The sequence below is a fragment of the Acanthochromis polyacanthus genome, chromosome 7, assembly GCF_021347895.1.
Source record: "Acanthochromis polyacanthus isolate Apoly-LR-REF ecotype Palm Island chromosome 7, KAUST_Apoly_ChrSc, whole genome shotgun sequence".
NCBI classification, from domain to species: domain Eukaryota; kingdom Metazoa; phylum Chordata; class Actinopteri; family Pomacentridae; genus Acanthochromis; species Acanthochromis polyacanthus.
In genome coordinates this window covers 12802556-12922879 of record NC_067119.1, presented here as the reverse complement: position 1 = coordinate 12922879, position 120324 = coordinate 12802556, and the positions used below count along the sequence as shown (strand labels likewise).

Sequence of the window (120324 nt, the reverse complement as noted above, 5' to 3'; positions counted from 1 at the left end):
CACTGTCCTATTATCACACTTGAACTTGTTTTATGGCACTTATCCAGGGTGTTTTGTTCTGACGAGATCCTTGCTTGTGTTGGATCTACTCTCAGATGTATGTCACTTTGGATAAAAGCTAAATGAAACTGCAGAATCTCCAGATCTCTGATCACTCAATGTCACAAGTCGCTTAGGACTTCTCTAGCACATGCTGAAGTGTAAACATTTGTCATGATTCGACAGATTAGCTATAGAGACCAAAAGTGTTTTTAGTGTCAGGTTTTAAACATGTTTATTTTCTGCTGTAAAGTTGGACATTTTAACATGGAGGTTGTCTGTGCTTTTAGTCTGCTATGGACCTAATGCCTCTCCACATACTTTGTGGGTTGTTATCAGCAAAAAGCTTCTCAGTGTGCTGTTTGTACCTGCATTTTGCCAATTCAATGTCCTTTTTCAGTTCTTTCTGGGCCCCGCTGTAGGCTAGTTTGTCACCTGACCTGTAGGTGGTGTCATGGGTTTGAGTAGAGGCTTCACTGTGTTATCCAGCCATGGTTTTTGGTTTGGGAAAACCTTGACAATCCCACACTGTGAAGGCTGTGACATTTCATGCAACGCTGTTGCCGTAGCAACCAAATATCGCCATGGAAAACAAAGTCCTTTTTGACAGGTTAGGAATACTCCAACGCTGACTAAAATTACCACACACATCACCAACGACCCAAGGAAGGACAGTGCATGCATCTCGGCATTGCATGTGCTATAGCGCCCCCTACAGCATTTTAAACACGCAGCCCCCGAAGTGTGTTTAACCTATGTCCACAAAATTTGGGAGGCCTATCCAGCACATTAGGATGCACAGAAAAGCCTCTGGAGCCATGCCCTAAACCCAACAGGAAGTTGGATTAATTGTGAGATTTTTGATGATTTTTCTCATTTTTGAGAGCGAACTCCTCCTAGGGGGTAACTCCAGGAGACCTGAAATTTTGTCAGTCCACACAGCAGGACTTGGTGATGAAAAATTACCAAAATGTTAGGCGTAAGCCAAATGGCGTGGCCATGACGACCATCAGAGTTTTGATGCTTCGCCATGAAACATCAGCTGCTGTATAACTATCCTCTGCATGCTCCAATCTGCCTCAAACTTCCATCCATCCATCCATCCATCCTCTATACACCTCTTTATCCTCATTAGGGTCGCGGGGGGTGCCGGAGCCCATCCCAGCTGACTCGGGCGAAGGCAGGGGACACCCTGGACAGGTCGCCAGTCTGTCGCAGGGCTACATATACAGACAAACAATCACACTCAGATTCACACCTACGGGCAATTTAGAGTACTAAATTAACCTCAGCATATTTTTGGACTGTGGGAGGAAGCCGGAGTACCCGGAGAAAACCCACGCATGCTCAGGGAGAACATGCAAACTCCATGCAGAAAGATCCCAGGCCCACCCCGGGATTTGAACCAGGGATCTTCTTGCTGCAAGGCAAAAGTGCTAACCACTACTCCACTGAGCAGCCCCTGCCTCAAACTTTCCATGTTTAATCAGAGTCCAATCCTGATCACATCCATAGGCCAAAATACAGTCTCAGTCGCAGCGCCACCTGTTGGATGGACAATAAATGCTGGGTAACTAGCCTGTACATGTTCAAATCAGCCTGAAACTTTACATGTGTGATCAGAGGCCAGCCCTCATCACATCCACAGGTCGACATACACTCTCGGTCACAGCGCCACCTGGTGGAAGTGCGTGGATTCGCCGACCAGCAAGGATGCGAGGACCCATCCAACACTGCTTGCAGCTTTAATTTCAATTGATGTTTTCTGCATTTTTGCATTGCTGCTTTACCACAAGTGATCATCTTATTTTATCTCAAATTGCCCCTCCACAGCATCACATCCATTAACTATGGGGTTCAAGTTTTTCCTTTAATTTGTCACTTTGTACATTTCAACTGTGCACAACTTTTTGTTGCAGATCGGGCTGTGATGATGGAGCACTAATGAGCTCCCGCAGAAGTCCAACAGCTTTTTTTTTTTTTTTGTAGCTTCTTGGGAAACGCTGCTCAGATCAATGCGTCACCCAGAACAACGCACCTTCCGGAAACAATTGCGTAGAAGAATTGCGTAGAAGAAATATCGCAAAAGGTGGGGCGCATGTCACGAGCCCCGATTTTCGAAGTTGGTGGAAAAGGAAAGGGGGAAGGGGCTGCGGCGGAGGGCTACAACAAAACTGCACATCCAACCAAATGCACTGACAGCTCTGTGGAATTAAAAAAAAATCCACACTAGTTATCTTGTACAAAATCAGCACGGATTTCTTTTTCTATTTTGGCTCGGCTCAGTGTTCATACAAGACTCCAGGAAGTGCTCGTTTGGTTGAGTAGTAGTTCGAGTGGACTAGTTTTCTTAGCGGAGGTGCGGAGTTTTTGATCCAGGACCGGTGTGGGGGGGCTGTTGAATGGGAGCAGTCACTGGATTCGTGTGATACCAACAGCAAGCCGCCCAGACGACCAGCTGCTGCCCATCATTTTGGACTTTTTCTGGGGGGCTTTTAGGGCACACAGAGAAGAAGACCACCTCTATCCTCTTGCTGTCCCCTTTCCCCCCTTTTTTTCCTTCCTTCCTCTCGGCTTCTTCAGGCAGAGAAACCACCTCAGACATGGCTCAGATACTGCCGATACGGTTTCAGGAACATCTGCAGGTAAGCAGAAGGAGAGAAACCCCCCCTAAATTACATTTTTGCGTGTGTTTTTTGCGCCGCTTTCCGCCAGCGTAGGTCCGCACAAACACACACACGGCACATGTCGCATTTAAATGGAAATAGAGGCTGCAGGGTGGTGCTCAATATAGCTACAGGCCTAGTTTTTCCTCCTGCCGGGCTGATGATGACTTGTAAAAATTGAATCGTACACAGCTCCAATGCGGACCGGTGTGTGTGTATGAGTGTGTGAGGATACTCCGCAGTTTTCTAGCCCCTTCTTCAAGTGCAAAAACGCCGCTGTCATGTTCAAGCGTCGCAAACTGCGGTGACACTTTTTTTTTGTTTTAGCTCAGCTGTTCGTCGGTAACATTGAAACTGAGACCTGACTTTGGTCTCAAGCTTTTGTTGCTACCATGTTGTCATGTCCCGCAGCTACATATTTCTGTCTGCAAATGCCCAACATGTACACCAGGACGAAGGAAATCTGCCTATTTAAATGATAATATAATGAATAGTCCTTTTGTTCTAGGTGTGTGTCTGTGTAGAGGCAAACCCATTCATTTTGCACTCACCCAGCTACAACAGTTAAATAAGTCTGATTTGTGTACCAAATTGAACAAAAAAGAACTTATTTAAATTGTGATTTGTGATAATTTCTTTGATTGTGAGTGTGTGCCAGAGATATTCTGCACTCAGTGGTTAAATAAGTTAAGAAACTTGCTTGGTAGACACAAAGAAACCCATCATTTAAGCAACATATTTCCATAACCAAAGCCCTTGTGGACTTTTGTTTCATATTACAGCTCTGCTTCTTGTTTTTTTTTATGACAGAGCAGCATCTGAGCAGTTTTAGAATCATCAACATCAGTAAATCAGTGTAGCAAAGGCCCTGTAGTCCTTATAGCAGCATATTCATGTCTGCAAATGTCCAGTTTGTGCACCAGAATTTGAAAAAAAATGCCAACATTCTAATCCTAATGCAATGATTCATTTTATTAAAGGTGTGTGAAGATGCGCCTCAATCTATTGTGCACTAAACAGTAAAATAAGTTTAGAAACTTGCTTGTTAAACATGAAGAAACTCAACATTTGAGCAATATCGTGCCGTAACCAAAGCCCTATGTGGAATCTAGTTTCACATTACAGCATCAATATTATATTGATTTTATGCATCCACCTCTACTTGTTATTTTTTCCACATTAGAGCAGCATCTGTGCAGCTTCAAAATCATCAGCATCAATAAATCAGAGTAGCAAAGGTCCTGTAGTCCCTGTAGCAGCATATTAATGTCAGCAAATGTTCAGTTTGTTCACCAAATTGAGAGAAAATCTGCATATGTTAATCACAATATGATGACAGTTCCTTTTATTGTAGGAGCGTGAAGAAGTAGAAGCATTTATTCTGCACCCAGCAGTTAAGTAATTTCATAAACTTGCTCAAGAAACACAAGATTTGAACAATATGTTTCCAGATCCAAAGCTCTATGGGAACTCCACTTTCGTACTACAGCATAAGTGTTATGTTAATTTAATCTATACACCTCTGCTTCTTGTTTTTTTTTTCAAGTCAGAGCAACTTCAAAATCATCAGCATCAATAAGTCAGAGTAGCAAAGGCCTTGTATTCCCTGTAGCAACATATTTATGCTGGCAAATGTCCAGTTTATGCACCAAAACAAAAAAAAATTCCCATATTCTAATCGTAACATGATGCCAGTTCCTTTTATTGTTGGTGTGTGAAGCAGTAGAACCTTTTATTCTGCACTAAACAGTTAAATGAAACCTGCTTGTAAGACCTAAAGAAACACATCATTTGAGCACTGCTTTGTCCAGTGTGAACTCCAGCTTCACATTACAGCATCAATATTATATTGATTTCATGCATCCACCTCTGCTTGTTGATTTTTTTTTTTCCCAAGTCAGAGCAGCATCTGTGCAGCGTCAAAATCATGAGCATCAATAAATCAGAGCAGGCCCTGTAGTCTTTACTGGGTAGGAAAAAAAACACACAGAATGCCCCTTTTACAATCTGTGACAAGAAAGGAAACAATCAGGCACTTATTTGGTCGTCTGCAGGGGAACTATTTCCACTATGACTCCCTCTTTTTTTGGACTTTTAATCGTTGTCCCATAGCAGCCCCGGTGCTTGGTGTCTTGCAGCCAAAAGGGGAAACTTTGTGACGCACCCCTCCACCTCCCCTGGTCTGTAGCCTGTTGTTATGGTAACAGCAGGCAGTGAAATGGCCTTTCACTACAAAAAAACAACAAAAAACACAGAGTCCCCACCCCCTGTCTCTGTGCTCCTTTCCTCTGGCCGGTAGCCCCACTTTCTCAGCCAAAGACCCTTTATCCACCAAAAAAAAAAAAAAAAGAACTGTGCCATCCAAGAGAGCCTGCAGCCTACAGCAGCCTCCTCTCACCGTCAGGAGTGGTTCGCTGATGGAGCATAGCGCAGTACCTGGCAATGTCTGGGTCATTAGTTCAGATTGCTCTCAACAGCACATACCTTTCCCCGCCTTAAACATCTCTTCAGGATAATCTCGCCCTGAGATGGTGATAAGCGGCAGCAGACCGCTTTACGTTCCACCTTCAGGGTGAAATCCCAGCTCTGCCCCACTCGTATCCCCCTGTGAATCAAGGTGGCTCCAGCAGAGTGAAAAATGCTTGGAATTTGCAAACCCAGGACTTTGGGCCTCAAGTTGTTTAGCTTTTTTTTTTCTTGGCCTGGTATTTACAGCTCAGTGTCTGCAGTCTGGATTGCGTTCAGGAGTGTAACGTAGATCCAGCTTCACGGTGAGATAAAGTGTACAAGAAATGCTCCGTATATTCCACCCAAAGCGGTTCTGTGTGGTGTTCAGGAGGGTCCACTCCTCACCAGTAGCTAAAGATTGCCACCTTCCACTGTGTCTCCCTAAATCATACATGTCTATTTTTTATCTATGATTTGTGATCCGTGCTGTGTTTGAGCACGTCAGTGTGTGTCATTAATTGACTTACTGGATCAGTGCCCTAGTTGGATGTGTGGGGCCGAGTTAGGTTCTCTGGATTATGTCGGTGACGCGCTAAAAGACTGAGAAATGTTTGCTGGATTATGAAATCGAGAGTCAGTGCAGCGTACTGTAGCAGCTCGTGTAAGTGCAAAAATGTCCCGGAGCTCTGAAAGTGCCTGAACATTGTCTTGTCGAGTTGAGTTAGAAAAATCCAACCTGCTGTTCTGTTCATGCTGCTGCAACTGCACCGACCAAATGATGCCACCACGTCAGACACAGCGGATGCATTTGATAGACAGATGAGGTAAGCGGGTCCTGTTTAATTCTGGAAAATCACATCAGGATAGGAAGCAGGATGACGGAAGAGTCTTACTCAGTCTAACAGAACACATCTGTGGCCGTGGCAGAGGCTGGTAGCGAGGAGGGTGAGCATCTGTGTTCGGTCAGAGAAACTCGGTCATGAATGCAGCGAAAGAGCAGCACTTACAATACTCGCATTGTGTCTTTCTGTAATGTTAAATGGGCCATGAACTAGTAAACTTGCACTAACTGATTTAGGACTGCAGATTGTTCTCGTAAATTATTATTTTGCAGATTTTGCTCTTCGTTCCTCAGGTCAGAACCTGCTTGTAATCCCTCGTGTAAACTTCAGAACTCGAGGACAGAGATCTTTTAAGTTTGTGGCCCCCACGTTGTGGAATGCTTTGCCTTTGTCTCTGCGTTTTGCAGAATCTGTGGACTCTTTTAAAAGTGGACTGAAGACACTGTTGTTTAGAAGAGCATTTGGTTGACATTTTTCTGATTTTGTTTTATATATGTATTTTATTGTTTTATATATGTATTTAAAATTGTTTTCTAGTATTTTATTGTAAAGCACTTTGTGATTTTATCTGTGAAAAGCGCTTAAGAAATAAACTTTACTTACTTACTTACTTACTATTATTGTCTTGATAATTCAGTGAGTTGTCTTGTTTGTAGAGCATCCATTATACATTCCCAGAACCCGAGGAGACGTTTTAAAATTATTTTCTTTTTCTGGTCAACGGCCATAAATACAGAACAAGTCAATTTAAAGTTCTATTTGGAAAATACAAGCAGCTTTTCTCAAATCTTAAAATCTGAAAGCAGTGGATATTTAGCATTTTTTCTTTTAAAAAAATACAGAAATTATAAATACATGATCAAATATGTTGCTGATTAACTTTCCAACTACTTCACTAATAGAATTATGGGCTAATAGTGTCAGTTAAAAACAGATTATTTGCCATTTTGATAAAAACAGCACTTTTGAGTAAATGTGTCAGCCAAAAGTTTATTTTACTACTTCAGAAGATACAGAGCAGCATTAATCTATACTTTTTGCTTTGTTTTGGTATGAATCAACACCACCAGTTAAAGGTTTTATAGGCGCTTCCAGAACCTAAACATTTAAGTTGCATTGCGTAAAACAATGAGTTGAAAGATGCTAAATTGCTCGGTAGAGATGATGGGGAACTGCACAGTCGGGAAACAAATATGACACTTTGTATGTTGGCATCTTAATTTGTTCTGTTGTTGTTGTAAAATATTGATCAGAGCAGGTTTAAGGTTTTTATAATCCTAATCTATATGCAACATACTCGACTTTGCCTACGCATTGTGCAGCAAAGTGTGAAGTAGCAACACTTCCCAGTGTTTCTGCTGCATCCCTCACTTTGAATTGTGTAATGTCCTCATGAACCCAAAATCTTCAGCTGCTGATGCAACGTGTCAGTGCCTCAGCAACGCGTCCACCCAGCCGATGACTCACCAAATACCGTCAACGCTGTATCATCAGTGAAGTCCTGCCGCCTTTTGTTGTTGTGATATCAATGCTGGTTTTGTGATTGTTGGTCTCAGCTGTTGAGGGAAGGTGGCTTATAGGAGCCTGCGATGGGTAGTTTATGGGTCACTGGAGACAGTAGGTTGTAGCTAAGTGCGACTTTAGCCTGGAATGTTCTACTAAGAAGGAGTACAGAGGGGGGCCTCTTCCGGTGAGTCAGTCGCCCCACCCTGAACTGTAAATTGCGAAAGGCGTGTGTTACTGGAACTGTACTGAACAGACCTACCTAGCTCTTATCCATGCTTCTTTGTTTCTTAGAAGAGGGGCATTCATCACTTCTCTTCTTCTACTCTGAATCTATTCGAACACCCACTCGCCCTCAGCTTTTAGCAGGATGCTGGACTGTGTCTTGAGCTCATCCGTTCACTCCCATCCTTATCTGTTCTCCCCCTACTATCTTTACCGTCCCTCCCCTCTCCTCCCAGAGACAGTTTTGGCAGTCTTCAGGAGATGCAGCATATGGCTCCAATCCTCCCTCCGGTCTTCTCTGTGGCCTTTTCAAGATGCCTTTATCTCGTATGTCACTTCAGCGACACAAAAACCAGCCATACATCAACTTGTGGCTAATTTAAAGGCATTGCCACAGTATTAGTGTGGATAATTCCTGATATTACAAATAAATCTTTCTGTTTTATGTTGCAGTTCTACAACAAGTTGTTGTTTTTTATATTGGTGCATCAGTAAAAAGTAAGAAATGCACATCACAGTTTTCAAAAGTGCAAAGACAAGTCCTCGCATTGTTTATTTTGTCTGACTTGCTCAAAAACAGCTTCTCTTATTGGAGCCCCTCTGTCCGCCCCCGACTGCTGCATCCTTCCTGTTTTGCAGATGACATGATTTAAATGGCTCAGCAGTCCTGATTTGTTGTCCTGCTCCACCAGCCAACTGCGAGATAGTACAGTCCTTGTGATGAGCGTAAGGATTCCTTTCCGCTTGCCTCAGACTGCATAATGCAGTCAGTTCACTCATCAGAGGGAGAGTGCATGTTTTCCTCTGTCCTCCCAGTTCATGGTTAGTTTGACAATGTGCACAATCATTTCTCTGTTCAGCAGCCGGTAAACCTAGCCGGGGTGATTTCTTGTTTGTTAGTCCTGCTAAGATGTGACACAGTCGTGGCGTGTTGCTTTTTCTGACTTCCTCTCATTAAGAAAGTCAATATGCTGAATAATGAATTGGATTTGCTGATGGTGCTTCGTTAAAATATTGTAATTTATTCTTGGTTTCAGCGGATCTCAGTTGGGGATTTTCCTCGGCGTTGGCTGGTTTAGTTGTAATTAAACTTAGTTACAGCTGGCCGCTTACAAGGACGATTAAATGCTGTGTCGGGCTTTAATCTCAGGCTTTACCGAAATAAAATAACTGTACTTTTTCAGTATAATTAGGATGTGGTTGCGGTTATATTGCAAGTTATAAAACATTCATCATCAAACATGGTTCTTAAAATCCTTCAGCAAATTCTGGAGATTATTAGCAGCTATAATAAGAGTGTAAAGTGAAGTTAACATCCTGTTGTGTGCCGTGTGCCCACGCTTGTTCCCTGGCTCCATGTACAAGCAGACCTCCAGTCTGGAAAACAACCTTTAAGAATATCTTTGGAAAACTGAAGCAGGCCTGCTGCTATTTTAATCAAAACACTGTTTTACTTCACTATGTGCCGCTTTTTTCCCATGCACGAAAAATGTCAGCTGCTGCCATATATATATTTTCCATTTGTTTTTGTTGTAATGGAGGCATGACCTTAAAATGTGTTACTTTTCATCCAAATGCAGGAAACCGTTATAATGCGGCAGTCTTCTTTTTTTTTCTGATTCCATTTGACAGTTTTTTGATTCATACACCATTTAGACTATGAGTTGGTTGTCAACTCATAGCTTATTCTTTCCAATAATTACTGGTTAACACCAGAATTTAGAATCAATAAACAATTAGCCAATAGTTTGTGACCTACTATAGCTTTGCATAGTTTTGTTGTAAGCAAATTTATGGACATTTTAAAGTTTTCATTCATGTATAAGTCTTCTCCTGTGAAGAATCTGGACCGCACTGATAAGAAATAGTTGAGTATATAATGTAACACAAGGAAGTTATTTATGTTATGCAGAGCTGTGTATTTGTGACATATAAAATAAACGTCTTGATTGTTTTTTTTTATACCATGTGAGTGTGTAAACTTTAAAGTTGATGCTTGATGTATTTTGTTACCCTTGGACAGAACCAGGTGAACTACTTTCCTGTAATTCCTATATCAATGCTAAGCTAAGCTACCCACCTCTTGGTCCTATTTACTGGACAGAAATGGGAGTGTTATTCTTTGTATGATCTTATTAACCATCAAAAACCACATATTTCACAGAATTTTAAACCATTTCTACAAGTATTGGTACAGTTGTGTCATCATGCATTCATAAACCTTCACTGTAATAGTTTACAAACGTGTCGGCAAACCTTCAAAAATATCTCAGTTATGACTAACTATTACATTGTAGAGTATTATAAAACATTTTGCTGCTTTTTGTTATTAAAAAAGGTTAAAGTAAAGTTCCCTGATTAGGATAATGGTCCTTATTGTCTTTCTTCATGTTTCTTTCCAGTTGCAGAACCTGGGTGTGAACCCAGCCAACATTGGCTTCAGCTATCTGACCATGGAGTCGGACAAGTTCATCTGCATCAGAGAGAAAGTGGGTGAGCAGAACCAGGTGGTGATCGTGGACATGTCCGACCCTACCAACCCCATCAGGAGACCAATCTCTGCCGACAGTGCCATCATGAACCCCACCAGCAAAGTCATCGCTCTGAAAGGTAAGATGGTGACACATGTAGCAGCACAACCAGGCAGTCACAGCACTGGCTGATAGATGAGAAATACTGTGTTGTTGTGACAAAAAAATAAATCTGTTTTGCTTTTATTATTAGTGGCTGTATACCAAGCACTGAGGTTATTATTGTTGTTCAAATTCCCAGAATAAAGTCTGCATGGCATTCGTACTGTTTATTTGCCTCTGGTTTTCACAGATTTAGCCATCCACTAGAACTGCTGTGGGAAGGCCACGGTCATGCAATGACTAATGCTCTGTCAGTGCTGTAAATATGTAGAGTGCACTCACTTCTATTGCCTGAATGTACTAAATTGGTTGTGAAATTGATTGTGTGCCACTGAATCTAGCCCTTGGAGCACGAATACAAGTGCTGATCAGGATGATTTGCCTATAATGCTTCTGTCTTTCCTCCTCCCTCCCTCCCTCTGAGGATTTTACGCCCCTGTTTGCCCTTTCCCTGTGGTCTATCTTTGTCTTACCTGATTGACACTTTGCTTTTTCTCCCTTGCTTTCTGTCATTTCTCAGACGGTGAGTTGCTTTCTGTCCGTCTACCTGTCTGGCACTCTGTTGTGATGATACAGTAGCCATGTCTCTCTCATAAAAGCTTCCCCTTCCATATTCCTCTGGAGCTATTTTGATCATAATCGATCAAAATTCAGGCTACTTTTACTGTAAATAAATTACACCAGTAGTGCACCTCTATTCTGCCCAGACCTGCTGCTATGTGCCCTTCTTTTATGAGAACTACACATGTGTTAGCATGACTTGTTGTATGCTGATGGAGTGTATGTGTGGTATGCATCATCAGATTACACAGTGAAAAGAGTTGAGGCGCTGTGTGTGTCTTTGCACGCCTGTGTGAGCGCGTGCCAGCAGCCATATTGACATTCAGATCTTTCCTTGCTGCATATAAGGGATGCCATTAATGTATCATAAAGACTGTGTGTCTGCAGATGGCAGTTTGTATTACAGCTCCAGTGTTCACCTGATTCATCCATTACGTCACCTGTTTTTCTGCAACTTTACTGGTAAATAGAGGTTGTTACTGGTCACATGTAGTAATATTCCAGAGCACAGAAACACTATTAAGATTCAGCCACACTTCTAGTCTCTCCAAGTAAGTCTGTTAATCATTATGACCTTGTCAAAAACTATCTGCAGCCACAGGTCAGGTTACCGTGCTCAGAGAGGGGCTTCTTGGCCTATAAAACACGTTAAGCTATTCAGAGAGAGTTTTATTTGCCAAGGTGTTGAGATATCTGTGTCGGAAAAATGTCCACTGGTTCCCTATTATTGTGGAGAATGGAATTTTGTTTGTCGAGTTCACTAGGGCAGCAGTCAACCACAGAAAGAGTTGGTCGACTGAAATCGTGCATACTCGTCAATCATTTCATCAGTTGTGGAGGAAAGAGAATCTACAGGTTCTGTCAAGATGAGCTAAACTGGCCTGCTAGCCTTATTAACCTAAATAATTAAAAAAAGAACACAAAAGGCTGGTACTTGCAGCATATTCAATAATTTCAACCAGGTTATTTTATACTGAAATGATAAGAGACTGAAAGCTGACCTGTCCAAACTCGTATGACTACTAAAAATGCAAATATATGAACTTCTGATCCCACCACAACTACTGAGGAATAGAATGCAGTCAAGTTAGCTTGCTGTTTAAAGATGATCTGAAATGTTGGTTATTGACATGTGATAATGCAAAATGCTGTTTCTGAAGTTTACACTAGACGTTTTAGATGTAATTCAGCCATGCTGATGACTTCTTTGACATGGTGTCATTTAGTTTGCAGCAGACTGGGAGTAAACATTAAATAAATTAGATCCAGTAGTCTCTAATTGATTGGATGAGTTTAAAATTGTGAAAACACAGGCGTGGCTTGTTCCTCCCACCACCAAGAGTAATGGACAAGTACTTGAAAGCTAATAATGTTGCGCTTTTCTCTGTATGAAAGTTAACACAGTGATTGCCTGACCAATTTTAATTTTGGTGAATGAGAGCATGCCAATCAGCAACCAGGAGTCTACAGCCCTAGTTTTTATAGAACTGAACATTAATAATAATAATAACTTAATTTTATAGCACATTCTAAAAAAAGAGGCTATAAAGTGCTTTACAGACAGGGCAAAAAGGAAACAGGGGATACTTAGGATGAGGAGAAACAGAGTTAAACATGGTAAAAAAAAAAAATCAAAATAAACCAATATACTGTAGGAACACCAGATAAAAATAATAAAAGAATCAAAAATGGCATATCCAAGTACTGGAAAAGAACAAATAGAATTAAGGAAAATAGATGGTGAAATCATAAACACAACACTAAAAATAGTAAGACTAGTAGTAATAGTGAATGAATAAAATGAATACAAAAATGAATAAATAAAAGTTGAAAGAGAGTAAAATTAGCAAAAAATTAAATAAGATTGTATAGTGGCATTAAGAAAAAAATCTCATCACTTCACGACAGAAACTAGATTCTTTTTGCTCTAAATAATCAACTGAACATACTGCTAACGGTTTTCAGTAGTCAGAATTTATGAATAAATTGGCCCAATTAAAAATAGCTCTGCTTAGTTTCAGAATATTTCCATTTGGGAGTTTATATATTATTCAGAACAGCTATTTACATCATCTCTCTAATTGTTGAGGAAGCCTCTGGACTGATTTATCGACTTCGTATCTCACTTCTCCCCTTCTGTTTGTTTACCTCCTCCTCTCAGCTGCCAAGACGCTGCAGATCTTCAACATCGAGATGAAGAGCAAGATGAAGGCTCACACCATGACGGAGGAGGTCATGTTCTGGAAGTGGATATCTGTGAACACTGTTGCCTTGGTGACGGACACGGCCGTCTATCACTGGAGCATGGAGGGGGATTCCCAACCAATTAAAGTATTCGATCGGCACGCCAGTCTGGCAGGATGTCAGATCATTAACTACAGAACTGACGAGCAACAGAAGTGGTTACTGCTGATAGGGATTTCTGCACAGGTATGAAAACACATGTTTATTCTGCTTCATACAGTTAGTGTGATTTCTCTCCCTCTGATTCCTGGTCCACACCTTTATCAGATGCATTAAGACAACCTTATCTGAGGTCACACCTGTGTTTGTCCGTCTTGCCCTCTCTCCAAACTAAACTTGAATTTTCACACCCACGTATAGAGCTTTAAAAACCTTTTAAAGCACACTTTCTGGTGTATCGGGAATGATTTTATGGACTTAAAGAGGTGGACGAAGAGGAGATTCAGCTATTGAGTAGTTGTGGAGTTTCATTGTGGGTGCATAACTTCACAATAAAGTGTGGAAGAATGTTGCCTTCACACATAAACAGCACTCTCAGATTTAGCTGCCTTGGTATGAATGTAGTCTGAAAAAAATGCCACATTGTTTGCTCCAAGTCTGTGTACAGCAACACCAAGTTCCAATAACCAAGTCTCTAGAAAATTTGTTACCTCCAACCACATAAGTAGTTGTACATTTTCAGCAACATGTTACTTCACTTTCTGTCCACTATCCACGGGTAACAAAACACACCTACCAGCACCTCTTGTGCTCTTTTTCTTTTTTTTTTACTTTGTACCACGAAAATGTATGGTTTTAAAGAAGCTTTTTTATTTTCTTGTCAGTATAAATTTGCCAGAAACTTGCAAAGACTTCTGGCTCAAGTATCAGTCTCCTTGTTCCAGAAAATGAATAAGCATATTTCCTGAAATGTAGAACTATTCCTTTAACCACGTCTAATGAAATACACTCCAACATCTGTAGCAAATCACCTAATATAACATTCCACATATACTGTTGCATTGTATGTGAAATTTACCTGTTAAGTAAAGCTCTAATGGATATTTGCTCTGATGTTGAACCTATGGAATGCATAGAATCTTTAAACTTTGTTGATCTTTAATGCGTCAGTGATTTTTTTTCGCTCTTTTCTCTTTTTCCTGCAGCAAAACCGTGTGGTTGGGGCGATGCAGCTGTATTCTGTCGACAGGAAAGTGTCCCAGCCCATCGAGGGCCACGCCGCTGCCTTCGGGGAGTTCAAAGTGGAGGGAAATGCCAAACCCTCCACCCTCTTCTGCTTTGCAGTGCGCTCGCAAGCTGGGGGAAAGGTGAGGGCTATCAGTGTAATGTGCCCATGATGCTGTTACAGTGGAATTAGCAGCTAAACGAAAAGCTTTGAATTACCCAAAAAAGTAAAGTTTCAGTTAAAGATCTTAGCAGGAACTCTCTTGATGCTTCATGCCAGAGATACTCAACTTGCTTTCTCTGAGTGCCACTCTTTCCACTGTACAAAAAAACAAAAACATTTATCAAATACAATGAATAAACATTAAAAGGCCTATAACTGATATTGCTTTTAAATTATGTATTTTTTCAAATGAACTAAGTAATACCCAAGGGGTTTCAATGAACATTCACCATATACACAAACAAATCATTTCAGGGTGTGAATTTAATCATGGTCAGAGGGTATCGCTAAAGTGACTATCACTGATTTATGCCTTTTGGGGAACAAAATACTCTAGCTCAAAAATGTTGACATTATTTGAATTTACCCTCCTGAAGCATATTTTTTCTCTCTCTAGGCTTATGTTTCACTGCATTAAAATAATCCTCAACCTCTATGGAAACGGTAGAACCATGGCTAGAAATAGAGACAATGCAAAAATGTCTCTTGTGCAGTATGACAGTTTTATTGCCAATAATCATAAAAAGGACTAAATTAAAGTTGAATTTCTTTGATTACTTGTTTTACAAAAATCTGAAAATCAACATGTACAACATTTTTTGAGGGACTTTAGGTGTTGCGTTACCGATCCAAAATAGTGGCTCTACATACTGTAGATGTTTTACATTTTCAAGTTGTTTTCATATAAGAGCATTGTCCCTCTCTGCTCTGTGCAGTTCAGCTGAAAATTTCCCGATTTTTTTTTGTCCAAGAACTGTTGGTTACTGCTGAGTCACTAATGGCTTCACGGTTGTGCTGAGGAGGGCAGAATTTGTTGTTTTTTGTAGAATCTGGTGAAACTAATTGGTTTATCTTGGGGGGTATTTTTTAAATGAGACGTGTACAATAATTTGATGAATTAAGATTTTAAGCTAAGATTCGGTTCGTTGTCCCGACAAAACAGCATGTCAGAGATGATTAATTCAAGGATCCTCAGAAAGTTTAAAAGTCACCGATTATTTTCTTCTTTTTTTTTTCGGAAGATGGCATGCCTTTCAAACCCACTGCCAGGTTTTGGGATTCAGAGGGTTAAATATATATGGACTCCCCTCTGCTGTTCTTCATGGTTGCATTTGTTTAACTGTGGTAGCTTGTTCATGTGGGCTTTCTTCTTCCAGTTACACATCATTGAAGTTGGTCAGCCAGCAGCAGGAAACCAGCCATTTGCTAAGAAAGCAGTAGATGTGTTCTTCCCACCAGAGGCCCAGACAGACTTTCCTGTAGCTATGCAGGTAAGTAGAAACCCCTGCTACTCTGTAGTTTTTGGTAGATTATGGGATGTCGGCTGAATGCTTACATTCTCTCTCTCTGGGATTCCTTCTCCTCAGATCGGTAACAAACATGGTGTAATATATTTAATCACAAAGTACGGCTACATTCACCTGTACGATCTGGAGTCTGGAGTTTGTATCTACATGAACCGAATCAGTGCGGAGACCATCTTTGTAACTGCTCCTCATGAAGCCACCTCGGGAATCATTGGTGTCAACAAGAAGGGTCAGGTGAGACACAAGCAGTGAATAGATGTTAAGTGTTTAGAGGTTCAATAAAAGGTTGCTTTTAATGTTAAAGAGGAATTTTTAAATGCTATTCTAACCTCACAGAACAAATAGTCATGAAAACGGATGATAATGGTGTTAAACATACTCAACATTAATTACACGTTTTCTGTCATGGCTCTTTACAGGTATTTGTATTATTATCACATTTTTTTACAGGTGTTGTCTGTGTGTGTCGAAGAGGAAAACATTGTCAACTACGCCACCAACGTCCTGCAGAACCCCGACCTGGCCTTGAGGATGGCTGTGAGGTCGAACCTTGCAGGGGCCGAGGAGCTTTTTGCCAGGAAGTTCAACACTCTGTTTGCCCAGGGAAGTTACTCAGAGGCCGCAAAGGTTGCTGCATCAGCACCCAAGGTACGCCTGCCTCTACAAGTGTTTGCACATTTTAATGCGTGCCAGGTGTGTTGGCAAGAAGCCCACAACAATTCTAGGAAATAAGAATCAGAAAAACGTATTAGTCCCTGCAGGAAAATTGTTGTATAACAGTTTTTCAAGATTGTGGAAGTTACAAGAAGTATAATACAGGGCAAGAAATACAGGAAATTGTTGAGGTGCAGATTCTGGAGTTTCACTGTAAAAGAGTGGATGATTGGATTAGTAGAGGTTGGGATGTAATAAACAATGTGATCAGGGTGGCACCATTTATTGTTCGTGAAAGTGACATCTGCCTCTTTTCTTGGTATTTTCTGATTTATATTTGCCTGAACGTTCTGATATCATTAATGCCACCGATGGGATTTGGAGTACTTTCCTGTAGCTTTTGTTTCAAACACAATAGTACGCTCATGAAAGTTTCCTCTATTCCTCCCCAGGAATGTTCATCTTATTGTACCGTGGTCATTGTCCATGGTAGTAGAAGGAAAGCAGGGCTGATATCTAGTCTTCCCCATCAGCCTCTGCTGTTTAGACTCATTCCTTGTCTGTATCCTCTGCGTGTCCTCTGCATCGGGTGAGGATGTCCGGTGTTGTTGTTTCGGTCACCATGCTGGCTGCCTTCTTCATGATCAACTGGTCCTTGGTGCCAGTATGAGCATTTTATCCACTGTGCTTCATTGTTGTAGAAAAATAGACACAAAAAGGACACTATAAACATTTTTATAGCCAAGGTTTATCATGTGCATGCACTGTAATAAATAAGAAATTCTACTTCTAAAGTTTATTAGAATTAATGTTTCATTTTTTCCAGCTGCCTTGTTTTTTCCTTTACCAACAATTGCTTCATTCTTTGCCGTCTTTCCTCCCCTCAGGGCATCCTGCGGACGGCAGAAACCATCCGTAAGTTCCAGAGTGTCCCAGCCCAGCCGGGTCAGGCCTCTCCGCTCTTGCAGTACTTTGGTATTCTTTTGGACCAGGGCCAGCTCAACAAGTTCGAGTCTCTGGAGTTGTGCAGACCCGTCCTGCAGCAGGGACGCAAGCAGCTGCTGGAGAAATGGCTGAAAGAGGACAAGGTAGGATTGAAGGATTAGACCGTCAAGACAGCTTTGTTAATCTTCTGCCTGATTCATAGATGCACAGAAGAATCCTAGAAAGCCTTTTTTGAAGTGATAATGGTGAAATGTATGTGGGTTGCTTGTCTTTAACCTATATTATCACCTATATAATGATCATTAACTCCTAACTGGTATCTCTGACTGTCCATGTGTTGTAGCTGGAGTGCTCAGAGGAGCTGGGAGACCTGGTGAAGGCCTCGGACCCCACACTCGCTCTTAGTGTGTATCTCAGAGCTAACGTCCCCAACAAAGTCATTCAGTGCTTTGCTGAGACCGGCCAGTTCCAGAAAATTGTGTTGTATGCTAAAAAGGTAATCAGGGAGCTCAGACATCCCTTTTTCATCCACATATTTAACTGTGCTTTGAAAACAGACAAACAATTATATAGTATGCATTAGCATTATTGCCATTTGTCCATCTGGTTCCATTTTCTGCTGTTTTTAAAATTGGAATCTCTTTGAGAATTGCATTTTTATTCAACTGCATTTTTGCAGGTGGGCTATACGCCAGACTGGGTGTTTCTGCTGAGGAATGTGATGCGTGTCAATCCAGACCAGGGTCTGCAGTTCGCCCAGATGCTGGTTCAGGATGAGGAGCCTCTGGCCAACATAAACCAGGTAAAACCCACACCAGCACAACAACCCCGCGCACAATAAACGCGCAGCCTCAATCCGACAAGTCCTCTTTTAAAATGCGTGTGTAGCCCGAGATATGCACACAAACGCACAACGTACCCTGTGTGGGAGCCTCCGTCTGTGTTATTCCAGATGTGCCAGCAATGCCAGGAATCCACTGAGTCAGTGACCCTGTCCTCCTTTTTAAAACCGCATCATCACTCTGCTGCATCTCAAAACAGAAAAGTAGATGACTTGATGCTGCTTCTCTAAATTGAGATCTCCCTTTTTAAGTTATGGCCTCCGCAGATGTTCATAAAAGATAAAAAGCAGAAACATCTGGCTACCGGGCCTGGGGTGTTTAATAGTGTGTGACTCTTGGTAGGAAGTCAAAAACTACACATTTTCCTGACTTTGCTCTTTCTTTCCATTTTTCTTTTCTCTCTCACCCTTTGGTAGATTGTTGATGTGTTCATGGAGGGCAGCCTGATCCAGCAGTGCACCTCCTTCCTACTGGATGCTTTAAAGAACAACCGCCCAGCAGAAGGACACTTACAGACACGTCTGCTAGAGATGAACCTCATACACGCCCCTCAGGTGAACACTCAAAGTCGTTTCACTCTCTTAATTGCAAAAGGCCGCTTTGCCGTAGTATTAAACCTGATTTGTATGTTCTCGTGTGCGTGACCTTTTTTAGGTAGCAGATGCCATCCTGGGGAATCAGATGTTCACACACTATGACCGTGCCCATGTCGCTCAGCTGTGCGAGAAGGCAGGACTGCTACAGAGAGCTCTTGAACACTACACCGACCTGTACGACATCAAACGAGCCGTGGTGCACACACATCTGCTCAACCCTGAGGTACGCCTGTGGAAGTGCGGTCATGCTTGTGAATACCGCTCTCTTGGGAGCAGCCACGTTTTTACTCTTTTTTTTTTTTTTGATGATGTGTAAATATGTCTCTCGAACCCGATGCTTTTTTTCCCCATGTTTCTGCTCACCCTGCCTGTCTCACTTTCTCCCCGTCTTCTTTTTTCTCATTCCAGTGGCTGGTGAACTTTTTTGGCTCCTTGTCAGTCGAAGACTCCTTGGAGTGTTTAAGGGCTATGTTGTCTGCTAATATCAGGCAGAACCTGCAGCTGTGCGTCCAGGTAGCATCCAAATATCACGAGCAGCTGGGAACTCAGGCGTTAGTGGAGCTTTTTGAATCCTTCAAGAGCTATGAGGGTAGGTTTGGTGGTGGTGCCACTTTGGCTATGTTCAGTTAAAGTGAAAGTGTTAAATGTTAGAAGTGTGTTTTTCCACAGTTTTTGGCGGTTTCAAGTCATAACAGACGGAGCTAACAGTTGTGCCCTTTCTTCCCGCATCTTGTCATCTCCATTGAAGGTTTGTTTTACTTCCTCGGGTCGATTGTGAACTTCAGCCAGGAGCCTGACGTTCACTTTAAGTACATCCAGGCTGCCTGTAAGACCGGCCAGATCAAAGAAGTGGAGAGAATCTGTCGAGAGAGCAACTGTTACGACCCAGAAAGGGTTAAAAACTTCCTCAAGGTATGAACATCTTCTAATGTTTGTCTTGATTGTCTTTTATCATTCAGCAACAATTTTTCTGTTGTCTGTGTTGCCTATTTCCTGCAGTTAAATAACAATTTCATGTTCCTTGTGTTTATAGGAGGCTAAGCTAACGGACCAGCTTCCTCTCATCATTGTGTGTGATCGCTTTGACTTCGTCCATGACCTGGTGCTCTACCTCTACCGCAACAATCTGCAGAAATACATTGAAATCTATGTGCAGAAAGTAAGATCAAGACTGCTGTTGTGACTTTATACATACTTAATCCTGGTTTCTGTATTTGAGCTGCATGTTCTCTAATTTTTTCTGAATTTGCGGTACTTGTTTTCAGGTGAACCCCAGTCGTTTACCAGTGGTGATCGGCGGTTTGTTGGATGTCGACTGTGCTGAGGATGTCATCAAAAACCTGATCATGGTTGTCAGAGGGCAGTTTTCCACGGATGAGCTGGTGGAAGAGGTAGAGAAGAGGAACAGGTAAAACACAATAATAAATGGTTACAAGTTCCTCTCTTCTCACACAGCTGCTTCTGTAGGTTTCTGATTATTACTTGTGCCTCAAAGTGACTTCTATCTGTTCTGCGAACATTATGTAATTACAGAATATCCCTTTCAACTTGTGGTCTTACTTCTACTACTATTACTATGTTTGTGTTTTGCTGAAACTACCTCATACTTTGCATTTTTCACAGAATGGGTCAACCAAAAGAAAGAGCAGCAATCATTAGGTCACAATAGTCAAAAAATAAACACAAATTTAAGAAAATAATCTTTTCTTTCTCAGTGATGCTTGAGACAATGAACACAAAAAAAGTTTGTGTTCATTGTTTACAGAAATTTAAATATTTATGATGCTCTCTGATGTCTGTAAATAATCAACAATCCAACAGAAGTGGCTGAAATATTTACATAAATAAATGAATAAGCAAGCTCCTGGGTTTATCTTTTGCTTAGCACTTCACACAGTTCAGAAGCTAAAATAATATTTTATTTTAGCGCACAAGGTGTTTCCAGTTTCCATTCTCTCTTTGACTTTCAAAGTTCCATATCTCAAAACATGTGTGGTTCATAAAGCTTCTATATTCTCTATCAACAAATATAAATGTGAACATGTGTAATTAGGAAGTAGTATAAATGAATGATGCTGGTGAATGCAAAACACTGCCATCTAGTCTTTTGTTTGTGCATTACACTACAGAAAAATTGCAGCATAGCGTCATCCCAGAAATGTAGTTCATGCTTTCGGAGCAATGAGAGACATGTGAGCTAAAAAAGCTCCTTTATAATAAATGTTATTTGATTTAATTGATGTCTAACTACAGCATATTTTTCCAATAACATCAGGTTGAAACTTCTGTTGCCATGGCTGGAGTCCCGTATCCATGAAGGATGCGAGGAGCCGGCTACCCACAATGCCCTGGCCAAGATCTACATTGACAGCAACAACACACCTGAACGCTTCCTGAAGGAAAACCCGTTCTACGACAGCGCCGTGGTCGGACGCTACTGTGAGAAGAGAGACCCTCATCTTGCCTGTGTTGCTTATGAGAGAGGACAGTGTGACCTGGAACTCATCAAAGTGTGTGAATCACACTGCACAGCATTTACGAGATAACTTGCGTAATTCTGGTATAGATTAAATTGTAATTGCTTCTTTTTCTCTCTCAGGTGTGCAATGAGAATTCGTTATTCAAGAGTGAAGCTCGATATCTGGTACGACGGAAAGATCCAGAGCTTTGGGCGAATGTATTAGAAGAAAACAACCCTTTTAGAAGACAACTTATCGACCAGGTTAGATTTCCTGCAGTGCCATCCCTGGAGTCAAGCAGACTGTGAAGGAGTGGTATTTTTCTATGTTTAGTTTTATTTTGTCTTGATTTTATCTCCCAGGTGGTGCAGACAGCACTGTCAGAGACTCAGGACCCAGAGGAGGTGTCGGTCACAGTCAAGGCCTTCATGACTGCAGATCTGCCCAATGAGCTGATCGAACTGCTGGAGAAGATCGTACTCGATAACTCAGTCTTCAGTGAACACCGGTACAGAAGGCTCACAGCTTCTTCTGCATCATGATACTTTAGCCACAGTGATTGTCACCTTTTTAATAAGCCCTCTGTTCTGTTTTTTTTTTTCTCACAGAAACCTCCAGAATCTGCTCATTTTGACGGCCATCAAGGCAGACCGCACTCGTGTGATGGAGTACATCAACAGGCTAGACAACTATGATGCTCCAGACATTGCAAACATTGCCATCAGCAATGAACTCTTTGAAGAGGCGTTTGCTATTTTCAAGAAGTTTGATGTCAACACCTCAGCCATACAGGTAAAATAGATAAATTTCTGCTTAAACTGCACTGGCCAAGTGCTTCATTTAATGCATTTCCTAAGTGTCTCTTTATATGGAACCTCCTCACCACAGACCTTTTTAACAGGTGTTATTTCTAGTCTAATCCCAGAGACACGGCCATTAAAAGTATTGATCTAAAACAGACAAATTCATTTGTCAGTGCTGAGTATAAATATTTACTCTGTATTGATGTATCAGTGTGAATTATTGCTTGTACGGTGCTGGAAATGTATATTAAAATTATAAATTGCACTACTCATTTGATCTACCTGCATGTCAGATCATATAATGCCATACTCTCCTTTCCTCTAGGTTTTGATAGAGCACATAGGGAACTTGGATCGTGCCTATGAGTTTGCTGAGCGCTGCAATGAGCCTGCAGTGTGGAGCCAGTTAGCCAGAGCTCAGCTGCACAGAGACCTGGTGAAGGAGGCCATCGACTCGTATATTAAAGCCGTTGACCCGTCGGCGTACATGGAGGTCGTCAATGCAGCCAGCAAGAACAGTAAGCCTTTGCACTGGAACATAACGCTGCTGCACACAAGCAGCTCAAAGGTCATTGTCTTGCCTGTGGGGTTAATATGAATAGAGGTATTGTTTGTATTTTGTAGATAACTGGGAAGACTTGGTGAAGTTCCTACAAATGGCTCGAAAGAAAGCCAGAGAGTCATACGTGGAGACGGAGCTCATCTTTGCTTTGGCTAAAACGAACCGTCTGGCTGAGTTGGAGGAATTTGTGAGCGGACCCAATAATGCTCACATACAGCAGGTAAGAAAACATTTAGCTGTAGTGTTTAAGAGCCCAAATTATGCACACTGACAGATTTCTAGTTTTTATTCTGGGGTCCCGGACATATTTATTTGGTGTAATACTCAAAAACACGCTATTTTCCCCATAATTTACATCATTGTGACACCTCTTGTAACTCTCTGTCCAAAATACTCTTTGCAAGTTAGCAGACCTTTTACACGCAGAGCAAATGAAAACCCCCCCAAAAGTGTATTATGGGCTGTTTAGAGTATAATGTTACACAACATGCATTTTGTTCTTTACCAGAAATGTCTAAGTAACTGCATATTTATCTGATAATTTCTCCCCCTCCAGGTGGGCGATAGGTGTTATGAGGAGGGAATGTACGAAGCAGCCAAACTCCTGTACAACAATGTGTCCAACTTTGCTCGACTTGCATCCACGTTAGTCCACCTGGGAGAGTATCAGGCAGCTGTGGACAGCGCCAGGAAAGCCAACAGCACACGCACATGGAAGGAGGTAACAAACACCCCAGTGTGATCCTTTCTTTTTTAAAATAGAAGGTTTTATCATTCTGTCTTCTACTATCAAGGTGAAACGCAATCATTGATACAGTAAGATTAACTTGAAAGTTGTGTTGAGCTGCTATATTTATAAGTTTATAACATGGACCGGCCACTGCTCCAAAGCTTTCGAATAGCCTTCCTCTTGCAATAAATAGTACTTATACATTTACGTTTTGAAGAAAAATCTCAAGTTGTACGTGTTTTCAATGGCTTTTTGTAGCTGGTAATGGTATTCATTTTTAATATTTGATATTTATTTTGTCTTTGACTTCACCTTGTTTTAATATTTTATACTATTTTACTGTCCTTGTACAGTACTTTGGTCAACTCGGGTTGTTTAATACATGCTATAATAAAAACTTGATTGATTTGATTTATAAAATTTTTTTTGTGTCCTTCAGGAATAAAACACTGTTTGGATAAGCACATGCCAGCCAAAGTCTGTTGTTTAAAGTCATTTAATGCAGATTTAATGGGTATAATACTGTACTGACAACATGTAGTGTTTTTAAAGTCACTTTAATCATTTGTTTCATGAAAAACAATGGCATGAACAGATTGTCATGTAAACATGACAGTCTGTAGTAGTAAATACTAATTAATTGAAATATAGATGGAAAATTGCAGTGTTATGTTTTAACATTTCAGAAACGAATAACACAATAATAAAATTAAAAATGGCTGCAGACTTCATTAGAAATCCTTCAATAGAATGATTCATGATCTTAAAAAGACTCTCACTCATAATGCTTTATGCCTTGTTAGTCAAATTGTCTTTTCTTTGTGCAAAACAGATGTAATTTAATGGCAAGTGTATTACAGATTAATTTAATGAAAGTGAATGAAGGTCTCTGTTATATATTTTAATGTACAGCATTTAATGTCTTACTTCTGTTTTATTGCTGCTATAGTGAGGTTGCTGTGTTGACTCGTTAAAATGATTCCAGTCATCATGAAACGGAACAAAACGTGTGAGGCAGGACTTTCTCTCACTGTGTAATCTGACTTTTACTGCACCTCTCATCGTTTTCCTTTCTTCTTGGCATTTGTTCTCTCTTCCCTCTGATCATCAGGTGTGTTTTGCCTGCGTGGACGGTGAGGAGTTTCGGCTGGCTCAGATCTGCGGCCTTCACATAGTGATCCACGCCGACGAGCTGGAGGACCTGATCAGCTACTATCAGGACCGCGGGTACTTTGAGGAACTTATCGCTCTGCTGGAGGCTGCACTGGGTCTGGAGCGAGCCCACATGGGCATGTTCACAGAGCTCGCCATCCTCTACTCGAAGTTCAAACCTCAGAAGATGAGGGAGCACCTGGAGCTCTTCTGGTCCAGAGTCAACATCCCAAAGGTAGAGCGTTTCTGTACATCGGTTTGTGTTTCTCAAAACAGTTTTTTTGTAATAAATCAAAACACAAGGAGGCAGCTCAGGTGCCACAAACTTCTTTTGATTTATTACAAAAAAGATTTCTGCTTCTCTACAACCTGGAAGGAAAGTAATGACATTTCCTTGGATTTCTGTTTTCTGTCTTTTTTTTTAGCTGGTCCTGTGTTGACTTCCTGTTTTTGACTTGTAGTGATTAATAATTCATTTACCATATTTAAGTGGTACTTTGTCCTCTTGTACTTATTTGATTCAAAAAACTGTTGAGAAAAGAAGAGTGTTTGCTGATTTTTTTATTTATTTTTTGCTGATCCTTGAAGACTTGCAGACAAATGTTTGTGGCCTTTTATTTTCATTTCTTTTGCTTATTTTAAATCTACTTAAACATACAAATGATGACCTGTTTAGGAAAGTAAAGTTCTGAATTACAGGTGGTCCTCCACTTACATCGGAGTTATGTTTGCACGGATCTTTGCTGTAAGTCGGAACTCCGAAAATGTAAACAAAGTCATTACGTGCATCACGATACCAATCAGCTCTTTGGAAAAGCCATGAACACCATTGACTTTCTTGCATCGATGAGTCATTTTACAAGAAGATAACAGAATATGTTGCAGTTTTTACAGCTTGAGAGTTTATCCAATTAAATTCCCATGTAGATGGTTTTCCTTTTCTTCAAAGCACTGCCATCAGAAGAGTGTGACTTATGCTTGGGAGCCAGAATGAAGGAAAAAAGTTAGCGAATGTAGTACAATCCAAGGTGGCATACAAGCGGCAAATGTAAACAAAGCTGTCTTATTGCGCTACTTGACGCCATATTTGTCCACCTCACTCACCAACTAGTTCCACGTAACCGGTTCTGACGCAACGATGAAACGCTGTAGGTCGAGGACGTCGCAAACTGAGGACCCCCTGTATATATGAAAACAGCCGTTCACATCTTTTCAGCTGTTACTTTGCCACATTGGCTGATGATTAGTTTTGATGTTTTTCTGCCTCTTGAAAGCACTTCAAGATTTTGAGAAATATTTAAGTCATGTTTGTAATATCAATGTTTTGACAACATTAATTTATCCTTTGCTCCCAATATATCAAATCAATGAATGTAATGAAATTAAACATTGACAGTCATAAAAAAGGTTGCTGACATTTTTCTGTTTTCTCTTTCATCAGGTCCTTCGTGCAGCAGAGCAGTCTCATTTGTGGGCAGAGCTGGTCTTCCTTTACGATAAATACGAGGAGTACGACAATGCTGCTATCACTATGATGACTCATCCGTCAGACGCATGGAAGGAAGGGCTGTTTAAAGATATTATTGCAAAGGTAAGCACAAATATTTTTGTCTGTTCTCTTATATCTTCTCTGCAAATATCTTAAACCTTAACAGTTCTTCATTTATTCTTTTTTTTTTATCCACAGGTCGCCAATGTGGAGTTGTACTATAAATCTCTTTCCTTCTACCTGGACTACAAACCTCTTCTACTCAACGACCTACTGACCATTTTGTCTCCTCGGTTGGATCACAGTCGAGCTGTCAACTTTTTTAGCAAGGTAACCAGCCTCTATGATGCATTTATAAATAGCATCCATGTTTCTTTACAGACTTTGCTGATATGACATGATTCGGACTGTTTTGCTCGACCAGGTGAATCAGCTGAAGTTGGTGAAGCCGTATTTGAGATCTGTCCAGAATCACAACAACAAGTCTGTTAATGAAGCTCTCAACAACCTGCTGACAGAGGAAGAAGACTACCAGGTATCTCAGTCATGCTGCTACAGATGTTGATTACTGTAAATATTGTAAAACTTTTAATGGAAAAGATTCTTAAGGGGCTTTCCCACCTGTGCTCTTCAGTCGAAGTCTGGTACATTTTCCGCTCAGTGTGATTCTGTTGGGAAGGAATAAACACAGTAATCCAAAACAACAAGCGGTCTGAGACCTTTTAGAAAAGCCCCAAACAAACTCTAGAATGGCTAATTTATGGTAAGAACATGATCCAACCTCGGTTTGACCCAGATGCAATCCGTTATGTTGAGCTGAACAGCTCTCGTAGCAAGATGTGCTTTGCATTCTGGGATGCAGCAGAGCATGTAAACTGTTGCAGCTTTGTGGAATAGTAGGGCTACCACCTAGCCAGAGGATGAACAGAGGTCCAGTTAACAGTCTCTCTCTCAAAAATAAGCACTAGTACAGAACACCAGATTTTCTTCCTGTGTTTATGTTCTTGCCCCTAGTCTCACTTTGCCAGACTGTTCTGTAGAACCTAATTGTTCGGCTGCACCACACTGTCATTCTGCTTTATGGGGAAAGAAAACATTCTGGCTTGTTTAGATTTCTTCGAACCATTCACAGTTGTCTATTACTGGGGTTAAGCAAAGGATTCAGTGTTCACTCAAAATATTGATGAGTGAAACTGTTTTGCTGGAACATTTGCGTGTAGGGAGACAAATACTGCAATTAAAATGAATAATCGACCAGCAAAGTTAGCACAGCTGCCTTATCCAAATCCAAATTTTCAATGTGGTTTGTTACTGCTGGAAGGTGGTTGTTGTTGTTGTTGTTGTTGTTGTTGTTGTTGTTGTTGTTGTTTTTTCACGCAGTAAAGAAAACGGTGAGATATCCTGCCCCAGACATGTCAGACCTGTGAGCAAAGTGAACTTGGTTTGCTTAATGTTTCTGTGTGTGAAAAGAAATTGAACCTCTGGGAAAACGCTCCAAGTTTACAAACTGATGAACTGATTCGACTAAGAGCAAACAAACTAATAAATTGTGAATTATGCTGTAGCTTTGAAGTGCCATTAGCTTGTTCCCTTGTTATTGCGTTCAGTTTTTCGAGAGAAGTGGTTTGCTTCTGCTGGCATAACAAATCGTATGTATTTTGTTAAACTAATGCGACTGATATTTGAGGTTCTGTTCTTGGTTGTGATTTATTTATGTCACAGTGAATTCTTTTTTATGAAGTGTTGTAAATTGCAACTTTTGAAGTGTTCAATTTAGAAAAGGTCCATCTTTTGTGGTCACTAGGGGGCACTGCTGAAGTCCAGTTAGTGGATCGGGTTTCCATCAGGCTTCCTCCGAATCTCAAATGTAATTTATCTCTGTCTGCGTGTCCCCCGCAGGGCCTGAGAGCCTCCATTGATGCTTATGACAACTTTGACACCATTGGCTTGGCTCAGAGGTTAGAGAAACACGAACTGATTGAGTTCAGGCGTATCGCTGCCTATCTCTACAAAGGAAACAACCGCTGGAGACAGAGCGTGGAGCTCTGCAAGAAGGACAAACTGTACAAGGTAACAACAACAAAAAAAACTTTAACAAAATTTGAAAGAGTGGAAAAGCTCTTACAGAAATTCCTTCAAAAATAACCTCCATGTTCCCATAGGTGGCACTGTTTGTTTACTCTTTGCATATTTTTTACTCACACTAGTCTTGCATAAGGACTTTCATGTTTCTCGTGTCATTTAAATACACCGTGTTTGTGTTTTTCCCAGGATGCCATGCTGTACGCTGCAGAGTCAAAGGATGCTGAGCTGGCAGAGACTCTGCTGCAGTGGTTCCTGGAGGAGGGCAGGAAGGAGTGCTTCGCTGCCTGCCTGTTCGCCTCCTACGACCTCCTGCACCCCGACGTGGTGCTGGAGCTCGCATGGAGACACAACATCATGGACTTTGCCATGCCGTACTTTATCCAGGTCATGAGAGAGTACCTCACAAAGGTTAGTACTTAAACACAATGCACAGTTTGTTTGTGCTTACCTGACACAGATATAAAAAGAAGTTAAATTATTGTGTATTTCTTAGGAAAATTCTGCTTTTTTACTCTGCACTAAATTCGGTTTACTTTTCTTAGATTGTTCAGTTTCCTGACAGGTGGTAGGTGGTAATTAGTCTGTAATATCTCTGCAGCTTTGGAGTAACAGGTCATATAGATGAACTGAAATGAGAAAGCAGATAAAATGCTTTCTGTTGTAATGAAAGTTAAGTGTATTTGCCACTAAGCTTATAATTTCCTAAAATGCTGACCTGTAGACTTGTGGGGTCACTTGAGGTCATCTCTTTGGGTTCTTTTCCAGGTTGATGAGTTTGCAGCGAAGGTGACGGTCTCTGGCCCTCTTTTTTTTATTTCTCCTTCCGTGTTCTGTCTGTTTGTTTTTGTTGTAACTTATCTCTTAGGTTTCTGATGTAGGAACCTAGCATGGACTGTAGACTGAGTACGGCCTCACTAGCTCTGGTCCTGGAGAACTGTAGTAGCAGTGTGCAGGCTTTTGTTCCACGTCAGCACCAACACAACACATTTTAATGCATTTTGAGGTTATCTACTAGGTGCAGTTTCTGAATTCTCCTGTGGAGTCATTTTCATCTTCAAAACAGGCTTTTAGCAGTCAAACAGAAGCACATGGATGAAAATATGAGAAAAATGAAGTTGCCAGATAAGTCCAGCTGTTTATTTATGTTTCCTGCAGACATCAGAAGCATCAGGTTAAATGAGGAAATAGCACATAGTTTACTGTAATCTAAAGAAGCATTTCTTCTCTGTTCTGATGAGAAAGTTGACAGTTTATTTAAGTCCTGTTTTTTGAGACATATGCACAGTGTTGGGAAAGTTGTTTTTGAAATGCAGGTTTACGGATTTCCGCTTTGAAATACTTCATCAAAGTAACTTAATTTGTTATATTTGGTCACTTGTCTTACAACCTATTTAAACTGGGTTCTAAAACTTTATTTCATATGACTGGTTGTGGTCACATTAACTACCTGTACATGTTTCCTCAGGTTTGATATCAAACATTTTAAAGTAAAACAAGTCATGTTAGAGTCCTTCTCTGATTTTGCAAGGAAAATATTGTTGAATTTCCAGCTCTAAAAGATGTTTTCGTCCTTGGCCACCGACAGACCTGGCTTGCCTAGAGCACTTTGTATTGATTAAGAGAACAAATCAAAATCAATGTTTAAAATATGAAGGGAAACGGGCCAATGAATGAAGCCTGTCTAGACATAGAGACTGCAACTTGTAAGCCATCTCACACTTGATGGTGTTGCACTGTTTTTCTGACTGACAATGTGCAGAACTGCAAATAAAAGGCAATCCTGCACATGGAAAAGAAGCAGAGCAACAGAATAAATGTTTTATACTATTCTGTCTAACCTTTAAAAACACAAACATTTGGATTAGTAATCTCAGTAACTGATTGCAATCACATTTATTTTCGTAATTTAAATATGTAACATGCAACTAGCTACTCTTCAACACTGCATATGCTTACAGTAGAGCAAGATTTGAGACTATTTTTGTAGGTCATATTGTGTTTCTGCAGAGCCCTAACTTGTCAGCTTTCTTCGACCATTGATTGAAAAGGCTCAAAGAAGTAGTTTAATTTACCAGTGGAGAGCCTTCAAACACTGTTGATTGCTGGAGCCGAAGCCTGTGCACCATGTTTTTCTTCAGGATCAGCCTGTTCTGACCTAACAGATACCTCTCACCTCCTAACTCCTCTCTCTTGGGGCTGCATCTAGAGTTAAGTGGCACTTTAAACATCTTGTTAAGATAATATAAGAAACACGAGGATCTTTCCACCTGGCTGAAGCTCTTGAAAGCCCAGAAGTGATGATGAATGAGGAGAACGAGCCACTCTAGACTTGTTGGATGCATCCCCATGTTTCTAACTGCAGGTTAACAAGTTTTAGTTTTTAACTGTTGGATTAGTGCAAAAGCAATAAACACTAACCTCAAGGGTAATGGAGTCCTCTTTTCATCTGTCTTTGTGGAGGTTCCTTCAGTTTATTTCAGCTTACCTTAAGTAAATTTTCTAGAAAATGAATACAGAAAATGTTTTTATTCATACGCTAAATCGAGTATTTTGTAGTTGCACAGAAAAGCAGTTTACAGGTGCTGGTTGTCATTTTCCATCTTCTGTCCAAACTTTTTTTTTTTCTAAAATTGGCTGAGGTGAACCACAGTTAAACCTGATCTCCGCTTACATCAGAAACCTTTTCTGCCCGGCTGCCTTCACAGTTAAAGCACAATGCCTGATTATTATTTCTTTGCACTTAGCAGTTCAGGAGAATTGGCGCTACAACCAACTACCTGCACAAAATACTGTTTGCCTGGCAAGGATGGGCTTAACTCGTGAGCTTTTAAAATGTATGTAGCTTGATTTTAGTCCAGCAGAATGAAAAACACTCGATGAGAATCTGCCAGGAGGGCCTGCTTATAACCATGAATGGGATGCATGCGGAAGCTGTGACTGTCATTTTCTGATACATGACTGGCTGGAAATGCAGCATCAGTGTATAGGCATGAACTGTATAGCTTCTCCTTTACTTAATGTATTGTAATGTTTCTTTAACCTTGAACCCTGTTATAATTCTACTTTAAAGGGAAAATTTACTCAAATCACTCAAAAAATCCTCCTCATTGGTATCTAGCCATGATGTAATGATGTATCCAATCTGCTTTGCTTTCTGGTGCTCAAAGCACCCAAAAATGGCAATTTATAAGCTCAAACGAAGCCTCTTTATGAGTATAAACATCCTTATTATCTAGTAATTCTTCATAATTCACAGATCTTCTTGTCAAGATTTTTTGTTGGAAGCTATTTGCTGCTGAATGTAAAGAAAACAAAGAGTGACAGCTGTGATTCTGGAAAGAGACATTGATTTTCAGTTGCTTAATGTTATTTTTTTTAATGCTTTGAGCAGCGTGAATAAAATTTAATTCTCTTCTGTTGGTCTGGGGTGAACATAGAATTCCAGCAATCACCTCTGGCATGATTAGATACCACTAAGGGTTTAAATATTACGTTATATTTTATGTGATTTGGGTGAAATAACCCTTTTATTGTTGACTTAACATATGCACTGGAGGCTGTATTAGAAATCCTCACCAAACCTGCATGGCATCTTCTCGTTGGTAACCGTAGGTGCACTGTGACGTACTGTGTGTAGCTGTGTCCTCCAGAAGTCAGGATGATAACCAGATGTGGTGCTGTGATATGATACAGTACTAGATTTAGCTTCCGCATTTGTCAGTATTTGTTTTCTTAATGAAGCGAAAGTTTTTGTGTAGTTTTAGAAGGTGAAACATTAGTTGTAGTACACCAAGTAAGAATCTGTAAGTTAAATTTAACTGCTATATCATTGTGAACCCTTAATTGTAGGTGTCCAGCAAAAATCCTTTTAAATAAAACATTCCTTTTTTTCAGACACTAGGCACTGTTTAGCATGAATATTACAAGGAAAAAATAAATCTGCATTTGCAGTTAATTAAAGGGTTTCTGCAGGATACTTGCAATGTTTGAACTCAATTTTTTTGCAGGAGTGAGCCACATCTGATCTGTCCTCTTCTTTGTTGCCCTCAGGTGGACAAACTGGAGGAGGCAGAAAGCCAAAGGAAAACTGAAGAGGAGGTGACGGAGCCTCAGGCGATGGTGTTTGGTAGGTTTACAGGCAGAACAACGCTGTGACTGAGAGACGATTGTGGTTTTTGAATGAAGTAAATCAATTTAACCTCTGTCAAGTCAGCAACAGTTATCCAGTACATTTTCTGATAAATTCACTGCACATCTCCCCACAGTCTGCTAGCTGTCTGGAAAAAAAAGAAATCAGGTGCTCATACACTGCCCTGGCTCTCTGAAACAAAGAAGGTGGCTCAAAATGATTCACATATTATTCCAGTATGACCTGTGCACATTCATGTCAGTGCACGCTTGTGCTCATACACTCTTCAGGTGGAAGGAGGCCAGTGAAAGTGAGATGAAACAGTAAATTTGGCAAAAGCTAGCGAACTATGCTAACATGCTAATGTGTAATAACTGGATGAAGGTGATGGTGAAGCAGATGTCTGTAATGTATATATCCTACTTTTTCCAGATCTTAAGGTTTATAATTTTCATTTGCAGTATTGTGACAAAATTTGTATTTAACATTATTATCTATTGTAATATTTACTGTATTCCATGAACACAGACCATATTTTCCAGTAGTGTCGCCTTCTTGATAGATTTTTCCCATTTAGTGAGAGTTGCTATTTTAAAATCTTTTTCTTTGCATGATTTTTAGGACAAAAGCTGTTTTTCTTCTCACCCCCTGAAGAATCAATAGCTCACTGAGCACTTTAACAACCATGTTTAAACTGGGTTTCAAGACTTGGTTTTATGTGACCGATTTATGTTACATTCAAGACCTATAGATGTGATTTTTTTTTTTCCCCCACTTTTTCTTTCTTCAATTTTACTGCTGGTACATAAGCATTTCACTATATGGCCATGGTGCAGCCCTTTACTGATTTCACAAGGAAATATTGTTGGATTTCCAGCACTGAAAGGCGTCCTTGTCCTTCTGATAACGTGGCCACTCTCCACAACGTGGTCGGCTGGTCACAGGCAAAACAAAGTCAGACTGTTTTGACAAATGTGCATTGATTTTATTGGCCGAGGAGTCCACAAAAACATCATTTCTGTTAACAAAGGGTCCAACAAATGGTCTCTGTGAAGTGTGATGAACTAAACAGTGCAGCCCTGTTTGGTTACTGGTAGAAGAGCTGAAAAGTGTATCTATTAGTGTGTAACCTTGTGTGTGTTTGTGTTTGTGTGATCAGGCCAGCAGCTGATGTTGCCAGCCTCTCCGGCTCCAGTGGCTCCCCAGCCGGCATACCCGGGCTACGGCTACCCTCCTCCCGCCGCTGGTTACCCCGCTCAGCCCGCTTATGGCTTCAACATGTAGAGCCCCACCTCCTCCTCTCCTCTCCTCTCTCCCCCGGTTGTCTCACTCCTACACTCACCCTGAACCACACTGAAACATGCTGCTCTCGGTCTCAGCTGGTCGACTCACGGCCACAGAGACTCCTGAACTTTCACTGGGCCTTCATTACCCGAAGAGACTCCACCCGAGTTCGCTGAAACTGCAATAGAAACCCTCCACCTCTAGTTTCTCCACACCCGGTGTAGAAGGGTGGCATCACGGCTGTCGGACGCTCCCCTCCTCCTTCCTCCCTTCTGTCTTCTCCACTTGGACATTATACCTGCATCACTGATCTACAAAGCATGAAGTTGCCTCTCAGCTCCTAGAGGAAATAACAAACTGAAGATAACATTAGTTACACTGAACCACTCTGTCCTGTTGCTGTTCCATGTAGACTTTAACCATAGAGCAGCTTCTTATATTTTTCCATTTTATTTTCAGCACTGATGAAGAAGAGACTTTACTGAGGAGTTGAGGGGCATGTGTGTGTCTCCCACCACTCCCTCCTTAAAAAGCACTGTTACGGCCTTACGTACATTGAGGAGGCGGCAAAAAAAAGAAAAAAAAACGGGCTCGTTTGTTCAATTTCACGACTGTCTCATGCTCTGATTAGAAAAAGACAGTTACTGTGCAATAGTTTTGTTTGTTCTTTCACAACAGGTACAAAGTGTTTACTGTATACGGACTAAGAACACTTGTTACTGAGGTTACAGGTTGTGTATCTGAGTGAGTGAGTGTGTGTGTGTGTGTGTGTATGTGTGTAGCCTCTAAAGCCTTTGTCGGATACGTCACCAAACCAAGAGACACTCAATGAAATCCTCCCCACCCCGTTCCCTCGCAGCCGCAAACCTTTTGCTGGGTCAGAGCGGGTGATCTAATCAGTCGACTTTTCGGACTCTTGATATCAGTTTCAGTTGCAGGTTGTGACAAAAGCAGACGAAATATAGAAAGAAAGCAGGTGAAATAGTAAAAAAAACAAAAAAAAAAACAACAATTGCTATATGCTGTAGACTGTGCATGTGCTGCCAAAATATAATGCTGCAACCAGGAGCACAATTTTCATGTTACACTCAAGTATATCAAGTATTACTAATGTTGTGTCCAAGTGATGTACGATGAAAACTTTCTCACCCAACTAACAGTAAAAACGGTGATGAAGCTCCAACAGATTTGAGGAGATGAAAAACACAGGGGAACATTAGCTCACATCCTGGTGCCAGCTGGTTTAAAAAAAATCATTATTGTACTGAAAACAGTGTATAATTTAAATATATTGAAATACCTAACTAATCAAAGAAGTCAAATATTATTGAATACCGTATGTATTGTCTATAGTGTGTTGTTGTAGTCTCTTAAAAAATGAAAGGCATAATGATTTTTGTAAGAAAAAGGACAAAATGCAAAAACAGCCGGTTAATAAATCGCAAAGTCTGGAGGCCAGGATGCGTAAAAGTGACGGAAGCAAAGAATCTGAGCTGCGCACAAAGCACTCCCTTTATCTGCACAAGTCCTGCAAACAGAAAGAGGAATAAAGTTTACACAAGGTGAATCTTTGTGCCTTTTATTCCACACACTTAGGAGTTTTATGGGAGGTGTTTGGGTGGTTTATTCCAGCCATTTTCTGCCGGACTCTGACTGACATTTTGGTAACCAAGCTGCCAGCACCTGATTGATGGCTTCTGTCTCAGTGAGAGCCGCGCTTTGTTTGGAGAGGGTGTGGTTAGGCTCTGTGGATCTATTAATCGCTGCTGCTGTGGAGATGCGTGTTTTTTTTTTTTTTTTTTGCAACAAATGATTTTACAACAAGGCAATAAGATGTTGTCCTTGTTGAGCTGCATTCATATGATAACTGACAGAGACATTAGAGGCTGCGCCCCGCCCTTTTTTCTGTTTGGAAAAAAAAAGTAGCCGGTTTCTCTCCCTCCGCGCTCAAGTACGCACCCAGAGCAACACCCTCTGACTCCTGCCATCCACCAGGACCTGCGGTGTGTTTAAGTTTACTCGCTTGACGTGGCGATTGTAAAGTTCCACGCAGAGGCAGGATACAGAGACGAGCCTGTATCCGTCTTTTCTCGCTTCCGGTTTCGCTCTGCGCTCTTACGCACGACCGTCGTGATACCGTGTTACCATGGCTACAAATAACATATATTGGATGTAGACGGTCCCAACTTCCTTGACAGCCACAGTATCCGCCCACTGTCAACACGGAGGATCCGCTGGAGGCTTCGGACGCGGCAGAAACTACCTGCATCCAGAGCGCACCGGACAGCCGCCATCCATGTGTTGCGCTCTTCACTTTACTTGGAAAAAACTGCCAACTGCGTACTTGACGATAAATCGCATTAGATTAGGAGCTTTTCTGGGTGTTATTGTGTAATTTACGGTCATTATGCAGGATAAAGGCACATTTATCAGCCCTTTTTACAGACCGAGGTGTCTGGCGGCGGCGGCTCCGGCTGGAAAAGCGAAATTAACTCACCCGGGGAAGGCGATTCTGGCAGGTAAGATCAACACATCATATCACACGAAAAAGTCAATGTAAAGCAAAATTCCAGTGGTTATTGGAGGTATAGTGAAGTTGCAGCTGAAGAAAGCAGATGCACAGTTGTCAGATACTGAGCTTGGTTCTGTTGCGCAACGGAACAAAGTGAGTGTAACACTAATAAATACTGGAAAGATTTAAAACAAACAAAAACAAATGATTGCAACAGTGTGGAGTTGAAGAAAACTTCAAGTTGCACAGTGAGGTAAAACAAAGTCACGGTAGTTGTTCAGGATAGACACGCCTGTTTTTGTGGCCATATTATAGGATTATCAGAGCTATTTATCAGGATTGTGTTGTGGTTTGCAGAAGCAGAAATGATTTTAAACTAAAAAAAAGTACTAGATAGACAACTGGAAATTAGGATTTCTGCACAATACAGTGTTTCTTTTGTCTTAAGTTGTTCCAAATCACTGTCTTAAATGCCACGCTTTTCTTCTCTAGCCGAGGGCTTGAGGTTAGTGGAGTTGCAGTATCTGTTTCTAGAAAATGAGCTGGTAAAACAAGGTATTTCGACAGAGGTGCCATTGTTGAACCAATGATCCTTGAAACTGTTGCAACTCAGAAATGATCCTGAAGGCTTGGCGCCCTCAGAAGATATCTCTTTCCTTCTTCTGTCCCTCTGTCTTGTCATGGCCAGGTCTCGGCTGCTTCATTGATTTGATTTTATCCAAATAATCTGAAGATCACCTCTAATCCACTTTACATAATGCTGTTAGAGCAGAGTGATGCATGCAGAGGTGGATGGGACGCTGTCCTCTGAGACAATCCTCTGGTGCCATTCAGTGTCTCAGGTTTTAGAGCTGGTCATCAAAGAATGCAACCCAAGAAACGCTTTTAATTTTGATGACATGATCTTTTTGTCCCCAAGTTATCATGGAATTGCAGAATATATTTTTTTCTTGAGCACCTTGAAAAGAGTTTCTAGTGCAAAACTGTACAGAATCCATCTGCAACTGCTGTGCTGTGACTGCTTTTCTATCATTTTATGTTGCAAACTGTGCAGTTTGATCTATTTCTGATGAAGCGGCAGTGCCAGAGTTTATCTATTCTGTCTATGGGCACGTATTTCGTCAAGTCTTCATTCCGCCGTTGTAGCTAACAATTGCTGTTTTTCCATCTTATTTTGGAATCACTGGTTAACCGTGTAATCAAATAAGATTAAAAAATGTAGCATCTACAGCCCAAAGATTTGCTTAGTCATAAAAGTATTGAGTACACATAGCTATAAAAGTGCCAAATCTTTGCCTGAAAGATGTAACCAGCTATGATTTGATATTTCTACATGAAGCAGTTAATTACGTCAACTTATCTATCAGTCAGCACTACTTCAGTCGTGCCTGTTTTATCCATCTCTGTGTTTGACCGGTTCAGAAACTCCCTCCTCTTCTGCTGTTCCCCCTTGACCTCCATGTGTGTTGATGATCAGGCTGCAGCAGCTCCGGCTGATGAAGAGCCTCTCTGAGGTGCTCTTCTGTTAAGGCTACATGCTGATATTTGGCAGCACTCACCCTGATTTCAGCCTTGTGCTCTGGCAACCGTTGTATGCTGAATATTTTATAATTCTCAATGAATTCCTTTTGATTGAAAATTTTGAACGGCAACAGTTTTTTGGGGCTGCAAGAAACAATTATTCTGCTGACGATTTTCTTTAAATGATCAATAGATTTAACAGATAGGTTATATGTGACAAAGAATGGCATCAAATATTCAGAATTTGAAGAGCTGAAACCACAAAATGTTGACATTATTGCTATTGAAGAGGACTGGAAAGATAAACGGGTTATCAATCTGGCATTTCAGCTTTAAACCAGTTGGGTACTCGCTAAGTGAAGTCATTTCATTACTGACTGCGTGTACAAATAGTGAAGCTGGTATCAGCCTTCATGCTGTCAGATCAGATTTATATTCAAATTTATGTCTTCAGACTGCAGTTGCATGTTGTTGTACCAGCAGCATATGCTATTCTAACTACAACACTGTAACGCCCAGCAGGATTCAGGACAACAATCATAACTTAACCAGAGATCAACTCTTTTCACATGTTACTCATTATGCTACTTAGACTCAAACTAAACGTGATACTCATCTCCCAGGTAGTTGAATTTTAAAAGGTCTACAGATGAATTGATTCCCGTCTAAGTTTTTTCCACCTGTTTTGGAGGATTTTGATGCAAAATCCCAAGTAGCTTTTATATACATAATGTCTGATAGGTTCTTGTCCTGTTAAATCCGATATAAAAATCACATTCTGGTGTACTTTGGAGCTTCCTGTCCACTTCAGCATGAGGTGTTCACTTTTCTGACTTGTAGAACAGGGCATGATTTAATATTTAGAAACGAGTTTAAATGGGGAAGCAGCGATTTTGTGGTAAGTGGGATCAGAGGAGGAGAAATGAAATCTCTCTTGAATAACACTGTTCTATCAGCTGCTCTGAAATTGCCATTGCTAGACTTCTCCCTTCCCCCCTCAGTCCCGTGCAGCCTGATTGACTGGATGTGGCCCAGTGTTGCTCCCTGCTATCCTCACTGTGCCGTTTAGCTCATGTCAGGCCTGTCTGTCTAGTTTTGCAACAGCAGCACGATTTCCGTCTCAAGACTGTGAACCCTCCGACTCCTCCAAGCCTCACTGTCAAGAACCCACTGATTTATCGCTGCCTTTCAAAATGTTTTGGAAATGAAAGTGTGCCGGAGCAACACGGGGATGAGTCAGCGATAGATAAACCATCTCTGAGTCTGACCCGAGATCTCGTGCATCAGAAAGGCAGTTTGTAAATCCAGCTTATGCCTCTTCTGGGGTTCTGACATGTTAATGCTACTTTAGATGTATCTGTTATGGTTTGCAGCGTGTAGACAGAGTGAACCACTTGTACTTGCCCGAAGGCTCTAAGTAGACAAAGCAAGAAGTAGAAGGTCAAAGCTTAATGGAATATAGAGCCCACATAGACGGAGGCTGGGAGGAGGAGTGCTCACTTTTCTGTGAGCTCTTTCTGCTCCTATTGGTTAGTTCAAGTCTTGTCTCAACAGCGACTGGTGATGGCTGAAGTTGAGACACGGAAGAAGGGAGAGTTTTTTTCTGCCTGAGGGAGAGAGAGAGTAAATGGGACTCTGGTCTTGATTTGCTGGCTTTCATTGTTGCTTTCACTTATAACCCTTCTGCTGTGGAGATTCAGAGCGGCAGAGGGATGGACAGAATGTGAGAAAGTTAGGTGTTTTTTTTTTTTTTTTTTTAAATTTGGGTTGTTCTCAGTGACAGACGAGTTTTAATGTCACAGTTCCTGTTCTTTTTTTATTCCTCCACCGCTCTCTCTGCAGCCTCAGGGCAGCCAGTTGAGCTTTCTTTGACTGGCTGTCTCCTCTCAGGCTCAGAGGGCTCGTCAAAACGGTGGCGTATTCCCAGTTTCTCTCACGTCACAGGCGACCGTCCACTCCCATCTACGGCTGCCGCTGCTGCTCGCAGACCGCGAGTAACAGGAGGCAGGTTAATAAATCACAGTGCACTCCTGTGTTCAACCCCCTAAACACCTCCACTGTAACAGCTTGTCAGCTTGATGCTGGTGTAATGCACACATGGGCACATGAGTAAACAGCAGGTTAGAATGAGTGCAATGCTTTAAAATGCAGCATGACGGTCAGCTTAATATTACATTTGTTTCCTTTGTGTTTCTTAATATCGTGGATATTACAGCAGCACACTGGTGGTTTTAATCTAATTAATTATAGATTACATATGCTAAATGGTCTAATTCATCTAGATCACCTTTATATCTGCCATTTTTTTATTCATCTTATTGTGTTGAAATGAACTTGAAGACACTTGAAAATTGTCTGAGAAAAATCACTAAGAGTGGCCATTCAAAAAAAATCAAATCAAAACTTTATTTATAGAGCACTTTTTCATACATTAAAATGCAGCACAAAGTGCTATACATGTTAAAAACAGTCCCCTCCCCCCGCCCTATCTCCAGCCCCAACACATACATACACACACACACACACACACACACACACACACACACACACACACACACACACAGATGAAGTTTAGTTTGGTCATTTAGTTGCTATTCATTTTTGTGAAAGTTATATAATTGCAGCACGGTAATACGTTTTCAAGTAATTATCTCACTGAGCTCCAAATTACTCCGATGTCTTAGGCTTGACAAATGGTCACCTAAAAACAATCTTTAAAAAGCCTTCAAATCCTATTTCCCAGCCGGCTATAGTTGTGTAGCCCTGAGGGAAATATCTGTCTCTTTAGTTGCTAAATGTTCCACTTTGTGCAGTTATAGTTGCTAACTTTTGTTTGCCATTAGTCCTAGAAAGGGAGTGTGAATGGAGTTTTTTTTTTTTTTTTTTTTTTTTAGAGATTTTTCAGCTGCCTGCATGTGGAAACAGCACTACAGAAAGAAAACAAACTGAGCTGAAAGATGGTAAAAGACAAGTAGAGAATCGGATAATGAATCTTGGTGGGCTACAAGTGACACATTTGAAATAAATATATTAGCTTCTGTCCTTAATCTTTGTTTTGGAGGCTGGAAATTTCATCAGCATGACTGCAGATTTGTGAATTATAGCAGTTAATGAGTGAATCTTTGTTTTCTGAGCTTAATTTCACTCACCAAGCAAGTGCAAGAACATTTAATAAGAAAGCAGATTCAGTGACAACTTTGCTAAGATTATCTTTTTTGACGTTGTATTAAAAAAACTTTGCCTAACAGCTGACTGGTCATCAGGTAAGACGGGTAATCAGTCGGCAAATTAAACAATGAATAAATATTGATTAATTAAAACATAGAAATCCATTAGTTTACATTCGTCAGCTGTAAAGAGCCTCGTAGCCCTGTCGCCACACTGTCACAACAAGCCATGCGTAGTTGTCCTGTTCCTGTAACTTAGTTTACAATCTGTACGCCACAGGGTTCTGAGCAGTTGAAGCAGTTCTTATGTAAAATTAATCAACATCCCTCCGTAATTAAGCATCAGCGGAGAATTAGGGAGTGTTGTTCGGGACAGAGGAAGCCTAAAAGGCCAGACGTCAGATGAATAATTCTTTTCATCTTTTGCGCAAGGCAAACAGAAAATGTTGCAGCTCTATTAATAGAACACCTCATGTTTGAAGTGCATCCGTCCTCTGGCTACGTTCGGAAAGCAGATATGGACGTAATATGTTTCCTCTGACTCTCCTCTGTTCTCATTCCTCCGGAGAATTTGAACCGCAAGATATTTGTTGGGTTTCTCTTCATCTCTCTCTCTCAATATCTCTCTATAATATTGTGAGGTCTTGACCTTAAGTGACCTGAGATGACTTGTGGTAAGATTTGGTGCTAAATAAATAAAATTAAGGTGGATAAAAATAAAGAACATCTGAATTAGTGATGTATTTTGCAGCCTCGTGCACATATACACACAGACAGATTTTTCACAGTTTTTGGGTAAGTTTTGTTTGAATCATCACAAATAGACTCTTAGCTTTAGATTTTAGTGCTTTAAAAAGATCCACATCAGATTGGCTATACTGCTGGTCAAAGAAAAAAAAAATATGTGGAAGAAAATGGAGCTTCACATATGTTTAGAATCTACCACATTTGGAGACGATGCTCAGACTGTCACTTCTTCCCAGCCAAAAAACAGAAGTTTCTTAGCAGAGCAGATGTGCTGGATGCTCATTAGAGTCACTGAAGCAGACAGGACGGGTTTTCAGAAGCTGTTCCTCCCTGTCAGCTGGCTGCTCACCTGCCTTCCTCTTTGTACTGCAAAACAAGTGGCTGTGAGTTTGTGTTTGTGCGCATCTTTCATTCATCGATATGTGTGTGTGTTAATGCGGACATCCACAATGACTTCTAAAGTAGGAGGAGTTGAAGTGATGAGTTGATTATGTGAGAAGTCCTAAAGATGAACTCCCACTTAATGCTTTAATGAATTTTTCAAAATGCCTTTCAAACGCTGCCTTCTTCCGGCTGTTAATTAGTGTTGATTTGCAGCTTTTCTTTGTCTTTTTTGAATGTGAATTGAGTATCTGTGAGTTCTGGACTGTTGAAGATGGCACCTTGGGGCTTTATGAAGCTGTGGTGGGCATTTGCTTCATTTGGTAACACACAATTGAATTGTCCAAAGTTAGATCTTTAATCAATTGATTCATTTCAAATAAGCTGTTTGTGTTGCTGCAACTTAGTTTTCAGGAAAGTCAACTTAAAGATTTCAGTTTTTTCAGCTTTGCTTTACCCAAACATAAAATGTAAAACATGTTTTTTCATTAGACTTAATGTTGTTTTCTATATTCTGTGATCATACTCGAAGAGAGTAAGAGTAGTAAAGCTAATTTTTGCAGTTTTGCCATAATTAGAATCACACTTTATAGGGATGAAGTGTAATTTTAAGTCGAAAGAATCCACAAAAGTAAACTTCCATCACCAAAGGAGAAAGATTTGAAACAGTACTTTACTTTAACTACAGCTCAAATACAATTTTTACAACAATAGTTGTTCTATTGTTCACCAACACTGAAATATCTCAACAACTGTTAGATGGATAACATTCAACGGCATAGTTTTATTAGTTTTTGTTAGTGAACAGTCTTGACAATAATTGGATGATTTCCAAAAAAATGAGTGCAAATACAATTCAAAATAAAAATCTCTGTGTAGAGGACAAATCCTGATGACTTTGCTGATTCCTTGTCTTTTCATCTAGCAGGTCCTGTTTAAACATGGATATGCTTTAGGGTCTCGCTCCAGTTTGGATGAATTTATAATGAATTTAAATGAACCAAACCTTATTGCAATACGTCTCACCAATGCTGTTGTGGCTGAATATGAGCAAATCCCTGCAGCCAAGGTCCAAATTTTTAGCAGAAGTCTTCTGGTTCTAGAGTGAGATGCTCTGCAGTCACATATGACTATAATTTTCAGGTATTTTCAGCATGAGAGCAATGTTACCTGGAGCCCAGGTGTGAAGTCTGTAGGGGGCTGATTAAGTTATAAATTTAGCTTGTCTGTCCAAAGAGTGACAGCGTTTTCTTTCAACGGTACATCAACTTAAGCACTCTGATTTATTACCCTGCTGTTGAGCTTCTGGAAATTTCAGGCTTTTTAAAAATCCGTAGGAGGATTTGTATTAGGGGCTTCAGCTTTTTTTTTTTTTTCTCACCGCTTATAGGTTCCCAGCATCACTCCAGTATCATTTCAATTTTTTCTCATGTAATAGCAAGTGTCAGAGATCTATGTGGATGCATTGATTTTATGACACAGAGTGGAGGGGAAATGCTGGGGGATGAGGAGAGAGGAAGGAAGGTGCTGCAAGGGGAAAAATACGAACAGGAGAGGAGAGCGGGTCTGTGAAGATAAAGATTAATGGCCATTTTACCCATGTAACCCCCGTTTGGCAGCTACACAGGAGTCATTTAGGGTGTCACCTGTGAACGTGTGGGTAAACGTGCGAGTGTGTGTGTTGGATGTCGGCTGCAAAATGGACTGGAAGACAAACAAGCTGCTTCTCCTCCACGAGGTGCTTCGCTGTCTGATGAGGATTGATCATGTGTTTGTGTCTGTTGCTGAGTCGCTGCCTCTGACTGACTGCTGGTTGTTTTGGTTTTTTTTACATTCACCGCTGTCTGGGCAGAGAGCAGATGAATAAGGTTCATTGTTTCTTCTTTCTCAAGACACACTGACCCACTGATCCCGGATCAGGCTGGCTGGAATGGAGGATTGGAAAGCTCATGTGATTTCTGTGACATCTCGGCTCGATCACATTTGCTTACTACACCAGCGGGATTAGAAGAATTACAGCTCACTGGTCTGGTCATTAAACTGTGTGCGTGTCATTGTTTGTTAGTCTGAGTTTCAGATCTGAGGGGATTTTGATCTGGCTTGGTTTTAGCATTAAGATTAGGATTGTGAAGTTATGTTAGTGTGACGCTGCACAGAAATAGCCATTTAAATGTGTGTTTTTATGAATTATCTCATAAATCCAATAATAATGTGCTAGTATTAACTGCAAAACTCCAGCAGCATATTGAATAGTGATCACATTCAATAAAATAAACAGTTGTGTACCATTAAATATAACATAATAAAATGTACATACTTAAGTATTTAGAATCTTATGCTCTTAAGCGGTGACACATTTAGTAAAATGTCATCATTTATGTACATATAAAAGTATCAGTGTTTGACTTTTATTACAATATAGCTGTAGTACATTAGGAAGTTGTGCAGATTTAAGTAAAAGCCACTTTACCTTATTGATTTGCTTTATTTAATCACATCCCCAGATAAGGAGAACCAGATGAGTCAGAGGCTATTTGGGGCTTTGAGATAAATGAGATGTGGATTTAGCAACAGATATTTCTAATGTTATGTGCAGCATCATGCACAAGGTTTAAGCACTGTACATGCTTATGTACTTACCTGTCACAGAATACCATCATGGAGGCTGATTTGTCCCAGATTCATTCTGCAGCAATGACTCCACACTGCAAACATACAGTCAGAGTCATTGTTAAGTCAGGTTGGGATTACAAAAAGAAACAGAACACAGTGAAAGAGCCTCAATCCAAAAGTGACTGGACGATCTACCTTTCAATTACCTTGAAAACACAAAACAGTGTAATCAGGAAAACAGTTCTTTAAGGGCTCTTACACCTGATAGTTACTGTTTCCTCATCCTTGTTTTCTCAACTTTTATTGGCTAAAACTCTTGCGTAGTGCTGTATTTTTAGTGTGTTTGGAAACGTTTATCATTTATTTTTAGTCGGCTGGGCGTTAAATATGTTATTATCTTTGACAGAGGTGACACTTCTAGGTACCAAAGTGATAACAGTGGTGTTCACAGAAGCCGACCGGCAGAGCTAAATGACACATTTTAAGTGGTCATGTGTTTAACTGGGGCTCTATGTGAAAACAAGACAGAACATACAGTGAAAAGTCAAAAACACATAAACACATCAGAAATACCACATAGTTACTGTATCTCAGTGCAACTTTTGTTTCATTATTCATTTTTAAAGAAGGTTTTAGGATTCAATAATCAACAAAATTGATGGTGAAAGTATAGAATGTAAATACTTCCAGCTAAACACACAGTGACAAATTTACATTTTATGAATTAAATAATTACTCAGAAAATCATGAAAATATTAATTTATTCAGTGAATCTTTGCAAATATATATTAAACCACAAAAGCCTAAAAAGTCTAGAAAAATTGCAAAATTACACTGTTTATTAGAGTCAGAAACTGTTTAAATATTAAAAAAAAGTTAGAATTTTCAACTTTTTTGACAGTCCTTGAACTAATCGTGTATGAGATCTGGGTTATGTTGGAAAAATGAACCAAATCTTACCTTAAAATCATTGTAGTTAATAAGAAATAGTTTGTTCTATATGTCTTGTTTGAAAGACGACCAAAAATAAGCCCTTTGCACCAGGTTCTGTAAAAAACAACCTTACACTTCCTTGCAGAACAGAGAATAGATGCATGAATTAACAGTTATGGGACACAACCTTAGGTACTTTTTGGCTGAACTATGGGCTGTGCTTCGGAGGAGATGGGAGACAAAAATGAAAACAAGTGAGAGAGACTAAGAGGAAAATAAAACTCATTTGATCAATAAAATGAATGCAGCCTGGCTCAAAAACTGCATACAGTGCAGCAAGTTGTCAGCAAGTTGTTGGGAAATGCATTCACCATGGTGAAATATCTTTACAAAGCTGATGTTCAGAGTAGTGTGAAAAATGCATAGATTGAAGAGGTTGGTAAATGTGCTCATCATATTTTTTCAAGTGATAGTAACACGTACACATGTTGATTTTTTTTTGCAAAAAAATAAGCAATCCTAAGCAATAACAAAATGCCTCTGTACAGCACAGAGGCCTTTTGAGTTTGCTGTACCTCTTGTCCTGACTGTGCTGTTTCCATAGAGGTGCGGGACTTTATATTGCAGTGAAAAATGAGCCCACAGTGGGAACAAATAAAGATTTAAAAAAAAAACAGCCAGAAACTGCTTCGAGTTCAGATGGGTTAACTGGTGGAGGAAATCACAACACTTTCCTGCTGAAACCACTTCTGTTTGATCCAGAAGATTTGACTTTTCATGCAGAAGGAAAGCCTTTTTCTTTTGGACTTCCCATTCATTGTTTTGTTGTAGTCTCATGGTAAATCGCTTTGGGTTTCCTGACTTCCCACATGTGCACATCTGGTTCTATAATAACAAGAGCTATTTCATTTTAAATTGTGAATTTCCTTTATCTGTTCGTGTCTGTATGTTTCTGTGCAAACACATGATGCTTGTGTGTCTCCGTTGCACAGTGTGTTTCTGTGTCATTGAGTTAATGGAGGGTCTTGGCCTGAGTAATGGAGCCCCTCCCTGCAGGCCGACTGGATAATTTAATTAATGCCGGCCTCCTCTCCATCCCTCTTCCCTCCCTCATGACTCATCTATGTTGTGCTTTGGCTTCGCTTTTGGACACTTATCCTCATCCACTCATCTGATTGTGACAGGATTCAAGCTGAACCCTTACATGTGGATTAACTGGTTATATTTCTTTCTGGACACACATACTAAAGGCCCATATTCAGGGCGTAGCTACGTTTCCTCACACAACCTTCCTTCTGTTCCTTCAGTGCAGTTTAGCCGCGGCAGGAACAGTTGATTCATCTTTGCCTAGCTCGTTACTCTTCCTCCCTCGGCAGCAGTGCTTTTAATGTTTATGGAGAGAAAGCCATTTGCGGAGTCACTGTAATGATCCATGACGTAATGGTACCGCCTTGTAATTCATAGGGGGACTGAATAAGGATTGCTAAAGCTGCAACCACACAAGCATGGTACGCTAAGTTTAGGCAGTATGTCAACAAAGCTGCCTGACCTGCGAGCAAACGGTTTATTTTACATCGTCAGTGCTCACTTTTTCAATCAGATCCAGTTTTATTTATGAGTCTGCATTCTTCATATTAATTCACATCAGCTCTGATGTTCTGTATTTCCAGGCGGGATTGCAGGAGGCATAGAGATCTGCATCACCTTTCCCACAGAGTATGTGAAGACCCAGTTACAGCTGGATGAGAAGGCCAATCCACCCAAATACAGAGGCATAGGTGAGTATTAACTGTGTGAATACATCTCAGTTTTAGACAGTTTGGCCAGTAATTGAAGCCAAATGTGGAATTTAATTTGAAAAGAGCAGGAAACGTCAAGCATTGACATGAAGCAGTATCCTTCTTATTCTTTTGGTGTTTCTCTGCAAAAATTGGAACCAATTAAAATAGTCTGAAACGTGGATATGATGCAAGGAAAAAATGAAAATGAAGGATTAGACAGTTAAGGTATTTTGATATTCTTTAATCTATCATAAAAGGTGGCGTTTTTCTGCAGGAAAACACCATTAAAAAAGAGAGCCCTCCGTCTCGATGCAGACGGCTTCTCAGGTGGTGTTTCCTCACCTGGTCCATGTGTACCCAGCTCTATGTTAACTATTTTAATGACAGTCACTTCACTGTATGTTTGCAGGGTGGGCTGGGGGTGGATGTGGGTGGTGGGGAGGTATGAGTGTTCCTTTGTGTTTTCTTTGTACTGTGTGGGGTCGGGAGGAGGGGGGTGGAATGGGTAGAAGGTGAGGCATCGTTTTTTTAATCTGTAAAGCACTTTGTATTGCAATTTCTTGTATAAAAAGTGCTATATGAATAAAGTTTGATTTGATTTAAAAAAAATAACAAAAGCACTCAGAAAAGTACAAAGTAAGATGGCAAACATCCCGCTAGGGGTATAATGGGTCGATTACTGTGGCATTGTGCTGTGTAATAAAACTGCACCTTTCAGAGTGTCCTTTTATTGTGGGCAGTCTAAGGCACACCTGTGCACTAATCATGGTGTCTAATCAGCATCTCGATATGGCACACCTGTGAGGTGGGATGGATTATCTCAGCAAAGGAGAAGTGCTCACTATCACAGATTTAGACAGATTTGTGAACAATATTTAAGAGAAATGGTGATATTGTGTATGTGGAAAACATTTTAGATCTTTGAGTTCATCCCATAAAAAATGGGAGCAGAAACAAAAGTGTTGCATTTGTATTTTTGTTGAGTGTATCTACACAGTGTCCCCAAAAAATGTATACACCTTTTAGCAGCTGATGACTAACTCTCACACCACTAGACTTCTTTTTATGGAGATACCTAAAAGACAAAGTCTATGCAATGAGACCTGCAACAGTCACTGAACTGAGAGCAACCATTGAACGTGAATGCACGCAAATACCAAGGGAATTGTTTCATGATGTGTGCTATTCCATCACTTCGTGTTGTCGGCAGTGTCTGGACCAGAACAGACATCAGTTTGAGAACAGGCAGTGACAAAACAATAGAATGATGCTTATAAATTCTTTTACATGTAGAAAATTAAACAAATTATAATAAACACCTAGTTTACAATTATTTAAAGTGTGTATACATTTTTTGGGACACCCTATCTATCTATCTATCTATCTATCTATATATCTATATATATATATATATATATATATTCCGTCTCTCTCAGGGGCTCATTATCTAATTACCCATCATCCCCAGGTACATTAGTGATTCTGGCAGGCTGTCATTGTGCTTGTTTATTTGACTTAAAACAGACCGTTGCACACGTGCACGCTCGCCGCCCGCGTACACAAACACGCCCAGGATCTGTTAATGTCAGCTGGAGCTCTGAGGATTGGAGTCTTTGCTAATGAGCACTCAAGACAGCTGTTGCTTTTCTTGCTCACTGGTGCATTTGGCTTGATAGCAGAACATAGATTGCTGGACTGATGTCTCAGAGAAGCAAGTTCAAAGCAAAACAGACAGTTTTTTGGGAATGGCACCCTGCAGTTCAAGTTAGATGTGCTCTTTATTATTCTCTAAAACAATTATGCCCTCAAATCACAAAAAACCACAGATATACTGAAGTAATTGCAGTTGTTCATTGAAAGTGAAAGTTTGTGTACTGCGCAGCCAAACATGCAAAAATATTGGACTGCATATAATAATAATAATAAATATCATCTAGCTGTCTGTCAGTTTGGACTTTCTTTAATATGCTCTGTATGCTGTTGTTTCTCCAGGTGACTGTGTGAAGCAGACAGTGCAGGGTCATGGTGTTAAAGGATTGTACAGAGGTCTGAGCTCGCTGCTGTATGGATCCATCCCCAAATCTGCAGTCAGGTATGTGAAACAACTGAAGAGAAGTGTATGTCCAAGGTCAATATATTTACTCCAGTACAGGTTAAATCTGTGACATAAAATCATAAAATTCAATTTAGTTCAATTCAATTCAGTTTTATTCATATTGCACTAATTCACAATACATATAATCTCAAGGTGATTCACATAGTAAAGTGAAGAATCTAAAGTTTCTTTTGGATTTAATTTGATCAAGCACTTGGCAACAACCTGAGAAGGAAAAAAATTAATTCTGGGAAAAGTAGGCTTGGGTAAGGTGGGCATCTGCCTCGACCAATTAGAGTGAGGGTAAGGAAAAGTGATAGGAGATAGAAAATACACAAAAAGAGAACGATAAAAATTCTTGGTAAGTTTAAAGTGGAGCTTATCCCTTTTTATTTTAACATGCATCATCTTGATGCACCTGGACACATCACCAGGTTTTTTTTTTTTTACATTGGTCAACCAGGTGTTTCAGGCCGGACAGTGTTGATTAAGCCCTGGTAGTGTCTACAGATACGGACCCGTACCCGTAGTGTTCGGGTCAGGTTTAGGGTCCGTACCTGTAGTACCGATGCTACGGGTCCGTACCGCTAGCGTCTACCGGGAGTCACGTGACCAGATCTCGTGTATCTGATTGGCAAATGGCAAGTGCCGTATCCGTAGTCAACAGGCTACGGGTACGGGTCCGTACCTCTAGCAACAACCAACCTCAAATGTACATCAAGAGAAATTGGCTAAATTACACATGTGCTTTCCACATTGTTCTTAAAGTGACACCACGTAGTCACTCACTTTTTTAAAGCAAATTTCAAAGTAGGTTTACTGTATTTCTGTTTTTACAAATTTATTTTTGGAGACATGAAGTCTTATAGCTGTCTGTTTCTTTTAAATAAATACTCCTAAACCTTTGAAACGGTCTAAAATACTTAGTAGGCTGTACATACTGTATGCACGTACATACATGCATGCATTGTGCATTTTATAACTTTACAGTCTAATAAAGTAACTCTAAAAGACAGAGAGCATATGTATGTAGTGAAGGAATGTGTTATAAAATGAACGCTCTGTTAAAGCCACTGTGATCTTCTACCTGGAACCACTAACTCACACACTCCAATTATTCTAGTCCATTAACCACAAGGCTCGGCATAAATGCCACAGTAGCCTTCAGTATAATTATGCTATTCTTTCACAGCAGTGACATTTATCTCCAGAAAAAGTGTGCATGCATTGTAGTTCACACACACACACACTCTCTCTCTCTCACAGACACACGTATAGCATAAACCACAGCCAGCCGCTTTTATTCTTAGTTTTTGTTTTTTCTTTTCATTCTTTCATTCGTTCCTTTCTGCGTGTGTGTGTTTTGCTGGAGGGGAGAGCGTGTCTGTACGATGGAGAGACAGGCCCAGCCAGGCGGAGCAAAGATGCCACTCAAACTCAGACAGGGTCTCAATAGGGGTACAGAGAGGGGGACTTGTTTTGGTGCTCTGGAAATGGGTGCTGTGTGTGTGTGTGTGTGTGTGTGTGTGTGTGTGTGTGTGTGTGTGTGTGTGTGTGTGTGTGTGTGTGTGTGTGTGTGTGTGTGTGTGTGTGTGTGTGTGTGTGTGTGTGTGTGTGTGTGTGTGTGTGTGTGTGTGTGTGTGTGTGTGTGTGTGTGTGTGTGTGTGTGTGTGTGTGTGTGTCTGCTATTCCGGTGGGGACTTTGACCTGACTATTTGCTATAAAGGTGAGGACTTGTCTTATGGTGGGGACCTAAAATGAGGTCCCCACGGGTGGCAACACCGTTTTCTTGGCCATATTGTTGTTAATAAAAAATGTAAAAGTGCAAAAACGTTTGTTTAGGGTTAGGCATTGATTTGGTGATGGTTAAGGTTAGGGTTAGGGTAAGGGTTAGGAGTTAGATATGAATGGGAGTCAATGGTAAGTCCCCACCGGTATAGAAAAACAAACGTGTGTGCGTGTGCGTGTGTGTGTGTGTGTGTGTGTGTGTACGCACATATGAGTATATCAGTCAGCCTTCGGCATTAAAAAACAAATGCATCTAAGCAGCGTCATTGCATATGAAATGTGTATAAGCGGCTGTTTGCAGGATACGTGCATGTAGGCCAGTGGTAACCAACTCATTAATTCAATTTAAAAAAAACAACAAACTTTTTTTTGTCCTCTGGGCACAATGTAAGAAATTTCTCTCATTTTATTTTAGTGCTTTCTGCCAGTATAAAGGTATGGAATTATCAAATAGAAAAGCAAGCATTATTTTAAAGAAATATACAAATGATTTAGCAAAGCAGAAAGGTTTTTCTCCTTTCTTGACATAGGGTTAAGGTTAAGGTTACATTCATCTTGTGGTCCTCCTTAAACTCAATTTAGAGTTTAGAATGTCAAAATGTAGCTGAAAATTAACAGATGAATAATGAAATGAAACACGACTGAGAGATTGACGTAGAGAGAATGAGAGACAGTTTTGATTTATGGAGGATATCTTAGTGCTTTTCATTGACCACTGCTTGGTCTGAGTGGTTTTTCGATCCGCTCTTTTCTCACTTCCTCCATCTCCTCTCCCCTCCCCCCTTCTTTCTATCGCTGCTTTGCCTCCTCAACCCTCTTTCTCCTCCATCCCATTAGCTGATTGCCTCTGAAGCCATCAGGCACCGTGCAGTAGAGCTCGACGTTGTCATTGAGGTCTGAGAGGGAACATGCAAGAAAACCTTTGAGCTTTTCCTCCACTTAACCTTTTTATCCATATCAGCATACTTCTTTCTTTATTTCTTCATCGTTTCCTCTCCTTTCGCCTGATTTCACCTTCGCTTGTCAACTGAAGAGCTGACCTTGTAGAAAGATCCACTAATGAAGATTGGGCAGCACTTTGCTGTCTAGAATGACTCATCTCTCACTGTGGATGTCGGCCAAAAGATGTGTCACATTCTAACTGTAAAGTTTAGTCCACTTGTTAAATGAGCAGGGGAGAGTAAATTGGTGAAGGAGGATGTTTGACAGTTGCACATTCCTCTTTTAATGAATAGCATTTGTCTCACAAAGTTAGTTATGAAGCACACCGTCATCTTTATGCAAGCTACGTAGAAAGCTACGCACTTTATTTTTTACCTTCTCTACGCTAACAAGCTGTTTGTAGTCGGTGCATAAACAGAGAGGAATTTATTTTTATGTGTTGTTGGTTCCTGCTTGACAGTAGGAGTCAGTTAATTGAGGGGAGCCTGTCTTTCCAAACAACCTGAATGTGTGCGAGGAGCAGATGTGGAGGGCTAATGAGGAGAGGAAAATCCTGCAATAGGAAGGCAGATGGAGAGTAAAACTAAAATGGTATGAGCCGAGTGTAAGAGGTGGATTTTGTTGCAGAGGTAAACGATTGAAACACACTGAGAAAAGACGGAGGAAAACAACGCATTCATCAAGACCCAGTGTCCGTCCTCCCCCTCCCCTTTGCTAAATGTACCAGCCAGTGTCCTGCCGTCACCACAATTCAATTCCATCTATAAATAACCTTTCTTGTAAAGGACTCGCTGGCACAACATTTTCTGATTGCAGCGATACACAAACCACACCTCCCTCTCTGTCCTTCTCTCTGGACCGGCTTCCATGGCAGCTGTTGCTGGTCACTCGTCGGTTACTGAGACACCACAGTTTATTGGTGCATCTTTAATGAAACGCAGGCAGGACAATAAAGTAAAAAGCCTTCTGCACTTTCAGCAGTTTTTCTTTCCATTAACAATATGAGTAGGGAGGAAGTTTTCTCACCTTTCTGTGGTTCTAAGGTTTATTTGCTCTCGGTGAGACGTGGAGAGGAAGCTAGTTTTATGTCCACTCAAATTTCCTCCTTGGCTGCCTGATTTCTGCAGACGACAGGCGCCATAATTATGTAGACTTTTTTTTAATACGCTATACAAGGAGCCTCATTATCTTTCCCTGCAGTATAACCATCTATTGGTTTTTACTTTGCTCACTTCAGCCTTTTTATTAAACACACACATTAAGTTAAGGTGAATATAGTTTTTGGATTATGCATGAAACAAATTGCAGAGTGTTTTATTCCGCACTATTTAAAAGAAAACTTCCAATTTGCAAGACTTGGAAAGAAAAGTTTTTGCAGTCTCCTGTGTAAGTGATGTCTAGTTTCCCAACAGTCGTTATGTTTTTAGCTTGATTGTGCACCATTTCTGGACACTCTAACTTCCCCATTATTCCTTGTCGAATCTGTTCTCCTTGCCAGATTTGGGGTGTTTGAGTTCCTCAGTAACCACGCGAAGGATGAGTCTGGTCGCCTGGACAGCACCAGAGGTCTGCTGTGTGGGCTCGGAGCCGGCGTCATGGAGGCTGTTCTGGTGGTCTGTCCCATGGAGACTGTCAAGGTATGTTACACACTGAACTGTGGTTAGAGTTCTGTATTGAGTAGATTGATTTTTACCGTCATGATGCACACTTGGCTCCCAATCACTACAAACTGACACAAAACATCTGTCTTATGTATTCTACTTTGTGAATTTCTTTCTATAATAAGCTAATTTCCTCTGGGAAGATTAGCACAATTGCTCTTCTCAGTGATGCTTGATTCAAAACTAAGCTTTGTGCTGTTTTTCTAACATTTGTTATTTTCTGTAACAATATTAAGAGTATTCATAAGCACCTCAACTATGAATATTGTATGTTTCAGTATAAAACCAATCATACATAGTCAATTTGTATGATAGTGTGTCCTTGCACATTTACTGAACTCTATTTTAGCTCAAAGTGTCTTTAACAGAGAGCCAGACTAAACATTTCTCCTGTTTTCACCATCTGTGTCTGGATGATGATCACCATGTTGTTGTTTTTTATATACATGTATTTTATTATTTATTTTTTTTTATCTCTCAAGGTTAAATTCATCCATGACCAGACATCAGCCAACCCCAAATACAAGGGCTTCTTCCACGGAGTCAGAGAGATCGTCAGGTCCCAAGGTGAAGACTGAAGTCAGTGCATGTAGCTCAGCTGACATCTACTGGTCAGACGGTGTAATGCAGCTGGAAATGTGGTTCTTTTCCATCCGTGATGTTGTTGACTTTGACTAATTGAGAAAAATCAAAGGAATTTGTCTTCTTGCTTCCTGCCCGAACAGGACTAAGAGGGACGTATCAGGGTCTGACTGCAACGGTCCTCAAACAAGGATCCAATCAGGCCATTCGCTTCTTTGTGATGACCTCTCTCAAGAACTGGTACAAAGGTCAGTCTGAGTGAAATTTACTGTTTGCATTTTTTCAACAACACCATAAAGGATATTTAGTCAAAATATACCTACTTTGCAATGATTTTTGGTTCTTGTGCACTAGTTTGAATATTAAAAAAAGCCTTCCTCGCATTGTGTGGAATGAGGACACAGTATAATTTGAAGCTTGGTACAGTATTTGTGCTGTGTATTGTATGGAATTAGGACACAACTATTGTCTGAGATCCAAAACTTTTGGCAAAATGCCTGCAGGGTTTCATCAACTCTGAACACTGGTTCAGGACGAGGCCGGATTCATACTCCACTGTCTCTGACTCGCATGTTTTATCTTTCACTAGGCGATAACCCCAACAAAGCTATTAATCCTCTGTTGACTGGACTCTTTGGAGCCATCGCAGGAGCAGCCAGTGTGTTTGGAAACACTCCACTAGATGTCATCAAGACAAGGATGCAGGTACAGGATATGGTGGCTGCAGTAAAGCGCAGGGTTTGATGTTCTTTGTCACCGTTTTAATTCAAAGTTGTCAGATTGTTTTGACCTCCTGACATTGATTAGGTATAACGTTGCTGTTCTTTACTTTTGAAAGGGTCTGGAAGCACATAAATATAAAAGCACGCTAGACTGTGCCATGAAGATCCTGAGATATGAGGGCTTGGCAGCGTGAGTATGCCTTTTTTTTTTTAGTTTAGCTTCAGTTTGTAGTGTTGGCTTCACAGCAGGTATGTGCCCTTTATACACAACAAACCTGGACAACACAACAAACTCAGCATACAATTTCTACTTTTACCACAACACATAAAAAAACTTATTAGCCTTAGTTTATCTATTTTAATTACCAAACGTGTTAGTAATACACTGAAGCTGTATTTATGCACCATACCTCCTCCAAACTAGTAAATAATTGTTTATTTCGAAACAGATTTTATGAAATTGCTCCAGAACTACTGAAAGAATCATGAACGTTGGCAAATCTTAATTTTATTACTAGATATTACTGCACTGTCAGCTGCATCCTGGTAAGTGTCAACTACTAGTAAAGGAAGCGTTCCCTGATGTTTCATATTTTCCCATATCTCTCTGTCTCCGTCCATGTGTAGTTTCTATAAAGGGACAGTTCCCCGGCTGGGCCGAGTGTGTCTCGATGTAGCCATAGTCTTCATCATCTACGAGGAGGTGGTGAAGGTCCTGAATAAAGTCTGGAAGACAGAATGAGCTGCTGGACGTACAGAGAAGCTGGCAGCTTCCAGCACAGATCTGAGTTCAGGAGACCTCCTCTGTATCATCAGCAGAGAGAGCTGAACTTAGATCAGTGTCATATGCTGACCAAGAGCTCAAAGACAGATGCTTAAGAGGAGAAAGAAAGCCTGAATAGTGGCTCCACATCTGGACAGCTGCAGTGTAGCAGAGCTCAGACACTCAGCGTCAAGACTCCACCGAGGATCGAGGGTTTTTCACAGAGTGGGGTTATAAAGTAAACCAAATAAGGGTGAAAAAAGATGCTTTATCTTCGAGAATACTTCAATAGTTTTTAATATTACAGAAAACTGAATACTCTGCAGCTTTTTTCAAGTTATCTGGTTCACTTTCTTTGTCAACCTGCTTCGTTCAATACCCTCCTTCAGTGAGGAACATTAGTTCTAGTCATTCACAGCTGTTTTGCTGACGTTTACTGGGATGTACAGGTGTCATTTTGGGTTTTTCTTGTGTCCGTGTTGCTCTCTGTCTCTTCTTGTGCCTGACATGGTTTAAAGTCCAGAGGAGCCAGACTGCAGCTGGTTGCAGTTTACAGCCACATAAACTGCAGCAACTTCCATAGCTAGGCCTTTAACAGAATTAATTTAAATATTTTATAATGTGCTAATTATTTTTATAAAATGCAGATTCTAGTTTAGTTTACCAGCATTATAGAGTATTGTGAAGTATAATGTACTTTACTCCTGTGCCAAAAGCCTATTTTAGTCAGAGTACAACCATGCAAAAGTAGCCTGATGATCTTAATACGAGAGGAAAAAATATGATTGACACTGTGATATGATTCATATTGTGATATTTTAATGTATTTATTGAAAGTGGATTGTTAAATAGATAGATGAGAGACCATTTACTGTTAATCTGTGCCACTTGTGTCAAGTTTATTTCTTTCCATCATCGGTTGTAGAAGTGTTTTTAAGATCATAAGTATTTAATTGCTGTATTTCACTGTGAGTCTAAATGACTGAATGACACCGATTCATTTAGACAAAATGTCCTCAGACCTCTATTTCCCTCTCAGCAGAAACACATCTGTTTATCAGGTCACATCCTAACACCAGACTCCTGCCAATCAATGGTAATATGTACTATTTGGACTCTTCAATTTGTGATTCTCTCTTCACCAGTAGTTCCCAAGCTGGTGTTTAGGACCCCTCTGATGATAAATCTGTGGGAATGCAGGGCGGTCAACTGGAAATAAATTGGAAAATATCCTTCAGGGTTACATTTGCATTCATTTTTACAATAAATTCACACAATCCTTAGACATGTTAGTGATGAGGAGTCACTGTTTGGTTTACAGTAAAACAAAGGTTGAGAGTCAGAGTCTGTTCAGATTTCTAATTTCAGTTCCATGTTTCATTCAGGGTTTTACTTCTCACTCATGTGCCTTTTGCTGTTGTGTTCGCTGGTAAATATTTCTGGAAAAGTATCTTAAGTACTCTTTAATCATCTTGCAAGCAAGTTGAAATCTCTGTGGTCCAGTCATGTTAGTTTTTATAATTACAAATATAAACTTCTTGTCCTCGTTGTCACACTAAAACTGTCATAATCTCGAAGCATTACTGTCGTGATTGTATCAAAAGGATGATGGGTTTCATTTTTCTGTTTACAAACTATTAATCTTGTTTTGCACTCTTCTGTCTGACCAAACAAAATACTGGTTTTCTTTATTGCCAAATACACAAGAGAAAACTATATTGTGAAAGTAAATCAGTGTATTCCGAGGCTGTGTATGTTCGGGTGTGTGTCTCTGTGGTTCATTGTGAAGAAGCTTGTGCAATAATCACCATCCCCTCTCTTTTGTCTGTGCTGAATGTGAAGTCCTTTGTTGTAGGGGTATTTCAAAACTCATTAAAAGAAGCATCTGAAACCTTGAAAGCATGCAGATTGTTGTCTTTACCCTCCCTCGCTCGCTCATCTGTTGTTCTGCCCTTTTTCGTTACAGCAGGTTGGGACGAGCCATGGGGGGCAGGTAGGGGCTGAAACAAACAGGGAACTCATTGTTCCAATTTTTGGCTAATGTTCATGTCGGCTGAATTAACTATCCATCTCTATTTCTTCCTCCCTCTCCCTCTCTTGGTCTCATTTTCACTCTCTTCCTCTCTGAAACACACTTTAAATCCCCGGTGCTCTTGTGTTTGTTGTGTGAAGGAATGCATGACTCTGCAGAAGACAGGAGTAAGACAGCACATAGTGGACATTTTGGCCTGAAAGAGGAAGTAAGAAAAATGTCATGACATATGGCTGTGTAGAGAACACTCTAAAGGTCAAGCACAAAATGCACTTAAAGTACTAAAAGCAAAAGTACTCATTGTGGAGAAATTTTAGAATATTATGCAATCCTTTGCCATGGTAAAAGTGAATGCAAACTTATAGAACAGACCTGCAGTAAATCCTTCATGGAGGTTAAACTGTTCAGTTTTTGTTGAAGCTTTTTAGAGATGTATTGATTCAAATGAATAATCACTTTGGAGGATGCAGCTTGTGGTGCTTCTGAAATTGGTTTTATTGTGCAGAAAAGTGTTACTGAGTGTAGCTTCACTAATACAAATGTGCTAAATAACAGAAAAACCACAGGTTTTGCACACAGTGCCAATTAACACCGTGCGTATCTGATGTTCACACTTGACATTAAAGCCATACATTGCAACTTTCACAAAGGTAGAATTTCTTACATGACTGTTGTGTCAGAAGAATTAATTTTCAGCTATATGCACCTAATTAATGGCAAGATTGCAAAAACTTTGCTTTGTGCAATGTTTCATTTATTATAGGTCAAAATTCATAAATTGGATTACTCTCAAAGTTATATCTAAACTCTTAAAATAAACGTAGTTGAACAAAAAGTAATATTTTCCACTAAAATATTCTTAAATAGAAGTGGAAAGGAGCATAAACTCATTAAGTACCCAAAAATTGTGCATAAATACGATATTTCAGTAAGAATTTTAGAAATAACTGCATGGATTCACAAACGGTACTGACAGACAGATACAGTACACGGTACAGAGTTCATTTTAAACACTAGGGAGAGCTGTTGCTCAAACACATGTGTTACTATCGCCCCACCACCACCACCACCACCACCACCACCACCACACACACACACACACACACACACACACACACACACACACACACACACACACACACACACACACACACACACACACACACGCCAGTGATGAGAGACGCCTCCTCTCTCTTCATATCTGTACAATAGGGCTCTATATGAGGAGCGTCAAAGCACCCACCAACTTCCCTTCATCCTCACATCATCACTCCCTCTCCTCCTCCTCCTCTGTGGCTGGATTGGTCCAAAATTACCTGAAAATCTCTCATCATCTTCACAGACACTAAACACACAGCTCAGGCCTTGAGATCATCTTTGAACTCCACAGATGAAACGTTAAGTTTTCAAGGTTGTTCTGAGCTCCACCGCCTTCACTTGCCCAACAAGTATTACAAACACTCAAACACAGCATATTTAATGGAGCACAGTCTAGAGATAATAAAGCTAGATCAGGTTTTTCATTTACTGCATTTCAAAGACGGAACATTTATGCATGCAGGTGGTTCCTAATTATTTTTGGCTAGTGAGACCCTAGAATGAAACAATATCTTCTTGGGACATTGCAGCTGAGAATATTTACTCCTGTGACTTGAAACATTTGTGGAGCATTAAAAACATTGAAACATTTAGAATTTAACAGCCATACCAAAATAAAGTTGCAGTTTAAAGAACCAAAAGCTCTTGAAATCGCACGAAGATCAGCCACTCTCTGCATCAAACACAATATGAACATTTGATGCAGCTTTTTCTACTATAAAACAATGTGAAACAGGACATTTAGTTCCAACCTGGCGCCTCGCTTGCCATCCAAAGTAAAGCAGAGGATGGATATCATATTTTCATTGTGCTTTTACAGTGTCTAACACCATTGCCGACTTTCTCCATTCACTCAGAACTAGTGAAGGGTGAATAATCTCATTGTTCTCTTGTCTTTCTCTGAGTGGGGTGGATGCACTTAATTCTACAGGATTAGTGAAGATGATTTGGCTGCTGCAGCTCAGAAAGACCTCGTCCTGTCCCTAAGTGGCTGCAGATTGAATCTTGTGTTTTCTTTTATTTACTCATTAAGGTGATTTAAAGAGGCTGCGCCGCTGTCCGTGGTGCTGAATTAGATTTTGTGATTGGCGGCTGATACTGATCTGAAACGTCTGAGATGCGTAAAATGTGGCGTTTGCATATGTTGCAAAGGAAAACTCTTAAGATGCAAATTATTTTCTATTTTGTTGTTTTTGAATTCCTCGAAAGGTTTCTGCTTGTAGTTGTGGTGCAGCGATGCAAGACTCTACAAATGCCCTCATTAGAGCTCATTTAGGTTTGGCTGTGTTTCCCCAGTAATGAGTCTCACTTGTAACTTGGATGCGATGGTTGCACAACATTGCATTTGTTGAGTAATTTGATTTATTTATTTTTATACACAAGCAAGAGAGATAGAGAGTGAAAGAGAAAGAGTGAGGCTGGTACTGTATGTGTTTCCCAACAGCCAACAGCAGACCTGAGGGGCGGTGTCCGGCACACAAATAGACCAGAGCTGGTGCGCACAAGGCTCCACTTTTACGCATCAGTTGTTCGCGTAGGTGTCAACACAGAAGTCCACTCGTTTTCTCCGTAAACAGGGCCATGCTGCACTTGGATTTTAAGTAGAAAATACCAGCATTCATTTGTAATATTATTCGGCTTTAAACAGCTTCTAAAATACAGATTAGTCAGGTGGAGTGCGAGAGCAAGTGGTCCCAGAAAAAGATTTCCGTCATGGGAGCGCATGGATGGATCTCAGCGCGCCTCAATTTTGTCGTTTGTGGATACTTGGCGTTTTTCTGTGGCCACTTTGTCCCGCAGGCTGAGGCGGGCTGCAGGGAGAGGGAGAGCCCCAACTGCTGCACTGGCCGGAATAACGAATGCTTTGAGTACACGAGGAGAAAAACAGTGTGTTACTGCGATACCTACTGTCAGAAAACCAGAGACTGCTGCGAGGACTACCGGGCCGTGTGCCTAATATCTGGTGAGTTGCTTGTTCTGACCTGGCCGCTGAAGTTTGGCACCAAATGACAAAATAATTTTGAGGGTAAGAAGCTCAAAGTTTGGGTAGAAGTGACACCCCTACTGTATAGATTTTTTGTTTCGATTTCAACTGTGTCCTACAAACTGTTGTTCATTGTTGTCTAGTTTGGAGCAGAGTGGCTGGCATTGAGGTGACACAGAAACAGTGAGACATACTGCACATAGCTGTCTCTGCTGCACCCATTAGGGCAGTTTGTTTTCAGTGACCAGCCAGAAGTGGCCACTTACAGGAGGGGGGCTTAGAGGGATGCATTTTTCCAAAAGCAAGTTGTGTGTATGTGTTTTTAGGTTTGTAGCATTGGCCCTTGGCCTTCACATCAAAGCTACAAATTGCACAACCTGCTCATCCAGTGGAGCAGCAGTTTTATGTTCCACAAAGAAACAGTAACTTGGACTTTAAATCAGGGCTCATCACAAAAGCTCTAAAAGGTGAGTTTAGGTAACGGCTTCACTCATCATCCTGGCTGCTGCTGCTATATATGGCCAAATGAGGGAATGGACACCATGGGAACAGACTGCCAAAGATGGTCAGGATTACAGTAGAGCCGTGTCTGAGAAGTGACAGACAGGAAACACTCTGAATTGTAACTGATGCAGCTCTTACAGTGTGTTGAAACAACTCAAGTCCCCCAAGGAGTGATTATCAGTGCATAGATACGCTCAAAGTGTGACCCCTGGTCTTAAGTGCACGCTAACAAGCACCTGCAGGGTCAGTGGAACAAGTCAAAAAGCTCCTAAAGTGCTGCAGAGATCCCTCTATTTAAGCACATTTAGTGTATACACAGTGAACCTTTGTTTGAGTGTTTCATGTGTGTTGTGATGTGAGCAGGCTGCCTCATCCAGACTCGAGTCATTAAGCTAAAGGTTTGTGCAAAAGTACTGTAATGGAGGTTTGTTAGACCTCACTGTTTGCTCCATAGAAAACTGAAGCACCTGTTAATCCAAGCATGCTGGAATATTGCACTTGTTTTCAGAGACACAGAAGTCCCTATTTTAATCTATTTGCTTCAATACCTTTGCTTACTTAACACGACAATAAGCTTTTTCCAAATCCTATAACTTTAGTTACTATTAAAACCCCAGTTAAGGAGCCTTTCATTTCAGTTATGCTTCAGTAGAGTTTCAGTAATATTCTGCCAGTATGTAGCACAGATGGTACAACCCTTTGATGCAAAGTTGTCATTGGCAACCTTGAGGCCATACAAATACAACTTAGCTTGGCTTGACTTTGTGTAGTTTTTAAATTTGCTTAAGGGAAGTGATCCAGCTCAGTAAACATCATGTCACCCATTATTTAAGTGATGTTATTGTAATGTGGTCACATATTGCAGATGTTAAATAGTGGAAATGTTTGGCCATAATGTAAATTAAATGCGACCTGGAGAGCATTTAAAAGCACCACAAATCACTTTAAAAATGCCATAAAATGTGCAGAAATTCCAACACACTGTGTCACATTAAATCGGTTAGAATATTGCATGTATAAATTCTGTTCAACTCCCCAGCTATCTTCATTATGGTAACATTAGACAGACTGTGGGTGGAAAAAAGAGCTTCCTTCCAATCACGCTTTTTCATTGTCATGAATACACTCTACGATATTGTTCAAACTGAGGCTTGACTACTTAAAAACCCCAACTTTTCAAACACAAGTAGCATTACCTAAGACTCAAATCCCATTTCTTTAATCCACCAATCAATCAAAAGGGCAAGTAGAAGCAGCTTTGACGATCCAGCAGCCAGCTGAGTGGATTCCAGGCATCACTTCATCCATCCCGTGTGTCTGCCAAGCTGAAAGTGAACAGAATAAGCACAGGAAAGCACCTCAGGTTAGCGTTGAGTCATCATCACACTGTTGAACAGAGGTCACAGCTGCCATGTGTGTCGGTTCACTCACATGTCCCACGAGGATTTTTTTTTTTTTTAACACAGTGGACCTCATGTCTGACAGCTGCAACCTGATGTGACAAACAGCAGCCACAGGAAGGAGCGATGTGTTACAGGTTGGATGATGTTTCCCAGATGAATGTGGTTCCTGCAGAAGAACTGTAAATCAACACAGGTGTGATAGAAAGTAGCCATTTTACAGTCTTGACAGAGATAAATCTGAGCATGAACGTGATGTCAACTTGACCTTTGACCCCTGCATGGATCAGTAAGCACTGAGTGACGTCTCTCTGTGCAACCTGAGCGCCTTCACACTATAAACACAGGCTCGGTTCCATCAAAGCGCCCTGATATTTCCTCACCCACATTACACTTTTATCTGATCTCCAATCCTGCAGCTCTGCAACGCACCAAGGAGTTTGTCTGTGTGCTGTCTGTCACAGTCTGCAATTAAGAGCTCCGAGTGGGTGACATCAGAGGAGAGACAGAGGAACCGACACGCTGTTTGTACCACTACGACGCAAACACTCGAAGCTCTTCAGACTGTGATAGCATTCACTCATTGAAAGGAAGCATTTGACAAGAACACATGTTGTGTGTAAACAGGACAGATTTTATTGCTGTTAAAAGCTGCAATGCATAAATAAGATTGAAGTAGTGTTAGTCGTGAAGTGTTCAAAGAGGGACTAAAATACTCTCTACAACACATACAGTGAAATAACTAACCTAAATGTGATGTACTGCATGATTCTGGCCTCATTTTGTTTCACTTACAATGACAAGACTCAAATTACAAGACAAAAAATGGTTTTCTACGGCTGCTTTCTGCAGTTCCTCTCCATTTTCAAATTCAGAAAGCATAGTGGCTTTATGGATATTCCTGTAGAACTACCCCAATAATCAGTTTCTGGATAAATATAAGGCTTGCCCACAGTCCTTTAGGTTGAGGAGGTGATACATGTCAAGATGACATTATTTGTCATCATCTAAACCACAAACCTGATTATAAGCCTTGATTCTCAGTGGGCATTTTTCAGACTTCTATCAGCAAAAATTGAGCTCAGAAACATGTTTAGGTTGGCTTCCTTCCAAACAAATTAAGTTTTCACACATCACATACATCCCAACTTCACATCAAGTTTCCCATTAAGATAAGGTCTCATTCCTCTTCATACACTCTAGAGATCACACAGGAGGCTGGAAGTTCAGCTCTTCTTCGCTCCTCTCCTCTTGTTGGTGTCTGGTAATTCTCACTCTAGCAGGAAGACAAACTGTAGCCTCACATACATGAGAGGTTTACACATCATTCATCTGTTTCTCCTGCAGGCACTTCTTCTTCCCTTCCTTCCCTCTGGGGCACTGTATGCTGTCATGCTGCGATGTTTGCTTCTTTCCACCTACGTTCACTCCCTCTTCTTTTTCCTTGCATCCCACATGTTCCTTCTTTGACTTTTGCAGGGAAGCAGGGGATGTTTTTTTAATCCTGCTAGGTTTGAAGTGAGCCAGCTGTTGAAATTTTTTGGGACAAACAATTTACTATCCAGGTTCTCCTGGCACTCACATGCTGCTGGTTCCTAATTTGATCTCCTGCATCTGGCTTCTTCAAGACTAGAAAGCATGTTTGTACCCACTTCTGAGTCGTTTGTCATCGGTTTTCATAAGAAGTATTTATTCAATAGAACGCAGATGCAAGGAGAACTACCAGTGTGTGGATTTTGCTCTCTGAGTAACATGGAAAAGTTTTCAATGCTTTCATATTGTGAGTGATTACACCAGGAAATATGGCATGGCTGGATAACCCTCCCAATTAATGATTATTTTTGGCTGTACTCTTGACTGAACCCTCTTTGAAGAGCATTTTTGTCTGTTGAGAAGAGAAAAAAAGAGAATAAATCCTGTGGTGCCACCATAAGGTTAAAATTTGTACTTCTGAGTGAAATTACTCAACAATTATTGGACAGATTAAGATTAGATTTGGTACCTACATTTAAATTCTCCGTATAATGATATTGACCCATTCACTTTTTGCCTTCCTAGCTCCATCATTATGTTGGCCTCACCTGTTATTTAATTCTCATTAGTAAATCAAAGTGGTAACACTCTAAACTACAAAAGTATGTGTTGTAAGAATACCGAGTTAGCATCAATACATTAGCATTATTATGGTTGTGGAGTAAATTGGGATGCTGCCAGTAGTATTTAGCTGCTAGCAGGACTGTAAACTCTTGTTAATAGTTAGCAAAACAGAAATTTGAGTGTAATTTAGGTAACTTTAATGTTTTTCTTTGAGTTATTTGTATAATTAATGATGCTGATGAGGTATTCTCTGCCGTTAAGGGGACGGTTTTCGGTTTTCAAAGTAATCTTACTCTATATTATTTTGGTTGTACAATGCAAACACTTCTGCAAGGTTCAGCAATTTTAAAAAGAAAATCTGTCTCAGCTGTGTTTGTAATGAACCCTTTTAATTAGTTGGTTTGTTCCTCCTTCCCCTTTTCAAGATGTCTACAGGAAACATTTATGTGCTAACCTGTTATTAGCGCTCAGCCCCGCGTCCTTCACTACTCCTACTAACAGGCTTACGGTTCTCTGTTGTGTTGTTGCTGCACATTATGAGGCTTGTCTGATGGGACCGAGGCCCGGCCCTCTGCAGGGTAGGAGGGCGGCGGGTTTTGACTGGTGGAGGTTTTTGAAGTGTTGTGGTCCTCTGGAGCAGCTGGACATCTGGGTCCCATCAGAGGGGAGGCGGGGGGTGGGGGAGTGAAAAAGAAGAGGGCCAAAAAAAGGAGACAGATGGGGGAAAGAAAGAACAAGGGAGAGTGCCGGTCGAAGTGATAAAGGGAGAAGAAGATAAAGCAAATTGGGTGGGCAGGTCTGATAACTCTTTTGTTATGAAACCCTAAAATGGAAGCACAGTTCAGGGAGAGTGAACAAGAAGAGCAGAGGAATGTCAGTCTGAAAGCTAAGATAGCCCGCCATTATCTCACTGTAACAAGAGTGACTGGCTGAAAAGATGCGAGATTGAATTGCAGATGTTGGTTTGTTTCAGTAAGTGGTGTCAACTGCCAGGAAAATTAGCCTAACTCCACCTCCTATCACTGTCAACTATGTTTTTGAGCTCAAAAAGCATTTTTAAACATTTCTAACACAGTTTAATGCACCCTCTGTGCATCTGTCATATCAGGCATTTGTGTGTTTATTCAGATATTTGCCAGGAAGCACTGACTGTTATCTGATTTGTAATGCTGCTAACTCTCGCTAATGGCACACAGAAAGTATGTGACCACCTTTTTCCAACTCACTTCACACTGGTGAGAAGATAAAATAGAAATTCAGAAAGCTCCCAAGTGAAATAACAGGAATTCATTTAATTTGGGCAGAAGGTTTGCTTGGTCTCCCTATTCATAGTAAGAAGCTGAACGTCTGCCAGATTCTGTAGCTGTTCTCTTCTCTTTTATTTATTCTTACTGTTTTAAAATTCACTTCAACAAGAACTCCTAAAGATCCCAAAGATTGAAGAATACACATCTCATATCAGTTACAAATAAATCACTGTCCTTCAATAATGGGAATTTTCATTGAGGGGAAACTTAGAGGTTAAAGTACTCAAAAACACTTAGTAGTAATATCAGCTTATCGGGAACACAGAGGCTGAACATGCTGACATCAAGCACCATTTGTTTCCTGTATTGGGGTCAGAGGTCAGAGGTGGTGGCTTTCCGACTAGGGACTTTCTCGTCAACAATGCGAGCAGGGGACAGCGGTGACTGTGTGGGTTAGTCTGTGTCACACTGTCAGCAGGGTTATCATGTGGGTGGCGTTGCACTGCTGGTGCCAGAAGCAGACTGGGGGACCACCACAGTTTGGTAATTGCCTCCTGACCTCTGGTGGCTTGAGGCCAACAGGCTGAGACTTCCAGACAGGGCCTTAGTCCTGTTGGTGTGTGTGTCGGTGTCGATCAGAGGGATAATAGCCCTGTTTCCCCTCGGGTACGGGAACTCGCCGACCCTATCGGTTTCACTGCACAGACCTCAACTGCCCTCCTTGCTGGTGTTTTTCCCCCCACTGCACTGCCAGCGTCAGAGGATGTAGAAGAGGGAAGGAAAGGCGAGCAGACAGGAGCGAGGATAAGAAGAGGTGGAGGAGGCGAGAGTAGGAAGTTTGATAGGGTGGTGGTGTCTGATTCCATCACGCCCTTCTGTAATCTCTCATGTACGTTCATGTCTCTCAACAAGTTTACGCAGGGAAATGTGTACGTCTGTGTGCTTTAGGGTGACGGCTGAGGGTGGAACAAGCCCAACTGGGAGGATTTATCTGACAGAAATTTTTTTCTGAGTGTGTGTGTGTGTGTGTGGTGATCTGGGAAAGGCGAGTGTCAGGTGGGCAGCACTAATGTGCAGGAATGCAGAGATTCCACAGTGGCTTTGTGGATCGGCTGTGTCACTGAGGCAGCCGCCCCCCCTCCGAAACCCCAACAGGACCATGGGAATGAACCGAACAGGCGGCACCTTGAAAGCTCTCTCTCTCTCTCTCTCTTTCTCCTGTTCACACACACATACTTATTCACTCGCAGCATTGTACTGCGGGCCGAGTGTGTATTATAAGGATAGAGTGAGGCAGATTAGATGACGAGGGAGGATTAGATTCAGTTATGGTATATTTATCCACTCCTTCTATATAATTTCAACAAGAACATCTAAGAGCTTCCAGCTGTGTGCACCTGCTCTCATTGTGTTAAACTTTTATTGTCCACAATGAGAAAAAATATCAGTCTTTTTGAAAAGTATTGTGGTGTAAATGTGCACATTTGCATTAATTAATTCTTGTGTGAGCATTTGAATGCCTCACTCCTTCTTGTTTGTGTGTTTATGCAGTGTGCACGTCCTCCACAAAACAAGGCTGTAAATGTCTGCAGCTATTAAATCTCTGTGTTGGACAAGGCTTGATTGCTGCTGGAGTCTCTTGGCTTTGATCAGAGTGGCCCTCTAAGTAATACAGCTTCCTCTTTATGTAATTGGTTAAATCAACCCACAGAACGGGAAGCCTGATTGTTTCTGCCGCTGTGTTTATGTGGCCTGCTGAGTTCACGGGTGTGTTTAAGTGTGGGGCAGAGAAAAAGCAGAGAGAACAGGATGCAAAATTAGCCTCCTATTTTAAATGGCCCCCACACTTATGGCCTGGGCTGCAGACTTCCTGAGTCTGGGGATGTAGCTGATCTGACATACTTAAATGGTAATGATCCGGTCACTCATTACCACCTGTCTACCTGAATAAACATGCAGTGAAACATTGTGCATGTCTATATCAGGGTGTGTGCTACAGCTCACAGTTTAAACTGTGGAGTTAGGCATGACAGCAAAGATTAGGGGGAAATTTTTCTTCTTCCTCTGGGTTAAAGGCAATTCATTTTCAGAATTAAACAACTAGAAATAGTTTGTCTGATTCCTACAGAGATACTGAAAATGCTGAGATTAGACCTCTTTGTTGTACTCTTGTCAGTCATACTTCTGATTATCTCAAACCTTCAGCTGATCTTGGTCTTTCCCTGCCTCCCTAGCAGCCATTGACTGTGTGGTGGGATCATGGGGTCCCTGGTCGTCATGCACGTCTCCGTGTGGAGTTGGCAGCACGGAGAGGAGTCGCCAAGTGTCTGTTCCCCCCAGAAACGGAGGCACGCCCTGCCCTGACCTCAAACAGCGTCGAGGATGCTTTGGAAACAACGCCATATGCAGCACTGCGAAAGGTGAGAAGCTGGCTTTTCCAGTGTGCCTCTACGTGTGTGCATTTATGCATGCTTGTACTCCTGCTCTGAACTCTGTTAAATATTAATTTGGTGTTTCTTGGTACCTCTTGTTAACTTAAAGCAGCACATTTGCACACATCTGTTCCTAGGCCTTATCTCCAGCTGCTCTATTTCAACACCTCAGTTATGTGTTTCATTGTTGAATCACATTTCTGGTAATAAAAAGAACAAAACACAGATTTTGAAATTTTCCAAGTAGATTTCTGAGAAGTACCACTGCACTCAACATCACTTTGAATCAACTGAGTCATGAGATACAATATGAGATGTGTTTATGAAGATGATTCTCAGGAGGTTATCTGACATATTTGTTTTTATTGTCATCTCTCCATCCCTACACAGAGGTGGCAAAGATCCTGCCTGATTCTTTCAAGAGGAACTTTAAGGACCCTTGGAGGCGACCACACATGCTGATAAAGGAGGAGAAGGCCAGGTAAGGCCTCCATTAGCAGACTGCAAGCCACCAACTTTGTTTTCATCTGTGGTGAGGGGTTTCAGCACATTTGACACGGAGGGAGGGTAATTACAGCTGACCTGTGTGGAGTGCTGAATGATTCTGTGTCCAGAACTTTACTTATGATATTTAAGACCACAGACAGTTTTATTTTATGAAGGCTATCTGTGCATTTTTGGTAAAAGATGTTTTTGAAGTGTGTTTGACTCTACCTTTCTAAAAACAGCTCACAATCATGACTGATTAGAAGAAAACACTATGCTTTTGTATCAGCAGTTTTTTATATAAGCAAACTTTAAGATGCAAATCATTGTGGCATGAATGTCTTAGATCTAACTCCAAGTTTCAGCTCTGCTGGATTTCACTCCAGCTTCATATCAGCTGATTTCCTCAGTTTTTACTTAGTTTAAAGGTCACTTTAAGATCAACTTTGTGCTCCGCAAGATTAGAGGATACAAACCAAGGCCAAGGTTGCCATAGCATGCCAAGCCGTGAAATTGCTTTGGCTGTGTAACAGGAACTCCGTCTTTGAATATTTGCATCATGAGCTGACCTTTACTGATAAGGCAAACATAATCCATGTAAGAGGTAAAGCCTGGCTGCGTAGATGTCATCTTTGATCTGAGGTGATTGCAGATGTTCTCAGAACTGAAAGAATTTGAGACAAGGGAATAGAATCATGGCTGGTTTCCTGACAGCCCTCAGCATTTCACACTGATTAAAATGGACACTGGATACGTTTGTTTTGCTTGAATTAAAACAACGGAGGGGACTGGAGGCACATTACTCATAAATGTGATTGATACGGCACGAATCACGCAGAGTAAGGGTGAGTTCACACAGACATCTGGTGTGTTGATGCCGTTGTCACAGAGATTGACCCAGGAAAAAAAAGGTTAATGTAACATGGAATGGAGATCAGTAGTTGTGTTTGGATCTCTATTTATATCTGTAGAATTATATGGATGAGTAAACTGTCAAGAAGAGGGGTATTCTGAAAATCACCATGAGGCTATTATGCAGTTCTTACTTTACTTGTTGAAGGAATTAGTGAAACTGCATTCTTAGTGGGATGAGCAGCATTTTATGGCATTTGAAAGGTAGTTTTGCAGTATGGACAAGTTTCAACCTATGTAAGGAGGGAACAAAATGAGGAAATCCCACTTCAACAATGGCATGTGTACATGTAAAATACCATATGTGTTAGAATTTCATGACATGGTCATTCCAGGCATTTTAATTTAGTAATCCCAAAGGTATGTGCTAAAGAAAATTCCACAGAATACATTCAGCTGTTAATGTTGCTTATTCACATTTTTCCTCGTAGTTCAACCATCAAAAACTAAGCTTAAAAACGATTTACATGACTGAAACTCAATTTTGAAATGTTACTGGAAAATCTGAGAAAAAAAAGGAGCTGGAGCTTCATGTTTTCTTTGACAAACCACCCCACTGAGGATGGTGTTTTGTCACAGCTGACTGAATCAGAGACAAAATAAATAGTGCAGCGAAGTTCAAAGTGTCTGCCAGAGAACACAATGATCAGAAAAACAAGACTTTATTGTTGCTCTCAGTGTGCAGACTGAGCTGTGTTGATATTAGGATTGTTCAGGTGACCATGACACTGCTGGACCACCTTCAAATGGAGCAAATCTCCTATCGGCAAATTTGTGTTTTGTCTGGTTGTATTGGGTTGGATTTGCCATTTGGCTTTCATCCTTCAAACTGAGTTGGATTGTTTGAGGGGAGAGAAGAGGAGGGAGGCCTTTATTGGGAGGGCTTCAATCAGGCCTCTGGGTACTCATCTGGACATTTTCCATTTGCCTGTTTTGTAAGAGATGTTGTGCTGGCATATGTGAGAGAATGATTGACCAATCCAAAGAACAAAATAATAGATGTTGAGCTATCGGCTCAAACAGCACTCTACTTTATCCTCGCAGGGTTAGGACTTTAAGTTTCTGAGCCCAAAGATTTGTAATTTGACTTTTTGACCCCTGTGTTTTTCCCCAAAATTTCCCAAATGTACCAGTTTCTTGACACTTTTCCTTTCTCTTTACTCTGTGCCTGCAGCTACTGTGTGCACCTGCGGGTGAAACAGGCCAGTGCTGCGTGTAAACTCAAACTGTGGAGTGCTCAGCTGGTGAGAGAGAGGCTGGTCTGTGCAGAGTGTCAGAGCGATGCCATGTCAAAGTCAAATCGCTGTGGAGGCGACGGCCTACAGAGCACCAGGTAAACAGCTGAAACATACCACAAGTGAAGGCATTCCCATCTATTACATTCCTGGCAGGTTTAAGTTTAATGTAGAGTTTTCTTTTAATGTAGCTACAGCTGAAGGGCAGAAAAAAAACTATCCACTTAAAGCAACCAATGAATACATTCTTTTTGTCTATGCATGCAGCCGAAAGGTAGAAAATGTTTAATGAATGATAAAAATACTCACCCCCCACTCATGGTGTAAGAATGTGCATGTTAGCCAAACATACAGTGTTAATAGGAAGTATTCAACTTTGAATCATAGTCTATTTAATAACTCTAAAAGACTCTTTCATGTCAAAGTGAAACTGATTTCTACAAAGCAATGTCAATTAACTAATAATATGACAGGTAAAATAGGGGATTGCATATATATTTACCCCTAGGTAGATGCAGTATTGGCTGCCTGAGTGGATAAGTCTCAATCAACCTTGCACATCTTGACACTGCAGTTTTACCCCTTTCTTCTTTGCAAAAATACCATGTACTGTATGCATATTCATTTGTTCTGTCAGTTTAAATTAGCAGCTTTACATGAATGTAAATTGCAGCATACATCTTAGTTTGACAGAGTAATAATGTTTGAAGAAGTTAAAACAAAGCTCCTGATCGAGCCCACAGACAACAAATAACTGAGTTAAGGAGATCATTCAACAAACATTGTAAAACATGCAGAGCTAAAAAAAATCCTTCATTAGTTTGTCTAACAATATTAGTTGCCCCCTGAATTGAAAGTGGCCTTTTTCCTACCCTCATAATACTGAGTATTAATGTAAGGCAGTAGCAATACTCTGAAAACATCAGTACTGTATGTGGGCTGAAAGCAGCAGCAGAACATGTCTGCTTAAATTTTCAAATAGAAAAATCTAAATTTCTGGCATCAAAATTTATTGAAATATGTTAACATCTAACTCACCTTTCCCATATTGTAACTGTTACATGCTTCATTCTTCATCCTCCAGAACGTTCTGGGCAGCAGCTTCGGTCCCAGGCTGTCACGGTTCATGGATACGAGAGTCGTCCTCTGAGCGCTGCCGGTGCCCTCCTAACTCTGTGCTCTTCGTCTGAGCCCACATGCAGCCCTCAGACGCCTGTTTGCAGGGACACGATTTCCCTCAGAGCCTCCTGCTAACTGCAGAGAGCCCTGCCAGCCAAGCCAGACCCTCCGATCCAGACTACTGGATGGGTAACTCAAGGAGATCAGCAGCATCCTGCCACTTTTTCCTTTCACCTCATACTCTGTACTGTATACACTATTACTAAGCACACCGAAATTCTTGCATTTAACTTCAGATTTTGCAGCCACGTTATGTACTTTCCTCCTCCAAAGCACAGCGACATCTATATGCCTTTTTACCTCTGAATCTTTGCTATCTACCTCCATCAATGCAAGTGCATTTGCTAATGCATAATGTATAAATATATAAATATATAATTTTGCTTTATACATTTTCTACTTATGATTGTTTATGTGTAATGTATATGTGTCTATATAGCTACACTTGTTTGTATCCGACAGTTTAAACATCTAACAGCGCCCAGTTTAAGCCCCAATCCAAAGAGTCCAACATGATCAGCAGGTTGGAGATGCTAAAAACTGGTTCATCCAAGTTGTATCCATTGCTAGAAACCTTGAGTCAATATATCTATGTTCTGCAGTTTTGTCCCGACTGATTTTTCAATTCAGCAAAAAGACTTCTACCAGCAAATGAAGTTGACTATCAGGTGTTGATTCTCAGGTGCTTAGATTTGCGTCTTTGTCTCTCAAACTTCCTCTTCGTGTCCTCTGATGGTCAGTCACTGATGTTTTTAGCAGTTTGAAGTGACTCACAGCTGAAATCAATCCCATCAATCCCTCATATTGTTGGAGAGGAAAAGGAGCCATACAAGAGAATTTCACTGTGGTGCTCTCTGTCCTCTGTGTCCAAGGCTGAAAAAAAAGCAAAGCTTAATGACTGTTTTCTCTCACTGCCTGTCCCGCTCACAAAGGACTTTTTATCAGCAGAGTATCATCCAATATAAATACCACATGCAGCCAAGTTCCTCCCATATTATTAATTAACAGAATCTCCTCCCAGCGCTCCCCACAGCTCTTCGGCTTGGATATCTTCTTCGCCTCTGCTCCTATTTTCTCTACCAACCTGGTGTTTACTTTAAAAGAAATTACAGATTAACCACAGCGTTACCTTCTTAAAACACAGGTCAGTTACCTGGCTCAGCTATGCCTTCCCACTTCTCTTTTACTGCTGGTTTAAGAAGAGGACAGGTAAAATCCCAGTAAAAGGGCTTTTCTCTCTGGGAAGCTGTTACTTTCTCTCCCATGTCTGTGTTTGTGTGTTTATTTATTATAAAACAAGTGATGATTTTATTAGTGCAGCACAGCATACTCTGTACACTGTCCATTAGTGAAAATAAACAACTATACTGTCACCTCTCCCACTCTTGTCACATTTTTCTAATGTGTTTTTTTAATTGCATCATTGCAGCCAGAGGGAACATTTCGAAGCATTTCTGGCTACACCGATAAGTACGTCCCTCACTTTGACCAGTTTTTACAGGCAGCTTCTCATAGTTAAACATAAAGCACCGTTGAACATATGTAACATAATGCAAACATGTAGCCATTAACATATTTGTGTTGCATTCTTGACTCCTTTTTTTTGCCTCGGGGGTCCTAAATTGGATGACGACAAGCAAAACGCCAACTAATGTGTATAATCATGTTTTTCAGCTACATTCTCCTGCAATTTGGGGTTTGTTTTTTGTGATGTAAGTGCCAGAGAAGAAGGTGTATGGACAGACTTAAAGCGAGGCCTGAGACAAGTGGACAGCTTACATCATGTGTAAGTACATCTTCCGCTGGTATTTGTTCTGGTTTTCTGCACAGAGAATGCCAAATTTTAAGCCTGTTTGCCTCCTCCTTAGTGTGATGTATGGACTGGTTAACTGAACAGTTAGGAGGGGATGTTTGAACCTTAACCCTGAACCTGAAAGGTTATAATTCTCAGTGTTTCTAAAGGTAATGCTTCTTGTCATTGCTGACAGTTTTCTACACATTTGCCAACCACATGGCACACAAATTATACCAATTAAAACCCAATGCCAGATGCTTCTTCGTGCTCCATATATGGTGCTTTGTTTGCAAAACCGCTGGAAGAAAGATATGTAATGTTAGTTTCTTTCGCTTTTTCTTTAATAGATTATGTTTTTGGGTTCCAGTGTATGGTTGTGCTTTTTCCATAAAGGTACATGACTTAATACTGCAGTGAAAAACGAGTCCACAGTGAGGAAAAATGTGATAGGAGCAAATAAAACCCAACACTGATAGGGGTTCAGCCCTTTGATTTGAACATTACTGATAACTTGTCTGTAAAACCACCTTTTGCCCACTTTCTTTTGGTGCATCCATTGTGTTTTTCTGTCAGATTATCAGAGGAAGGATGAGGTTAAGGAGGTATTTTGTATGGCCACTATGCCTTAGGTTGTTCATAAATGGATTAAAGTACATTTTTGTTCATTTGGAAAATGAAAATAGAACAATAGCAAAGTTCATGTATTCCAAGCACATCTGAAAGGGCTTTGTGAAAAGTTAGATCCTACAAGTCAACACCTGAAAATTAGTCCTCTGGGAGAGATTCATACATGGCTACTTTTATATGTTTCATCTCAGAGGCACTTGAACTTCACCTCCTCCATTAATCTCTCCAGCCATCCTCCCCGCTTTTCTCTGCTCTCCTCCCTCCTTCCTCTCCCCAGCTCTCGACCAAACTCCCCTTCGTCAGCACAACTCTTTATTTTCTCTTACTACAACAGTGGCAATAGAGTGTTGTCAGCCTGACAGTCCATCCCCTGTACTGCTCTGCCTCTGCTGCTAACCCGCTTTCCAAAGGGCAGGAAGGCCCATCTCTGGCCCAGTGCCTGATGGGCTCCGACAGCAGTGTGTTCTGGGATTACGGCCGCTGAAAAGGGGGGCATTCCAGCACTGGCGGCTTTTGTCACAGCACGGCCACTGTTTGCTTTCGACAAGACAGCTGTTCAAAGCACTCCCGGCCCCCGTGTATGGCGTGAAGGGAAAGAACCCAGAGGTGACTTCCGTTTATTGGTGGCGTCGGTGGATGTGCGGTGTCACCTCGACCTGAGCTCCCTTCTTCAGCATATTTATCTGCAGTCCCAGTCTGACTGTCTCACACTTGATATTACCATAAAACCAACACTGAAATAAGTCCCAGGAAGTCAAATTTTCGAGAAACATGAGCTGCCACCTACAACTTTTCTGCCCCAAAAGAAGGAACAAGTCAAGAAAGTTGAGAATAATTCTTGTGCTTTGTCTCCTGAAGCATGATTTCATCCCCCTGTTCTTACAATGTAAATAATGCAGTGATGACCTGATACTTTGTGCTCCCATCTAATTTGTTTACTTGTTTGTCCATGAAAATCACGTGTGCAACAGGAAGAGTCGTACCTGAGGTATCACAAAAATGCAGAGGCCTCTCTCAGTTTGAGTAGCTGGTACCCCCATTTCCCTCCTCTGTGTCGCCCCAATAGCTGATATGTGTTTTGGGAAGCATGAGCTGTAATTACCAAGTCATCCTAATGAATGCTTGTTACCTCTGCAGCAGCAGCTGGTCCAACACAGAGGAATGATAATGAATGGGCACCTCAACACGAGGACCTGAGCCACACACAGCAACAGAGTCAACTGTGGTAAACACACACATTCTAAGAACATACTGCAAAAAGACAGAATATTTTAAGACTTCTATGCAAAAAACTGTATTTACTCAATAGTGTTTTGATCTTAAGGTAGCTTTGAGAAGAAAAATGCAGTTTTGACATTACCTGCAACCAAAAAAATGCATCTACTGTTTCCATCTACAAACACCACCCTCCTGCTACATCACAAAGCATAAAAAATTAAGACACATGCTGTATTAACCCAGGCAGCTTGGAATGTTCAGCAGTGGCATTTTTCTGCAGAAGCTCATGCAAATTCCACCCTGGGTTATGGCGTCACCTTGTGGTGCTTTTGGCTTCCTGCTCCACTTTTAAGAAACATTTTACAGAATACCTGGAGCTCCCCTTACAAATGTTTTTTTTTTATTGTTGGTTTGATTACAACACATGATATAATGGCAAAAGCTGAACATTATAACCACTACTTCTCATATATTTTCTTACTGTTTTTATCAATTTAGTGGAAAAATGTGCATCCATTTGTCTAAAACTTCAAAAGTGATTATTTTACTCATAAAGGTAACCTAGGGAAGGCATAGCAGATATAATGACTATAATAATGGGGACATTCATTCTGCTCTTCATTTTTATAACTAGTTCACATTATTCATGGCCTACAATAATTCACTGTCCCACTCTGCAGCATTGAATACAATATTTTTCAATATAAACAATGTCCATAAAGCTAGAGAATGCATTGAAGAAGAGGACATAGTTCAAACAAAAATTTTAGACAATCAATTAAAGCGAAGCATCTCATGGTGACAGAGGTGGAGTCGTGGCACAGATCCAAAAGCTAGTCTTCTGTACATACATAATACATGTAAGGCAAAAGTGATGTTAGCTAGGCTTGCTGCTTGCTTGTGGTTTTGTGCATAATGTATGTCACAGCAGGTCCAGGAATCACAGTTAGCACTGACAAATGAATTGTATACACAGAAAAAAAAAATCTATTTTTTGTCTATGTAGTGAACGTTTATCAAATAAAAATTCTCATTCTTTTTTTTCGTGCAATTCAAATGCTTTGCTTCAATGGTGGACAACTAAGTAGCCAATAATACATCTTTGGCTACAGAGGAAAACTGATGAAAATTCAAATGACTGCATTGAGACAGAAATGCAGCAGAGCTTGATGGAGAAAAACAGATCGTAAATGGACAGACAACCCATTACACTAAAATAATTTAAACATGGAACAGATTCTTCCCTTCAAAACACACAAGTAAAAAAGGTTTTGAGGTGGAAGAACCCATTGAAACTAAATAAAAACACACAGTTTACTCAACAGAAGCAAAGATGGAGGACCAAGTGAGAGGATGACATGTTACCAGTTTTAGTCTATATAAGGCGAGTCCAAGTGTGAGAGTTATTTGAGGTTTTTAATCTGCTGGTTTGTGTTTTGGATTTTCAGATCCATCTTGTCCACTTTGTTCAGCAGAGAATCAATGGAGTCGTCCTGGTCCTCAATCTCCGCCTGTAGACCAATTCCAAGGTTCTTCAGTCTTCTCAAGCCATCTGACATCTCATCTAGGTCATTTACAAAGGACATCTGACTTTAGTTAAATTGACAAATGACAGACGAATGTTTTTTTTATACTCTCAATTTATACCTCATGGTTACACATTTACTTTAACTGAATTACAATACATTTCAGAATATTTAAAGTAACCATTTACCCAATACTTAAGTGTGAACCTCCTTGAGTTTTTCTTGTCACTGTATTGTGTAAAACTGTACTAAAATCAAGTAAGAACAAGATAATTAAAACACAAGTATTTTTTACCCAAATTTTTGTCAAGGGTGTTGTGAGCCTCCCTGAGGTGTCTGTTCTGAGGGTATCCATTCTGTTTCGATGAGCTGTCGTCTATTGACGCAGATGCTCCAAATCCTGGAACAGTGAAATCACAAATGTCGGCAGTCGGTTTGTGTTGTGGTCAAGTTAAGCTGAGGCTCTTGTGCAATCTCTTACCTCCTGTTTCCAACCGTCTTAGATTGGGGTGGCTGGCTTGATACTTATCTTCATGTTCTCTGCTGCTGGACATGGCACTCTGTAATCTGAGAAAGTCAGATAAGCATTGTTAACCATTTAGTGAAGGACAGTCAATGACCGTAGTAAATACTAAAAACAAAATAAACATTTTTACTGAAAGCTGTTCCATCAAATTAGTTACTTCAGTACATACATGGATGTTAAATGTATGCTAATAAAGATAATATCAGATTTCACTGAGATAAAGTTTCACCAGCCATCACAAAAGTTGCGCTGAATTAGGACAGAGTTGTACACTGCTTGAACAAAGCCTTTCACATGAGGCACTGAGAATTATGTACGATTATATCCTCAGACTTGTAAGATCTATGAAAAAGTTTAGGTTATGTTAAATGATTGTCACTCAGTGTTTCGAGACACAGATAAGAAAGTCTTAGTTATGTTAATTATTTGCCTGAAAACGCTAGAAGATAACCATGTTGGGTTGTATTGTATATGGGATATTATAAAGCTGCTGTATGTATTTCTGTTGTGATATTTAAGTAAATAAACTAAATAGTTATATCACATGCCTTCAACATTTTCATTTTTATGCTGGGAAACAGAATTTTGATTTAGCACAGAGACAGAATGACAGTTGGTTCATTCACACATATTTAATGTAAAGTAGAGAAGGATGATGAAGTATCTTGTCTATAAATTATTTGTAGCTGTGGTGGTCAAACAGGTGAAGGAGTGTTTTATTTAGTTCAAAGAGGCTATGTGAGTTCAGACACTTCAGTTTCAATAATACATTATTTGTCTTTGTCCTGTAGTTTTGATTGTCCACAGATATATCTACAAATCTCCAAATTCCTATTTTTTGTGGCTTTAAATCCTCAAAAGATTATTACATATTTCATGGCATTAAAAGATACAAAACACATTTCAAATGCTCTACAAAGCAGCCAAAATGATTTTAATTCCTCAGTAACATGGTTGCTTTGTTTCCAACTCATTCTTAATTAGTTAAGGAGTTCGTAATACAAACAAAAATAACTGATGAGTTGCTGAAGACTTGCCTCATATCAAAATAACAAAAGTACAGCAACAATAGATTTCTTAGAAATGGATGATAGCTACCACACCCGACTAATGCGGAAAATAAAGAAACTAAATGTACCTGTCATTGGCCTGGTAGGACTTTGGCTGCTCAGGCGGAGGCTTTGTCTCTGGCTTTCCCTTGAAGTAATTGACGATGCCTCCCCACACACTCTTGATACTGGTAATGTGCTGCTGGCTGGTCTTCAGGTCCTGATCCATGTTGTCCAGCATCTTGTCTGTCCTCCTCAAAACCTCACCCTGTCGCTTTAGCTCCTACACAAACAGAGACATGTATCAGGGAACTTTAAGAAATTGTTGTTTTCTGTGTGCCACGGTAAACCCCATTAGTTTAACATACCTCTGCAGTTTCCACACCCATCTTCTCTGATTCATAGATGAGGGCAAGAGATCGTTTACTGCTATCCATAGCAGACTGAGCTGTGCGCTCCACTTCCTGCTGCAGGTACCTCTGCCTCCTCTCTGCGTCAGTCAATCCATCGCTGTCATCGAATCCCCTACTTTTAGGCTTAAAGTCTTCCTCATCGTCATCATCAGCAAATGGGTTGTGGGATTTAGGGTAGGCCATCTGTGAAGCAAACACACAGTGTTGTGACAAAATTATCTCTACCAGTGTCTCATGGTTGTCTGAGGTCAAGAATGAGCTTTCACATACAGCAGCAAGTTTTTTTTCCCCTGTAAATAGCTGTAAAGTTGGGATCTGACATTGTTTAAAAAAATCTAAATCTTGTTGGGCTAAAATGTATGTAATAGTGGGTTTACAGATACAACAATTAATCGATTTGGATCCAACTTTTAAATAATCAGCAACTATATGATATCCTGATTAACTGGTTTTCAGAAAAAAAAGGTCACATTTTCTGGTTCTACCTTTCTAAATTTGAATACTTTCTGCTTTCATCACTGCTTTATAACAGTAAAATGTATACATTTGATTTTGAACAATACAAGGCATTTGAGGAAACACTGATTTCATAATTTTATGAACCACAAAGCTAAACAATTTGATTTAATCAAATCAAGTCAAGTTTATTGCCATTGCATTGCATTCCTGCCAAGACTAATACAGGACAAAAACTATGACAGGACAAAATATACATATCTTTAAGACAGATCATGTATAAATCGATTAAGAATACATACTATATAATAAATAATTTGGAAACGATGTGTATGGCACGACATGCCGATTTAACTCGGGTGACCATACGTCCTCTTTTGCCCGGACATGTCCTCTTTTGAGAGGCTGTCCGGCCTGTCCGGCCGGCGTTTATAAAGCCCTTCAAATGTCCGGGTTTTTGATCCCCTAAATTCCACATAACGCGAAACCGCCGCGCTCTTGAATCGTACTGCGCAGCACTTAGAACCCATTCTCTTCTATCAGACAATTTCCACTGCACACCCTGCGGAGCGCCAGCGCCGCGTCTCTGAAGCGCCGGCGCGCGCCACGGCGCTGGAGATTCGCTTCCTCGCAGGCTGACAGGCAGGGAGGCACACTGCGAGAGAACACTCAAACCGAAAGAAAATGCCGAAACGCAAATGTCACTTCACTGATGAAATGCGAAAAAAGTACCCCTGTTTTCGTCCGGGTCGTGTCAAATTGGAGGCAGAATGTACAGTCTGCAAAGCTGGGACTTGTGTCTCTGTAGCTAATAAAGGGAAAAAGAAGGGAAAAAAGGACTGTTGACTTGAGGCATTATTTCTATATTTTTTTCATTTGCCATTAGACACATTATTTTTGAAGAATGGCCTAACTTAACATTGAAAAATAGGCTACCTCTCTTTTTCTTTTTGTTTAATATTTTGAGGCATTATTTCTATTTTTACATAATTGATAATTGGGAGGTTATTTTGAAGAATGGTACTCTACCTCACTTTTCCTAACTAAGGTGTAAGTGTCAGACTTAAGAGAGATGATTATTTCTTATTTTGTTAAACATCTGAATACATGTGTTCCTACACAACTTGAGTCAATAACTATTAAAGATTAGAGCATGCCATATTTGTATGTGACTAATTATATTGTTTAGGAGAATTGCTTTAATTTAATAAATATATTATTTATAAAGCAACTGTTTGTGAGTGTTTTGGGCTATTTTTCTGTATATCCAGGTAAAGTGTTATTTTCTGGGGAATTCAGAATATCTGTTTAACTGAGTTTGAAGCACAGAAAGCCCCCTGACCCACGGAAAACCCCTAAAAATGGGGTTTTCCTAATACTAGCTCCTGAATGTTAGCTTCAGCTAGTTACAGTTTTTTACTCAACAAAACGAGTCTGAAGTTCTGAAAAGAGTCCTTGAAAATGTTTCACGGCAATCATCTCCCAAAACAGTTGTCATGACAGAAAAAACGAAAACAATTAACGTTTTTTTAAAAATCTGTGTTCCCTGTAACTAAGACGTGTTGGCTAGCTCATAGATATATCTATGGGCTAGCTACCCAACCGCTAGCTTATCCACACAAGCTACCAGCTAGCATAATTACCACACCCAGAAGTCACGTCAAAGCAGCGCAGTGCCACCATGGATATTGCTTCTCGTAGAAAAAGAAATTTATAAAATGAGACTATAAAAACAAGGAAATGATCAAGTTAAACAGACAAACCTTTGATCGCTGCTGCTGTTGTTGCTTTATCAGCTGACTGTTAGTAAGTTACGACTTCCTGTCACATCTGGTGACGCTGCCACACGCTGCCCAGGCGGCTAATCCTGCGCAACAAAAACGCATACTGTAGTGGCTTATTAATATCCATCCATTCTCTATACACCGCTTTATGAATCAATGTATTATGATACTCTGCGAAACGGTGTCTTGTTTATCAGTCACTTTAACAACAGTGGCAGTTAAAGAATTGCATCCAGAAAACTTGTTTATGTTTGTTTTGACGCGACTACAAGTATTAGTGAGGATTGTCCCATTTGTGTTGCCGTACTGCGGCTTTCTCAGCGCTGGCCGCAGCTGCTCGCCTGTTTCCTTCGCTCGTTGAATTGCGCTGGTTTGATGTAGGGGGTAAACATGTCTGTAATGGGAGGTGGTACGAGAGGGTTTTATTTCAACACAGTCCTGTCGCTGGCCCGCTCTTTAGCTGCGCACCGTCCCGCTCCAGTCGAAAAGGTGAGCGAAAACAAAAACCGGAGTGAAGTCCGAAGAGACCAAACGTTTATTAATTAGCTAATGTTGTTAAGCAGCAGTGTTGTTCGGGTGTACCTCCGCTTCCGCACAGGCGGCGGCATATTTTGATCTCGGACGTGACAGCCAAGCTTATATTTGACAGCTGTGTGTGCGTCAGTAGTTGTGAATCACTAAAGCGGAGTCTTCATAGCGGTGTTTTCTCTGTGGCAGAAGAAGGACGATGCAGGAGAAAGTGGCGTCGCTGCTACCGAGGTGCCTGATACCGCATCAGGCAGGCAGAGTAGTCCGGCTTGATCAGCACTGCAGTCAAACAGGTTTACTGTGAGATGACTGAGAGGAGCTCACTGTGTACTCTGTTTGGCTTCACAGACACTCACTAACCTGTTGCAGCTGCAGGATGGATGGTCAGGTCTAATAACGTGTCCTTTTGGAGTTTGGAAGAGTAATACTCAAATTTAGTGATAGAAAAATACCCTACAGGAGCATATCCAGGTATTAATCAATACACAGTCACTAAGAGTGGCTATTTCATAACACAAGGGTTTTATGTTCATTACAGCTCAGATAGTCTGGCACTGTATCAAATATCATAGATACCTGTGTCTTGCTATCTTTGGTATAGTGGGAAATAACAACATAGGTTGGTTCCCACCTTGATAGCAACATACAGTAAACTTGATTGATCCTATGGGCTGAAACAGACAGATGAGATAGCAACAGAATACAGGAGTAGGAAATGTATGTGCATAAAAGTCAAAAAGTGTGCAGAAATGTCATTTTGACATTGTATGACTCTAGCAAAGACTAACATTCACATCTGGAGAATGATGTAATTCTCACAGCAGATAAAAAACCCACAAAATATCTAATGCTTTAGCTGCATGAAGACAGATACAGTGGTTTCAGTCTCTTTCCACCTCATTTTGTATGACTTTTCCCATTTTTAAGGAATGTTTTCATTTTGTATTGTTGTAGAACAGACACTTAGCATTTCACTGACCATGCTGTATGAAAATGTGACTAATAAAAACTCTTGAGTCTTGAATCTTTTCATCAGTTTCTCTTCTCAGTGGCCCAATGACGGTCTGCATATCATCAGACTGGATTGTCAGGTTTCTCTTAACAGTTTAATAGCATTTTTTAAAATCATATCATTCCATTTGTTCTGTTTCAGGTCCAGAAGCTACAATGTATGTGCCCCGTGGAAGTCCGCGGTGTGTTCACTTTGGATGTGCGTCGCAGAGATGCTGTCATTGCACTGGCTGTGTTTCTGGTGGAATCTGGTTTACAGGTGGGTGGTAGTTTATAAAAATATGAGCTGTTTAGCCTTTTTAACACAGTAGTTTTGTTTAATTTCAGGCTGTCCTAGCTGTTAATGGATAGTATGGTGGGTTTATGATCAAAATATTGCACAGATTAATTAGTTACATTGTGAAGTAGCAGTATATTATATTTACACATGAATATTATTATAATAGTAATAATAGTGCGCTTTCACTACCGGCCTCTGCACAGATATCACCCTGATAAGCTCATTCCCATAATCTGATTAAGCTGCCGATTAGACATGCAACTGACCACGTAAGCCTCTAACCTCGTCACACCGAGAAACAGCGTGGAAAGCTCTGCTGCCAATTTGGTTGTGAAGATATGTGGCATCACCTTTTTCAGTGTTCAAAGTAATGATATATTTTCTTTCACCTGAATTGAACGGTGTCAGAATTCACAATACCTCATAATCTTGATTTATCAGTGCCTGTCAGGCAAACAAAAAGCGCTGCCAAGCTCTTTTGTTTGTCTCATGTAATGATTTGCTTTACTCCGGCAGCACAAAGACATGGTTGTTTCCTACTTGCTGAGCCTATTGAGAGGGCTGCCACGGGTCCAATGGATCGAAGAAAGCTCGGGAAAGAAGGGAAAGGGTAAGAACAATCCTCTTATAGTGGGGATTTCTGTGGTACAGTTGTTTCATTTACTTATGCCAACAGTGAATGGAGTACATTTTTTTGCTTTTCTTATCCATTTTTAGTGCTGCCTTAAGACATATTACGATAGTACTGACATTCATTCATAAAACTGAATGAGACAGCAAATTTCCCCTTAACCCTTGTATGCATGGCCAACCAATACCTACACTCTTCCATGGGTGGGGTCAAAAATGACCCCAATTGAAATCAATGCATTTTTGCAATAAACTTGAGACATTTCTTTCATGTTGGTTAGACATTATATATTTTGTTCAACAAAAGAGTATTTTCAGTTTTGATATGTTCTTTCTTCACTTTTAATTCAAATTTTATCACATAACAATCACTGAAACGGTATCAAAACATGTTTAATCTTCCTCCGTATTTTAAAACGGACAGAGGGACACATAAATTAACATTCAGTAACAATAATCAATAACATTCATAACAATCATAACATTCAATAACATTCATTCAACATTCATGTTCAGACACAAACATGTCTCTTCTCACTCTTCAGTTTTCACAGACTATTTTCTTGTGGCTGTGACCATTGCAGACAGGGCTTTTGCATTTCCAACAGAAATTGGTGGCTTTGCGGTCTTCGCACACACACACACTAACCCATTAGGTAGCCTATTATATGATCATCGATTATTCAATGGTGTATGTGTGTGTGTGTGAGAGAGTGTGTGTGTTTGTGTTAGCTAACAATACTTTAGCTATCAATCCTGTTAGCTAAGATACTGTGTAATAACAGTGCAACAACAGTGTATGTCTATGCGTGCGTGCGTGTGTGTGTGATTGTGTTAGCTAACAATACTGTTTGCTAATAATAATGTTATCTAACAGTATTGTTAGCTAACAGTATTGCTAGCTAACCACAAACTAGGCAAATTTCACAGATATTCACATAAAATCCACATATTCTGTCAATGAAAAATAAGTTCATAAATGGAGATAATACTTACATGTATAATGCTGTGCAAAAATGACCTCCTAGGTGGTGGGACTGCTGACATCAGTTGTATGAGGCACAGTAAATGTTTATTTACACTCACAGTTGCCAAGAACCAATGTTAAGTGAAATATCCCATTGGAAATACTTGGGGTCATTTTTGACCTCGCCCATGGAAGAGTGGGGTACTGATACAAAAACTGAATTTTTTTAAATTAATGAAAAAATGAATAAAAATGCAAATGGCATTATGTCACAAACATGTTTTATGAGGAATACCTGGAATATGAAAATATCAAAACTTTTAATCTTAAAGATATTAAGGAATAACAACCTCTGGGGTCAATTTTGACCCCACCTATGCATCCTCGGGTTAAGAGTATGAAAGTATATTGGACAGACATAACATTACAACAGGATTCAGTGAACTGTAGGGCATCCAGTTTGTCCTCTGTTGTTCAGTATTTGCTGGTTTGTTGTCTCTTTATTTTTGGTGAATCTGCTCATCTTTCTTTCCTGCCTGCACACATTAACATAGGATTTAACTTATTGTATTTGTGTCGTTTTCTGCTTGTCAGAATTTCTTCCAGTTGCAGAAAACTTCAGCTTCTGTCTGGTGACACTGCTATCAGATGTGGCTCAGAGGGACCCAGACTCTCGAGAAGAGGTCAGCCTGAAAATATTGTGATAATCTATCATTCGTATGTGACAGTGTACTGCTGCTAAAGGTTAGGTTATTGCTTTACTGTTTCCCGGACAGATCTTGAACACTATAATGGAGGTCATGCAGGCTTTTCAGGACATGTGCCAAACACCTGATAATCACGACAAAGGTACACGCACAGATGCAATGTCAATATGTACGACATCTGCCCTCAGAATGACAAAGCTTCATAGCTGCTCTCTGGTCTGCAGTCTTCCTGTGCAGGTACATCGTTCCCAGCCTTCTCGGCATGACCAGAGCATTTGGCCGCTACAGCGTCACGGATGAAGCTCTGTTGTCCAAGTTGTTCCCAAAAGATTCGCCCCAGACTCGCTGCGTCACAGAGGAAACGGAGGGTGTCCGCCGCAGATCCTTCAATGACTTTCGTTCTATTCTGCCATCCTCGCTGCTCACTGTGTGCCAAAGTGACACTCTGCGCAGACGTACCGGGACCAACCTGGATTCCTCTGCACAGGTCAGCGTCTGTTGTGATGGTTGAAGTCAAGAGAGCAGTTAGACTACAGAGCTATGATTTTCTCAAATATTTTGTGATCTTATAATACTAAAAGGTCAGAGAGGGGGATTTTCAACGACTATGTTAGTGATTAAATAAATGTTCTGTGATGTGCATGTCTCATAGATCTGTACAGATCCAGGAGGCCACTCTCCCTGCTCTCCTACAGCTCCTGGCCCACATTACTTTGAAGGTAAATCCAATGAAACACCAACTGCCTTGACTAACTTACTTTTAATGCAGTTTAAACCTACATTCTGCCTACTCAGCTGGGCTTGTCATTGTTAGACATCAGTGTCACGTAGAACTGCTCACTTTTTTTGTATGTTTGCTGTGGTGAAGTACAGACATATCTCACATATACAAATTGCAGTAATGCTTACAGTTAAACTATTTGGATTGGAGTGAAACCTTAGTTGTTTGGTAATGCATATTACACATCCAGGATTTACCCCCTGGCTTCTTTACAGATTCCATTGGTACCTGTTTATCTTTATGTAGATGCTCACAAATTGGCACAGTTTCTAAAATTTAAAGTAGCAGCTAGTCTGTGGTTCAGTGGTCTGTGTATGTTCATGTTACACCACATGTAACTCTATTGAGTTCTTGTGTTAAAAGTGTTAGTAGTGCAGTCAGATTATTATTAGTTTCCAGACATAAATTTATGCACCAATTTTTTGGGATATTTCCAGTTGATATTTCCAGTGATAGCAAAAGAAAAAACTGTCTTTGCCAGTTTTTTGTGTCATAAAATGACTTTATTTGAGATATCATTCTGCACTGATAATCTGCAGTTATACAGGAAGAAATCCAGTGGAGAGACAGATTAATTTCACCAGTCAGAGTAATCTCAGCAGATTAGAGTACAGGGCAGTGAGTAGCCATTATCCTGATTTAATGCCACTGAAATGCTACCCAAGCTAAAGGAATGTTTTTTTATGTCCTCTGGTCCCTTTGATTACAGGAGCCTATCTTCCGGACAGCAGCGCAGTAGACCCCGACTACTATTTCTCCACAGTCAGCTCCAGTTTCTCAATGTCTCCTCTCTTCATGGTAGCAGGAGAAAATGAGGTGGAGGTGCCCATTGAACTGCTTCGACAGCTCCTTAGCATGGTGCAGTAGCCTATTATGCATGTATCAGAATATTGCTGCTGTTGCTTCCCATCTGTGTATATATCTTGACTCTTTCTAAATGGTTGCGCATCTTGTTGATTTACAGGTTAAGAAGTTTGTTTCCGAAGCTTTTCTGAAAACTCTAGATGCCACTATGACAGAAGTCACAGAGGTAACTTTATAACCAACATCTGTACAAAGAATGTAAATGGTTAATCCAAAGTTAAATGTAAGCTACTCTCACTGAAATAATCTTGTCTGTCATTGTCTCTTCTGTTTGTTGTTAAGTCTAATCCTGGAGTCAACCTCTATTACAAAACCTTCAGTGATCCTCTCTATGTGTGTGTGTTCAAAATGCTGCGAGACACACTCTACTACATGAAAGGTAAAGCATCATACATGGGTTATTTATTTTGCTTTTAAAGCCAAACAGCCCTGCGATTGTTCTGTTTAGTTGATTTTCTTTCTCCCTCAACGTTTCTCAGCCTTGCAGCCGACGTTTGTACGAGAAGTGCACGACTTTGTGCTGGAGCAGTTCAGCAGCAGTCAGTCGGAGCTGCAGCGGGTACTTCATGACACGGGGGGGTTGCCGGGGGAACAAAGCCCCCTCAAGCTTCGTTGCCAAGCCAACGCCGCCTGCGTGGACCTCATGGTGTGGGCCGTCAAAGATGAGCAAGGTAATCAATTGTAGCAGAGAGTGAGCACTGCAGTGTGACGACGTGATCAGGGGGATGTTGGATGTGTTTTATTGTACTGGTTGTGTCACTTTTCATTCCCGTTGTCTCTATTTAGGAGCTGAAAATTTGTGCACCAAACTGTCCGAGAAACTGCAGTCAAAAACCTCTAGTAAAGTCATCATTGCTCATATGCCCCTGCTCATCTGTTGCCTACAGGTACAATACTAGGGCATTCTAATATTTATTCACATAGAAGTGAAATGCCGCGCAAGGGTCTGGTTGGGTCAATATCAGTATAAAGTGCCTTTTGGACTTTGCCATTTCCCCCCAAAAAATTTGCAATTTTCCACCAAATTTCATATTCATTGTATTAAGTAGATGTTATGCTTTCAGAAATGCATATTGGCCAAGCTCCCACACTTTTTATAGATTAACTGCAAGCAGAAAATGTACATACAAACAGCAAAATATGTCCCCCCTGTCACGGACAATTTCAAAGTAGAATAAATATATTGCAATTACATAGTGATTATAAAATGTACATTTTCAGAACTCTTTTTGGTCCCTTTCTCAATAATGTATTTTAGTTAATGGAAAAAGTATTTGAATAATACTGAAATTATGGCAAATCTTTTGTTCCTCTATAAAATCTGCAAGAGTTGAACTTTATTTTCTAAATTTTCTAAATAATATATAAAGATACACAAAGATACTTGTTCAAACTTTTGAACAATGCTATTTGGCCCTCATATGTTTATAAAGAAATCACAGAAAAGATTTTGCTTACTTGTGAAAATAATTTGTTTATTTATATCAAACATGAAATTAACAGGGTGGACAGTGGCATGACAGGGTGGACACATTGTGAACTAAATGGCCTCATAAATGCAATAAATCTAAAGGAAATGCTTTTAAAAATGCCAGATGTCCTTTTCTCATGTACTAGTATTAGCATTTGGCCTAAACTATGCATATGACCTTCCTGTCATGAACCATGTCCACCCTGTCATGGAAGGTTCACTGACAGGGTGGACAATGACAGGGTGGACATTTTTGGATAACGTTAGCATTTAATGAGCACATGGTGGACTTTTACTTAGTAACATGATTCAGTTAGCAAGCTGACTCTGTTCTGTTTAACAAATATATTTTACATTTCTGAAAGGTTTTTATTTCAGCTGATATTTAATGATGACAGAGTGGACATGTTAAGCTTGACAATATCCAACTACACGCATTATTTGATGAAACTTACAAAACATAAGTGTAACAACTTACTCTGAAACCAGCCACCATTTCAGTCTCCAGTGAAGAAAGAAATATTGCTAGTAGTGATGCCTCTGAAACCGTCAGAGGGTTTCTTAAAGGGACAGTTACCTCATAATGACAGGGTGGACAGCAATTTCAGGGACAGGTGTGAAATGTTTAAAATAATTATGAAAAAAACATGTACATGATTACAAATATTCATTTTATCAAATAATGTCTTGTGGACAGTAAAACCATGTTAAAAAAATATCGATTTAGCATAATTTAAACACTTTTTACACACACTGTGGTTAGCAGAGCAGTGTCTGGGACATGCCAAAATCATGTGCATCCAATTAAAGAAAATAGTATAAAATGAAGGGAAAACACTTGAAGAGACTTATTTTTGTACTGATATATGTGTAAATGTTTGTCCACTTCTAATAAGACCCCAGAGTTTCATTATTCTGCAACATTTTTGTGAAAACTGAGTGATTCTGATAAGGACGGCAAATGTACTTTATACTGATATTGACCCGGTTATGTGATGAAAACTCATTAGAGGTCTTTTTTTTATAGTTGACCCAAGTCAGCTTTTCATTTGATATTAATTTTGCTATTTTTGTATTGTCTTCATCTCCATTACAGGGCCTGGGCCGTCTGTGTGAGAGGTTTCCAGTAGTTGCTCACTCTGCTACAACCTCTCTGAGGGATTTCCTGGTGGTTCCTTCCCCAGTTCTTGTAAAACTCTACAAGTATCATAACCAGTATAGCACAGGTACAGTTATACTTCAAATACTTCAAATCCACCAATGAATTAAGACCTGGCACTCCAATATTTAGTAGAATGTAGGATTGTATTGTAACATACAACATGGCTTATAATATAGGTATTATGATCTGGGACTAATTTTAAGAGCTAAATGTACTGTTTGTCCTCGCAGAAAATTCACAATCTTCGTTTTTGATTGATAGCAGCACCACCTTTAACTCAGCTGACATAAACCTGCCACTGCTGCTTAAAAAAAGGGTGACATCCACAGGAATTAATCTACAGCTGGCTATAGATGGTTGGAATTTTAAAATTTGACAGTTAATCAATCAAAATCCGCTTTTCACTTGATATTTCACATCTTAAACAATCCACAAAACTAAGCAGTATTTACAGCACATCCACATTATTCGAAGTACAGTACACATAATCAGAGCCAAAATGGGACAAGAGGGCTGCTGCAGCTGCTGATAAAATAACAAAGGCACATCAATAAGAACGTCATTGTCACATCCAGCTCTCGTCCATCATTGATCTGAACACTGTTCATTTACGAGCAGCTGCAGATCCGGACAATTGGAAATGCAATTCATGCTACCGATTTTTCTGTGCTGTCCTCCGGCCAGAGCAGCCTGTTCATAGATCAAATGTTAAAACATGCTTTTTAGATTTGGCAATGCACTCGGAGCTTTCATTTTGTGCAGGATCTTATTTTATACAGGGTTCTAAATTGTCTTACATTTGTACTCATGCCTCTGTCTTTGTACTGTTGTCACTCTTCTTTCAGGCACTGGAGAAATTCGGATAAACGTGACTAATGAGCATTCTCAGTCCACCTTCAACATACTGTCAAACAGGAAAGACCAGCCCTCCATGTACGAGCAGCTCAGAGACATTTCCATCGACAACATATGCAGGTCAGACACAAACACACCTGGCCCAGCTGTGATTTTTAAGTGTTTTTAAAAAAAAAAAAATTATTCTGTTTTCATCTTTGCATGCTGCTTCCCTCTCTCAGATGTCTGAAAGCTGGTTTAACGATGGACCATGTGATCGTAGAAGCCTTTCTGGCCAGTCTCTCCAACCGTCTGTACATTTCACAGGAGAACGACAAGTGAGCTACTTTTCCGTTTGGAACAAAAATACGTTGGGACATTTAGTCACCCAGATTGCTTTCAAGTCCTTGACACCGATGAACAGCTATAAAAATATAACTTGTCTTTCCGCCAGGGATGCCCATCTAATTCCAGATCACACCATTCGAGCACTGGGCCACATCGCCGTTGCTCTGAGAGACACTCCTAAAGTCATGGAGCACATCTTACAAATCCTTCAACAAAAGTTCTGCCAGCCTCCATCACAGCTGGATGTTCTCATTATTGACCAGCTTGGCTGTATGGTGATTACAGGAAATGTAAGTACATTGTCACAGTGTGAAGCTTCTCCATTATTTGATGTGTTTATGGTTAAAATCGATAAAAAGGAAGTACAAAACTACCAGGAGATCATTCAGAAGTTTAACCTGGAGAATATATGCAGTTTTTTTGTTCAAAACATCTATGATGATATTGAATGGTTGTATTTATATAGCGCTGTTATCCCAAGCACTTTACATGATATGTCACATTCACCCATTCACACACACATTCATGCACTGATGGCGGAAGCTGCCATGCAAGGCACTAACCATGACCCACCAGGAGCAATTAGGGTTTAGGTGTCTTGCTCAGGGGCACCTTGACATGAGCTCGATGTGCCGAGGATCGAACCGGCAACCTTCCAGTTACAAGACGGCCACTCTACCCACTGAGCGAAGTTGTTAGTGTTTCTTGAAAAAGCCCTTTTCCTTATGAAAGAGAGGCGGACACATTGTAATTACTGTAAACCTACAAACCGGTGTTTATTTGCTCAGTACACTGTGCAATAAGAATAGATTTCAGCATTCTAGTTGACTCACCACTGGAGTGTAATTGGGTGTTTTGACAGCTAGTCAACCCAGAGTGCGAAAGGCTACAGTTAACAAAGGACTGGAAATAGATGTGACCATATGTTCACAAATACAGACAAAAAGCCGTGCTCAGTCCTTTAACAGATCTTAAACATTTGCTGAGGTTTTCCATATAAATGTATATTTTTTTTGTTTGAGGTAAATGTTAATAAAGTAGTTTGATTTTATCATCAGTTTTGTTTCTGCTGGTCTCTCTATTATTACTATATGTTCAGAGTTTATGTTTATGTTCTGTTATTTTGTGTCTTGCAGCAATACATCTATCAGGAGGTGTGGAATCTGTTCCAGCAGATCAGCGTGAAAGCCAGTTCAGTGGTCTATTCAGCCACCAAAGACTACAGAGACCATGGTTACAGGTCAGCATCTTAGACTCTATATAAACGTGCACAAACTCTCTGTGACATAACCAGTAAGGTCCCTAAAGAACAGTTTTGAAGCACTGTGTAGAGCAGTGTGATGACTCTGGGCATTGCTTGACTCTTCCTAACTCCTGGATAATGCAGAAATGAGCAGAGAGTTGGAACTCAGCAGGGATTTCTGTGACACTACTTGTTACGACAACTACTACAATTACTACAAAATTAATTATGATTAATTTTAAGCCTAATACAATGTAAACGGGTGAGCTTCATGGAAATTCTCCCACTCTACAGTTGTCATGAGCAGGCAAATTATCTACTGTTTCTGCATCAGACTGTAAACATGTTTATTTCTGCTGTGAAAGTGGACACTTTAACATGGGGGTCAAAGGGGATTGACTCAGTTTTTACTTCATTTTTACAGCTCCAGATGTTTCCACTTGGTCGACTTTGATAGTAATGTAGATTCCTTGTGAATTCAGTTGTATTTGATCAGTATTTGCTGGCTTGTCTATGTTGTGTGTTTTTCTGTATTTGTGGGCTGTGTTTAACTGTTCCCTCCATCTTTGTCCTCTTTTTACCTTCAAGGCATTGCTCTCTGGCAGTGATAAATGCTCTGGCCAACATCGCAGCCAACCTGCAGGGGGAGCAGCTGGTGGATGAACTGATGGTGAACCTTTTAGAACTGTTTGTCCAACTGGGCCTGGAAGGAAAGCGAGCCAGTGAGAGGGCCTCAGACAAGGGACCAGCACTGAAGGTATGCGCTTCCACTAATAAACATCTAAACACAACAGGAAACTGATAACAGTCGCGCTGGTAAATTGCTAATGGCTCCATATCTCCCCAGGCATCAAGCAGTGCAGGAAATCTGGGAGTCCTTATTCCAGTGATTGCTGTGGTGAGTACTTAAGAGACTATTTTAATTCATTTGCTGCAAGTATTGATGTAGAAATACCCCCACAGAGCACAGCTGCACAATCTGCATGAATATTTTAGTATTTACAGATGAATCCAAAGTGTTAGTTAGGTTTTAACTCTATGAACAAATATTTGCTCAGTGAGCTGCAGTACAGACATTTGTGTTACCAGTTGAATGCAGAATGTTTTTTGGGGTTTTCAGGCAATTTTTAAATGCATTTTGAGCCAATAGTAATAATATAATGCAATATATTTAATATATATGTCATAGCATAAACAGACCCACAACAAATGAGTACCAATTAGCATTTGTTTATTGTATTGACATGGTGGTAGTTGTAAGTAATAAGATAACATCTTCTCCATTAAAATGCTCATTTTAAAAAAGTAATGTAAAGTAACAAGTTTAAGCTTTATTCACAGAAATGTTTGTCAGTTTTATGGTTGTTTTTCTTTTTTTATTATCTAATTTGTTGTGTTTTTCAAACATTTCCTTTGTGAAAATATTGCAATGTGGTATTAGAGTAACAACAGTAAATTATGTAATGCCAGTTTTTTTCTTCATCAGTGTCATTGCAAAGGTTGAAACATTAACAGGCATTCACTGAGTCAATCAGACAGACTTGGCACTCTGAGCGATACGAAGAAAAGTTTAAATGTTCAGTAAGAGACTACATACACATAAAGACTCATTACTGTAAACACCTCAGCTGTTAAAATCTAAAACGTAGTAGGACGTTCTAGCTTAAAAAAGGTTATGAACAGTTTAGCTTTATAGCTTTTATTTAGCTCTGTGAGGGATTGACCACCCGGCCCATGAACACGAGGCAGTCTGTGCGGTGCTCGTAGATCAGGAAGAGGAACGGATGATCCACAGTGAAGCGAATCTGAGAGGAGAGTGGCATGAAGCCCACCTGGGTCAGAGCAGCTGCTTCGGTCCCCTCCTCATTCACAGTGATGGTTCCCTGGTGCTTCAGCTGCAGAGGGAAATCACAGTGTGTCCATTTTGAAATAATAGGGCTTAATGAGTGCTTTCGATAAGGAGTCTGGGTGATTACTTCTTACTTTTATTTTGTCTTGATATTTGCCGTTAGTGTGGTTATTTGTTGGTAGGATCTAGTAAAAATGTACTTTTACTCACCCAATTCATGGAAACCTTCTCCGAGGTCATTCCAGTGAAATCTCCAGTATCCTTGAACATGTCAGTGAGCCCCATCTCCTTCAAGTTTTCAATCAAGTCGTAGTTTTGCTCCAGTTTAAACCGAGGTAGCACGATCTCACGAGTCCTAGAGGGAGGAACAGAATAGTTTCCTAATGGTATAATTCCTAAATTACCATTAAATTGCCATCTCTACACCAAACAATTTACTGTAAAGAAGCCGTGAAAATGTTTCTTTGTACGTTATTATTTACAGTGTGCTTTCTTAGCTATTCATTAGCTTGTAGGGGGAACTGCCTCTGACCTGTTTGTCATGTTTTTGAGCCACTTGTTGACAACGGTAGGTGAGATCTCCTGCTCCAAAGTCCTCATGCCGGTGATCTTCCTTGGCAAGGCAATGAGCATGCTGATGTTGCCAGTGTATGGGAGCTTAAAAAAAAGTTGATGTCATATTTATGCAGCTCAGTTGACGTGTTGAAGTATGAAATATGCATGTTTACAAGGAAAATTTTGTTGGAAAAGCATGTCACTTCTCAATTTTCAAAATAGTTCAAGCCCACCCACCTGCAGGATGTCACAGTCCAGTTCGTGGTCAGCAGCAGCCAGATAGTTTCCCTTGTTGCTCATCATTGGCACACGTACATTTGTCTTTTCATTTACTCTGAAGTTGCGATAGTGAGTCATTTCTTTGGGGAATTTCTGTTCCCATGTACCTGTTTGTACAAATAAATAGCGTTATATTGATGCTGGTAGTTGACACTAGCTGGAGAACACTGTGTCCTTTTTTCACTTACCTTTGAAGTACAGATAGTTGAGCAGCATCAGCACCATATTTGGATCCACACTCTTGAGTGGCTCCTTGATCAGCCCTTTGGTCAGCTTTTGGATACGACGGTTGGCCTTGTCCAGAAAAGCAGGATCTTTGAAGTCCACTGACTGCGGCTCTGCAAAGTAATAAGCCTTTGTCTCTGCTCGGAAGGTGTCTTTCACCGAGACGTCTTTCTTTAAGTAGACATCATTCACAGAACGAAGCGTGTAACCAAAGTTCCTCCTGAAGAGCCTGTGCGTCAGCTTCCTGAAAAGCTTATGCACCGTTGTATTGTCGTAGTGATGGCTGGCATTGACAAACTCGGCGAATCCCAGGGCTTTGTAGATCTGATCATGAGTTCCAGGTCCTGCCCCTAAAGACATCATCCCCATAGCGATGGAGATCCCAGCAGGTGCCAGCAGGATGTTGTCCGTCTGATTGACGTCATTTCGAAGACTTCGATAGAGGTTAAACCCGAAACGGGAATTGACAACATTGAGGCGCTGGAGACGAGAACGCCCGTGGAAGAGCCGTAGAAGTCTGGCACGGCGAATCTTTGGGTCCGAGGGTTCGGCAAAGATGTCAATGTCTGGGGCTGGAGTGGCAATGTCATCGATCTCATCACCTTCACTGAAAAACATTCGTGAATTCATCATCCAGCCATTCAAAAGTACAAGCAATCTGACATGCTTTTTTATTTAGATTTCAAACAGTTTATTACACACATTTCTGAATGGCTACATCATAATTAACTATTAACTGAGGTGTGTTTACGTGTGTGTCCTATATATGGCAGACATATCTACATTAATATATGTAGATCCCAACACCAGTAAGAAAAATATCACCAATCCATGTTTATAAATGTTGAAAACTGTCTTCCTTCACTGCTAGATACAAGATTTTTTTCTAACTTTATTAGTTTTTGCTTCTAGTTCTTTTCTTGCCATTAAGTTTTATTTAATAGACGGGCAATAAGAATCACTTACATGTAGTCATCACTGCCTGCAGCCAGGATTTTATCAAAATCAATATAATCTTCATCCTCAAAGCCATCGACAACTAGGTCATTAGTGATAGTGTTTTCTTTGTGGAACTCCAAGGGAATGGCCTCTATATCCACCGCACCGCCCGTTTCGAAGCCTCTGGGGTCCGGTTGAGGGTCAGTGAAGTGAGAGCTGAGATCTTTGATCCCAGCCAGAGATGGACTGACCAGCAGACAGGCCACAGAGATGACAGTGATGACCCACATCCTCAGAGCTGAGGCAGAGGGAACAGACATTTAGTGCAACTTAGTTCATATTGAAATCAGCGTTCAGCAGATCTGGTTAAATTACGCTTTAATAAAATAGAAGGAATAAAATCCTGTCTTTACTATTGAGAAATACAGCATGTTTTTACATGAAGTTCCTTTAATAGCCGTCTCAGTCTGTAAAATGTCTTACCTTTGCTGTGTGCTGGTGGGAAGTGCTGTGCTGCGTCTGTTTGTAGGACTAAAACTGAACTTTGATGTGGGCTTCTCCTGAACAAATAGACCAGATCAAACAGACCCAAAAGTCCTGTGACTGACTAAAATCTTTAACTCTTCACAATTCAACTCATCCATGAAGAAAATGTGTGTTAATTATCAATTAAAGGGTTATTCGTTTGGTAACGGATGTTTTGTAGCTGCTTGTTAAATTTGCTATTTATTTGAATGTATTATTGGTGTGCAGAGTGTCCAACAAGATGGAGCTATTTCTATTCAAAGGAAAGAACTTTTTTTAACTTTCAAATTACTTTTAATGGAGTGTGATAATTTGTTGCATATAGCATTGATCGCACCACGTTTTTCACCCTTCTCTTGTTCATTTTTCTAACTCACAGTTAACCAGGCGGCTTCCGCCAATCAAAGAGGCCAAGCCCCGCCTCCAGAAGCTGTTCAGGGACTTCTGGTTGTACTCGGTGGTCATGGGTTTTGCTGTGGAGGGATCAGGTGAGCAAAGAATGAAATCATTTCAGTATGCTTTATGTTTAGTGGAGCATTTTGCACTTCTGCAGTCTATCATGTAAGATGAGTGGGGGCTAATATTTAAAAGTTAATACCTGCAGGCCAGTACCATCCCTAAACCACAAGACCTGTTACCATTTCAATGTGAATTTTTTGAAACTAATCTGTAATCCATGTGGTGTTTTAGAGTAACAACTTGTCCCCTGTCTTCATTTGTAGATTCTAGACTGTATTTTCCCAGACTTGATTGGTCAGGCCATTGCAAGAGGAGTTAGAAGTTGTGATAATGTTTTGAGCATACCTTAAAATACTTATATAGCTGTAGCATTAAGGCAGCAAATAGAAATATTGCATCTTTAAGTAAGATTAAGATAGATTTTGGGCTTCTTCTATCATCGTTATTATATACCCAAATTTAATCAAAAGCATACTTAGGAGTGTAGGTTCATACACCGTTCAAAACAGAGATTAATATGCCAATACAACCCTGACTTTGTGGATTTGTCTTTTGTCCTTTCAGGTCTTTGGCCAGAGGAATGGTATGAAGGTGTTTGTGAGATTGCGACCAAATCTCCTCTTCTCACATTCCCCAGCGGAGAACCTCTTCGCTCTGAACTACAGTACAACTCGGCTCTGAAAAATGACACAGTGACGCCGGTACATTGTTCAAAATGTTTTCAGTTATTTGCATTAGGTAGATAAAAGATGTCCTAAAATAGCAAAATGAGGTTTAATTGTTACTCCCGCCAATTTCTGTCTTCCAGGCTGAGTTGAGCGAACTGCGAGCAACCATCAGCAATCTCCTCGACCCGCCTCCCGAAGGATCTGCCCTCATTAACAAGCTTGACTTTGCCATGTCCACCTACCTGCTGTCAGTCTACAGATTAGAATACATGAGGTCAGCCCTAGTGCCATTACAAAGCAGCTTAGATTTCTCATCCTTTGTCTCTATGGATTCAGTAATATAGTGAGGCCAAGAGTGTGCCACTTTGTAACATCTCTCCTTTTCTTGTCTTCTCTCAGGATGCTGCGTTCCAATGATCCTGACAGGTTCCAGGTCATGTTTCGGTACTTTGAAGACAAAGCCATCCAGAAAGACAAATCTGGTGAGGGCTTTTTTGCCTTTACACCTTTGGCTATCCCATTCTGTCTGATCTTGTCATTGATTTTCACAAATTCCCTTTTATCTTTGCAGGCATGATGCAGTGCATTATTTGTGTTGGCGACAAAGTGTTTGATGTCTTCCTACAGATGATGGCTGAGAAGGTAAGTAGCTTTGTTTTAAATTTTTATCTTAGCACAGATTTTATTCTTTATTACCACTGGAAATATAACTACAACTAGAAATATATGCATTTCTCATGTTTTTTTAGCCAAAGACCAAAGAGCATGAGGAGGAATTAGAGCGACATGCCCAGTTCTTGTTGATTAACTTTAATCACACCCACAAGAGGATCCGCAGAGTGGCAGACAAATACCTCTCTGGTTTGGCAGAGACGTGAGTAGTAATCAATCAATTACTATGTCTGCTTTCATTTTTAATCACTTTTTAAATGCATTTTATGTCTCTCTAACTCAACCAGATTCCCCCATCTGCTCTGGAGTGGTCGTGTGCTGAAGACCATGTTGGATATTTTGCAGACGCTCTCCCTGTCACTGAGTGCTGTACGTTTCAGAAGGGGCCTGCTGTTAAAGGCAGTGTCAGATTTGAGTACCTGTAATAAGCAGGATAATATAGAGAAGCGTTATGTGATGGCACTTTAATTGCAACGAATATCTTCTCTGTTTATTTAGGACATTCACAAGGATCAGCCATACTATGACATTCCAGACACTCCATACAGGATCACTGTTCCTGACACATATGAAGCCCGGGAGGTGAGCCTGGCTTGTTGTTACCTTTGTGACCACTAGAGGGCAGCACAGTATTGGTTTTAAACATAGTGGCTTTGTCTTGTTTAGTCAAAATCTGTGTGGGTAAAAAAATCTATTTATTATTAGCTACATGAAACTGTGCAAAAAATGCTTAATTTTGCCATTTATATTTCACCGAAACTGAATGTCTAATCTGTCCGTTTTTTATTACTTAGCATTATAACCTTATTGCTGTATCTCCTCTCAGAGCATAGTAAAGGACTTTGCTGCTCGTTGTGGTGAGATCCTGAAAGAGGCGATGAAATGGGCTCCTTCAGTCACAAAGTCTCACCTACAGGTCAGTTTCTTTACTGTTTTATTTAAGACAACCAGCACAGATTTAACTAAAGTCTACTGTGTCTATTATTACCTCCATCGATGGCTTTAAAGTGTTTTTCTCCTCTCCTTCTTTTTCTCATATGACCAAAGGAGTACCTGAACAAGCACCAGAACTGGGTGTCAGGACTGTCGCAGCACACTGGGCTCGCTATGGCCACAGAGAGTATACTGCACTTCGCAGGCTACAACAGACAGAGTACAACGCTAGGCGTGAGTCACAGAAACAGAAATGCATTCCGATCACCATGTTTCATTAATATTAAATGTACACCAGCTTAAGGATCAACGGGATTTTGCAAAAATGAATGAGCTTCTTTAATTCTACCTAATACTCCCGGTTTAGCATATTTTACAACAGCAGAACAAATGTCAGTTTGTGATTTTTATCAATACTGCACTATGTTTTAGATGCATATATCAAAAAGACACAGATATGTTTGGTTTTAGTTGTAAGGGCAGTCATGACTTTTTATAGCACTGAACATACCTCACCTCTTGAGAAGCTGGAGCATTCTGGTAACATATTGCAAACTTTATTACTAGAATTGTCAATCTACCAGCAGCCTCACAGGCTTGTTGATTTAATGCTTATTAACATTTGTCTCATGTTAACCGCTTTATTTTATAACAGATTTGTCATTAAGCTGCTTTGTCAAAGCCTTTTGTTAGTACTAAGCAGAAGTGTCTTGTATCCTTTGTGCTCATATATGTGTTTTATTGTGTGTTTAATTCTGTATGCAGTCTATAGCTCTGTAAACAATTGGAGTCTAGTTGTCTACTTGCTTACAGTATTGTATGTCCATGTGTGCATGCTTACTAGTCTGTGTGACATTTTCTTTGCTTGCTATGCATTTCTTGTATGCTCTTGGGCTCGCATTCTGCTATATCTGTCTCTTCATTTGCTTCATTTGTTTTATTTTGTCTTTGTTAAACCGCACCGAACTACCTACCTGGTTGCTTGGCTGGTTTACGGATTTGCTGATTACCTGGTTACTTACCTGCAATGGACGGGTGGGTTGTTGGCTGGTTGCCCATTTGGCTAACTGGTTATGCTGGTGCTGTCCTCCCCCATGTGGCCAACCGTAGGCTGCTTTTCCCCAGGTTGGTCTGAACACTAAATACAGAGAGACAGGGCTCAGGCATGATACCTTCAGTTTATCCAGAAGTGTTACAGTACAGCTATGTATGGTGCTTTCTTAGCTTGTAACTGTTTTGCATTTAGTCTTACTCAAACTTTGTTTTCCCATTAGACCACCCAGCTGACAGAGAGGCCAGCATGTGTGAAGAAGGACTACTCCAACTTCATGGCGTCGCTTAACCTGAGAAACCGGTACACAGGAGAGGTAAATTCTGTGCTCGAATGTTCTTGTGTTCTTGGAGACTTTCTGCACACTTTCTGTATAATATACACGTGTTTATGCGCTGTCTAGGTGGCTGGTATGATCCAGTTTTCAGAAGCGACTCAAAGCCAGTCAGACCTCAACAAGCTGATGATCCTTCAGATGACCAGTGCTCTGGACAAAAAAGACCCAGAGGCCTTCACTCAGGCCATGTTCAAAATGGCTGCCCTGCTCATAACCACCAAAAGTGAGCAGCTGTGTTCCCTTAAATTTTACATTTAAGTCATTTTCAGACATGCACTTTTAATTTGAGATCAACTGAATACATCAGTTTCATGTTTGAATGAGCATCCTGGTAGCTTTTCCATAAAGTTTTCCACAGCATTCTCTCTAGGTTGGACCTAGTAACATTCCTGTATCACTTTTAACCAGGAACAAGTCTGAACTCCAGGCCACAACAAACACAACAAATAGTTGTGTGAAAGGATATAGTGAAGACTTTCATTTCAACATCTGTGATGTTTTTAGATGAATATTGTTCCCAAAAAAAGCACACAGAGTTGCAGAAGACACTTTTCTCATTACCTCCTCTATATTTTACCATTTATTGTGCTACAAACTGAAAGGCTCATAAAAAATATGATTTTACTGAGCTGAGGACAGAGAAAGTCGGATTAATGAAACTCTGCTATAATAAAAGTAATCCAGGTTTGACAAAACATTAACAGGAGCTGAGACTTAGTTTGTTGCCTCCAACTGTTTGTAGAAGTCTTTCTTCTGAGTTTATTAAATACCTGCAGCATCAAACAACAGCAGGAACAAACTATTCTATACATAAACAGCTTGATGAGTTAGTTGTTGATGTAGATTTAGTCTTTTGTTTGTTTTGTTTAGTAATGCATTAGTATACTTTCTAAATCACTTGATATAATGCTCAGTCTTGCACGTATGATGAATATCATGTACATACTGTGGCTCTGTCTGTCACTGTTAAGGGTATATGTCTTAAAAAGCTTAAGAAAAATTAATGTTAAAAGTGACCTGTATCTGCACGGACAGAATGGCATCGCTTTATCAGACTGATAAAGCAAACAATGTCATGTATCACATGTCTGAAAAGAGCTTTAATGTCTGTCAGCTTTGTGCATTTTGTGTTTTGTAAGTTAGTTTTAATGGGTCGTTTTCTATATTTGGTCTTTCAGACTGCGATCCACAACTCCTGCACCATCTGTGCTGGTCTCCTCTGAAGATGTTTACAGAACATGGCATGGAAACTGCTATTGCCTGCTGGGAATGGCTCCTGGCTGCACACAATGGAGTGGAAGTGCCAGTATGTGTATTTGTCACTCTTCATAAAATCGTATGAAAAAGGTGTTAAAAGAATGTGCATATTATAGGGTAGATTAGTACTCATCTTCTCTTTTCCATCTTCTTAGTTCATGCGTGAGATGGCAGGAGCTTGGCAGATGACAGTGGAGCTCAAGATGGGTTTGTTTTCGGAGACTAAGGTTGAGACCGGGCCGCTGGCCGTCTCAGAGGAGAGTCAACCTGCACCATGTGCTCCTGATGTCATCCCACACTTCCTCTGGATAGAGGTCAGTAACACACTGAGATAAACTGTTACTTTCTTTTGAAATCCTTTCCCCTGTTTGCCATCCTGTGTTACAAAAAGTCTAAGGTGTTATAAACTTCACACACATGACTTATGTCAGTAAACTACGTACAACTTTTGCATATTTGGCAATCTGTTTGGGTATAAGCTGCAGTTGTGCTGTCTCAGAATTAAACTTGCTGGATGTTTTTACTTAATTTGTTTCTTTTTGTTTGTTACCCAGTCTAGCTGGTATAGGCCCAAATCAATTTTTTTGTACATTTTGTCCATGATGTAGCTTGAAGAGCTTCACCCATTGCACTGACTTTAAGTCGTATTTTCACTTCCTAAAGTTCCATCATTTTGACATATTTTTAACAGAATGGAAATGAACTGGTATTTTAAGCAGACAACAATCCAAAACTCTCATCTCTGTTTCTTTTTTGTTGTTGTTCCTCCAGTTTCTGGTGCAGAGGTTTGAAATAGCCAAGTACAGCAGTGCTGACCAGGTGGAGATTTTCACAGCCATTTTACAGAGATCTCTGTCTCTGAGTGTTGGAGGAGCCAAAAGCAGCCTGAACCGACATGTTGCTGCCATTGGACCAAGATTCAGGTAGTGTGTCTCAGTAGTTCACCAACAAAGTTGTATATTCTTAAATACTGAATTTTAGGCACATTTGTTTCATTATTCCGCTTTATTCCAGACTCCTGACTCTGGGTCTGACTCTGCTGCATGCTGATGTTGTGACCAACGCCACCATCAGAAATGTGCTTCGAGAAAAAATCTATTCCACAGCTTTTGACTACTTCAGGTACAAGAAATTAATTTTTTTTAATTGATAATAAAGGAAATGTGTTTTAGAGTCCTTTAAAGTTGCCTTTTGTCCACTAACTTCTTTGCCATTCCTCTTTCTGTGTAGCATCACTCCCAAATTTCCCACTCAGACAGATAAGAGGCTGAGAGAAGACATCAGCATAATGATTAAGTTCTATGCCAGCCTGCAGTCCGACAAGAAGTACCTTGCTGCCAACCAGCTGGTTCCCCCAGGTACAACACTGAGGAAACTATGGCCTAATCTGTCAGTAGTAATAAATGAACTTAAAACTTCATATGACCTGAGACCTCACACTTTATACGTGGATTAAATTTTGTATTTTGTTTCTATGATGTTACACTTCTGGATTCACAAGAGGTCCAAATTTATAATTTCTGAGAGAAGATTTCGTTATATCAGTTGCATTATTTTTGTATTTTACAACATGCTTTAGTGTAGTGTAGTTTTTACCACCTGGGTTCTTTTACTTACATGGAAGGCCAAGGTTTGAGATTACAAAGGTTGGCAAAATATTATTTCCTGTTTTTGAGTGTCAGAATTTATAGACGCACTCCAGAAAGCCCTCAGAAGGCCTCTTTGTCAAGCAGAGAATTGTATTTTTCCTTTAGGACTTACAAAGTTAATATCTGGACTTATGGATAATTGAATTCTTGGATGGATTGATGATATTTTTCTTTGTATAGATCCCCAGGACATGTCGGTGAACAGCCTGTCTGTAGTGGCAGTAGCGGACAGTCGGAGCAGTCTTGATGCAGCAGTAGGCCAGAGGCAGCAGGTGGCTCAGGGATGGATCAACACCTACAATCTGTCCTCGGGGATGTCCACCATATCTAAGAAATCAGGTTCAAAATGTGCTGTGAAGGAAAACTTGCTGTAAAGATGACCACAGTGAAACTTAAGCTCCATCTGCCGCCTATTCATAGATGAATTAGGTTATGTTTTACGCATTCATTGCTCCTGTTCTGTTTCAGGACTGTCTAAGAAGAGCAACAGAGGCTCGCAGCTCCACAAATATTACATGAAACGCAGGACACTACTACTGGCTTTATTGGTATTTACCTTTTCAACAAATATTTGTTTCACAAACATGTGACTGCACAAGTCACTACATGTCTGCATGCTGTAAAGTACAGTATTTGCATTTTTATGAGCACACTTGGTGTTCCACATAGCTTAAAAAAAACTGCTTTTTGTCCCACCATGTTTAGGACGTCATGCTGAAATTGAAGTTCTTTTACTTAAACCCGTATGTTTCTCTCCAGGCCAGTGAGATTGAGCGGCTGACTACTTGGTACAACCCGTTATCCACTCAGGAGCTTGCGATCGCTACAGAGCAGTCAGTGGAGACCAGCATTGCAAACTGGAGGTCCAAATACATCAGCCTGACGGAAAAACAGTGGAAGGACAATGTCAACCTGGCCTGGAGCATAGCACCTTACCTTGCCCTGCAGCTGCCTGCCAGGTACACAGAGATGTTAAATCCATTGCGTCCTGCTTTTTGTTCATGATAAATCACATGTTGTACCTTTTGTTGAACAAATTGGACAAACTGCAATACTTTCCAAAGCACGCCAGTAAGCAAGCTTCTTGAGCGCTGAAATCAATAACCCTATTGAAGGTTGCTTGAGCTCACACCTTTATTATGTGTGAAAAGCTCCAGCAGGATTTATATTTGAATGGAAATACCTTCACAGTGACAGCTTAATGCATTATTTAACTCCTTTTACTAAATTCACGCATCTTGTTCACCAACAAAAGGCAGACTGACATACTGTGGCAGGACTAGTAACTTCACTGATGTTGTTGCTGTTGAATACGTGGCATTTACCTGAAGAGATACATTATTAGGGCACACACCTATTTAGTTTTTTTAAATTTGCTTTTCAGATTTAAAAACACAGAGGCTATTGTCTCTGAGGTGACTCGTCTGGTGCGAATGGATCCGGCTGCTGTGTGTGACGTTCCTGAAGCAGTCAAGGTGAGTTCCTCCACCTGCTAACACCAACAGAACAACAGCTGTGTCTGCCATCCTTTTGGCTCCATTCATAGTGCTTTCAATCTGAAGTACTGGGAAGAAATCATGGTAAAATCATGGGGGCAAGGACAAACGAAGTGAGCTGAAGTACTCTGAATCTCAATGGGTTTAAGCAGCTGGACAAAAAATATTCTACCAAACTGGCACAATAAAACCCACATATTTTGTGGCTGAACTCTTGTTTGTACATCCAGGTAAAATAAGTAAACAGAAATAGACAGCTTACAGCATGTACATTTTATAGATAGCATGAGGTTTGATTGCTATCAGTATACAGTGACCACTTGGAATATTTCCTCTTAATGTGCCTTCATGTTTTTGTGTTTTTTATACGTTTTTTACATTTCATGCAGAATCTAAACATCTCTTACAGCTAAAACTAGTTCTGCCTCATTTGCAAGCTTTCAAATATACAGTATATTGAGTCATTGCAATCATTTACAGCCACTGCAATAGATTCATACAGTTTAATCTGAATAGGTAGAAACTTCTGTAAAATTGCAACAGAACTTGAACAGAGATAAAACATTTTTGTTGTGCTTTGTTTTGATTTCAAGTGACTGCATTGCCACATGAGAAATGATTGTGTTGTTGAAGTAAACCATCTCCCTCCAGCCTTCTGCAGTCCGTTCCATTTAGCTCTGCCTGACTGAGCTCCTAATGAGGCTGTTTTAAGAGCAGGGAGGCAGCGCATGGCCTTCCCTGAAGACCACTGTAATTTAGCTGACGATCCTCTTTGACATCTTGTACTTGTTTATTCCCATCACTTTAGTAACTAATAAACACAGCTTCCTCTGGAGACCAACACCGTCGGGTCGGGTCTGATCCTGTGATACACTCTGAGTGGAACCTGTTGTAAAAAATTCATGTAAATGTTGGCTGTATTGAAGCATTTTCTGACATTTTTTTTTAGTTCCTGGTGACGTGGCACACGATCGATGCCGACTCTCCAGAGCTGAGTCATATTCTGTGCTGGGCTCCGGCGGATCCTCCAACCGGACTGTCCTACTTCTCCTCCATGTACCCTCCTCACCCTCTCACGGCCCAGTATGGGGTCAAAGTGCTGCGCTCCTTTCCTCCTGTAAGCTCACATCATAGTACACCTACAAAGTCAGTCACTGTCATTTCTTTGGCATTTGTTTTTGCTCCTTGTGCAATAAAATGATCAGTACATCCTCATGTGGAATTCACTATTAAACACTGATCTCTATGCTGAGTTCAAGGGCCTAAGAATTACTCTAATAAGCATAATCGTGTCGTTTTGACATTTCTTTTTATTCTTGGTGCTAAACTGTTATTTTTTCCCATCATTTTTAGGATGCGATTTTATTCTATATCCCTCAAATCGTCCAAGCACTTCGTTATGACAAGGTAAATTCTCGGTTTTATAAGTCAGCGTATTCATTTAAAGCCCTCTCGGTATGGTTAAATGATCACTGCTTTCTTTATTCTCCTGTGTGTTGGTGTAGATGGGTTATGTGAGAGAGTACATCCTGTGGGCCGCTCAGAAGTCTCAGCTGCTGGCTCACCAGTTCATCTGGAACATGAAGACCAACATCTACCTGGACGAGGAAGGAAACCAGAAAGACCGTGAGATATTCACACTCATCACATTTTTTTCGGAGTCATCACGTTCACCATATGTTCACGCAGACTGTGATTTCCGTTCCCCCTGTAGCGGACATTGGTGAGCTGCTGGAACAGATGGTGGAGGAGATTACCGGCTCGCTGTCTGGCCCGGCCAAAGACTTCTACCAGAGAGAGTTTGACTTCTTTAACAAGATTACCAACGTGTCGGCCATTATCAAGTATGCATTCACTTTGCGCTTTCTTATCAGACTGACGTTGTAGGTCATTAATTACAATAGCGTCTTCATATCGCTTCTAGACTTTTCCTGAAGTTATAGCAAGGAGAGGTTTTATCCCAGTGAATATTTACTCAAATGCATTTTTTTGTTTTTGTAGTGCAGGTAAGAGCATGGACTGGGAATGCTTCAACACTTTTCCACATTTTCGGGCGGTCTTCGACTTGTAAAGTAAATGCTGCTTTTAATGATTAGGCTCAAACATGCAACAAGGCCGACGTAGCCTAGCACTCATTTTACCACAGAAGAGAACCTTGATTTGTTGTCACTGTTGTCATCATCATCTTATCTCTAATTTTTATTCCTTTCTTTGAGCTTTTTTACTGCCTTCTTTAATTTAATGCTTCCCTAGCTAATAAAACAGTATACTATGCTCATAATTTGGCATTTACATTGAATCAAAAATGAAAGAAAATTTCAGTCTAAGGCCATGCTCTTTTCTGGAGCCCTGAAAGTCATTACTACAGTTAAACTTCTCAGTTAAACATAACCCTCTGGGTATTTTCAAGGTGTTTATGAAGTGATAAGTTTTCCCATGAGCCACGATGTTTTGCTCCTTTCTTTACCACCAGTTTTCCGCTCTCTAAATCCCTTTGTTGTTCATTTATTGGACTATTTGTTGCTCTTCTGTCACTTTGATTATGCATTAGTCTGGAAAACACTCTAAGCTGTGCTGCCTGTGCCCCAGACTGCCTGCCCACCAGCGTGTACACTCTGCAGCTGATGAGCTGTTTTCTGACAGCTTTCATACAGAGAGTGTTTTTCTCAGCGCACTAGTGGGCGACAAATTCCCCTCTGCCCTCATTACGACACTAATTGCAACAAGCCAGGGGAGAAAGTACTGTTCCCTTGCTTCCACTGTCTATTACTCTCTACCCTAAAGACTCCCCTCTGCGATTAGCAGCAGAGCCTGGCTGCCACTTGTGGTCTGAAATCATTCAGTGAGATACCCACGCATGTTATTTTGTACCAGAGGTGCAGCTATGAAACTGTGGAATATCTGTGTGCTCAGGTTGTTTTTGTTTGTCTCTGTCAGACCTTTTCCCAAAGGGGAGGAGAGGAAGAGGGCCTGCCTGGATGCCATGTCACAGATCAAAGTCCAGCCAGGCTGTTATCTCCCCAGTAACCCTGAGGCCATAGTTTTGGATATTGACTACAAATCTGGGACTCCCATGCAGAGGTGGGCCTCAAAACCAAATTCAATCCCAATGTGAAACCCTCACTGAACTTTTTCAAGAGCACTTTTCTTCCCTGTTTGCTTCTATTTAGTGCCGCCAAAGCTCCATACCTGGCCAAGTTCAAAGTTAGGAGGTGTGGAGTCAGTGAGCTAGAAAAAGAAGGTACTGTTAATGTTCAATGTTTTTGCTACACGTGTTCAAAGGGATAAAAAAAAAACTACTGTCAATAATATCTAGTTACTAGCAATAATAAATAATAATAATTAGAGTTAGTTTGTTTCTTTAAATTAATAAAAGTTCAATTACCTGGTTTGAAATTCTTAAATAGACATCTATGCTTCCTCTTTCATTGAAGAATGAAGACTCTATGAATATGCAAATATTTTTCATTTTAAAAGTTGAATTGCTGGATACAAGATGTTCCCTACATCCCTTAAAGTATGTGCTTAGCAGACATGCAGTACAAGCTTAAATTTTCCAGGATTGGGACCAACTTCCAAATCAGCTGTGCTGTCACATCTCACATGTACAGACTATTCATTTAACCTTGTACAGGAGCTAAGAGAAACTTTTTACTTCAGCAGGTGAATTTGAAAAGTGTTTGAAGTGTCAAATTCTAAATAATTCTGTACAGAATTTTAAAGAAACACACATTTTGGGGTGGATTTTATGTTCTTGTGTACCATCAGTTAGTTTTTATATCTTCCCCTCAGGTCTGCGGTGTCGCTCAGATTCTGTGGATGAGGCGAAGAACGAAGAGGAGGCCAAGAGAATCTGCTGGCAGGCGGCGATCTTTAAAGTTGGAGATGACTGCAGACAGGTCATTAACACTCTGCTACCACTTTTCCATTTAATGATATCTTTGTTTGGCTTCCTTATTTTAGCCAGGCTTCCCTTTCTTTACCATTTGATCATTTGTGTTCACAGGACATGTTGGCACTTCAGATCATCAGCCTGTTTAAGAACATCTTCCAGCTGGTGGGCTTGGATCTCTACGTGTTTCCTTACAGGGTGGTGGCCACAGCTCCTGGAGTAAGTTCATACTAAACTTTCCCAGTCTTCATCTCCAGCATAAACGTTTGATTATTGAAAACTGTAATTAACTTTCTTTTATTTCTCTTTTCTCTGTTGTTCCGCCACAGTGTGGAGTGATTGAGTGCATCCCAGACTGCAAATCTCGTGACCAGCTGGGCCGACAGACAGACTTTGGCATGTACGACTATTTCAGGAACCAGTATGGAGACGAGTCCACACTAGCGTTCCAAAAGGTAAATGCCACATCTCTTAACCTTGTACAGGCTTTCCAGCCATTAGAGCCTCTAACTGATTCCTAAATGATTCTCCCTCCGACGCTTGTCTTCATAGGCACGGTACAACTTCATCCGCAGCATGGCAGCTTACAGTTTGCTGTTGTTCCTGCTACAAATAAAAGACAGACACAATGGCAACATCATGCTGGACAGTCAGGGCCACCTCATCCACATTGGTGTGTATCGTGTACATCTGTTTGATCTTTTATTTAGGTTAATATGTAAAATCCATTCGGAAAATATTCCGACTTCTTCAGTTTCTGCATATTTCATAGTGTTGTACATTCAAATGAATCACAGTATCTGTTTTTCCCATCAGTCTAACCTCAGTGATCCATTAGCAACAATGTGAAAACATGTTTCAGACATTATTGCAAATGCATTGAAAAAACTAACTGCAACTGCAGACCAGTAACATAAGCACTGCTTTGTGTCACAAATAAAAAGTCTCTGCAAGCTGACTTATTGTTGTTGACTATAATGACAAATTTTCACACCAACAGACTCTTTTATGGCAGAGAGGAAAATGCATTTGAAATCTAAAATGTCTTCTTGTTTGCTTTGGAAAAGTACATCTACACTTTTGACAATTTTTAAATTTTGCTTTATTCTGTTGGCAGCTTTTGACAACCTTTCAGAGTAACTGCATTTTTATTAGTAGTGTTAGACATTTTTCAAGCTGCAATGCGATACTAGAACATCCAAAAAGAATCCCAAACCACTCTGTCTGATGCTTGTATTTCCAGACTTCGGTTTCATGTTTGAAAGTTCTCCTGGCGGGAACCTCGGCTGGGAGCCAGACATCAAGCTGACCGATGAGATGGTGATGATCATGGGTGGGAAGATGGAGGCGACGCCCTTCAAGTGGTTCATGGAGATGTGTGTGAGGGGATACCTGGCTGTCAGGTGAGTGTGTAGGAATGCTGATCCACTTACTGACTGCACAGTGAAGATGAGTGATATTAAGACAAGTTCCTCTGATAAATCAGGCCCTACATGGATGGAGTGGTCTCATTAGTCAACCTCATGCTGGACACTGGTCTTCCTTGCTTCAGAGGACAGACCATCAAACTGCTCAAGTGAGTCCTGCTTGTAAAAGTGTCTGTATTTTTGTATAAATGTAAAAAAGCAGAGAACTTTGACACTCATCGTCTCATTCCCCGCTAACAGGCAGCGATTCAACCCTGGTTTGAGCGAAAAAGATGCAGCTTCCTTCATCATCAAAGTCATCCAGAACTGCTTCCTCAGCAACAGGTTGGTACAGTTGTTTTATAGTCTTGTTGCATTTTTCTTTTAATATTGGTTTCCAGAAAACTTTTATCTGATTATCTCTTTTTTTTGTGTGTTTACAGGAGTAGAACCTACGACATGATCCAGTATTACCAAAATCAGATTCCATATTAAACGTTTGTGCCTAAGCATGTGCATATATTGGCTGGTACATAGTGTGTGCATGTGTGAGTTTGCGTGTGTGCCTTTGTTAATGTTCACCATTGAAGATTGTGGCTCACCGTTTCTGCTGACTGTTGGATGTTGTCCTTTTGTGTTTGCTTTGGCTTCTTGTTTCCTCTTATTTTTCTTTACATTAGTTGTCCCTTATTTATTATGTTAAGTTTTAATCATTGTTATTATTGATTATGATACTATTGCACTAGCATCTTGACTCCTGTGTACTTAGAGGAAAAAAAAACTCTTAGTAATCTGCACGTTCGGTAAATACTTTGTGCCAAGTTTATGCCAATTTTAAATACTTTGTAATGTCCGTGAATGTGGATTCTGTTGATTTTCGATGGGGTTCGAAATGTAATTGGATACTTGAAGTAGCTGAAGTAGACTGGTTTCAGTTCCGACCAATGTGGCCTATTCTGTCATCTCGTACTTGACTGTACTACTGTGCTTCTCTTTTTAATGGACCAGTCAGAGTTCTTTGATCTGTGGCATGGTACTCGTCTTGTATTTAACAGTGAGACTTGAGTGGGTGGCGCTGTCTGTATTTCGGGGTTTTTCATATTTCCACTTTTAACAGGAGAAACGATGCACACAAGCTGTGGGGAACACAGGGGCTGAGTTTTGTATATTTAGCGTTGCCAAAGGGGGGAAGGGAAGATAATGCACATGATTCACACTTTTTTAATGTTTGTGGGTGAGGGTAAGGCACGGCTTAAATGTTGGGCAGTTGCATGAGGTGTTTACTACCATGTAGCCTGTGTCCAATGTGGCTTTTGGTGAAAATTACTTTATTAATCCAAAGTGCTGTGCCCCATGTCCATACGGTTAGCTTAAGCCTTCATGTAATGTAACAGATTGTAAAGAATTTGCCTCTCTTTGTATATTTATATCATGACTCATTTTCTGTCTCCTTTTCTATCTTCATGCCTTTTGAATGAGAATGCATAAGATATGAAATCAAATAAAGATCTATTAACTTAAAGACACTGTTTTTTTTTTTCTTGATGATGGTGGTTCCTTAAAAAACCTACATATTCATGATTGAAACACAACGCTTGATAGTACTATAAAGTGATGTAGACGTGCCATACGTTATTAGAGAACTCATTTCCAACATAAACCCTTGAACAAGCGGAAGGCAGCATTAGTGCAGTTATAACCAGCAGAACTGAATCCCCAGTGAGTGGGCTTTCAGAAACTGAAACATATTCACTGCACTCATGATTTCCATTTTACCCTTTTTGTGACTTTTGGCACCATTTAGATGAACTTCTAAGGAGACAAATACTTATGCAATCACTTATTTCACATTATTTTTAAAATACATATCTTTTTCTTTGTAAATTCTTTTCCAAAAAGACTTATTGTATAGATCCTGATTCAATGCTGGAAAGTGATCAAAAGGGAAAACTTCCAAACAGGGTGAATACTTAGTGTAGTAGCAGTAGTCATTAGCTGACTGCTGCAGATTGATGTGGCCATGTTCCACAGGTCACTCGGGGTGTGGGCTGGGCATGGGGTCTTTCATGCCCTTAGCCATTAAACCCAATGACACTACAGCATCCTGTACCTCCAGGGACTTCCAACTGAGATTCACAACCAAATGCTATATATTTTTTCCCATTTATTCATTTTTCATATGTATAATTATTTATGGAAATTTCCACCTTTGTAATAATAAATACATGAACTCTCCATATGTGTAAAGCATCATTGGGTTCCTTGAAAAGCCATATATAATGCAGGCTATTATTAAATTTTCAGCATATTTTCTAGTACTGTGTTTTTAGTAAGAATTTCGTCCCATCTCATCTTTTTTCATCTCAATATTAAGTTTGGAGAAAGGGGAGGAAAAGATGTTCATAGTAATTTATATGCTGAGTGAACCATATGGATTTTGTAGTGTCTTCAGATAGTTTCACCTGTAATTGGCGCTATATAAATGAAATTGATTTGAATTGAACCATATGAGCTAGACGTTTGCTTTGAAACACATCCAAACACCTAATATACTAGTATATAAAGGATGCATTATTATATAATTCCTTTGGAGGCAGGACCCTTTAACCTCTTTACAAACTGTCTTAAACCGTTTTGAGTTCAGTTGAGTGTTTTGCTTTGTTCTTGCTGTATATTGACGTCTCTGGACCATCAATATATCAAATGGTTGAGGTGATGAGTTCTAAAAATATTAATTTATCAGGATTTTAATTTGTGACAAGAAGGTAATGAACAACTAAAAGACAAACCCTAAAAACAGAGAAATCTTGTCATCTCATCGTCCTTTCTTGAAACAAAGGTAAAGAGTTGAGTATAGATGATTTTTATGCAAAGTGGAGTTAAAGCCAGTAAAGTTTAGATTATTTAGGTATTCATTCAGGGGATGTTTCTGTCCTGTCATGTAGCATATGCCTCGTTTATGTCAGAGTATTATGTGAAATCCTATGTATTGTCAATTACATCCACCAGGAGGCAGCACTTGGTGACAAATTTAAAGTCTCACAGCTTTCAGGGTGTCTATCAATTCATTAAAAATAAGACACTTAATACTAATATGAAGCCAAATAATCTACAACAGTTTTCATCCTTATCTGGTGTTTTTTATATGTTCGAAGACACATCATGAGCAAACTACACAGTGAACGTCGCGATTTAGCATTTTCCACGATTGAAACTCCAGATTTTTATACTTAACAAACCTAAAGAACCAGTCAGCTCAACTTGAAGGGCTAAACAGTATGCATAATAGTTTTACAGTGTTTTAGCAGGGTCACAGGCGAACTGTTGTGCTCAAGCTGCTGCAAGTAGTACAGGGATTGGTCTGCACATTCTGGAGGATGCAATGATGTAGAGTTACATCTCAGTATCTTGAGGGCAATTAAGTGACAAATATTGTTTCAGAACAGCACTATATACAACCCTGTCAATTTCCACTTCTTACAATGTTTACTGACAATTATCACACCTAAAATAACAAATAATATGCTGTACTTTTAGCAGCTAGTTCTCGGCTGTATACCAGAAACATCATAGGGTTCTGTTTGCTTATCAGTCTAAATCAAAATGAGTACTACCCAATACATCACAGTGAACAGCGACAATCTGTAGCCTTGATCTGTGGTAAAATAATCTTAAATGTTCTGTGCAGTAATGGAAATTTTAAAATACAATAAGCAACACTCGATAAATTTAACAATAAACCTGAGAACAATAATAAACAGTAGCAATATTCCATATTCTTTATTCATTTAATAGTGCACAGCTCAGCAAACATCATAGTGTTCTGCATAGAAATCACAAAAAGCTGCTCTCAATAACCTTTTACAGTGAGCAGATGTTCTTGGGTTGCAGGTCCATGGTCCAGACGTGACCATCGAACAGGCCGGGGGGGTCTGGCACCGTGTACTTCCTAGAGTACCTCCTCTTTTTGCATTCTTCATATGGGATGGAAATAAAGTAACGTTGGTTTAGCACGTCGATCAAAGGCCTGTAGGTGTAAAGCAGGAAGCCCTCCACAATGAGGATGTGAGTCTCCTCCTCCTCCTTGTTGTCAGACTTCGGCACAATCTCTGTTTCCAGGGGATTATTAACACCATGAGACTTCTCAAACTTCACCGGGTTCTCCAGCCATGCGTAGATCGTACTCATCATGGCATCCATGTCCGGAGCAGTGATGACATTGTACTGCTTAAAGCCATCTTCACCAACTTCAATCTGATCTTAGGGCTTGAAGAAGTCATCCTGATGGATCACACAGCAGTTGGTGAGGGTGGTTGTCCCTCCATCGGTTACACCGCCGATGATGATGTACTTCATATTCTTGGATTGGTCAAAGGTCGGAAAAAGAGTCAAAAATGTCAACAAAACTCAGACACGGTTCTTCCACCTAGAGAGGACCTCTTTCTGTTGTCGCTGCTACACATACTGCCCTAGTTGAGGTTTTAGGTGGAATAATCCTTTTAGCCAGCCCCTCCAGGTCTCTTTGAGGATTTTGGATGGAATACTCGGTTAAACCAAAATTTTAGGTGCATGTCCAGGGATTTTTGGTGGAATGTTCCTTTAAGGTTGATGTGTGAGGACTTTGTAGGTGGAATACTTCCTGAAACCAACCTTTTCGGTCAACATTCAAATATTTAAGGTGGAATATTCCTTTAAACCAACCTAAATTTCATGTTGTGATGATTATCAAGTTAGAAACCTCAATCCAGACTCCTCATAATGACGTTTGATATTTATGCTGCTGTTATTTTTTTTTAGTCCAGACTAAATAACAGAAATCCACAACTGTAATTTTATTTCAGGACTTGATTATAAAATGTCAAAACAATCCACGTGACTCTAAAAACTTAACAGCTTCAAAAACTCGAAGATTAAACTCTCCACATGGATCCAAAATAAGTTGGACTTCTACATGAGAGCTTTAAGAATTCTTCATCTACTTCCTGAAAAGTTTGGTCAATAAAAAAAAGACAAAAACTCATATTTTCAGCTGAACTAAAGACAGACTTTGTGATTTTTCTGCTCACATGTTGTGTTGTTATAAACTTACTCTTTCAAAAAATACCCACCTAACCTCCTGGAAACCAGCGTTTGTCCTGTTTTTGTGTTGCTTCTCGGTGACCCTAGAAACCCGGGTTGTAATGTTTTTTGAGCAACACACCATACTATGACATTTTTACAGTGAAGGTTCTACTATGGAACCAGTTTGACATGTTCAGGTGTTCTATGTGTGAAAACTCAGAGATTTCAGGTATCAGAAGGTGGTTTTCAACTTTCTTTGTTAACTTTCTGCTTCAACTTTAAAGTAAATTTACTTCACTAAGCCAGCCCTCTGGACCTCAAGTAAGCTGTGTTCCTATTGGCTGTTCAGGTGGCTCCTTGGTGTTATCAGGAACACCTGAGCAGCTCAGTGTCTTCCTGCTTTATGACTGCAGTCAAACATTTCCTCTGCTTCTCCTCACTGAACCGAGTTTGGCTCTGTTGCTTCAGTTTGTTCTTTAGGTGTTGGTTTGCAGCTTCCAGCAGTAAAATCCTCTTTAATGTGTGCATTAAAGACGAAATATTTTAGATAATTAAACATTCAAAAATACAATTAAACAAGCAGAATATTAAACATTCAAAAAAATACAAAACATTTAATTTGATTATTAAACCTTTAAAAAGACAAAACATTTAATTAAAAAAATAAATGTTTACAAAATTAAATCTTAAAGACAATTTAACTTTAAATAGGAATTAAACAGAAAATATAATGAAGCTTTTAAAAAGAAAATTAAACATTAAAAGGTGGCAAAACATTTAAAAAGAAAAACCTTAAATATTTAATCTAAAAATTAAACATTGAGAAAGGAAAGGAAACTTTTCAAACAAGCCGATAAAACATTTGAAAAAACAACAATTAAATATTAAAAAGACAAAACATTTCAAAATCAAATCAGACATTATAAAAGATTAAAAGGTGACAAAAGAGCAAAACTAAACATTTAAGAAGAAACAAACTAAAGACAAAATATTTGAAAAGACACCAGTTAGACTTTAGAAGATCAAATTAAACAGAAGAGACAATAAAACGATCAAAAAGAGCAAAAACAGATAAAGCGTTTTCTAGTCTGAAATGAAAACATCAAGTTGTTTCTTCAAACATTTCCGCTTTCTATGTTCTTGGTTTAATTGTGGACAGATTTACTAAGAGCTCATTTCAGAAAACTACTTTCCAGATAAAGTCTACTAGTAGTTGAAGGCATTGATCAAACTCATGTCACCTTCTGATCTCCACAAACTTTACTGTTCAGTGAAGAGAATCAAAGTTTGTTCAGGATTTCTAAGAAACCCACAGGTGAAGGTCTGGGAAGAACTCAGATGGATGGTCTAAATGTGAAATCAAGACTCATGGTCACAAGTTTTAAGGATTCTGTAAACCACAAAGTTCAAACTAACAGAGACGTACTGAGAAACTTTTAGGATTTCAGTCCTCAGACTGTCTGAAGGTTCAAACTGAAAGAGATTTACTCAAGAACTTTTAGGATTTCAGTCCTCAGACTGTCTAAAGGTTCAAACTAACAGGGATCTACTCAGGAACTTAGAAGATATCAGTCCTTGGACTGTCTGAACGTTAAATCTAACAGAGATCTACTGTGGGACTTAGAAAATTTCAGCCCTCAGACTGTGTGAAAGCTCAGGTCATGAGGACTCGGGAGGTCTGGAGGCTTTGGAAAGTCTTGGAATTGAGGGTTCAACCCACCAGCACAAAGGCTGAAGTCCAACCCCCTGGGAAAAACGGTCGAGCCCAGACTCAAGTTAAAAAAAAACAAACAAACATGGCAAAAAACTAGATGATAAATAAGCAAAAAAAAGGAGCATTAGTATCTGAGCAAGTAGCTTAGGGGGTAAGAAGAGAGACTACCAAGTGGAAGGTAATAGGTTCAAGACCCACCACTGGCAGTTTTCTTTCTGTCTCATTGTCTAAGTTTTTAAAAAAAAAAAAAAAAAAGAACACTCTGGTCTTGAACCAACAACCTGAAACTCCACAGGAAACTCCTTAACTCACTGAGCTACAGATCAGATACTTAAAACATAAGTTCGTCGTCCCCTTGACATCGTAGTTTCCGAGTGACCACATGGGTGAAGCTAAGGCGGAGTCAGGGTGGAGTCAGGGTGGAGTTATGGCGGAGAGTAGGAGGGAAGGTGGGTGACGGCCTCTACCCCCCCCCCCCCACCTCTCCCCACTGCCCCCCTCTACTCCCCCACCGCTCACCACACCTTCCCCCGCCCGACGAGTTTTTCGAAAATCCGAGCCTCGACGGGTTTCCCGAGTTTCTCGAGTTTCCTCCAGGTCAGAGGCAGAAGAACTTGTCATGAAGAGATGTTGAAGTTGGCGAGGATGGAGTAACTTTTTACAGCGACGAGAAGGAAGACGACTTGACCACCATCCCTAAAATCCATGGAGTTGGCTCCAGACAAATGAAGGGAGGTCAACTTTTATCAACCTCCATCCAGATGTTCAACTTGATATCTTTACTTGAGATTTTTAGCACCACAAACCTTTAGTATCACACTTTATTATCATTTATTAGGACTTCAATGGAATCCACCAGCAGATTTAGTTTTTGTTGACAAACTTTATTCTTATCGTCATGGGACTGCAGGATTTAAAACTGTTCCTTCTATTTGACCTCATGTTTATTAGTTTTAGTGGAGAAAGTTTTGTTGAGTAGTCTCTTAAAAAACAAATAATTGGATTAGTCAAGAGGTTTAAATTTCTTACTTTGTCATATTTTAAATATGACAAAAATATATAAAAATAAAGCATCTTGAGACAGTTTGTCCTGTAATTGGTGTTATATAAATAAAATTGAATTTAAGTCGTATGTATCTTGTAATGTTGGAGTAATTCAGACATATATGTTGGAAAACACATTTTCTTTGTCCATTAATCTGTTGATTGTTTTCTCCAGTAATTCATTTCTTGATTTGGTTTATAAAATGTCAAACCCAAATATATTCAGTTTACTGTCATAAAAACAAAAAAGATTTACATTCATGATGCAGGAATCAGGCAGTTTTTCACTTTTTCTCTTAGTTTAGTCAGAAAGATAGTTGATTATGTGTGAATTGTTGCAGCTTGTGAACCATAAAAGGTTTAATCTTTGGGGCAGAGTGTCAGAAAACATTTAGAAACCAACATCAACAAACACTCAAACATCATGAAAGGGAAATCCAACTTTTGCATGAAAATGTCTTAAAAAAGGACATTTATTTGCAACGTAAATGTGTGATATTCATCCTCTGGAGCTTCTCTTCACATCGTCTTCCACCTGGACTGGTTTGGTCGGAGCATGTGCAACAAACATCTGAAAAACTGCACTTTAACATCAATAAATGACACTGAAGTTTCATCTCTACATAAAAGAGACTGAGTCTGGATGTGTTGCTCTGTCATTACCTCTTAAGTTCAGGGAAAGTTCAAACAAATGAGGGCAGTTCAGATAAGACTTGACAATGAGCTTATTTTGAGCAAACATCTCAGACTTTCTGAGCTTCAGCACCTCGAGCAAGATATTTTAACAACAAGCAACTCAAGTGATCCAGAAGTTAGAGAGAGTTAGCTTTAGCTGAGCTAAAGAACATGTGGGACGCTAACCTAGCAACACGTCAGACTTTTCTCTATGAATTCTGAGAAATAATTTCCTATTTAATGACAGAGCTACACATCTGAACTCAGTCTCATTAAAACAGATTCTACTTCAGCGTCATCCACCCATATTAAAGTGCAGTTACCCAAAATGTTTGCTGCATGAGCTCCAACAAAACCTGTCCAGGTAGAAGGCCACTTTGACAAACAGGAAGTGGAAGATTCCAAGCAGATTTATAGAAGGGGGAACCCGACTGTACTAAGTGTGGTCAAGGATGGAGGGATGTTTTGTGGGTTTTTAAGGCTGATAATGATTATTAATGAGACATTTGGAGCAGATATTCATTTACAGTATCACCAATCCTTACCCACTTTCAGAGATTCTGGACTTCTGGTGTTTCACATCACATAAATTGGACAATAATCCTGTGTGTGGTGATTATGTAATTAATTTTAAACTGTTTCCTTTTAGGAGTTTACATGTCAACTGAAGAAGAAAACCTCCTGTTCAGCTAAGCATAAATAAAATAATGCGTTCTGTAGCAGAGTCTAGACAGACACACATCAGGAGTAATGAGAACTCCACTATGAGGGTGATGATGGGTTATGCACAAGAACGCAATCTAAGCAAGTGCTGGGTGTATCACCATATGCCTAACTCCATGTAGTCTGCAAAGTTTACATCAATAATCTTTTCTCTAGCGGAATATAAAACGGTGAGTTGGAACGGGTTAGATCAAAGGATGGAGAGAGGTGCTGCAGACTACTTCTCCCCTGACGTTCCCATAAACATTATGGAATTTACTGAATATCAGCAAATGACAGAATGGGTTGCACAAGGT

General features: G+C 40.2%; 6 protein-coding genes and 1 pseudogene across 10 annotated transcripts; 4 read left to right on the top strand and 3 right to left on the bottom strand.

Annotated features, from left to right (window-relative positions):
* The first annotated feature begins 2361 nt into the window (after positions 1 to 2361).
* Positions 2362 to 35152, top strand: cltcl1 (clathrin, heavy chain-like 1). Of its 3 annotated transcripts, none has more exons than XM_051950499.1 (32): positions 2362 to 2684; positions 10126 to 10333; positions 13079 to 13347; positions 14307 to 14468; positions 15706 to 15819; positions 15916 to 16089; positions 16306 to 16503; positions 17397 to 17597; positions 17798 to 17950; positions 18134 to 18256; positions 18713 to 18850; positions 18951 to 19115; positions 19301 to 19481; positions 19641 to 19804; positions 19926 to 20051; positions 20158 to 20300; positions 21168 to 21402; positions 21492 to 21614; positions 21714 to 21859; positions 21960 to 22143; positions 22480 to 22672; positions 22779 to 22936; positions 23273 to 23437; positions 24558 to 24833; positions 26040 to 26189; positions 26286 to 26417; positions 26512 to 26622; positions 27987 to 28157; positions 28359 to 28580; positions 28938 to 28958; positions 32223 to 32298; positions 33461 to 35152. In XM_051950499.1, the coding sequence occupies exons 1-32, from the start codon at positions 2643 to 2645 to the stop codon at positions 33583 to 33585; spliced, it is 5049 nt and encodes a 1682-aa protein (XP_051806459.1). In that variant the 5' UTR covers positions 2362 to 2642; the 3' UTR covers positions 33586 to 35152. The 3 variants fall into 3 exon arrangements, with proteins under 3 accessions (XP_051806459.1, XP_022063488.1, XP_022063491.1); XM_022207796.2 differs by having other exon boundaries at positions 2364 to 2684; positions 28938 to 28964; XM_022207799.2 differs by lacking the exon at positions 28938 to 28958 and having other exon boundaries at positions 2368 to 2684.
* Positions 35153 to 35445: 293 nt separating this feature from the next.
* On the top strand, positions 35446 to 57692 carry si:dkey-178e17.1 (tricarboxylate transport protein B, mitochondrial). Its single transcript, XM_022207794.2, has 9 exons — positions 35446 to 36104; positions 47130 to 47237; positions 49233 to 49332; positions 53564 to 53702; positions 54209 to 54293; positions 54452 to 54556; positions 54898 to 55013; positions 55147 to 55220; positions 55658 to 57692. The coding sequence occupies exons 1-9, from the start codon at positions 35993 to 35995 to the stop codon at positions 55770 to 55772; spliced, it is 954 nt and encodes a 317-aa protein (XP_022063486.1). The 5' UTR covers positions 35446 to 35992; the 3' UTR covers positions 55773 to 57692.
* Positions 57693 to 60337: 2645 nt separating this feature from the next.
* Positions 60338 to 73772, top strand: si:dkey-178e17.3 (somatomedin-B and thrombospondin type-1 domain-containing protein). 2 transcript variants are annotated; one of them, XM_022207791.2, is made up of 5 exons: positions 60338 to 60886; positions 68393 to 68575; positions 68978 to 69068; positions 71160 to 71318; positions 72305 to 73772. In XM_022207791.2, exons 1-5 carry the CDS (start codon positions 60637 to 60639, stop codon positions 72408 to 72410), a joined length of 789 nt encoding a protein of 262 aa, XP_022063483.2. In that variant the 5' UTR covers positions 60338 to 60636; the 3' UTR covers positions 72411 to 73772. The 2 variants fall into 2 exon arrangements, with proteins under 2 accessions (XP_022063483.2, XP_022063482.2); XM_022207790.2 differs by having other exon boundaries at positions 60339 to 60886; positions 68390 to 68575.
* A 2645-nt stretch (positions 73773 to 76417) lies between these two features.
* On the bottom strand, positions 76418 to 81896 carry snap29 (synaptosome associated protein 29). Its single transcript, XM_022207793.2, has 6 exons — positions 81773 to 81896; positions 79509 to 79736; positions 79230 to 79423; positions 78047 to 78132; positions 77861 to 77965; positions 76418 to 77603 (listed from the first exon to the last, which is right to left on the bottom strand). Exons 2-6 carry the CDS (start codon positions 79734 to 79736, stop codon positions 77443 to 77445), a joined length of 774 nt encoding a protein of 257 aa, XP_022063485.1. The 5' UTR covers positions 81773 to 81896; the 3' UTR covers positions 76418 to 77442.
* Positions 81897 to 82099: 203 nt separating this feature from the next.
* On the top strand, positions 82100 to 112333 carry pi4kab (phosphatidylinositol 4-kinase, catalytic, alpha b). Of its 2 annotated transcripts, XM_022207787.2 has the most exons (55): positions 82100 to 82282; positions 83475 to 83591; positions 84129 to 84222; positions 85804 to 85892; positions 85986 to 86058; positions 86141 to 86403; positions 86569 to 86635; positions 87407 to 87555; positions 87662 to 87727; positions 87844 to 87940; positions 88041 to 88232; positions 88348 to 88448; positions 90129 to 90258; positions 91040 to 91169; positions 91271 to 91366; positions 91483 to 91666; positions 92513 to 92616; positions 93208 to 93376; positions 93467 to 93517; positions 97371 to 97479; positions 98015 to 98151; positions 98259 to 98392; positions 98518 to 98600; positions 98690 to 98760; positions 98868 to 98992; positions 99078 to 99159; positions 99289 to 99372; positions 99617 to 99706; positions 99838 to 99957; positions 100834 to 100848; positions 100998 to 101090; positions 101178 to 101334; positions 102290 to 102417; positions 102524 to 102682; positions 103140 to 103291; positions 103383 to 103490; positions 103599 to 103726; positions 104198 to 104356; positions 104486 to 104565; positions 104777 to 104976; positions 105402 to 105492; positions 106463 to 106630; positions 106867 to 106920; positions 107019 to 107139; positions 107228 to 107357; positions 108451 to 108594; positions 108684 to 108754; positions 109306 to 109412; positions 109520 to 109624; positions 109735 to 109860; positions 109958 to 110078; positions 110649 to 110808; positions 110892 to 110981; positions 111073 to 111156; positions 111255 to 112333. In XM_022207787.2, exons 1-55 carry the CDS (start codon positions 82184 to 82186, stop codon positions 111304 to 111306), a joined length of 6309 nt encoding a protein of 2102 aa, XP_022063479.1. In that variant the 5' UTR covers positions 82100 to 82183; the 3' UTR covers positions 111307 to 112333. The 2 variants fall into 2 exon arrangements, with proteins under 2 accessions (XP_022063479.1, XP_022063480.1); XM_022207788.2 differs by lacking the exon at positions 100834 to 100848.
* serpind1 (serpin peptidase inhibitor, clade D (heparin cofactor), member 1) lies at positions 93834 to 97080 on the bottom strand. The gene is made up of 7 exons (XM_022207789.2): positions 96950 to 97080; positions 96494 to 96764; positions 95491 to 96134; positions 95261 to 95409; positions 95001 to 95125; positions 94679 to 94823; positions 93834 to 94514 (listed from the first exon to the last, which is right to left on the bottom strand). The coding sequence occupies exons 2-7, from the start codon at positions 96754 to 96756 to the stop codon at positions 94323 to 94325; spliced, it is 1518 nt and encodes a 505-aa protein (XP_022063481.1). The 5' UTR covers positions 96757 to 96764; positions 96950 to 97080; the 3' UTR covers positions 93834 to 94322.
* Positions 112334 to 114657: 2324 nt separating the features above from the next.
* On the bottom strand, positions 114658 to 115182 carry LOC127534776 (nicotinamide riboside kinase 2-like; annotated as a pseudogene).
* Between the last annotated feature and the right edge of the window lie 5142 nt (positions 115183 to 120324).

Excerpts from the sequence above, each read along its gene's own strand:
- cltcl1 (XM_022207796.2), top strand. The coding sequence starts at position 2,643 with ATGGCTCAGATACTGCCGATACGGTTTCAGGAACATCTGCAG. Across the intron at positions 17,951-18,133 it reads TTGTGTTGTATGCTAAAAAG|GTGGGCTATACGCCAGACTG; the intron begins GTAATCAGGGAG and ends GCATTTTTGCAG. Across the intron at positions 21,860-21,959 it reads TCAGTCTTCAGTGAACACCG|AAACCTCCAGAATCTGCTCA; the intron begins GTACAGAAGGCT and ends TTTTTCTCACAG.
- si:dkey-178e17.1 (XM_022207794.2), top strand. The coding sequence starts at position 35,993 with ATGCAGGATAAAGGCACATTTATCAGCCCTTTTTACAGACCGAGGTGT. Across the intron at positions 36,105-47,129 it reads GGGGAAGGCGATTCTGGCAG|GCGGGATTGCAGGAGGCATA; the intron begins GTAAGATCAACA and ends CTGTATTTCCAG. Across the intron at positions 54,294-54,451 it reads AGAGATCGTCAGGTCCCAAG|GACTAAGAGGGACGTATCAG; the intron begins GTGAAGACTGAA and ends CTGCCCGAACAG.
- si:dkey-178e17.3 (XM_022207790.2), top strand. The coding sequence starts at position 60,637 with ATGGGAGCGCATGGATGGATCTCAGCGCGCCTCAATTTTGTCGTTTGT. Across the intron at positions 68,576-68,977 it reads CATATGCAGCACTGCGAAAG|AGGTGGCAAAGATCCTGCCT; the intron begins GTGAGAAGCTGG and ends ATCCCTACACAG. Across the intron at positions 69,069-71,159 it reads ATAAAGGAGGAGAAGGCCAG|CTACTGTGTGCACCTGCGGG; the intron begins GTAAGGCCTCCA and ends CTGTGCCTGCAG.
- snap29 (XM_022207793.2), bottom strand. The coding sequence starts at position 79,736 with ATGGCCTACCCTAAATCCCACAACCCATTTGCTGATGATGACGATGAG. Across the intron at positions 79,424-79,508 it reads TGGGTGTGGAAACTGCAGAG|GAGCTAAAGCGACAGGGTGA; the intron begins GTATGTTAAACT and ends CTGTTTGTGTAG. Across the intron at positions 77,966-78,046 it reads AAGACGGTTGGAAACAGGAG|GATTTGGAGCATCTGCGTCA; the intron begins GTAAGAGATTGC and ends TCACTGTTCCAG.
- pi4kab (XM_022207787.2), top strand. The coding sequence starts at position 82,184 with ATGTCTGTAATGGGAGGTGGTACGAGAGGGTTTTATTTCAACACAGTC. Across the intron at positions 97,480-98,014 it reads TTTTGCTGTGGAGGGATCAG|GTCTTTGGCCAGAGGAATGG; the intron begins GTGAGCAAAGAA and ends TTGTCCTTTCAG. Across the intron at positions 111,157-111,254 it reads AACTGCTTCCTCAGCAACAG|GAGTAGAACCTACGACATGA; the intron begins GTTGGTACAGTT and ends GTGTGTTTACAG.
- serpind1 (XM_022207789.2), bottom strand. The coding sequence starts at position 96,756 with ATGTGGGTCATCACTGTCATCTCTGTGGCCTGTCTGCTGGTCAGTCCA. Across the intron at positions 96,135-96,493 it reads GCAGGCAGTGATGACTACAT|TGAAGGTGATGAGATCGATG; the intron begins GTAAGTGATTCT and ends AATGTTTTTCAG. Across the intron at positions 95,126-95,260 it reads TGGACTGTGACATCCTGCAG|CTCCCATACACTGGCAACAT; the intron begins GTGGGTGGGCTT and ends CTTTTTTTTAAG.